At 46.8% G+C, this 114919-nt stretch overlaps 2 protein-coding genes, 1 long non-coding RNA gene and 1 other non-coding gene across 5 annotated transcripts; 2 read left to right on the forward strand and 2 right to left on the reverse strand.

Annotated features, from left to right (window-relative positions):
* Positions 1–14632: 14632 nt before the first annotated feature.
* On the reverse strand, positions 14633–26389 carry LOC149365104 (uncharacterized). Of its 2 annotated transcripts, XR_016288637.1 has the most exons (6): positions 26095–26389; positions 22341–22417; positions 21088–21132; positions 18916–18939; positions 17526–17546; positions 14633–14747 (listed from the first exon to the last, which is right to left on the reverse strand). It is a non-coding gene; the product is annotated as an uncharacterized LOC149365104 (long non-coding RNA). The 2 variants fall into 2 exon arrangements; XR_016288638.1 differs by lacking the exon at positions 21088–21132.
* Positions 26390–41287: 14898 nt separating this feature from the next.
* On the reverse strand, positions 41288–41361 carry TRNAS-GGA (transfer RNA serine (anticodon GGA)). The gene has a single exon. It is a non-coding gene; the product is annotated as a tRNA-Ser (tRNA).
* A 587-nt stretch (positions 41362–41948) lies between these two features.
* Positions 41949–57051, forward strand: LOC149365106 (endochitinase-like). The gene is made up of 5 exons (XM_089570243.1): positions 41949–42236; positions 43628–43688; positions 45921–46234; positions 51390–51623; positions 56141–57051. The coding sequence occupies exons 1-5, from the start codon at positions 41964–41966 to the stop codon at positions 56504–56506; spliced, it is 1248 nt and encodes a 415-aa protein (XP_089426369.1). The 5' UTR covers positions 41949–41963; the 3' UTR covers positions 56507–57051.
* A 4770-nt stretch (positions 57052–61821) lies between these two features.
* Positions 61822–101996, forward strand: LOC149365107 (ras-like protein family member 10B). Its single transcript, XM_089570244.1, has 4 exons — positions 61822–61905; positions 97747–97836; positions 99683–99899; positions 101014–101996. Exons 3-4 carry the CDS (start codon positions 99735–99737, stop codon positions 101434–101436), a joined length of 588 nt encoding a protein of 195 aa, XP_089426370.1. The 5' UTR covers positions 61822–61905; positions 97747–97836; positions 99683–99734; the 3' UTR covers positions 101437–101996.
* Positions 101997–114919: the final 12923 nt, after the last annotated feature.

Raw genomic sequence — 114919 nt, forward strand, 5'->3', positions numbered from 1 at the left:
AGCGGAACGAGTGGAGAGTAAAGGCCGATGGGCGCCATGTCCACAAATGTCCGTGCGTCTGGTTCTGCGCTCTAGGCGTATATGTAAAAGTGCCGAAGGCCATCAGAGAAGGCAAGCATATCAGCGCGTAGTCCATGGCGAAACGACGCGAAATGGTCCGCGGCACTGTGCTATCGATTATGCCGTTCATTGATAAGCCTGACGGGACCACTGCCCTTTGAGACTCGACTCTGTCTGCCCGTCACGAGAAACTCGACTCTATCAACATGCTATAATCTGTAATCTGTTCTTTAGAGGGCGCTAGTACGTTTAAAATTGAATTAGGTGAGGCAAGCTCCGAGTCCTAACCACTGAAAAGTGTTAGTAGGATTTTTGTGGACAATCTGAATTTATTTATATGTACGCAACAGGCCCCAAAGAGCATTGGTTGAGAGGGCATAACTGAGAAAAGGAATGTACAAAAATTAAAAACCATGCTAAAGTTGCAACGGACGCGGTACAAGGCAAATATATTAAAGGAGCGCTAAGTTGATCCAAAAAGGAAGTAAAGAAATAACATTTGAACGCAAAAATTAAAAATACAGCAAAAAGTCAGCTAAAATTAAAGGCGAAGATAAGAATAAGTGATAACCAGGTACAACTCAAACAGCAGTAATAGAGAAAACATCATTTAGAAAAATAATACAGAGATAAATGCAAACGGAGGTGCATCATCATTAATCATTTATTATACCCTTAAAGGCCTCTGTGGCGGCATTACATAAGAAATAGGTGGGGGGACAAAGAATATACAATTGAGGATAAAACGTTAATACAATAAAATATAATGCAGTACAATAAAATGAAAAACGATACATCACAATACAACGTTGGTCAATGCTGAAAGGCGAAAGGCTGAATAAGGCGATAACAACACCAACAACAAAAAGAATAACTGTAACTGAATGAAGTTTGAATCAAATGGGCAATGTCTTTTGTTCAGTATAGTGATTAATTAATGCCTGTCGAAATTTAGTAGGGTCGCGCTCATTTACAATGTAGTCGGGTAACAGGTTCTGGTTTTCTATTGCAGTTGGAAGAAAAGATTTATTAAATGCTAATGTCGATCCGTGTATACGATGAATGCTGAGGAGGTTAAACAGGCGGCGCGATGTTCTGATGGGAGCTAGTAATAATGAGTCACGAAGATCAGGAAAAATTGTAATATAATTTATGAGAGGCAGAGTAGTGCTATTTTCCCTCTATGCTCTAGTGGCTGAATGTTAAGTGCAGATTTAATCCTGGTGGTACTGTTGTGTCTATTGTAATTTAAGGTTACGGAACGGGTTGCTCGGTTTTGAATGGCTTCTAAAGCGTTAATTAAGTATGCTTGATGAAGGTTCCATAGAGCGCTGCATAATCAAATATATGGTACGGGTGAATGTTTCGTATGCTAATTTTCAAACGGAAGGAGGGGCTAGGTACAGGGATTTTCGGATGATGCCAAGTGATTTTGATGCTCTAGATGCTAGATGTGGTGATGGGGGTGTGACACTTTTATTAAAACAGAGTTTCTGTTAGGCGTTCACTAGATCCTGGGCCAAGGTGACGAGGGCGCGTTGCATTTTCAGATCCAGGGAGGCGAGCCAGATGGACTACGGTGGGAGTGTGGGAAAAGGATAGGCGGGGGACTGGGAGGCAGCGTGGCACTGTTTAAGACAGTGATCTATGTCTGCATCTGTGTGTGGACAGTTTGGGCACTAAGGTGTGGAAGTGTACCGGTACAGATAAAGTTTGGCTGGTGTGTTTAGGAGATTAAACTATATTCGGCGAAGAATGCACGGATTGATAAGGATGGGTGTGGCGGAGGTAAATCAGCTAAGTCCAATTTTTTCTGCGTGTAGTATTCGTCGACAGTGTGTCTGTAAGCCCTGACCGCCTGCTCCGTCGGTGGGCTCGTCCATGGGATCCCCGGCGCCCGGTGTAGAGTTTCGCAGGAAAGCTGGTGAGCCAGCTCATTGCCGGGGATGCCCATGTGACCAGGGCTCCACCGGAGGGTCACCGGTCATGGGCTTAATGCTATGAGGGCGGCATCTAAGGCCGATCGTTTAGGGAAGGGGAGGGCTCTTTCGTGGAAGGCACGCAGAGCTGCCTGCGAGTCCGTATAGACAACGTATGCGGGGGCGGGGGTAGGGTGGCAAAGTGTGTGATGGCATCGGCGATCCCGTGTATTTCTAGGGCGAGAGTGGATGGTGGGGAGGTGTATGGGTCGGTTGTATAAGTGCTGGTTGTAGAGATGCTAGATGCAAGATGTGTTCCGACCACGTTACTTTGCTGGAGATAGTAATCCCAAGGTACCGATATGATTGGACTTGGGTTACCGTGTTGGACAGAAGTGAATACGCGGATCTGAAGTTAGATCTGAAGGAAAGAATTGCTTTTTAAACTCTTCAGGATCAGAAAAAGAGATTATGGTGTCAGGAAGATGACGCCAAAGCTTAATTGCTGTAAGTAATGCAGGTTAATTGAATGACTCAGTTTTTTTCATATATGCGGTTGAAGCCGAGATGATTATGTAAGCGGCATGATAAGCGAGCTCGTGACTCTCGAGGTAAGGCGAAGTGCAGGTCAAGATATTCTTAGCAATTTTTTTCACAAAACACAAGCTTTAGTTTAGATTTTTTTTTTGCAATGCCGTGTCCGCTGACATCTCAAGTGAGAAGAAAATTTCAAAGGAATTTAAAATTCACAGACTTGAAAAACAAAGAATGCCTTAACCTGCACTACTGTAGTAAAAATGAAAAAAAAAAGGGATCAAAATAGATAAAGCGTTCATGGAGAAACCTGCTCCGCAAGGTATCTTGGCCGAAAAAAACTCGGAACGGAGAAAAACGTCCATTGTTTGAGCGTTTTCCCGCATATCACATCCGCCGTGGTTCCCGAAATAATTTTTTTGCTCAACGTCCTGGTGGATTTCAGCAATGAAACTTCTGGACAGTGTAGAAAACGAGGCATTCGATCGTTTTGATCAATTAAAAAAAAATCAATCAGTTTTTTTCTTGCCCCTATGAGGATTTCAAAGCCGCATCCTCTCTTAGGGGACAGGAACAAAAAGATGAAAGTTTGTCGCAAGTGTGAAGGGCAGGCTGGTGCTCCGCATGCCTAGCTTGAATTGATAAGATCTCCGCTTTAACCCGACCACCCGCTTTGTGGCTCATATACCATGCGCACCACAACGAAAGGTGCTTCCCTGTTTGCTACAGTAGCTATTCGCGTTTGGCCCTAATCCTACCTAAAAAAATTGCCGTAAATGCTTCATTCAGACGGAGTCGATGATGGAAATTTTTTTGACCAGGAAGCACATGCGGGTGCCTTGAGATTGTATCTGGGTCAGTCGAGTCTGGGAAGCTATGGGATAATAATGCGAGTTTTATAAGGAATTCCTTTCTTCATAACCGAATTTGTTTGACATAGCTGATGCGTCGAACTTCGGGAAAAACATTGTCGCCAAACTCTGGCAGCGAATACTTTTACGGGATGCTTCATCCACGTTTTGCGGTCAACACAGCGCTTCCAGGAATCAAGAAGATTACTGAGGAAAATAAATATCCAACAATGTAGGCGACAATCACAAGTTCTGTGAGCAGGGGCCTCAAACAGGGGGCCGCTAACCATTGCCATGCAGCCTTCTAACCCAAATTCTCACTAGTTCCTTCTTTTTTTTTTTTTTGCCTCTGATAATCTATAGCCACAATGATCCCTCGACATCCGGTCGGCACTGCCTGCCTCTATAGTGATATTTTCGAGGTAACGGTCTAAAAACTAAATACGACTAAAAAAAAGTGAAAAAAAAAAGTTTTAGTTAACGAGTGTTCTTCGCTGGGGCTTCTGAAGTTTTCAGTTTTATATGAATAAAAACAAATTATGTCTAATTTTGCTTAATTTTGTACTTCGTAGTTTGTAATAAACCCTATCTTTCTCATTTCCGCTCTCTGGCTTGCTGACCTGTGGTGGATAGGACAGACGCTTGACAGTGTGCACATCCTGGTGAAATGAATTTGGGACCCTCGTTAGGTTTCGCAGGGCTGCTTTCATATACAGGGATGCGACCCACCATTAAGCGTAGAAAGCTGGGCTAGTTGGTTGCTAGTAGAATGTCTTACAATCAACCCACCATCTTGTTTTCTGCATAATATGACTTAAAGGACGGTCTCTTTGCCTCGTACAGCTCTGCTGTACCTGCAGAACAACCTTTTGATTGTAAAAAAAACAAAGATAACCGGAAAAACTTTGATGCGATAAAGAGCTATTAGTAAATAATGTGGGTCTCTTCTGAGGCCTTTACGCTTACCTGGCCCAGAGCAGCTTGTAGATTCGCAGCCACTGACAGGTTTCCTTTCGAGTTAATTCCACACGTGCGCAGGTAGGTCTATCCGATGTGGCGACAGTCTTTACGGCGGGAAAGACAAGTGTATTAGCTGCTGAGACTGGCCGAAAATGGAAGGGGAGATGCTTTTCACGAGCCAGCCAATGACATCATCTCGGCGGGCTGTGCAAGTGCGGCTTAGGGAGGCAGTCTTCGATCCAAACACTCACTGGAGATGAGCTGCTGCTGAGAACTTAATGCGGCGGTAGGAAAACATCCGGATTCCGCTTGAGTTGGCAAGTGATCGAGATAAGCCCTCAGAAAAGCCAAGACCAAACTTTTTTCAGTTTCTGGTTGGTTTCTACCAAAACATCCGCGCGGAAATAATATTCTGTCAATGTTTTATTTTTTCGTGTTCCATAAATTTGTCGTTTCCGAATAAAACTTCACGAAAAAATAAACGGTGGGGATCAAAAGTAAAAAATGGCATGCATAAAGTTTCGGCTCCCACACGGGAGCCTTGTTCGCAATCATGCCGTGGTTATGTACAGTCGGGGACAAAAGTCTCCGGACCACGTGTTCCTCAAACGAAGCTTATAGCTCTACTATCAGACAGCGGCTGGAGACCGCACTTGTGGAGATGAAAGAACAAAAATTTAACGTTTACCTCCACATGTGTGGTCTCCAGCCGCCGACTAATAGCAGAGCTATCGTCTTCGTTAGAGGAACACGTGGTCCGGAGACTTTGTCTCTGACTGTACCTTACCGAACCGATGGGTTTCCGGATAAAAACCCAAAGACACCTAATTCCATTATGTGTTGCAAGGAAATAGCATTCTAAGCTGTTGGCGCCTTTGCCGGAAATGACTGATGAAGCTTGTGAGACCCAGGTTGCCCTACCCAAGCAATGCTCTTCCCCAGATCTTCCCGTATACATCGCCTGCCATCTGCCACAGTTGGCACATGGAGGATTCACACAGGCGGACCTGTTCTGGTGACGTTACCTTTGGTCTCGTGACATCACTACTGGTGTCCGTGCCATCCAAACAACGATATTTATCCGTTGTGATGACGTCACTGATGATGTCACTACCTGCAAGACAATCAGGATTTTTCTGGATGATGCCCGGACGGCGCCCAGTTTTGGCTCCGGTCCGACCAACAGCTTTATGAGATAGCACAGAACCCCCAGGGTTGCGTGCTCTCTCATAAGGCTGTTGGTTAGCCCTGTCTCATTGGTGGAGGAAGTGCGCCCCAGGAGAGCCGAGCATCAGACCGGCGGAAATCTTCTATGGATTAGAAAACCGGTGGGTGCCCGGTGGCATTGGGGTATGGAACCCAACACGCCTCCACGCGAGGAGAATGCTTTACCACTAGGCCACTGCCATGGTTTCCGGTCTGGCTTCGGTTTCATTCCTCTTCTCAGATCATAATTTAGCTAGTCAACCTTACTGAACCCTCTTCTCAAGACTGCTTAGAGATTCCTTCCAAGTGCTGGGCTTCCAGAGGAGTAGATAGTCTCTTGCCTTGCACGCTTTTATAGCCATTTTGAAGGCGACACCAGATATCGTGGTGTCCACCCAGAAACGGAAGCGTTGTTTGGGTGAGTTGGTTGATTCTAAATGAAAATAAACTGCTACACGAGCAAAAACGTGGACAAGAAAATGCATATATACGGTGGCTTTCGATGTTCCTGGTCACGCTGTTGTTTATTTACTTTTTTTTTCAAGGACAGAAGTGTCGGTACTCTTGTCAACACACCGAGCCTGTAGCTTTGGTCGTCGCCCATTTCGGTGCTATTTTGCACACAGTTTTGATGCGCTTCTTTTTTCGCCCTTGAAGCCATCTTCAGCTCTTGCCTCATTCGACCCAACTGTGGCCTTTGGCTGATGCCGCATTGGCTAAGCATAAAACATTCTTCAAGGTCTGCACGCTGCATTTGGCACAGATTTCGAAGGCCGTGTATCGCGCAGAAATCAGCGATTCCCTCTGTGGCCTCTTTGGCGCTTCACTCTTTAAACAAAACATTATGAGCCGTTAGGGCCTTTACATATGTGGTCGTTCTCGTCCGGAAGGAGTGCACCCTATGCTTTCCGTGCATACCTGAACATATTCACTCTGAATGTATCAATGCATGTTGCAAATCCATGTAATTTTGAGCGGTTGATTTCTCTAGTAATAACTTATGTCCGGCTGCTGGAAAATTCTGGTCCACGTGCCCACCGAAGTGAAGACCTCGGCCATGTTCATGGTTGCGACGAATTTTGTGTGATGGCGTCCAGAACGTACCTGTCATCATAAACAGTGCGCAAATCGACATGACGAATAAATAAACGCGGAGGCATCATTCCACTGAGAGAACTATCAGATTCGTTTGTCACGTGTTAAGTAATGTGTTGTAGTTGAGATCCGTGTGGACACTACCATCGTCGGTGTAGCGCCTGAAGGAGCCGAGCGTGTGAGATACGCGTGAAGAAGGTGCACGCGGGTAGACGTGTTTATCGAATGAAACATTAAAGGCGTATCCCGCTTACATGGCTAACACCTGAAAGATGTCATCTCGCAACCCGCAACACGAAGTTAGCCTCCAGATAGAAATATACCTGATCCCGAGAAGATTGCCGACGCAGTCTAATTTCCCTGTTCTGAATATCCAAAGGCCTCAGCAGACTTCTTGGCCGAGCCTCTTGCTTCTGTCGACATGTGCAGCCTTCCTGCTGGACATCAGCGTCATCTGTTGGCCGGAAGTGGCGAACAACTCAATGGGGATGTATTTTGCGGGGCCAGTTGGCATTCCATGGTGTAGATTCAAGCAGCGCACACAGACGAGGACGGACAGATAGGAAGACGCACACAGAGCTGTTTTTATGCGAAGCATACTACTTTAGCTACCACTTCAGCCCTTCACCGTGGTTATGCGCCTCCAAATCACGTGATACATGACGTCACACCACGTGACACGATGACGTCACGACCGTAGAGAAACGGGGGCCCACCGCGCGCCGTCGCTGTGGTTGTGCGCCTCCAAATCACGTGATACATGACGTCACACCACGTGACACGATGACGTCACAACAGTGGAGAAAATGACGTCACACCACGTGACACGATGACGTCACGACAGTGGAGAAACGGGGGCCCACATCGCGCCGTCGCTGTGGTTGTGCGCCTCCAAATCACGTGACACGATGATGCCATACCACGTGACACGATGACGTCACGGCAGTGGAGAAACGGGGGCCCACCTCGCGCCGTCGCTGTGGTTGTGCGCCTCCAAACCACGTGATACATGACGTCACACCACGTGACACGATGACGTCACGACAGTGGAGAAACGGGGGCCCACCTCGCGCCGTCGCTGTGGTTGTGCGCCTCCAAATCACGTGATACATGACGTCACACCACGTGAAACGATGACGTCACGACAGTGGAGAAACGGGGGCCCACCTCGCGCCGTCGCTGTGGTTGTGCGCCTCCAAATTACGCGACACGATGATGCTTCGCATTCTCCAGGCTTAACCAAGTTAAGCCTCAGCCATTTATTTTTAAGTTTCAACAACGAAAAAAAATTGGCGTGAAAAATGATAACAGTCAAATGATAGCAGGTCCGAGCTGTATTTGGGCTTTCGTTGTCAATAGATAAAAGAAGAAAGAAATATGAAAACTTACAAAAGCATAAAAACATTTTACATTACTCCTCGGAACTCCCCGAAAGCCTGGAGAGGCTCTAGATTAACTGAATATAGAACCGTATGTGTGCTTACACTGCATGCATGGATGAAAGTTCTTTGTCAAAGAGCAATACGGACGCTGCGCTGACGCACATGCCCCTTTTTTGTTTCGTGGCTGTGGCTTCTATAATCATCCTTGTTATCTGTTTTTTTCTCGTTCCTATGATCAGTGTTCTTTGCAACCAAGGCATGCGTTCTTTCCAGTTGCTGCAATGTAGAGCAAGATTTCCTTCGCGTATATTTATTTTGCAGAGGTTTTAGACGTTATTATTGTGTCCTCGTAGCCGATCGTTAGGGCACCAGCCTATTTGTTCAATAATGGATATCCTGCAGCTTAACGGGATTTCATAGACCACGCATTTGCTACATAGTACAAAAGAAGTTAGGTGTTTCTTGGCACATGGCTGTGCACCACATGCTTGAGTAACATTACAAAGCTTCTGTTCATCCTCCTCACTGTCCGTCCTCGACTGTATGCGCGCTGTTTGAAAGTACGCAGTGCGGATATTTAGAACTTGTTATTTCATACAGACCCTTCCAACTTGTTACAAAATATTACTTATAAAGTGCTTTTTGCGCTGACATACGCGTAATTTCTGACGGCCATACGAAATAAACAGGATGTAGCGAACAGTCGTTGAAATTCCCGCGGTGATTTTGAGTGTTCATCGCCGCGCGGTGGCAGCCGCGCGGATTGGAAGCGTCTGTCCACAGGGACTGCCTCCGGTGCTCGTACTGAGCTCTCGAAGGTTACTTTATTGTCTTTCAACGCCTACTCATTTCAGAAGCATGGTGCCACCATTTTTAACGATGATGATAATGATGCTGAATTTTTGTGCCGCGAGGGCAGCTTTGGACAAATAGCGCCATGACACAAGGTATTTTTGACTACACAAGGTGGGGGGGCGGGGGCGGGGGGGGGGGGGGGGGGGTGTCAGAGACCCACTTTTAAGGCATTTCACCGAAGATACGCCAGCATCAGGCCAGGGAAAGCTTGTACCTATTGTGTCCCCGGTGGGTACCCCGTGGAACTAGGGATCGGACCCGGAACTTCTCTTATGTAAGGCGGATGCTAAAACCACTAGGCCACCGCTGCAGTCCCCATTTTGATGAGCAAACTTGTCTTTCTCGCCGACAACAGTGGACATAAACCCGCCGCAATGGTTTTCGCTTTCGGCAGCTCTGTCCAAGCTCGCAGTACCGAGTCCTGGCCGCGGTGGCCCCATTTCGATGGAGGCGAAATGCAAATGCAGCCATGCACTGTGCTGTGCCGGCACACATTAAGGGGCGTCGAAATTCACCCAGAACCCTCTACCATACCATACCATACCATACCATACCATACCATACCATACCATACCATACCATACCATACCATACCATACCATACCATACCATACCATACCATACCATACCATACCATACCATACCATACCATACCATACCATACCATACCATACCATACCATACCATACCTGGACACGAAATTGGTCCTTACTACTGGAGCATAATCACGATTCTCAAGAACGAATTGGGCTCTACGCCAGCTATATATACAAGCCGGATACAGAGAAACACGCTGCTGGGTGTTATTTCTTGAGCGTTGTTGCGCGTCGTCGAACTGCAAATGGTAAGTGAATACAGATTTCGCAGGGCTTTTCTCTTAGTGACGGGCGCAACGCTATTTGCTTCTTGTAGCTGAATTTAAAGGGCATTCAATTTTTTCTTTTCGTAAATGTTGATTCTGCAGCACATTCTGGCTATTACAATGTTTGTATGGCAGCGAAATACGTATTTATCGCTGAGAAAATTGCATTGAGAAATTCTCCCGCTACTCGATTCAAATGGTCGGCGTCTACTTTGAAACTGACTCCGTGATCACCGTTTCGAAGTGAATGGCAGCGTAGCTTAGACTTAGGGGTTCGCAAAATCGGCCAGTGATGGCGACACCTTTATTTCCTTTTATGCGTAGCATGTTGCAATCACTCAGTTCAGTCCTTGGGCGCGGCCGGGCAGCCACCAAACCACGTGACGTGACATCACGACAGCCAGAGGAAAAACCGTAGGTAAAGATGATGGCGATTCTTGATGAGAATTGTAAACACAGTTAAAAAAGAAAAAGAAAAAAAACAGAAAAATAAAAAAAAAAACAAAAAAAACGGCTGAGCATGGTGGCGGTTGCCGTGGCCGTTTCAAAGGGGGTGGTGGCCATCCATCCATCCATCCATCCATCCATCCATCCATCCATCCATCCATCCATCCATCCATCCATCCATCCATCCATCCATCCATCCATCCATCCATCCATCCATCCATCCATCCATCCATCCATCCATCCATCCATCCATCCATCCATCCATCCATCCATCCATCCATCCATCCATCCATCCATCCATCCATCCATCCATCCATCCATCCATCCATCCATCCATCCATCCATCCATCCATCCATCCATCCATCCATCCATCCATCCATCCATCCATCCATCCATCCATCCATCCATCCATCCATCCATCCATCCATCCATCCATCCATCCATCCATCCGTCCATCCGTCCATCCGTCCGTCCGTCCATCCGTCCGTCCGTCCGTCCGTCCGTCCGTCCGTCCGTCCGTCCGTCCGTCCGTCCGTCCGTCCGTCCGTCCGTCCATCCATCCATCCATCCATCCATCCATCCATCCATCCATCCATCCATCCATCCATCCATCCATCCATCCATCCATCCATCCATCCATCCATCCATCCATCACGGAGGAAAAGCTGCTGAGAAAATCGAGTGCCGCCAAGCAATACCTCGCGCAAAAAGACCGCGCAATATGCAACGTATTCTTGGATTAACCAAGCTAAGCCTGGGCACATTTTTTGGCCTTTTCATGCTTACAGTGAAGGCGGTGTCTCTGTCGCTAGAGTGTGGTCATCTCTCGAAGGAGGAAAACTTCATTTTGTCCTCAATTTTCCTTTAAGAAAGTGAACGATTGCGCACTGCTCATAGGCGGTGTAATCCTTTGATTCCAGCCTGACAGTACACTCACCTGTCCTGAGCGAAACTAAAAAAGCATGAAACTGCGGCGGAGTTTCTTTTTATTTTTTCTTCCTGCATGTGCGCCCTTTTCCAAATCTGGCTTTGATTTATTATCACAAACAAGTGTCATGTCACCACCAAATCACTTTCGTCTTTTGGGTCCTGCGATGCATTCTTGTCTCTTCGACCAACCTATAGTAACAGCATACACTGAAGCTCTTATTACGGCTAGCAGTAACGTACAGAGGGCAAACGCATGTCTAGAACACGTTCTGAGCGTGTTTCGGGCTTAACACGCGATAACTATAGCAATAAGATTTGGTTTAAAATGGTCTGCATGTAAACGTGTGCAGTTAAACTCATAGAATTTCATCGTCATTTTTTGCCGTCTTGGTCGCAGCGGCTTTGGGAGCTGTGGAACGCACAGTTTGGTTGTTCTAGACATGTGTTTTGCCCTCTGTACGTTTTGGAAAAAAATGTGCCCTGAAACCTGAGCGCTGTCTGTGTCAATCGCCAGTGAAGCTGCAGCCACAAGAAAACGGAAACAGCGGTGACGCATTGATTCTGATGTGGGTGGACTATGGAAGGGAGGGGTAATGAGCCTCCTCTGCAGCAAGGAAGGAAATAATAAATAAATTAAAGAAGTGATCTACATGGAGAAGGGGCGAATAAAAAAAAACAATCAGCAGAAATGGAATTCGTGTCAGCGCAGACTGATGCCGTCGCCGACAAAAACCATGCAGGGGCAGCAGTTTCATGTCCCTGGTACTGACACACGGAAGCAGAGCAAGGCTCAAGCGCCAACCAAGGCTCGCCAAGGGACACTAGCAGCGTGGTTTCCTTCGCGCGTATGCGTGGGTGTAAGGAAAAAAAGTACTCGGGCCTTCGAATGTGTGGCGACGGCATATCCCCCGCTGTTGGTATGTGCCATTAAGCCTGAGGACATCATCATCATCAACAGCCCTTTTTGAGTTTTGCCCAACGATGTGCAGAGAAAGAACGCCAACTCACTTCAATTCATAGTCGTTTCTTTTTTTTTTTTTATTCGTGAAGTCTGCCTTGAGGCATAAGTTGAGAAAAGGGGGAGTGGAATGTAGGTTACAGAAAGTTAAAAGAAGGAGTGTAGACCAGTTTCGGCGAGGTACTCGCATAGGCTGCTGGTGAAGTGATTGTCCATAGTCCACTTCACATAGTCCCCGTCGCGGTTCCACCACAGGCCGACCTCCCTGAGGAGCCGTTTTCTAATAGGGGCCGTCGCTGGGCAAGTCCACAACAGGTGCCGCACATCACAAATGTCCGGTGCAGCGTCGCAGTGAGGGCACCTGTCAGTTGCTGGCAGATATTTATCACCCCACCGATAACGGACAGATGGGGTCAGGGCCGCCCCTGCCCGAATCCGGCGCACTGATACCTCCTCCTGCCGAGTTAGACTACGGGGGAGAGGGTGCGGACACGGAGGAATTAGAGCGCGTGTTCGCTGGCGCAGAGCTTGTGAATCGGAGACATGGGACAGGAACGGATCTGGGGGAAGAGGGGAAGGTGGCGGGTCTTCTGATGTGTCAATGTGAGTCATAGCATCTGCTTGAATGTTATGTGGATCGTGAACATGACCGCGAATCCAGTGTATGCGTACAGGACATGGGTATTTTGCGCAGAGTAGGTGAATTGATTGTGTAATCAGGAATGTGCGTCGAACAGCCTTAAGCTGTTTAAGGGCGGCGAGGGAGTCTGTATAAATATGAACTGCATTGAATGTGGGAACGAGCGGAAGGGAAGCAATGGCATTGTAAATGGCTTGAAGTTCCATTGCCAGGGGGGTACATGTATCTGCGGTGTACGTCGCACGAGAGTTGAGATGCGGATGGGAGGGACTATATACAGCGGTAACTCCCCGCTCTGCAGTATGTGACGCATCGGTGTACAATATGCACCCTTCAGGCAGATGCGCGGCTGATACCGACGGGGAAACAGTGGGGCGATTGTCTGTGAGCTGACAATACGACCACGGAGGGAGCGTCCTTAAACGATGAAGTTGTAGAGACTGTTTGCGAGCTCTGTTTGCCACCCGCTGGTCTAAATTTATTTCTCTCATTGGGCGCCTATTTTTAGCTTTCCAAAACATCTCCTGGGCATTTGGAGACTGCGCATAGAGCAGCACTCGAGTACGACTAGTTCCAGCCACGGGGCCTTTCGTCGTGCTTGCGCATCTCACCTCGTTGCGAACAATATCATCCACGGCGAATATTTGGACTCGCAGTCCCGTGCTCCATAGGAAAGCCCCAAAAAAGTTGAGGATCCACTGCTCCTGACGTCCACACTGTTGCTTTGGCACGCAGGAATCCACGCTTCGATCAAGCAAACATACCTTTGCTCTCGTTGGAACGAAAAAGAATAATTAAAGATTTCGTGGTTTTATGTCAGGCGCAGTGAAACCTATATGCTCTCAGAACTGTTTTATTTAAGTCTGTAATGTCCAGGCATTGACTAGGCCGAATAAAAGGTATGAACTACGAGGATTTTATCATTGATGATCCCTTTATTATCGAAGTGTAAAAAAAAAGAAGATTGACCTGGGGGGATATTAAAGCTTAGCAAAATTATATATTTCTTGATATCTTAGGACGAAAAAACTATGGACAGCAAAATGAAACACATATAGCACATCAAAATCATAATTAGAAACTGCTTTATTTTCTGTCAGTGCAGTATATACGCCTGCAGAAACTTTAGGTAGTTTAACTGTTAGGGTTAACATTTGCTTACACTTATGTTTCAGCAAGCTTACTGCTTACTGCATCTCTGGTAGGTAACACCTGGACCATCGCTTGATAAATGTGCAGGAAGAGGCTGCTTCTGCAATTAAGTTACCAGTTCGTGTAGTTCTGCGGGAAGAGATATGAATAGTTCACATTTTTACACCCTTCGTTATAGGCGACTCATCGGGTATTACAGGGTTAAATAAAGAACTTCGGTATTTCGTTTCGGTTGTAAAATTCACAAGACAGGGGTCGAATCAAAAGTTCGGCCTTGCCTTCGCTTTGTGACAATTTAGTCTAGGAAAACTGTCTAGGGAAACACTTCTAGTTGGCTCGTCTGCCACCACCAACTGTCGCGGGGCGCTGCACACTCAATATCACCTCGGGGAATTTAGAATGTTCGATACATCTAAATTGATTTCCTATGACCATCGTAAATAGTTGATGTGAGCGTAGAAGCATTTTACAGGTGAGATTTTGGAGCGAGGAGGAAGATAGGCTACGATAATCACCATGCTCACGCAGAATCTCTCGTGGCTCTCTTGTTCTCTCAAAATTACAAGTTTAAAATATCCTCGTTCAGTTACGCAGTGTTCTCTACTGCCGGCCAAGAGATGGAGGTAGTTGGTGCGTGACCAGGAAATCTGGGAATATTCATCAGGTGACTATATGCTTGGTTTCGTGGAGAGGGAGAAGAAACTATACCCGGTAGAAACGGTGCAGCCTTGGTTTCCTGGCGCGTGGTACTGCGTTCGTAAAGAGTAAACGAAATCACACTGCTGAAGGGTGTCTTTTATTCTGGTTAGGAGCATTACATTGGTGGAGAACTCGGCGTTGGTGGAGAACTTGGCGTTTACCGTATATCCTAGGCGTCTATGGCATCCACGCATTTCTGGAAACAGAAGAAAACAACAAAAGAAGCCTGCTGAACGGGCGGTAGAGCTTCGAACTCACTTGAACAGGTAAGATCTTACGCGCGAGAGCGAAATCAGCGCCTCGTTGGGGCGGCTGAAGAACGAGATGTCATGAGACTTCTAAGTGAATTTGTAATTTACGTAATAACCGTCACCACTCTCTCGTCGCGCTGTCCTAGAGCGGCTCCCACTTTTCAGCGTAATAAACTTGCGTGGTTGGGCTACATGCTTAGATTCAAGTTTGACATAGCGGGTTTTTGGGAAACTTTGCACGCACTGATGTCCTCCGCGTTATATAGCGCGGCTGGAGTGAGCCAATATGTGACAGCTTCGTGCACACACACAAAAACGAGAAAAACCGAAGTTCGGGCACATCGTTCTGTGTTTTCCTTCGTTATTCGAAAAATTTTATTATACTTGTGGAAAACAAAAATAATCCACCTAACATTGTCTGCAGAGAGGACTCAGGAACCTCAACATCATCGAACGTCGCTTAAAGGAAACAGAAAAAGAAAGAACGGAGATTCTTGAAAATTGAAATGCTTTGACAAAGCTGAGGCCTTTGGCAAATCTGTCTGTTAATTAATTATTTGGTAATACAGGTCCTTCCTATTATATTGACTGGGGCATCTTATAAATGCAACCGTCAATTGTTTGGACTGTGTTGGGTTTAGTGGCGCATAAGAATCTGAGGCTATTATGCGCCAATTGTTTATTAAAAGAGATGACATGTATGTGCACCTGAAAGTTTTGCGATTTCGTCTAAGCAGGAAGATTTCTCTCAAAACAAGAAAGCCGGCCAGCTTAATTATCAAGTCTGACTCAGTTAGGTAATGTTTTTCGGTTTTGCAGCAAATAAAGATGCTGTCTCAATTTCAGGCAAGCGCTGCTGACGCGATGAAACAAAATACCGCTTTCCTCATTAGCGCTGAAGTAAAAAAAGTGAAGGAATGCACAAAAGCGCTGCCTTCGTTATTATGCTTTGATGATAGCGCCATTTACTTGCATTACAATTGCGACATAGCTGTCGAAAATAGAATTCGAGTAAGAGGTACGTAACAGTTGATTACCTGAGATAGGTAAAATATCTGTACTTTGTTGTTTGCCAGTGTAGGAGCGTGTATCCACTCCTTGGTGATTTGCCACTTATGTATTTGTTTGTTTTTTTAGTGTGTCTGATACGCATGTGTCTTCGGTGACCTAGGTTGGCCGTTTCTCGACTAAACTTCAGTTCTTAGTCCAGCATTGTCCTGTGTTCTTCTTCTCCTGGTGTCTCGTACTTTCGCTGGTGAAGTTATGTCTGATGTACACCAACTAGCCCACATGGGTACTTTGTTACAGTTGATTACCTCAGCCGGTGAAAGTACTGAGTTTACTGAGACGTGACCTATGCACCTCAAACTAATCCACACAACAACTTAAAGGGTACTTTTCTACTTACCATGCCAACTTACTGGCCTACTTACTGTCCCAACAAGCTACGCTTCTTCAGTAAAGGGTACTTTCATCGCGCAAAGCGTGTTTTTCGACTGTTTTGTTGTGTAAATCACCTATAATTATTCGAGCCATCCGACCATCCTTTACAGCAAAAATCTACGGCGCGGTTTTGCTCAGGGATGCCGCACGCACACCTTTGAACACACAACCGTGCATGCACGCACGATGCCCCTCCCGAAACCTTCGCACTGCACACAACGCAGTGTTGCTTTTTTTGGTAATTGAAGTTAGGGATTATTTTTGTTTAACCACCTGCAACGTAAGAAACAAGCAATCTGTAACATATAGAAAGACGTAAACCGTCAACAGCATGCGCGCGAAAGCGTCAAACGCACACGTTGTCGAAATGCAGCCGTGCCCATCATGTCTAATATCTGCATCGAAAGCGAAATGCCTCAAAAAGACAAGAAAATTAAAACATCATAACACGATACACCCTTGCTGCGTCTGCGCTTCAATTATTAACATCCAGTGTCTCTATTGAACCATGCCCCCAAGAGGAAAAACTATTTTTGTTTCGTTTCTGCACTACGATGTATTGTTTGGCTTCCGGTTAAGTTCTGCTTGACGCAGATGTATAATGTAAGTAGCTTTATGGCCATTCTGAGGGTTCCAGTTTTAGTGCCCAAGTGTAAACGAGGCATTATTGCAGTCGAGCTCAGCGAAAGAATGGCGTCTGTACCCACCTATGTACGAATGACTTGTTACAGATAGTTACTCACACCATTGCTAGACATTGACATAAGTAGCGAGGTAGTGTCATTAAATTAACACCAAATACAAGTATATTCAATTATTGTTCTCGGTAAAAATGCATTCTCTGGCTCTTTTTGGCTATGTGGACGTTTGGCAGGCACAAAAAAAAAATGAATTTAGCACCGAGAAAATAGGAGTTGAAAGCTTCCTGCCAGTCGATTCGAACTCGCGACGTCCTTACTGAAAGCGACCTCCACCAGTTTGGAGTGTATGGCGGTGCTGCGTAGCCTCTTGGACCCGTTTCCTTTATTTTCGCCTCAAGATGAAGTTGTTACACACTCCACCAGAAATCGATGCCGACGCATGCGTTTTAGTCGCAAAATCAGCCTTTGAGGGCGACACATGCGTTGCCCTTTTTAAACATTTTCTGGCTTATTAAAGCTGCGTTTCCGGTGAAAGTGGTCTCTGTGTTTATATCGTTGCACCCTGTCGATGCAGGCTAACTTCAATTTCCACTCAGTGTCCCTGTAAGGCAAAAGTTCAGAAGAAAATTGGCACACTACCTTTTCTGCCTCCGACAGTCCCTACGAAACGAAGTAAACAATAGGAAAAAAGTCATATGGGAAAATTCTGTACAAGCGCATATTTCAACGGGAACTGGTTTAAGGAAGCAATTTTTTTCATATATCGTAAGATTTCAGTGTAACAATCAAAATACACTCAGATCTACCCTCGGCAGGCTTGAATTTTTTTTACTGTGGACGTTTTTGCTATCGCCAAGAAGGTTCCCCATTGCTTTTCTATGGCACTCTTAAGATGCGAGCGATGGATAAACATCAAAAGAAAGATTTTGCTACGCATAGGAAGAATATACCATTGACTTCAACATTTCAATAACAGTACCTTACAGTTTTCCAAAGTTGCCCCACAATTAAAACTGATGTATAAGAACCCTGGACTTGGATCATTGCCTCGCTAGGAAAAAAAAAAATTACGAACACGCAAGATAATCAGACACTTTTGGGACGACCTGTCAGATACTCTTGCACTAGTGACTGCTTTCAGACGTCAGCGCATGCCCTAAACACCAACATACGGTGCCTAGTGGTCACGTCAGTATGTGAAGCTTAGTTGAAAACTACCTCTCTCGTAGTAACAGCTCGATAATACATGTTGCCTCTGAAGGAGGCACTTTGAAACAATTTGCCCTTCTTTCGAGGTCAATTCGGAAAGCGCATTTGCGACATTCGAGCTTTTTTTTTCGGCATTGTTTTGTGATTTCTTGCTTATATGATATATTGAAACTTGGACCTCTCATTTTTCGCTTGCTAACTTGTCACAGGAAGTGACAGTCGTGGTAAAGCGTATCTATAGATCTCTAAATTTTTTATAATTCGTTTACACCTGAGTGCACAAGACTTAAGTCCTTGCTCGAGATGAGCAGTAACTTATATGAAATAGCGAGATGAGCAAGGGCAAAAAAAAAAACTAATACAATTGTGTCAAACTGTATTTTGTGGCAGCGCAAGCGGGTAGGCATGAATAAAAAAAATATGCTGAACACACATACCAAACAATTCTGTACAATAGCATTTCTCAACAGGAACCAATTTATGAGCGCATTTTTTTCATATATTGTAATATTTCATTATAGCAATCAATATATCCGCAGATATATTGTTTAACAAGCCCTTATATTTCGCTGACTTTATTTGCTTTGCCCGAATGTATTGCCGAGCGTTGCTCCAAAGAGTACGGTTTTATGCCTGATGAAATTTCTGTTAATATGAAGACCCGCTAGCTGTACAGACATTGACACTTCCTTAAATTCAAACTATTGCCACACTGAATGTTTTTGAGTTTAAAATCGCATCCAATGGTTGACAAGGCGCATGTTTCATGATATGCCTATGAGACACGTTAAAATCGCATCAAAATATGAAATAAACTTACCAGTTTGTCCTCAATACACTTTTTCTGTTTTGCGTGGAAAGAAAATTATATTTGAGCTGACGAATATGTTAACCAACGACAGACGTTGCATTGCGACAAATACAAAGGAAAATAGATTTTATGTGCTCAGGATATCATGAGGGGTAAGAGGGAAATAAAGTTGCTATGCGGCTTGATAAGCTTCTCATTCGATTACAACAAGATATGATCTACTAAAAAACTATTACGCAATCAACAAGGTCAACAGTTCCATCGATCAACAGCTTCCTTCATATGTGCGCAATAAGAAATCAGTTTAAAACAAACTTTCACAGTACCTGATACTCCTAACATATTGCGACGCCGTTTCAAAATAAAATAATTTCATGTTGAATAAAAAGAAACAATGTACATAAATCGCCCCCAATATTAGGGAGGCACTTAAGCTCTTTTATTAAGGGTATGAAACGGCAGCGTTTCTTCAGCGGTTTCTCTTCCCACACAGTCACTGGGCTATGTTCACACTCAAACATTATCACGATTATCGCAACATAGTTTCCGCACTCTGGTCTTTAAAGGAAAGTTCAAAGACAAGAGTGCGGAAACTGTGTTGCGATAATTGTGATGATGTTTGAGTGTGAACATAGAAGAGTGACTGTGTGGGAAGAGAAACCGCTGAAAGGCGCCACACTCTTGTCTTTGAACTGTTCTTCTACCGGCTGCAGCCGTCGAATTTCGATGGAGGAGAAATGCTTGAGGCCCGTGTACTGTGCGATGTCAGTGCACGTTAAAGAACCCCAGGTGGTCGAAATTTCCGGAGCCCTTCACTACGGAGTTCCTTATAGCCTGAGTCGCTTTGGAACATGGGGAGGGCCTTGAACCTGTAATCGAACCTGTAATCCGATTACAGAAGAGAGCAGTAAAAATTATTACTTCTTCAAAATTATCTGACTCTAACAAAACGCTCTTCAAGTCAACCCGTATTCTTCCTTTTCACTCCATATTCACTTTAAAGGTAGCGCAGACAATTCGCCAAATCTTACAAATTAAGGATCCACTTCCGCATAGCATATTTATAAGACCTAAAAGGGAAACTAGGGCGGCTAGTGCCGAACATTTCAACTTACCAGTGTGTCGCAATAGTCACGGGCAAAGACTAATAGTGGAGTTTTGATTTGGAATGGTATACCTGATGATATTAAACTGAAGAGAAACTTTGTGCAATCTTTGTAAACGTTCCTGATGAATAAATGAAGTTATGGTGTATTGTTTTTCTTTTTGTGAGGATGTGTGTATTGTGTACGCTTGCTTTTGCTTATCTCTAAATTGTTGAGAATCTGACTTTTACTTTATGAACGCAATGTGTCGTCTTCGCGTGCCGCATTTAAAATGTACAATATTGTGATGGACCCGAAACTAGCCTCTGGCTATGGGTCGTAGAGCATTGTGCGTATTGTACTCTTGTAAACGGATTTTTGTTTGAAATAAAAAAAAAAAGCGAAAACTGTCCGGGAGTCCGCGTGAAGCGTCCACTTGCCAGGTGGTGTTTAGGGCGACCTCTTCCTCCTCCTACCCTCTACACTTGTAGTGGTAAGGAGGGAGATGCCGGACGAAGAATGACACAGCAAATATGAAAAGACTAAGACGTAATTGACTCAGACAATAGAAGGCCTACGTGCAAAATATACAGCTTCCCGATCAGCTGTCTGCGCAAAAAAGAAGCTTGCGAGAGATATTCCTTCTCGCACTGCTCGGGAACAGCAAGCTGAGCCTCACAAGCCCCATCGGAGGCTGTGTTTGAAACAGCCACCTGCCGGCGCAGTGATGCCTCTCTTAACCACTCGGCCACTGCGCTGGTAGTGACTCGCCGCAATCTATGAATGTGGCACATTTTGCGTAGTTGCATATTCGGAGGACTAGAATCAGAATTGGAATAGATTGGGGGGTGAAAGATCCACACTGTCGTATTTCCTCCTCACCAATTCAATTGATAGCCCCTAAATTTTTTACCGCGTTTAAGCAGCAAGCAACATTTCAAACCGATCAGGTGAGAGTAGGCTGATCGTTAGCAGTTAAAAAGGAGAGGAGGTTTGGAAAGCATCCTGCGAGTAGAGTGACGCCACTGCATATGTCTTATATTTTAAGGCTTTCACAAAGCACGGGGGCAAGGATATACGGCAATATTAAACATACCATTTCCTCCTTGTCTGTCTGTGCTTCTTTGCAGGCTTTGACCGCCTATTTTGTAGAGAAAAATGCCGGAAAGCAATGAAATATCAGCTTATATAATGTCGGATAAATAATTTGAAATCATTGTCTTCTTCTTGGAACAACATTGTGAGGCCTAAGTGAATATTTACTTACACTCGTATGCCACTTTCCTGTCATACCTCCCACACAGATCCTGTCTTTTTTAGTAAAAGTTTTATTGTGTTCCTACCCCTCCGACTGCCCGATGCTTTGCAGCAGGCCCAAGCACGCTACCTCTCCGGAAACAGCCCCATCCCCCAAATTCTTTTTATATGTATCTATATTTTGCGTTGAATTCCGTTTTATTTCAAATTAGTGGGGCTTCATGATTACAATGTTTATTGAATATTATTATCTTTTTTTTGGGGGAGTCCGTACTAACTCTAACACCTGCAATACCGTGTTTTTCAGGCATTCTGGTTGTGTGTAAAACTCAACCGAGAATGCGCTTTTCTTTTACTGCCTTCTTTTTTCTGTCGACGCACTGCATCTGGAATTTCCTGTAGTAATCCATGTTAGACGAGCGGCCATGTGCTTCTGCATACTGTCTTCAGAACCGCGCTTTTTCTGCAACCTTTCGTTTTTCTGATGTCTGCCCTGACGCTCGCCTTGTTGACACCATAGACGCGCCAATCATCCATCAAGCTGCTAGCTTTCATTGCCGCTGCCTTGATGAAAACTGACTGAGTGTGAAAAAGGTAGGACGTTAACGTAGTGCAATAGCTGTGCCATATTGAACGACTATGAGTTTATGCCAAGCTTTAGGATATCTTGGGGCCCGTAACGCGGCGATTTTGCCATTTCCAGCACCGTCCTATCGTTTTCTATGGTTTAAGGCCTTTCTGTTTTCCTTCTCCAAGTACTTATGGATCACAATGTACCATGTTTGCCGTATCATTTTATGCACTACCTTAGTACTGAACCGAAGAGAGTCCTTCAGTGTCAAAAATATGTAAGAATGCCTACTGTGATGTGCTTCAGAAGAACGATGCATTTCATGGGGATAGTTTAAAGGCTTCAATTTTCTACACAACTGCTACTGCGATGCGCCTTAAAAAGTGCGGTAAATGTCATTGCGCCAAATAGACTACCACCGAGTCAACAGATTCCATGTCAGTCATGTCACCGGATTTGTCGCTGGAATGTTTGACTAGTACTATTGTCAAGAAGTGTCAAAGGGAACGTGATGAAGTTACCTCTTTCATCCGGCCGGATTTCGCTCCGTCGTCACTTCCTTCCAGGCATGCCTTCACCTTCTGTCCTCTCTCCCTGTCTGTGAAGAAAGAAAAGTTGAATGGTCTCCCAAAAGAATTAGAACTTGGCTCGCATGCGCACTACTCAGTGCAGTACAGAGTGATTTAGACTACCAACTCGCCTCCAACGAGACACCTTCTCCTCTTCCGAAAAAAAAAAGAACAAAACAGTATCAAACCGCTAAGTGAAGACTGCCCCGGGAGTCACTTCTTGCGTGAGTGAAACATAATATTTAAAAATTATTAAAGCACTGTGAGTGACAAAGCACTTCTCTGAAGCATTTCCTGTATGATTTGACGTAATCAAATATTCGTATGTCCCCCAAACCTAAAATGACTAAGCAGTTACAATGCTTTGGCTAAAAATCTGACATTTGTGCTCCCACTGAACGCATTTCCGTATGCATTATCTTGAAGTCCTGCCGCAAAACTTTGCGTGATGGCCTCCCGATGGTTTAGAAAAATGCTGGAAACATGATGGACATAGTTATTTCATGTCAGAACTCGGTGAGCTAGTTGCACGTCGTTCAGCCTTTAAAAGAACTTCACCAGAACTTCAAGGACTGAGCCCAAGAAAGGTATACATTAGAGCTAGCGCAGACAAACGCCTTCAATGAAGAAACTAAACGAGGCCCCTCCAGGCGCGCAATTTTACTATCGTGCTAGCTTATCAGTTACCAATCAGCAGCAAGCTTACAGTAAGTACACGCATGGGACAACGTCGGTCACTTTTATACAAATATCGACATTCGCCGGAGCGAAATAAAGCTAGGAAGGCACAAGATGACAACAAAGCTCCAAAACCCGAAGTAACAACGCATACCAAAGGGTAACCCTTGAAAAAAAAAAAACGTATGTTATTGAAATAATAAAGGAACGAGAGGACGCTAGGGCAAGAAAGGAACACATGAACATGGAAATCTCTTCCTGCAGCAGCTGCTAAAAAATCTGGAAGGCTCGTCTTCTCGAGCACTGTGCGCCTTTTTTTCGTTTCGGTAAAAGCTACTTTTCTTTGTGTTAATAGCAAATTTAACAATTTTCCTTTTCTCTCTAAATATATGACACATACCATACTTCTTCTGAAAACGCTTCTCTCCTCTGCATCTTACGGTCCAAGATTAGTTTGCAACATTTCCTGCTGTTCACCCACCCAACTGATTCAGTATGAGAAAATAAAGTTCTGGACAAAAAGTAAAAAGCGGTAAAAAGATCCGTAATTTCTGGTAGCTATTCTCGCACAGAACTTGCTCTACATGCTGGCGAAAAACAGTGTGCCACAAGTTTGGTTGTATTAGGTTTGCCACTTTGCGAGTTGTAGGGCATGAAAAGACAACGGACCGTGAATGAGATGGACACACGCAATGCTTACTTCCAACTTAAATGGGAAAAGGCACTACAATTTATACATGCTAAATCGCCGCGACATCAAATGATGTGCGTGTAATCAATTGGAACGAAAGTAATCAAATTCTTTTTTTTTTTGACAAACAAATGTCGCGCTCACGCATGCACTCCTCAGTGTTGCTATATTTTTCGCCTCAGTAATCTCTCCTATGCGCTTTTCCTTACTCTTTGAGGCTATAGAAAACACTTATAGACGAGCGGCCTACATCCTTTACACGTGTTGCAATGTTTTACAAGCTGTGATCTTGTTCGTTCTTAATTTTTAGGTTGCATTTATGTTCTCAAAGGTGGTCATTAAGACAACGGCCGATTTGGCTCATGTAGCGTCACCGCACGAGTGTAAAATTTGGTACAAAACCCCTCGTTTCCATTCAACATACGGAATAAGAACTTTTTGCCTTCCTTAAGCAGGTTAAGGTCACGTCTCTTCAACTTGCATAGCCAGTATAACTTTTCAAGGAATGAAAGCGGAAAAGACAGCCAAACTAGGAAGTGCGTGCGTGAGCAGCCCATCTGTTAGTCTGTAAAAAAAAAGAACCTGATTACCTTCGCACATATTGATTACGCGCGGGCCATTTATTGTCACCGCAATGCAGCATCTATAAATAGTTGTGTCTTTTCCCACTTAATTTGTTGTAAGTTAGCGGTGTGTGTGTCCATCTCGTTCACCGTCCCTTGTCTTCTGATGCGGTACAACTCGGAAACATGATCCCACAAGCCCAAGTTTCGACGTTTATTTTACAACACGCACGCACGCACGCACGCACGCAGGCACGCACACACACACACACACACACACACACACACACACACACACACACACACACACACACACACACACACACACACACACACACACACACACACACACACACACACACACGCACACGCACACACGCACACACACACACACACACGCACGCACGCACGCGCGCACACGCACACACGCGCACGCGCACACACGCACACGCGCGCGCACACACACACACACACACACACACACACACACACACACACACACACACACACACACACACACACACGCACACGCACACACGCACACACGCGCGCACACACACACACACACACACGCACGCACGCACGCGCGCACACGCACACACGCGCACGCGCACACACGCACACGCGCGCACACACACACACACACACACACACACACACACACACACACACACACACACACACACACACACACACACACACACACTGCATTAACTTCAACCACTTTTCTAGGAATACGATTTAACCGTTAAGGCTGCAGAAAATCCGTCGTCGGCGTTGTGAGCGAAAAATCCCCAAGAAGCAACCTGGATGGGCCACCTAGGTTGCTGACCTTGTGGCGGCATCAGAATCTATCCAACGGACTGTGAGAAAACTGAGCACCGTGGCAGGTGGCAGTTAATTTAATTATTGGTCGCGGGAGGTCGGTCGAGATCGCATCTCTTAGCTGCGCAGTGGTATGAGGACTTTCGTGGATCTATGAATGCAAAGTAGAAAATGAGCACTTCAGCATATGTGGGCATTAACCCCTTAACACTATAGCGTCATACCCTTAAGGCGAAGCTTAAGTGTCCTCTCCACTTTTCTTTAACAAAGTGGTTAGAAGTTGACACTGTGTTTTTAACTTTTCGGGTCTGTTCCTTGCGTCCTGATGCGCTACTGCTTTGCGACAGGCCTAGTTCTTTGTTTAACCAAACTAATGCTCCGTGAAATTAATCACGTAAATCCCAATAAAAGCCGCGTAAAACTACCGGCTTGCCACGTCACCACGCAATGAACACTACTTCAGCAGTGAACGTCGCGTACTTTGAGGCACGTATGTGGTGTCGTTGGTTCCTCGAATCACATCTGCCACTGAGCTTCTTGCTCTCGTTGCATTTAGTATTCGTTTGGGCTACTTCGAACGCAGAGGCAAAATTTGCCCACTGCGCTGGATCGTGTTGCTACCAACCGGCACCATCCAGTATAGCATGGTTTAGAACAGTCTTTTACGCTTCTTGAAGTCGAAATGCTGAGCGGGTAGATTTCGTCGCTGTTGCAGCCATTGTCGCCGCTTTCGCTAGCGTTGCCTTCTCCTTGCTTCTTCTGGCCATATGTTTACCCTCTTACTGCATGCACAGCAGCCAGCTAATGCTATCTGTGCTTAGCATTCGTGGCTACCCTTGGCTGTATTGGCTACGTGTTTTAAACTCTGTCTCCCTCTTTTACAGTTTACAGAAGAATCAAATGTGTTCCACTACGGGCACTCCGTTGGGAAGATGAGAATACGACTTACATTTTCTGAACTCATCACCGCAGTCCACGAGAGAGAGGGCGAACGCGATGGTACCAAGCGCAATAAGCAGGGCTGCAGCGTTCATTTTTAGCTCGGATCGAAAGACACCCGAAGGCAACTGTCTGTCGATAGCGGTGGCCGGCGAAGGTGACGCACTAAGCGACTCGTCCTTTTAAGAAACAGTCGTAATATATGCAGGGACACCGAAAAAGCGTGACGACAACGCTCCGTAGGACGGGCAAACACGCTGATGACTTCCTCACGCTGGTCGCACGCGTGACGTGGTAGGGGCGCTACAAGGTCCGCCAAAAGCAAGAAGCGGTTTGTGTGAGCCTGCGCGCACGCGACTCTTTGTACACGGAATCAAAGAGTATGCAGCTTTTCGGAAGCCATGAGTGCCGTCAGCTCGCCGGGAACAGGGCTAGCAGCACTCTTCGCACTTCACAATGAATGACTCTCAATTGGCAATTCCTGTATGGCTGTCCTATTACAGGCTGCGATGACAAATCTCCGACCAATCACGATAGAGTTGAAGGCCACGATAGCCAACGCCTAATTAGGCGGCATAAAAATCGCTCATTGGTGGGCCCAGACATCGGAGGTTTTCCGACGGTCACGCCCCTTGAGGCATTCAGATCAACTTCTTAGGGCTGCTTAACAACATGAATGTGGCATAGAAAAAAAAAAAAAACTTGCAGGAAACTACCGATAGCTAACTGCTCAGCTCATCCTTTCATTTGATAACCTGCAGATATGGCCGTACGTGATCTTCCAGATTTTGTTTGAGAGCTCGTAACCGGTACCATCCTCATAATTATAATAAAAAAAACATAAATGACGAACCGTTGCTACTTGCGACAGGCACTGTGCGCATTGGATGGCAAAAATTTGGTATGTGTTGGATGTGGATTTTGTGGTAAAAGCTGCAGCTTCTACAACGGTTTTAGCAGACGAGCGCCTAGATCTTTTCACGATGTTCGAGGCAGCTGGGTTTTGGGCTCTGGGGAGGGCTTTCTTTAGTGTGTATCTCCTGTTCTACGAGCAGGTGTTGACAGCCGCCTCCCACAGCGTAGTGCCGAATATGGCGGTGCCCTTGGGCCTCTTTGTGAGAAGGCCTTGTCACGCGAGGGGACCTTAAACGTGCAGACAGCTGAAATGTGCGACAGAGTGAAATAGAAAAGAAATACGCTCCGTGCGGCACACATAAACAGTTTGCGCGTTTGGGCCACTCAGTCGCGTGTAACGCTGGCGCCAGAATTTCACGTGGGCGCTGCGTTTGTGATCGGCATATTTGCTGAAAACAGGTGGCTTAGAACGTCTGGACTTGGCACGCGATGCTTAAGCGAAGGTCGGGTTAAGGAAGCCAGGGGCAGAATAAAGTAGCAGCGGCATCGTGCAGACTGAAGTGAACTGGGGATTCGATTCAGAAGTGCACATTGTATTGGGCGTGATATTGCTCTTTATACAGCGATGTTTCTTAGGAATTCAGCTGGAATTCAGCGCCTTCGTACACTTGGTGTTCTTATGACATGGGCAATGTTTTTGGGAAATTGCAAGCGTTATTTCTCAATATGTACGTATTGGCCACACTGGTTATTATGTCTCCAGCGAAAAATTGCCTGGTGAGAATTGTGCATGCGCTTGGAATTTGGGGTTCCGCGTAATGCAGATACTGGGATCGCAAAGCTGTCCTCATGATGTTGTGGCAGCTGTCAGGAAATAACGTAGTAGCGAGGTTCTTCTAAAAACCAGCGCACAAAAATGCAAGGAACAATTGAGAGGGACGAAAGAGTAGAGCGCTAAATTTTTCAGGACGACACTTTTTCTCATGGAAAAATGCTCATGGAATGAAAAATATACGAGGCTAAAGGCTGTGTAAAACATAATCAATAAACACGGCGAAAATGTAAAAGTACGAGGAAGAAAAAAAAGTGAAAACGAAGTCGAAAGTGTTGTGCAAAGGTATCCAAGAGACAACAAAAGGGACCCGTTCGTGAAGTAAAAACGAAAGCAAGCCGGTCCATATCGTCTGTGATCTTTATCCCACTGCCTCCTAGAACATATTCGAGCTGAAAAATCAGCGTCGATGGATCAACCAAATATACACCTGCCTTCAAATGAACCAGATTAAGATAACAACGCGACATAATACCTTGCTTATTTTTATGATTGACGGAGGAGACTGCGGGTAAAAGTCGATTGAGAAAGAGCGACTTGACTGAAGTCCCCAGCCTCCATTACAAAGTAGGAAGCGACAGTACACGTCCAGGATAGAAAATGATCAAAATACAAAACCATAATAACGCAAATCGTTCAGAATGCAAAATGTACAGAATAATGCACTTTGGCATAAAATATTCGCAGAAGTAACACAGAAAACGAAAAAAAAATCAAACCCTTTATTTATCGTGTAAGTAAGGATTAATGCGTAGTGTTCGCATAGAAGTTTTTTGTAAATCAGTCTGATTTTCGGATTGAATTGAAAAGTGTTTGCGGTGTGTATGATATTTTTTGTGTAGAATAATTTGTGAGTACAGTGACCACATTCCACTGTTCCATGTGACGATTGGCGTATGAATGCGTGTTTGTATCGAAGTCCGATAATTCATGAAGAAAGTTCAAATTTTCTTCTACTTCCCGCTTGAAGGCAAAAATTACCTATAATTACAAACCTTGAACACGCGAAATATGTTTGCTTTCAAAAATAAGTCCGAAGTATGAGAATTATAGGGTACATTAAAGAGTGCTGGACCGAACTTTTTGCAGCATATGCATTTTTTCGAGATTTGTGACCGACTTTTCATATTTCCCAAAAATGTTCGCCACTCAGCGACATTCCTCTCTCCTTGGTTCACCATAGGCTTCAGGAGCCAACTTGGACGTGTTGAGAAGACAGGAAAAGCGTACGCGAAGACTATGCACACGAACTACATGCGTTCTTCCTGTGTCTTCATGTGAATACGTTCAAGCTGGTTCCCCAGTACAACTTCAACGATCCGGTCCAATCGCCAGCGATCCTGGCTCACGATCCTCGCCGTCATAACGGCAGTGGCGCGTGGGGAGAGCGCGCGGAAAGAGCGTGTTGAAAGAGGAAGAATAAAGGCAAGCTTCATCGTTTCTGTCAGCGATCCGCCATGTCTCGGTCGTCGACGTCCGGCGAGGGCGACGTTGCGGAACCCGCGTCGCACGCGCCGCCCGAGCACCAGCAGCAGCTCCAGGATCAGCCGCAGGATCAACCGCAGGATCAGCCGCAGGATCAGCCGCAGGATCAGCCGCAGCATCAGCCGCAGCATCAGCCGCAGCATCAGCCGCAGCATCAGCCGCAGGATCAGCAGCAAGAACAGGAGGAGCCGCAGCACCACCAGCAGCAACCTCAACGCCAGCAGCTGCAACATGAGCGCCCACAGTACCGGTACCAGCCGCAGCCGCAGTCCCCGCCCGTGCAATACCAGCGCTCGACCCGTCGGCTGCCGCCTCCGCCGTCGTCGGTGGTGCACAGCTTTCCCGACTGCTCGATGGAGATGCGCGCCAGCCAGGCTCGCCAGAGGCCCTTCCGGAGCCGCACCACCGAGCGACTGCTGGAGAAGAACGTGCGCGTGTGGCAGCCCTCGTCGGTGCTCCTGAGGAAGGTGAGCGCTGAAGCAGAGCCTGGAGGGCAGCACCAGGTCGCGGGATCGAATCCTGGCAGCGGCTGCAACGCTTCAGCGGAAGCGAAACGCTTAAGACGCGCCTTTGTGGTTGCGATGTCAGAGCACGCTCAAGAATGGCGGGTGGTCGAAATTAATCCGTAGTCTTCTGCCACGTTCCAGTTTACTTCGCTTTTCGCTAGTTGGTGGTAATGAGATGTAGCTGACGAAATGCAACGGCGCGAGAAACACGGCGAAACACACATTGCACTCGTCCTGCACAGTGTGTGTATCGCGCGGTTGCATTTCATCACCTATGAGTCTACACTACGGTGTCTTGCTTTCCCTATTTCATCCTGTTCTTCACAACATGAAAACCCGACTTGAAAAAAAAAAAAAAAGGCCGAACGAATGGTTGCCACTGTGGATCGCGAGATTCAACGACAGCTTGAAGGTATTTATATTTTAGGATATATAGATGGAGGCTATGAGAGCCCCTTCATATCTGTATAGTTGTAGAGCGTTCTTTGTTCGACAATCGCGCATCTCCAGTCCGCCTCTCGAGCGCGCGGCGCCACCGACGCTTACTTACCCTCTACTCGGGCGGTGCGTTACGCAGCGGTCGCCGCAGATGGACCGCGCCACATTCCTCCGTTTGAATTGGAATTGGTCAAGAAGGTCATGACGTCGCAACCGCGTGACCTCGCGCTGGTAATTCAAACACACGACAATGATCACACAGTACCACAGCAATGACGTCACCCCACAATTCCACATTGGTCTTCAAGGTCGTGACGTGATTGCAACACCACTGCGTAGTGCCTCTGAAGAAAGAAAAGCAACTGCGTTGAAAGGGAAAATGGTCAAGCTGGGACTCGAACCGCTGCTCCTTGTTTCATGAGCCGGGTGCTCTACCCCCCAACCACTGAGGAACGTTCATTAGACTTGGTTGAGGGAGACCTTGTGTATGTTGTGGTAAATAAAAAAATAAAATGAACAACAGCGTCCGTTTCTGCAAAGTGATAATGCGAAGAGGACCTCAGGCTGTTGAAGTGACCCATTAATGCTATCGTGCCAGTCCCTTACGGCGGAGCTTGAGTGTCCCCCGAATTTTTCCTCACATTGTTGTCAATCGCTAATGAGCCGGAAATTATCTGGCACGAGCACTGAGCTTTAGATTCAAACCAACATGCCCAATTGTCTTTTTTGTTGAACTCCTTTGTCTGAGCGTTGACTAACATCGCCATTAGGGGACACTGGTGGCATTTGAACCCACGGTATTTCCCAGGTGATCCTTTGAAGGCGAGCTGAATAGATGGTTCATAGTTTCAGGAAATCGTAAGCGCATTCGCGAGACATGAGGAGAACGAAGGGAGGTAGGCGCTGACTTCATTTGCTCTCTTTAAGGCTGAACTGATGTAATTTAACGGTATGCGTGAATGGGAATTGATTACGGGAATTCATACTGAGTATGTATTGCCTCATGTTTACATATGTTGGCATTTCGATGAATTTCGATGAATTTCGATGAATTTCGACGAATGCAGGTAACGTACACTAATTCAGGAAGGCGGAGTGATGCCCTTCCAGGAAGTAGTATAGCGCATTCACAAGAAAGGAAAGAGAAGAATACGGAACAAGCTCGAACTTTGATCTGACTTTATTTGCATCCCATGGGCTGCAAATAAAGTCAGATCAAAGTTCGAGCTTGTTCCGTATTCTTCTCTTTCCTTTCTTGTGAATGCGCTATACTACTTCCTGGAAGGGCATCACTCCGCCTTCCTGAATTAGTGTACGTTACCTGCATTCGTCGAAATTTGTCGAAATTCATCGAAATTCATCGAAATATTCATTCATCAAAATATTTCGATGAATGAATATTCATCGAAATATCGAGTTAAAAATGGAACAATGGGCTTCTCTGTGCGTTAGGCCTCAGCTGGAACGCTGCTTGACACAATGCTGTCGAGAACGTGCTGGACAAGTTTCTCGAAACCAAACGCCAGGCCTACACTCCCACGTGAAAGACCTTGGCAGCGGCGTATATTAACATCCTGTCCGGTCTGGTCCTATAAGTGGCGGAGGAAGAGTGCAAACAAGTGCAAAGGGCAAAAATTGAAAAAAATGAGAGTTTTAATAGCGTTCTTAACCATCATGCACAGATTCCGTTGGCGCGATGTGGGAGTTAGTGGGAGAACAGGAAACGGAGAACAGTGGCTTAGACTAATTAACTGATTAACTGAAGCTTTGACGTTACTTTATACTGGACCCGCGTTCTCGGAAAGAAATTTAATATAGCGCTTCATTGGATCCAGTCGCCTGGTATTAATACCAGCGGATGCAGGCTGCCGTTTCCCATATCGTCATTTATATTGAAGGCATCCTAGGTGATAAGCTTGCTTGACTTCGCCGAAACAGTTTTTCTTTCCGCAGGGACCCGCATCCCCTAAACATTTCTGTCGAATATACGTTGAACTAGACGTTAACCTGACTGCGCGAATGTACCTCCCTGCTGCGGGGGCTTTAAAAATAACGCATCGCCGGGCGATGCTCTGCCTCGCAACAGGTGGAGGCCCTGGCGATCGATCCGGCGCGGCTACATTTCCTCTCGCCCGGATCACGCGGCATTTGTTTTTGTCCGTAACGCGATCACCTCGTTACGTGGATCGGGACTTTCTCCTGGCCGGCGTTCGAATCGAACTTAAGGCCTCCCACCCTCCATGCTCGAAAGGTCGCGAGTGTGCTTCAGCGCACGAATTTCAGCCCCGCAGCCTAAGCACACATGATCAGCTCGTTCCTCGCTGACTCTTCGTTACTCTATACATATGATTTCGGCGAAACACAAACCTCCACCGGCCACGCTTGAAACTTGCAAGAAGCGATTGAGACGGAGATTGCGCAAATGTTCTCGTGCCTTTAGTATAAATGGGAAATATTTTTAGTTTGTCCAAATATATTAAACGAAGACAAGTCCAGACGAAGACAAGTTCCCTTGTCGAAACGTTGGCTCAAGCAACCTGAGGTTTTCCCCTCCCTTGTTCATTTTGTGATCGCCAAGGACCATCTACCACACTCTCTCTCTACCATATTAAAACAAAGTTACTCTACGAAGCTGACTGTAGCCGATACCGCCATTCAGCGTGGCAGCATTGCCAATCGAGGTTGTCAGCCGGGTGGTCGCTCCCGTTGCAGATCATACTGGCGTCCCCTTTGAATCGGGGCTGTGGAGAGTGCCACGTACCATTCCAAATGAATTAAAGTGGCTGCTTTATTTACTTCTATCTTCTTTCATTTGGTCGTCTTCTGTTTTTTTTTTTTTTCAATTCCGCTCTATTTTCTGAGTTCTACGCTATATCATTCGGCGTCTAGTGGTGCCTTTCGGTCAAAAGGAGCTTCTTCGCGAAAGACGAAACGGCTGGATATGCCCGGTTGGCTGACGACAGGGATTTCAAGGAGATGGTGCAGCAATAAGAAAAGTCAACACTTGCATTCATAGCAACCCAAATCTCCGCCAGCCGCACAGATAAAAACCTCCGTTAAGCCAAACAAAATAAAGACGGAAGAAAAATACTGCGGGATGTTATTTGTCCGCACGATGTAATACGTGGGTGCCTTTTCCGGATTTCCAATTTTGGGCTTGCATCCTTCCGCCCGCTTTTCAAGTAGGTAACACGCACTCTTTCAGTACTGTGTTTGCCATCTGGCTCAGCAGCTCCCTTCAGCTTCTGGCTTCCCTTGAGTGCCAGTGACGACCGCAATCTCTTAGCCGGTTCTCAGACCTCGAAAGACCCGACAGTTCGCCCGTCTCGCGCTATAAACCGATGCGCAATAAAAGGGGATGTCTGTGCGCCGAGGGAACTAGGAAACTTACAAAATCCCCGCAGAAGACAGAAAGAAAGAAGGTGGGATTCTTCACAGCAATAAACAAAATGAACAAGTTTCCTTTCCGGTCACTGTTCATTTTTTTATGCTATCAAAACTTCTCCCGCAATCTCCCGCAATCTTTCTGCTTGGATCTGTAAGACGATCTGCAGTATGAAATAAATAAATAAAATAAATAAATAAGCGTCCTTGTTACCAATTGCAGCCAGAGTGCGGAGTCAATTTGGCTCTGCCTTCTGCATGGTAACGCATTGAACGAAAGGATGCAGAGGCTACAGTCAAAGGAGTGCAAAACGTTTTAAGAAAAAAGTAGGAACTCCGAGACTTTTCGCCGTCACTCAGGGTGAGCAAAGGATGATGACAGCTGTCCCACACCTCCCCGCTAAAGCATCAACTCCCAAGCTCGCCAAAATTGCACGACGAGAGGTGAAGCACTCTAGATAGTTCTTGGCGGCCACGAAGTAATGGCAGAAGTTATCGACTACGACATACCACGCCGATGCAGTTCACACCCGAGAAAATGTACTTATACATACAGCTACTGCTCTACACAGTCTGAACTTCGGAGGTGATTCGAGGCCGGGAGAGGGGTCGTTGGTGAGCTTCACAGCGGGATCGTTTTACACACGACACGAGAGAGCACTTTGCGGCCTCGCCGCCATTTTACAATTTAGACTCCGGGAGGCCAACAAGCGCAGCCCCGGGGGGTTCTCTTTCCAGAGCATACACGCACACGCGCGCACTGGGTAGGCGGCGCAGAGCAGTGGCCCGTGCTGTCAGACCGTGTTTTGCCGGCGCGGCTCTCCAGACGCGTTCCCAATTAATGCGTCTCGGAGGGGACGCTTGATTCCGGCGCGTACATATCGATCCTCGTTTATCGCCCCGGGACGCAACGCGTGGACGGAATTAGGCTGACTCCATTAGTGTGTACGAACGGACGCCAAAGGGGCGCCCTCTCCTCCTTCCCTCTCCACCCCTGCCTGTCCCTAGCATCGTCGCGGGTGCCCTTCACTTTTAGGAGACCCTGCTTCTCTCCGCGCCTCCGGAATTCGGTGCAGCGGCAGTGCAGCGGGCAGGTCGGTGCAGGTGGGAGAACACGATCCGAAAACCGTGCGTCCACCACGAAGGACGTGTACCAAAAATGAGGATGCCGAGGGAAATGGTTAAGTTTTTGCGTAATTTTTTTTTTCATTTCGAAGTTTGAAGTTTATTTTTTGCTAAGAAGGAGCCGGGACTAAAAGCTCTGGCGACAGCTTCACGAAAGGTCCCGGCTGCTTCGGATAACTGACAGCACCGGAGGAAGATGGCGGTCACAGAGCGTTACACAAGATTGCAAAAGGACGATGACAATAGATATACAGTGTTTCATAAAACTGCAAACGAAGATACCTATCTCTTTAACGACGAAGAAATACAAAAACAAAACGAATTACAGGAGCCACTCCTGAAATTGTAATTGAATGAACAACTTTATTTTTACTTGTATATTTTTTACTTTTACTTACTTCTGTACTCGCTATCCGTTTCTCGCTCACCTGTTCTGGGTCAAACCCCTATAAAAAGAGAAACACCAGCGAAGACCATTCACTCTTGACAAAGATCGATCTTCCGATCGAAACGTCGGGTCAAATACGTTTCCTTTAACGAAGCGTATACTTCGCTATATACTTTTTTTAAGCAGTCAAGTACTTCCACCACCGCCGCGGTGGCTCAGGGGTTATGGCATTCGGCTGCTGACCCAAAAGACAGGCGCACACAGACACAGACAGGCAACGGCTAAACGCGGGGAATGCCCCCTACAAGTAGTGCAGTCGCAATAAAAACATAACTCATGTGTCGCTGCCACACGCAGATTGTGCAACAAATGCGCGGTGCGTCAACATTTTTTGGGCGCGGATCTCAGAGACTAGACGACATCGGCATTCATTGAAAAACGTTGATCCCGGAGTTCTTTTTGGTGCAGGCATCAAGAGTTTGAATCGAGTGGTGGGACAATTTTTAATAAAATTTTCTCAGCTACAAATACTTTTGTTCCTCAGCACATATCAACATAGGAAAAAAAAAGCCATAAAATCAATATTTATTCAGAACAAAAATTGTCTTTAGGGCACTTTTAATGCCCGGTTCGCGACCAATTAAAAGCCGATTTTACACTGGAATATGCACTTTACAGTCATTAATTAAAAAAAAAGCACTTGTGGTTTAAAAAATGACTGAGGCTTAACTTGGTTAAGCCTGGAGAACGCGAAGCATCATCGTGTCGCGTAATTTGGAGGCGCACAACCACAGCGACGGCGCGAGGTGGGCCCCCGTTTCTCCACTGTCGTGACGTCATCGTGTCACGTGGTGTGACGTCATGTATCACGTGATTTGGAGGCGCACAACCACAGCGACGGCGCGAGGTGGGCCCCCGTTTCTGCACTGTCGTGACGTCATCGTGTCACGTGGTGTGACGTCATGTATGACGTGATTTGGAGGCGCACAACCACAGCGACGGCGCGAGGTGGGCCCCCGTTTCTCTACTGTCGTGCCGTCATCGTGCCACGTGGTGTGACGTCATGTATCACGTGATTTGGAGGCGCATAACCGCGGTGAAGGGCTGAAGTGGTAGCTAAAGTAGTATGCTTCGCATAAAAAGATGGGTTTCGTAGCCGTGCTTACGTAAGGCAGAGCACTTTCGTTAGAGTTAGATAGTGCTTGCATAGGTGGTAAGCGAAGGGCGAACAGCGGTCAGTCACAGCAGCCGAATGAGTGTGACCCAGCCTTTAAAGACGTGAAATGAAGACGCGGACGAATTGCAAACTGAACTAAGAAAAAAAAATGGGGGACGATTTAGCGTGGCTAGGTCAAATGCGAATTCGGTGCGCTTGCACTTCGGCGTTTATTTCGGTTTCGGTTCGGGGCTCGGTTTTCAACCAGGCTTCTGACTCAACGCCGAAACTGGATTTGAACTACACCTTATATATTACACGATACCATGCATTCATGGGTTAGTGCCCACATGTGCGGAATTGGTCATGGTCCAGCGGTTAAGCGATGGCTCGGCGATGGCAGGTGCTGTCGTCGGTGAGGTTTGTGAGACCCAGGTTGCTCTTCTTGAGCAACCTCATGGTGGTCACAAAGAGCCTGGCACGCAGTAAAGCCTGCTGGCAGGTTGTTCACGACCCGGTGGGCACGTTGTGGCACAACCCGGTGCCACAACGACTGTGTCAGGGGGGTCACCTGCTGGAGGCTTCGGACAAGCAGACATCGGCGAAATTTGAGGTTGGGGATTCTACTGCTAGCGCACTAAGAAGTTTTGCGGATATTGCCCGTATTTTCTTCACCGTCATTGCACTTCATTACTGGAGCCGTGATCTTCGGGGGAAAGCTCTTCTAACTCGGGCGTGCTTGGCGGCTCTGCATAGCGCACAGTCTCCATTGTTCTTTACTCCCGCGGAGGCTCAGTGGCGTTGGTGTCCGGCTAGCGATGCCAAGGTTGCGGGTTTGATCTCTGCCGCGGTGGCCATATCTCGATGTAGGCGAAATACAAAAACGCCGGTGTACTGAGCGATGTCAGCGCTCGTTAAGGAACCACCGGTAGTCTTAAGTTAATCTGAGGCCCTCCACAATTGCGTCACTCATAGCGCGTGCGTCGCTTCAGGGCGTTAAAGCCCGGATATCTACCGTTAGTAACTGCGGCTTCGTGCAACTATGTGAATCTTTTCTGCCAGAAAAAAAAAATATTCACGGCCTTGGCGCAGAGAAAGAAAGAGAATAAGCTTTTGTAGAAAAGAGGTGTTGTGCCTCTCTGTACACGCACGTTTCGGCTTCCCTCTCCGCCTCCAAGCTCAGGCCTAGCCCTCACGATGCGCGCGGCGCCCTTGTAATCCAAGTCACCGATGTGCGCTTAAAATCAATGTGAAGGTAACCACTCTATAGGCTTACTCAAAGCGTATTACAATGCTTTGGTGCAGTTATTGTTCTTTATTTGAGAGGACTGAAAAAAACATTGCATATAACTCATTGAGTACGTAATACAGCAAGAATTTAAAAAATAGTCGAAGGGAGATGCACAAGGACGAGCGCTGTATTACTCAATGAACTACGAACTCGCCCAAGCTTCAGTTTTAGGATATACCTTATCTCTTGGCTCCTCTTTCGTTTACTGCACTCTTGTTGCTGAGAAAGTGACCGGTATTAAGGAAAATTTATTAGCTTTATTCGGCAGGCGTAAAAGAAATCCTCATATTGAACCATTACCGTACGTTGTACCTGCTACGGATTTCATCCTTCGCTTCAACTGCGACGCCCTGTTTGCGCACCATTTTCTCGAAGGGGGACCTTCGCAGCAAGTTATATCCAACTACGGGGAAAAAATTCGTGAAACGGGATGCATCTGGTTTTGCTTACTAAAAATAATAAACGCTGATTGGGCTAACTCGTAAATGTGGACATCAAAGGCAGCCTCTTGCGAAACGCTGTCGAGAAGGAGACGAGGAAAATGCGATTAAGGCCAGCTCGTTGCCACGTCTCCCGTCTGAACCACTCGGAGACGCGGGTCAGGCTCTGCTGCACGCAATTGCTGAGGACCTGGCAACGCGGTTGCATGCGTGTGGCAACAATCCCGGCGTAACGAGATCACGGGGCGCGATGAAGTGATCCCTTGGGAGCACTAACCACGGTTTACGCGATGAAAATATCCGCCCTAGCGACAAAAAAGACAACTTCCTCGCTGAGGATATCGATGCAGAGAAAAAAGAAATAAGCAAGCATCATATTTCAAGCACAGCGTCTGCGCGATGAACACCACATTTATTCTGTTCCCTCTGCTACTAGCGATCGTAATAAAAACACGGCTGGACTGTTTCTCTAACGACGCATCTCCAGTGGTGCTCGGGTGGGCACAAACTTTATTTTTTTGTCCTCTGACTGTGTTTCTTATCGAGAAGAGGAGTTCAGGAGAGATTCTGGCTGAGAAGAGCGCCACTAGACAAGGGCGGTTCGAACTGTACAGAGTGCCTACCGAAGAACGGCAACGCCATGCACTGGCAGCAGCGCATCAGCAGCTGTTTACCACACAAGAACACCGTGCGTGAAAGTTCCAGGTAACTTCCTCTAGTTGCTTGCACTCCAAGAGGGATACCACATGTTTATCTTCAACTGAAGAAAAAACAAAAGGATTAAGACTTAATCTTCACCTTAAGAGTAGACGTGATAGCGCCTTCTCCTTTTTGTCGCTGTTGATTCCTTTTCTTTCTTGTTTCTCGCCGATTGCCAATTCACAATCACATTACCGATCACAGTCATCGATTACAATCGCAGTTGTCGCATTACCGATCACAGCCATCGATTACAATTGCAGTTACTGGTAACATTACCGATTACTAATCACCAATCACTACCTAGGTTACACTGCACGAAATACTACGCCACTGCATTTCATACACATGCAGACCATTTGTTTCAATGCAATAAGCATCATAACACCGCCTTTCCATTTCACTCAATTTGTGACTCCTAATTAGCATATTTGGTTTTATTTCTTTAAATTACTGTAACATCAGTTCTGCTTCCATGTTCTGCTTCCCAACTCTGTAAGAGCAGTGCCAGGACATGTTGAGAGCCGGTACTTAGCACGTACAAACAAGTTCCTCATACAAGGGCGAGGGTTTGGGCATGTTTATCATCGCACAAACCACAGCCTATGCACGAACATGGGGCGCCAACCTTAAAAGCAAGACAGCACCAATGAAACGTTTCTATTTTTTACAGCGCCAAGTCGAAAGCTTCTAAACTGTTGCGTTTTAAGCGATAACAATTTTTATGAAATATGTGTGTCTGTTAGACGCAAAAAATAGATTTCGGTGGCTACCTGTGTTTGCCGACATGAAGAGATGCCCTCTCACAGTGGACAAATTCGGTGCTCCTTTACACCTATCTGCTTTTCTGCTTATTTATTTCAGTGTACATAACTGTTGTAATACAATGTTTGCTTGCAATATACTTTTGCGAAAATTTGTATTCTTGTAGTCGTAGTTATGTTTCAGTGCTAGCAATATCCAGGTCAATTAAGATAACTTGTTTTCCAGGCATTCCCACGGTGGGTGAGGTGCTCTTTTAAGAAAGACGCATAGACTTTAGCGCCCGCTTTTCTCTAGGTAATATTTAGAAACTCTACGCCTTCCGGCCCCTACCTGCTCTCCCCTATACGTGTAGAACGGGATTCCCATCTCTCCATGTTTCCAACTCTCAACCGCAGCAGGTGGCAGGTAGAGGCTTCAGAGAATGGCGAATACTTTTTCCGACATGGGACGTTTCTAATGCTATCCCATAAAAAAAAAATACCGACGACACTTTGGAAATTCTAAAGTGCGCTTGGCGAAAGCCTTGTGGTCAACCCACTGCCGCTTCCCCGAACCGCTTGGCGCGGAATCACTGGGCCGCTTCGGAGCCATGCTTCTCACTCGACTGCAACGAGGCGTCTGGCGAAGGAGCGATGGTGCAGTTGCCACCGCCGACGCGCGCGCGCTCGTTCTACCGCTACTGTGTGACGTCACGGTTGCTATGCACAGCTGAGTCCCCTACCGGCGCGCCGGTTGTTAAGGAGGGGAGGAGGTAGCGCCGCTGCGCGGAGGAGAGGCCCCAGTTGGGACGATTCCCGCGCACGGGCGGACACCGCGAGCATGGAAGGACATCGCAAGCATGAGCCATTAAAGGCTTTCGCCTTAAAAAAGGAATACCGATGCATACTTAGAACGCTAGTTGCAACAGTTGCCAATTCCAGCCGAGTGCATAATGAAGCTTCTGTATTCTACCTTGGCTTTTATCTTCTAAAAATTTTTGCAACTCTAAAGCGCCCTATGTGAAAGCTGCTTGCTATGGGGGCGAGGCAGTACTGCAGACGACGCGGATATATAATTAATGCGGATCCAAACAGATGAGTACAGTCATTGCCAAAAGTAACCAGGCTGCATGGTTTGCTTCTCATCCGTATAGTACAGCCCTCACGGCTTCCCTAAAGATAAAAAAAATTTTTGAAGGTGAGGTCATGGGTTCTCCTTACTGTTCAGAGATTTGGAGCTTGAGGGCTGGCATAGTAGCTGTAATATACGATCGAGAAGCAAACTGTGCAGCCTGGTTACTTTTGGCAAAAACTGAAAATCATCCAAACTTGGTATTGAAAAAGCAAGACTGTCGTATGCCATCACTGCGTCAAATTCCAGCGCGAATAAGCGAGCGGTTTAACCGAGGAAAGCATTTTGCGGTGCGCGTTTAGCGTTGCAACAGTCTGTACTTGTTCAACTACTACTTTCTCTCGTTCTAAACTCCCCTGGGGGGAATGCATAGCCTTTCCTCCTACCTCAATGGCCATATATACACAGTGTACATTTCTCCATTATTTATTGTTATCACGGATAGAAAGCACTGCACAGGAGCTTCGAGAAGACGGTCGTTCAGCGTCCCATTGAGGACTGCAGTGGTACTATTGACGAGAGTAGGCGCATTCGCACAGAGCACTTGCCAGTTGCAGCGTCGTAACACCGCTGCTCGTCTGCTCACGCGCATGAGACGCTGAGCGACCGACTTCGATGCTTCTGTGATATTACCAAAAAAATATATATATATCCGCCCGAGCGCAGCCATACTGCTACAAAGGAAAGCTATACAGCTTTCTCAGAAACTTCGTACTTAAAGAAAAATTCGTCCTGGTCCGGGGTTCGAACCCGGGACCACCGCTTCTCCGGAGCAGTCACTCTACCAATTGAGCTAACCGGGACGGCAAGCTTATGGTAGGGCGAGATCGAATTGATCAATAACTCGAAGTGGGAACAGTGTTGGTCAAATGTTTAGGGGAATCCCCCAAGGTGGAGTAGATTTGTAATAAGGGATTAATTACTCATTGACATCCACCCGAGCGCAGCCATACGGCTACAAAGGAAAGCTATACAGCTTGCCGTCCCGGTTAACTCAATTGGTAGAGCGACTGCTCCGGTGAAGCGGTGGTCCCGGGTTCGAACCCGGACCAGGACGAATTTTTCTTTAACTACGAAGTTTCTGAGAAAGCTGTATAGCTTTCCTTTGTAGTCGTATGGCTGCGCTCGGGTGGATGTCAATGAGTAATTACTCCCTTATATATATATATATATATATATATATATATATATATATATATATATATATATATATATATATATATATATATATATATATATATATATATATAGCACTCTATAGTTTCGAAGTAACATTTGGTTTTATTCTTATCGAAGTCAGCCTGGAACCAAACTGCTATCCGGTATAGCTCTGCAGTGCAGCGCAGAATGAAACTGCTTCTATACAGGCTTGTGCGCTGCGTGCCTGCAGGAGTTTTTGAACATCATGTTCATCACGGCCGCCGTGTTCACGGTGACAGGAGCCGTGGTGGCGGTGCGCTCGGCCTTCGGCTCAGAACCCGAGGACGCGTGGGCGCTGCCGCTGGAGGAAGACATGCAGGCGACCCGCAAGCGGCTCTACTGCTTCTTCAATCACTCGGCCCATAGGAGACCCGAGCCGATGCGCTTCGGTGTCGAGAACATCCACGTCGAACTGTGCGACGACGTCGTCTACTGCTACCTGGGCGTCGATCCCGCCACCGCAAACATTGTCAGCAAGGTATAGAGCCTCGCCTTTACTCTAACCACGTTGGTGCAGTCAAGAGCCTTTGTCTCTCTAGGAATACATTCGCAGAAATGTTTATTAAGACTAAATGTGCTGCCAAACGTGCCTAGTTTTTATTCCTTTGAAAGCTTGCAAGAAATCTCGGTAGAAAAAGAGGCGGGAAAAGGGTTCACAGGCCCACATGAGAGGAGGTGCTGTGATATGCCATCATCTGGCAGAGATATGATACAAGGCGGAAGCATCATGGTGCGTTCTAACGCGTTCTAATAAGTGACATCCAACAGCAGGTATAAATGAACAACGCCAGCTTTGTGAGGAAAAGGTATGTTCTCATTTACTTTTTCCCGTAAGACCGGTTAATTTGCCTGAGCTTGGACATTGTCAATATGGGCGCCTCGGGGCTGGGACACTGTTGGCTGTGCCGCTGTGGTGACGCAAGAAGAATAAAATGATACAGGGGGCACGCGAATCGGAAAGTTTTCATGTTTCGTTGAAGCTGCAACCACTAACGGGCACGAAAACTACCCGGCTGCTCTCCTTTCCTCATGGCGAAAGAAACGAGACGTAGTTGAAGATCGTTATGTTAAAGGCGAGATAAATAGTAGGGCAGAGATCGCAGAGTTTTTCAAACTTCAAATAAATTTTGGGTGGGAAACTCTAACACAGTAAAGAGTTTTCACGCAAATACCCGCATGTTGCACTTGTCAGCCTTAACACGGCCGTCACTTACGGGTAGTACAGGTTTTCGCTTCCTATTTCATGCTTTTCTTCGCAAAATATGTAAAGGCAGCGCCAGGACATGCTGAGAGCCAGCACTTAGCATGTATAAACTAGTTTCGCATAGAAAAGTGAGGGTTCGGGCAAGTTTCTCATGGCACGAACCAAAGCCTATGCACGAGCATGGTGCGCGAACCTGCAATAGCAGACACCAGTGAAACGTTTTTGTTTTTCTCATCATGGGCAAATTCGAGGCTCGTTTACGCCTACCTACTTTCCTGCTCTTCATCGCAATATTCACTAAGCATATTTTATTACAGGACATACTAATTGTAAAACAACGTTTCCTTGTATTATTTATTTTCCAAAAATTTCGATTTATCCAGTGGTAGTTATGTTTTAAGGCTAACACTAGCCAAGTCAAGTACGATACCTTTGTCTTCCCGGGTTTCCCGAGGTGGATGAAGCAGCCGTTAAGAAACTCGCATTGATGTTGGCACCAGCATTCCCTCTCGGTAATATTTAGAAACTGTATGATTTCACCCACACCGATAAGTAATTGAAGGCTATGAACTAGGCATAGCTATTCCAGGGCTTTTTACACTCTGATATCAAGCACACTGTGTGCTTCCTATCGTGAAAACTACAACTTATCTTTCTTTTTGTAGGACCCCAAGTTCGATATCCAGCAAGAAGGCATCCGAAAATTTGCCAGGCTTAGAGACAAAGGTAATGTAGAGTATATTTAGCCTCACCTCTCTGGTCTTAAGAGTTCAGTAGTTACAGCGCAAATGTGCTTTTCAAACGTGACGAGGCGGTGTCTCCTGCCTTTAAGTAATCACAGTTGTCTACTACTGTGAACATGCTACAGTGTTTCATTATTTTTGCATTGTATCCTATGCACTCCAGGCGCATCAAGGCGCTGTAATGTGATTTGCAATAAAGCTATGTTCCACTGGTATGCTTTTGTATAACCAAATGATTGCAAGGGTTGCTCTAGAAGAGAGAAAGCAAGTTATTTTCTGCTGGTCTGTTCATCTCCTTTGCCTGTTAGCCTAGACGAAGAGGCATCTGTATTGCAAGAACGAAATATGCTGTGAAATTTGTTTAGACAGTCTGCTTTGTGTGGAGTACGAAAGAAGAACAGAGCGAGCAATGGACGCCGGACTTACTAAACGCACATGTCAGAGGAAGAAATCGTAAGATTAGTTACGTATACAGGGTGTTTCACTTAAGACTTTACACAATTTTTTAAAATATCATTTCTGAATTAAAGAGCGCTTTTTTCGGCATAGCGTCGTGAGTGGTGTAGTGCATCAAAATACAGCTAAGACGTGCTAACTAGCAGGCTGGTTTACTAATACTAAAGGGGGAACTTTTTAACGATTATTGTTAGGCTCCTTAATTATTAAGAGACATGTAGCCCACCATAGTTTTTAAAATTTCGGAAACCCGGTCACCCTCGGCGCTGTGGCCCAACAAATTTTGGCTACATCGTACCAAAATGCATGCGGTTTCGAGAAGCTTGCAGGGAAAGCAACCTCTCCAGTGGACTTAAGTCTTCGAAATAGCCAAAATTTGTTGGGTCACAGCGCCGAGGGTAACTGCGCTTTAGAAATACTAAGAACTGACATGTAATATTACTTACGCTGAGCTACACGCCTCTCAGTAATTAAGGAGCGTTATATTAATAGTTAAAAACTTGACTATTAAATATTAGTTAACCAACCTGCTTGTTAGCACGTCTTAGCTGTATTCTGATGTACTACACCACTGACAGTGCTATGCCGAAAAAAGCGCTTTTATAACTCTTCTAACGATTTATCATTGTCTCTTTGGGTCTCTTGAATCCGTTCTTGGAGATTTTGTGCACGTAGATTTGTGCACGTAGTTTCCTGACTGTATCCCAGTCCGTGATTCGAATAATACGTGCCCTGGTTATGTTATGGTCACTGCCTAGAGTTTCCTCCAGGTTGTTACATCCTTGAAAGTCTAGGTTCTTGATAAGTGTAAGATCCGGACAGGTGTCTCGACGGGCGCTGTTCTCTACCCGCGTTCGTTGAGTAGGCTCTGCCAAGATGTTCAGTCTCTATCTCGCAGTTGCCGGAGCCAAACGTGGTCCCTTGGGTTTTCTTGTTTCGTATCCTTACAGAGGTCCTCGTAGCTGTAGGCATCTCGTCCGGCCCAGGTGTTGGGTATGGGCGCGTAAGTTTCCGTAGTCAATGTCCAGTCGTCCCGCCGAAGTTCCTTATATACTGGGAGCCTTTTGTACCAAGATTTGCCTCTTGATTGTTTTATTTTCTTGATAGACGCGGTTCTGTCTGGTGGCTGGACGCAATTCTCCTTTGTGACTCTTTCCGGTTCTGTGGTGTGTTGCGAACGTTGCGACAAACTCCCTTTCTTGTTGGCAACGCTCTTTACACTCTTCAAACATTTGGAAAGGGGACTGATTGACTAGCCCAACCTTGTGCATTCATCGAAGCCAGCAACCGTTGGCTAGAACGGCAGTTTTGAGTAAATGGTATAGACCTTTGCAATAAGGGCGCCCTGGGTGCTGCCATATTGTTCACTGGACTGTTGTGAGCACCTCGCTCTAGCATGGGGGAGGCTGCGGCACAACCGCTTTCCGACAGTCCAGAGAGGAGTCGTTTCGACAACTCCCCCGCCCGATGCAAAAGTCTATAATAGGTGATGTTTAGTGTACCGACGCTGCACCTCGGCAATTGGAGGCTCTATAATTAATTTACGCTACCTGGAGTTCTTTCTCGCGCACGGACTTCGTACTACACACGCGGGCGTTTTTGCATTTTTCGCAATTGAGCCTCCGCGGCGGGTTACTTGGTCGAGGTGTGTGAGCAAAGGTAATGTGAGAGAGTTTGTAAAAAGAAAAGGCAATCACCAACGCTACATTTCTTTCCGTGGAAGTGGTGATTTAAACAATGGCTTCCTTTGCTGCTGCAGACGTGAGCCTGGTAATCTGGGCCGCGGTGGGCGGGCGCCGGTCGGATGGCGAGGCGTTCCGCAAGCTGTCTGGCCTCCGCCGCTACCGGGTGGAGTTCGCGGAGAACGCGGCCCGCTGGTTGCTGCAGTACGGTTTCGACGGGCTGGTGCTGCACTGGCCCGGCCCAGTGGGCGACCAGGACCGCCAGGCCCTGGGCGCCTTCCTGCGCACCCTGCGCAGGCGCCTCTCCTCGGACGGGCAGCGGCTGGCCATCGTGGTGCCCGCGGACAAAGCCCAGCGCGCCGCGGGCTTCGACGTCCAGGACATCATCAATGTGGGCGCACCGTCCTGTTTGTTGTTAGCACACTCTGTACGCTGCCCAGTATAGTGTGTTACGGTTCAGTGGTTTCTATCATGAGTCATTGTTCGCAGCTTAAAGATAAGCAAAGGATCGTGAATGCTGGCTACGACGTAAAATTTTACTTCTTTATAAAAGCCTGGCATATAGCGTATAAAGTTATAACAGTCACCATTGGCTTTATTTTTCGTCATATTTAGTTCTTAACCTAATAGTCACTGTTTTAACTTCATACATTATATGTCAGGCTCCAATCAATCTGCAAAAGAAGAAAAATATGTCAGGCACGTTTTTCTGCTTAACTTTTAAATTTATAACCCTCAATTATATTAAAATAGTTGAAGTCGATTGGCGACTGAGGCGCCGGACATGTTCTGTTTTAGCTTTCACTAGTCTTTAACTTTGTCGCTGAATTATTTTTAGTGCACTACAGAGGGACTGTTGAGGAAATCATTCAAGATTCAATGACATCTCCGGATGATTTTGCAGGACCAGTTAGACCGGACGCTTTAGGGCCCTTAGACACAATGGAGCAAGCGCTATCGGTGACGGATCTGCTCTTGGTGTACAAATCGAGTGAAATCCTACACTTCCCATTAAAATTTTCTTATTTTAACGCGGCAGCCTATCTAGCATTCTATACATAAGCTGCTACCACGTCGCGAGGGAAATTCGCTGGCATCATGGGTGTAGATTAATCACAAAACCTTAGTTGCGACAGAGATCAAAGGCACTTAAGTTGAATGTTTAGAACTTTTACTAGACCGTAGAGACCGATATGTGCTCTTAATTTTAGCTTCCGGTGAACTGAAGGGGTGAAATACGCGGGAGCATAACTAAGCTTGCTTTTTTACGTTAATAACTGCTTTAGAGTTAAGATTATTTGGCTTTTTGAGTGCATTACGAAATTATTCCCTAATATTATTAAGGTGGAGTTCCTCTCATGTGTGCTGCGGTAAAAAAACATACCCTCCCTCCCGCTATAGAGGACAAGGACTACGAACATGCTTGAAGTCTTGGGGTATAAAATTAGCTGAACCAATATTCCGAGCCCAGTTTCGCTTACTACGCTGGTATGCGAAGGTAGCTCTGCCTCACTAAGACCCATATTGAGGCGAAGCAAGCTTTGCAGGAAAATCTTTAGAATTATTTTTTGGTGTCTCTCGATTTGGTTGTTTAACTCTTTCGCTAGCGCCATAGGCGATCGTTCGCATATGATCGATTCAAATCGCCCGCGCAAAAAAGCTCATTTTGGAGCGTTGTGGACGTGCTCCGCCATCTAGTTAGCGAGCTCAACAACTCCTCTTTCGATTGCAGCCTTGGTTTCAGTGTTTTGACATGAGGGGGCGCCGTGAAAAATAAAACTTTGAACGGCCGCAGCAGCGTCAGCCGGAGAAAATGGCGTCCGCGTCGCCGCGCGCTCCTCGAAAGCGAAAGCTGACACCAAGCACGTCGGCCGGTTTCGGTTTCGTTTTTTGCGACGAAAGCAGCGGTTATTAGTCGGGTAACAATGTACAAACGTCGGATTTCGGTTTCGACAGCGAGACTTCGCCTCGGGAGCCTGGAACGTCAGCGCGTACTTGCATGTAAGTTCTGTTTTCGTTCGCTGTGTGTTTTCTGCGGTGCATACGGTTTGTAATTGATGACAGTGGTTTATTTTTGTGCTTCAGGGTCTTGAAAACGTATGGCGAAGACAGTTTGCCAAATGCTCAAGGTCGCGTCGCGTTTTTCAACCAAGACGACAGCTAGGTGTCCATGTCGGCACATCGCTGCGGAGCAGCGCTCGGAGATTCGTTCGACTTCTCGTCTTTTTTTTTGATGCTCTTCACGGCGGAAATGATTAAGATCGTGTGCGGAAACACTAATAAGTATGCATGGATGAAGATTTTCAGTAAATTCGGCGTGACGGCTCATGGGAAGACGTGAATCTGTTGGAGATTCTGATGTTCATTGGAATCATCATATACATTGGAATTGTTGACCTGCCACGACTGTATCTCTACTGAAATACCAGAATAACCTATTCTGGCCCTCTGCCATCAAAAATTATTTCTCAAAATTGGTTTTTCGCTTTTTTTGTTTGTTTGTTTTTGCACGTAACGGACCCGGATGATTCAGTGGCGGCAGCATCTATTGGCAAGACTTGGAAAGTGTCCTGGCTTTTGAACCACATCGCTAAAACTTATTTCATCTATCCTGATGTTTTAGAGCTTGCCTAAAATGCCAAATTTTATCAGCTGGCTTTCAGGGAGCAGCTCATTCAAGAAATCTTCGGGTATGATGAGGGAAAAGAAGTCCACGCCCCCAATCCTCCCATAGAATCCATTCAACACCAATCGAAAAAAATGAAAAAAAGAAGAAACTGCAAGCTCGGCTATCAGAGAACAAGGGAGGAACAAAGATAAAACCTTATGTGAGGCACTTGTCAGTCTACCTCTGCTTCACATCATCACCTCTGATTGCCCTTCACAGTGGCACCACAGTCATGACCCCTGACTTGACAAGCCATGGAAAGTGCAGTCAATTTTTCTCATAGCTGAAACTGTGAATAATGACAGCTATAAACATGTGCAACAGTTTGTATATTCCAGTTTTCCTCTAATCAAGTTCGGGCTTAGTGCAGCCGGTAATTTTTGTTTTTGCTATATACTTTTTTTGTGTTTTTAGCAAATTTCACAAATAAATGTTCATTTACTTTTGTACACACAACTCTGGTGTTTGTTTAATTCAGAAGTGTAACTAATAAGCTACAATTTCATGCATTGCAACATGTGCTGGGTGTATTAGTTCTTGAGCAAAAAAATTTTCTTCCAGTACGCTCCAAATCATGCATTTTTCCGCGGTAGCGAAAGAGTTAAATTTAATATGCTCCTTGTGTTAGCGATCCAATACTTTTATTCGAACTGTATTCTTCTCTAGTTTTATGCTCTGCGCGCTATTGTTTTCTGCTAGTGTGGTAATGGAAGTAGTAATAAAATGGAATGAAAGCGAGCTTAGTACGGCCTGAGCTGATAAAAATCGCCTGCTCGACGCTGTTTAGAACGCCGCCGTTTGAAAATAACTAATATATGCACAATCTGAACACAAAGCATTGTGCAAATGGCGAATGTATTTACAAAAATGGCTGAGGCTTAGCTAAGGTTAAGCCTAGTCAGATGCGAAGCATATTGATGGCTAGGCTTGGTAATACATGGCTTTAAAACATGACCGTGCATGAGAGGTTGTGTGCCCGGGGAGGCTAATAAATGCAGCAATTAGCGCTGCAGAACTAAGCTCGCCTTAGATTGATCGTCGTTAGCAGGTTGCGTCAAACATAATCGATCGGGTGATTCTCGAAGATCTTCCTTGCAACGTAGTCGCTCGCACACATCACAAGCATAGAGACAGCGAATGCCCGTGAAATGTTCTGCGAACAATTGGTCGGCTGCTAGGTAAATTGACTGCCGCTTGGTACTTTGCAGTCAGGCCACGTCGTCGCTCCTCTTGGACTGAACCCCGGCTACACGCTCGGCCCGAGCTATTTGTGCCATCACTCGGCAGTATAGCACTCAGATAGGTTATTAAATTTCTCTCGTCGGCGTTTATATCTAGCGTCTGCATAGCTGCTAAGGATGCGAGGTATTTGGTGCGGACCACTAGAGCTCGCGTCTATAATTACCCATAATAAAATGTAATCGCAATGGACCACACTGACACAGCGTTGAGCAGTAGGTCTCAGTACGAACCAAATGTATAACTTGCTGACAAAGGCAAGCCTCAGAGCGTGAAGTCCCTAACAAAAAAGCCGTAAGGCTTTAACGTAGTTAAACCGAGTAGACGTGTGAAAGCGTGTGTTTAGCCTGGTTGGCTTATTGTTTACTTTGCTGGGTCATCGGCACGTCTGGCGACAATATTAGGGTCAGTTTAAGCTCTGATAGAGGTTAGGCTTATCTGATCTGTTGGCGCCGCATATGGAAGTTGATGAAGAAGACGATGTGCAGTGCACAGCGCGAGAGTGTGTTGCCGTTTAACACGAGGCGTGATCGGCTGCGGCGATAGCGTAGTGCTCTCGTGCAGTGGCCAGCGAAGCTGGTCTGTTGGTCCCGCCGCGGGTTCGAGAGCCAGTCGCGGCAATATTTATTTCATTTCTGCTCCCTCAAGGTCAGGGACACCACGAGATACTTGGTTTGATTTGACCCCGTGAAGTAGGGCTTTTTCACTAAAATAAAGCGTGCACTCGGTGCGCGGCGGAGGATCGTGCTCTTTCCCACGCCTGACTTATGCCCCTCGATAGGCGGCATGGGGATTTTTCTTTAGCAATGTTCCGAAAGGTGCCTGCACCTGTTCGCCGATTTTTCGCTCTTAGCCTGCGGATTAATTGATAGAGCACCCTGTTCCTACGATGCCGGAGCGCTCAGTAGGATTGGGCTCAATGCCTACTGATGTGACACTTCATTAGATCTTTTGCATTCGTCCAGGACTTTTGTGACGCACAGAAAAACCTTGGGGCACGAGACATACAGCACATTCTGCGTTGAAAAGGCGAGGTTCGCAGAGCCTATGATAGACTTTAAGATAGATACTGTCATGTAGTGGTGATGGCAGTCAAGCACCACGAGATAACAGTGAAAAGGATTAAAAAAAAAAAAACTACATTTAGCTGACTTGCGCCCAAAACAACTAACAAGTGGGCAAGTGGGTGGCGGCAATAGCAAGAAGCGCGCTGGCGGTCGTCAGAGAAAAGAATCGCCGCCTCTGTCGGCTGCGCTCAATTTAAAGTTGGCGAAAAAATTCCGAGATACGGGCGCAAGGCAAACACTACATCTTGACAACCGTAGAATCAATTGTGCATGATTGCAATCATTCCAAATAAATCTGGTCGCATCTGGCTCCACAAAATGTTAAAGCCACGTGCCGGCGGCTTTGAACATCAAGAAACTAACATTATAAACGTTCGCGGCAATATTAGTGCCTGGAACTTGCTTCGTAGCTGGAGGCTCTTTTGGTGGGTAGTGAAGTGAGCAGCGGAGCATTGTTGCCACGAAAGACCCATAAAGCAGCACGCACACAACCTTTCTTCTTTGAATCAAGGACTTCTATTCGCGGGTGCAGCTGGCTGTCCATCTAATATGCGCCGTGCGGGGGCTCGCAGGTGGTGGACGTGATGTTCGTGGAGACGCACCGCACCATGGAGCCGGCCACGTTTCCCGTGACGAGCTTCTACAGCCCGCTGCGCGTCAAGACGCAAGCCAAGCGCAGGGGACAGACGGGCCTCTCGCACGTGCTGGGGGACATGTCACTCGAGCTCACCCAGATGGACAAGGTCGTCTTCGGGGTCACGCTTGCCGGCGCCTCCTTCACGCTTAAGAACGCCGTGGCCAACAAGGTAGTGCGCGTAAGAATTGATATGGAATGCACTAAGCGGAAACGGACGAAGCACCTTATTTATGCCTAGTTTATGAGTGAGTTTGGTCTATACTTCAGACATCACATTATCCTTTCAGCACATTATCCTTCTAGCATATGCCCTCTAGAGAACGAGAAAAATTGATTTATAAACAAAAACTAATTTTCCATCGAGGCGAGAGAAAGCATCGACTAAAACGATAGGAAACTGGCGGAGGCTGTGATGGCATCTCTCTCAATTTAGGCACTGGCTGTGGCCAGGTTATTAAAGAGACGTTTCTTGCTGCCATCCTCATGGTCATGAACGGCGTCACCACTTTAGTGTGAATATTCCTATCCAAAAGGCAGAAGCGCATAATAACGGACAGTAAAGAACAGAACGCGGATGGTCCCCGGGTATTTTGTCGGTTATTCCTGGGGCTCGATCTAATTTTCTTGTTCCCCATCTACTGCACGCTCTTCCGCACTCTAACCCAGAAATGGGTAAGATGGGACCGAATGGCCCCACATGGTCCTTTCAAAGAACGGCTAGTTGCCAGGGAGGCTAACTGTACACGGTTAATGGTCGCTTTTGCAGTTAGTCCCTGTTGTAGTAGTAATGGTCGCTTTCTGAGAGGATTGTTGTGGAAACGCAGTTAACCCCCAAAGAAGTTAACGAACGCAACATTTATGCACTTTTCAGGTTTTATTTTTATTTAGTCGTACTGCAGACCAACAATTTGGCCCAAGCAGGAGGGGCAATGCATAAGAATGCAGACGAATACAAGCGATCATACTAGAAAAAATGTCCAACAAAGCACTGAGAACTGGTCCCTACAGTCGACTAAAATGACTTCGCAACATTTCCATGAAAGCATCAGGTCAAAAACCTCAACGGGGAGAGAATTCCAATCTGAAACTGTGTGCTGGAAGAAACTGCACCTATGACAGTTTGTTTTGATAAAAATGGGTGCTAATGAATACTGATGAGTATGTCGAATTCTTCTTTCACTGATTGCCTTAACGCCAATGAAGAGCTGAATGTTAATTATCCTGAAAGGCTGTTGTGGAGTAACGCAAGACGGCTGATTTTCTTTCTTATCTTCAGTGTTTGGTTACCATATTTTGGCATCAATTTAGTTTGTGAATCATCCCTTATATATTTTTTCCAAACATATATCTTACCTCCTTTCTTTGGACTAGCTCTAAATCACTAATATCTCCCACCCTACTGCCGCATATTCCAGTGCTGATCTTACAAGAGAATTAGAGGCTATCATCTTAGTATTTACTGGAGCACTTTTAGGCTTTCTTTTAATAAGCCATAATTTTCTTACTGCCGTTGAACAGATATCGGAAATATATGGCGACCATGTTATTTCGATAGAAATCTTAGTTCACTTATGCGTCTCAACTCTTAAGACTGATGTACCATAAAACACGTATGGGAATGTACTGGGATACTTTTGCCTTGTGATGCAGAGCAGTACAGTCTTATCTGTATTCAGTTCCATTCCCCAACACGTGCACCAGTCAGTAACTGCACTGTAGACGATACTTCTTTAAAAATTACAGTCACCTGCGAAAACCTTGAAGGACACGTTCTCTGGAATAACGTCTGCCATATCACTGATATAGCACACTACCCTGCGGAGCGCACGCAGCAACATGGCGAACACTCGAACGAGAATTTCTAACGACAAACTGTTCTCTCTTTCTCACGTAATCACAAATCCATTGAATAATGTCAAAGAATGAGCTAGGTACTGTAATTTCTGCAATAAATTCCTGAGGGGCACCTTGTCAAAAACCTTACGATAATCTAAAAACAAAACATATACTTGCCCAGGCCTATTTAGTATTTATGAAAATTCATGTACTATAGTGACGATATATAAGTAAAACAACGCTAGACACGGGACGAAGGAAGAACAACACAGCACAAGGCGCTGAAGAATAGGGCCCAAAGAACTAGAAATTAACTGTGTTAAGGCGGAGACTTGGGCAAGTTGGTACATCATATGTAAGTAAAACAGCGCTAGACACGGGACGAAGGAAGAACAACATAGCACAAGGCGCTGTGTCCCGTTCGTCCCGTGTCTAGCGCTGTTTTACTTATACGAGGTCTGTTAGAAAAGTATCCGACTTTATTTTTTTTTTGCGAACACCTGATGGATATGAGACAAGCGCGCTTGCATCAGGCGACCTTGAACCTTCATGCGCATGCATGAATTTTTTCCCGCCTGCCGATAGCGTCAGTCGCTGGGAAGCAGCGTTTGAGTGAGGCAGTTTGCAGTGCTCTCGTCGGTTTTTTATTGCAAGGAAAATGGCGGAGTGAAAGGAGCAGCGCTACAGCAACAAATTTTGCCATAAACTTGGCGACAGCTGAGTGGAAACCATTCGAAATATTCAGACGGCTTTTGGTGAAGATGCTATGAGCAGCACACAGTTCAAGCAGTGTTACAATTGTTTTAAAGATGGCCGCACATCGGTGGAGAACGAGCCACGCTCCAATCGGCCATCAACATGCCAAAATGACCAGGTCATTGCCGAACTGAACGCTATGGTGATGCGGGACTGTCGCGTGACTATCCGAGAAATTGAGGAAGAGGTGGACATGAGCAATTTCTCCGCACAGTCCATTATCACCGAAGATTTGGCCATGGAGAGAGTTGCGGCGAAATTAGTGCCGAAGCTGCTCATGGTGGGGCAAAAGCAGCTTCGTGTTGAAGTCTCACAGGACATGCTGGATTCCGCAAACAGTGACCCCGACTTCATCAACATCATAATCACTAGTGACGAGTCTTGGGTGTACAGGTACGACCCGGAAACCAGATCCCAGTCGTCAGAGTGGAAGCATTCCACGTCACCAAGACTTAAGAAGGCCCGCCAATTGCGCAGCAATGTGAAAGTGATGCTGACTGCTTTCTTTGACACCCTCTGTGTGGCAGACCACGAGTACGCACTCTACAGGGTCAAACAGTCACCAAAGAGTACTACAGGGATGTCCTCCGTTGCCTACGTGATGCTGTGCGGCGCAAGAACCCGGAGCTGAGGTCAACAGGAAATTGGCGCACCCATCGCGCCAATGCTCCTGCACATTCCTCGCACTCGAATCAGATTTTTTGGTGAAAAACCAGACTCCTGTAGTTCAACAGACTCCTTACTGTCCTGATATGGCCCCTGCGATTTCTGGCTGGTTCCCAAAATCAAAAGGCCATTGAAAGGAGCGCGATTTCAGACAAGGAAGAACATTATGGCTGCAACGACAGCTGAGCTAAACTCCATTCCGAAAAGGGCCTTTTCGGAATACTTCCCACAATGGCAGCACCGCTGAGAGAAGTGTGTGGAGTCCCAAGTAGACTACTTTAAAGATGACTAGGTTTGCAACGCTCCAGTTATGCAAGTTTTTTTTTTCAACGGCCAAAGGTCGGATACTTTTCTAACAGACCTCGTATATGATGTACCAACTTGCCCAAGTCTACACCTTAATATAGTGACGAGTTGTTTTATGGCAGAGAAACCTTTCCTGAAGCCATGTTTGTGCTCAGACACTATGATTTGTGAGCAAGTTCTAAAAAGTTTGCAAGGAATACTTGTAAGTGAGACAAAGCGGTAGCTGGATACTGATAAATGGTCACGTTTTTTTGTGAATTGGCACAACCTGTGCTTTCTTCAAATATAAAGGTATTCCACCTCCTAACAAAGATAAGAAAAATTTTGTAAGAAATTGAGCTATATACTCGGCATAAGGCTGCAGAAAATTTGTTTAGAATACCGTTTGGTCCCAGCGGATCTTTTTGCCTCGATGTTAAACACCTTCCAGAAGAAATTACAAGATTGTCTACCGGGGCTTTGGTCCTACCACTGGGTTCAAACTCTTCAAGCTGCGAGAAAGCACTGTGAAAGTAATTGCTGACTTGCTCCGCAATAATCTGCACATCTTTTATAAATACGTCATTAATTTTTATTTTGTCTATTGTTTAGTTTGATCTAAATATAGCCAAAATTTCTCTGAATCGCTTTAAATAAATCCTGAAAGGCAATAGCTTAAGTATCAATCTCTAGCGAGTTTCACTAGCAAGTTTCACTTTAGATAGTAAATCACGCTTTAGCTCTGCGAACTGTAGTGCCCTTATTTCGTACTTTTTTCTAAATATTTCGATTTTACGGTTAGTGTGAATGACATCTGTGATAATCCAAGGATTTATTCTCCGCTTTCGAACCTGTCTTGAAGGACAACGTTTTTAATACAGAACTTAGCGACATTCTGAAACTGCACGCAGGAAATCTCAACATCGTTGTTAAAAATACGGAGGTGCTATCGACGTAATCAATCACTGCAACATCACCTGCCCATGCCAATTCGCTCTTAAAGGACATCTTAAAGACTTTTGTTGACCACTAACCTTCATGTCGCCGCATTTTGGCCTCATCTGCTTGTTCATCGCAAAACTTTCCATTATCGTCATCATCCCCCTCGGTGCTTCCTCGCTTCCCTCCCCCCTCGTCACGCAGGCGGGCGACCCCTCGGCGGGCCCCGGCAAGCCCGGCCTGTTCACTCGGCAGCCGGGCACGCTGAGCCACTACGAGCTGGAGCAGATGCTGGCGCATGACCTGAGCTGGTCGCGCCAGTTCGACCGCGTCGCCCAGTGCTCGTACGTGGTCAACGGCGACCAGTGGGTGGGCTTCGAGGACGACGTGTCGCTGCAGAGCAAGGCGCACCTGCTCCTCTTCACGGGCGGCATCGCCGTCTGGGACATCTGCATGGACGACTTCCGGGCCACCTTTGGCCGCCCCCTGCTGGCACGCGCGCGCGAAATCCTGCTCCGGAACCACACCTTCGGACGAAGCGTGCGCGCCAAGGCCCGGATGATGGGCTGACGATAGGACAGAATCACTCCGGGCATCCCCGTGACGCGCTTAAAAATTCCACGCATATTTGTAGACATCGAACGCATTCTCGTGATTTCATATGTCAGCGTATCCGTGTATGTTCTTGTTCATGGTTCTATATATTTCAATGCGATACAGTGTATATCCCTTGTGAACGATCTCGTTAAGGCGCCGGCTGAGACCTGAGACAGGTGCTGGTGCACTCCTTGCCCGTTCTCATTTCGTCGTCCTGTCGTGTGGCGCAAGGCGCATAAACTTTCAGATAAACAATCGGTTTTTTTTTTTCACGCAATGCTCGAGGTTGGTTAAGGATGATATTCCGCACCGCAAGAATTTCGTCTACTTCTGAAAAAGTGATCGCGATACGTTTCATACTTCTGCTGGTAAGACGGGCTGGTCCGTCGTAAACTCTATACTTGACTTTGAGGAAGTACTTAAAAAAGTTTTCCTCCCTTTTGCTCGCAGCTGTTCGTAGTAGCACTGTTAACGTGAAGAGTAAAATTAAATTTAATTTCTTCGTAACCCTTGTTTAATTAAAGGCCTACTAACAAATATGCGGAGAAAAAACGTGTGGCGGAAAACAAAAGGGAATCTTTGAACATTGGCCTGGTGCTACGCTACAAGAAATATTGCGATATGTTAAACAATTACCTGAAAATCATTCTTTAAATCTAAAGATTTTTTTCCTGGTCAGCGACTCTATTTGAGAAGTTTATGATTTGAGATTGTGATGGTGCTTTCATCGCTCACAAGAAAGTCTGCCATTTGTAGCCTTCTGTGTTGAACGCGTCAGCAGACTCCGTAGCGCTACGTGCTATAGAAGTAGGAAGCCACTGAAAATAAAAACGTGATTACACCTCGTTATAACGATCGACGATCTGGCATGAAAGGCTTGTGCACGTTATCACCACTCCCGTCTTCCTGCCAGCTTGGGCGCTTGTGGGCATGAGTAATTCAGGCCAGAGTACGTGCACGGCCGCCGCCTCCCATTGCGGTCGAGCCAAGGGGAAACAGCGGAGAGTGTAATTAACCCCGCTCCAATGGAAAGGAGGCAGGGGAGGGCGAGGTCCGGACGATGGTCACGTCTCTTGCATGAATGACGCCGTGGCACGCAGCCGGCGAATTTTTCACGAAAAGACCGCCTTCGAACGCGTGGTTCCAAGCACGCCTTGTACGCCATTGTGCTGCTACCAAGGCGGAAGAGAACTGTCGTGCTAGTGTGATCTGGTAGGTTGTCGGCGGAGTCTGATTAATTGATCGACTTTCTTTCTTTCTTTCTTTCTTTCTTTCTTTCTTTCTTTCTTTCTTTCTTTCTTTCTTTCTTTCTTTCTTTCTTTCTTTCTTTCTTTCTTTCTTTCTTTCTTTCTTTCTTTCTTTCTTTCTTTCTTTCTTTCTTTCTTTCTTTCTTTCTTTCTTTCTTTCTTTCTTTCTTCATTTCTTTCCTTCTTTCTTTCTTTCTTTCTTTCCTTCTTTCTTTCTTTCTTTCTTTCTTTCTTTCCTTGTCTCTTCCTTCCTTCTTTCTTTCTTTCTTTCTTTCTTTCTTTCTTCCTTTCTCTCTTTCTTTCTTTCTTTCTTTCTTTCCTTCCTTTCCTTCTTTCTTTTTTTCTTTCTTTTTTTCTTTCTTTTTTTCTTTCTTTCTTTGACTCATTCAACAAGTGACGAAGTTAGAAGGCTGAAGACGGAATACGCTTGTAGCGACATTGCTCCGTTTATTAAGGCGAAAGCCTTTATGCCTCATCGTTGTCGACAGAAGGTTGTCAGCAGAGGTGTCGCGCTTTTTGGTTGGTCGAAATGGTTATGACGGCAGAGTGCGCGGATTCGCAGTAATGTGGTCACCCACTAAATCCCCTGGATTATCAAGGTGCTTTATCACCCACTGATGCCTGACGCCCCCTTTTGAAGCAGACAACTGATAAAATAGTTGTTGTCCGCTCCGACAGGGGTGCAAGGCGCCCGTGGGTGACCACATTACATACCTCATTACTGCGAACAGAGCTGTGGATGCAACCGAACTCATCGAAGCAGAGAGAGTCGCGCTAAAGAAGCAGTCAAAGTCGGCAGTCAAAGTGTGTAGTTGTAATGTGCTGTCAAATAAAGCACTAGTACAGCACAAACAGTCTCGCAGTCAATGCCAAACAGTGCGCCAGCAAAGGCTTTCGCCTTGCAGCGCTTTAGAGAGCCAAAGTGCCCCCTGAATTTTTTTTTGTTTGCCGCTTCCCCACGAAGAGCCGGCTGTTCACGTAGCGAACTTTTTCAACGAGAGCAGACGAAAGGCCGGTACCTTATACGCGGAACGGCGCAGTATACGACAGGAAATGCGTCAGAACTCTCGGGTTCGATTATCGTCAATCTGCGCTGGAAAAGGAGCAGGCATTTTGTGTTCATTTAACAAAAAACTCTGAAGGAGTGTACAATGCTCCTGCTCTTCTTCAGGGAGGAAGATATTGAAGCAGCGCAGACCTCGGGGCACAGCTTCTTGCGCTCGCATTAATTTGAAACTTTCGCACGCGTAGACATCAACAAGGAGTGAGCCGACGAGAATAAGGGACGGTAGCCATCATTACCACAGGTGGCTATCCTGCATTTTTATCTCTATCTTTATTAAATAACAAAATGTCAGCGCGTCGGCGGTTCCTTTTCTTTCCTTTCGGCTGTGCGCAGTAACTCGTGAAAAACCTCGCGTATTGAATCAGAGAGGTTATTGTTTGTGACAGATGAGCGAAGGCAAAAGTTCTCTGATTTCGAAGGAAATTCAGGTCTTCGGGGGTACGCTCATTGATTACTGCAGGTGCATAACGGTACTGTATCCACTTCTGTCTTCAGAACTTAAAACCCTAGCTAATGTATGAGTGGTGAGCTGCTGCGAGTGTCTTAGTAGAGGGGGGCGGGGGAGATCCGGAAAGAATTTCGGCTCCTATAACCGGTATCATTTTTCTCCTTAATGCGCGATAACACCGACGCTTTTCTATGCCGTCCCCGGTGGAATGGGCGTCACCGGGTCAGCGGCACGTGCTCTGCAGGCCTTGGGAACTTATCCGGAACGGTGGCTTCCGCTTGCAGATTGTTTGTGGGCGTCCAAAAGACAAACGATACTGATTGTGCCTCTCCCATGACAAAATCGCTAAAAAATTATTCTAACATTATGCTTCCCCAATAATGCATTTCACCAGCGACAACTGTTGCATCTCTTGCGTCACCCGGCGTACCAAGAACGCCTTTTAGACTGTCTGTCCTGTTCTTCTCTCTTCGACGCTCTCCAGTTGGGCGCCCGTAGTTCAACCAATCAGGAACGTCGAGTAGTGATCTGGGAACGGGGAGCGCACTCAGGCGGCTCTATGTTCAGGCGCTCAGGCGGCAAGGCGCAAGGTCACATGACCAGCGCTGATCACTTGGTTTTCGCTGCCCATGTGATCGGTTTCAACTGCGCCGGATACGCCAGGAATTATCTACTAACACCTGTAGTTATAAAAGGATGCGATTCAGCAGGAGTGAGAAAAAAGTCCTCCGGGACGGACAGGTGATAGCCACAGCTGTGCCACACCCTCAGCCCCTCTTCCATGAAGTGACACGTGAGGAACGACGTGATCGTAGAGAACGGACCTCCAGCATCACCTAGCGGCCTAGAGATCTCTGACGGCTCAGGTCCTGCTGGTCTCCATTCCCTTAGTCAGCTTTTCAATTACGACGTATTACGATGGTCATGCCGTTTACTGATGGGATTCGATGTTCCTCATACCCACGTATGGGTGCAAATATTTGGCTGAGGCATGCTAGGCCCCTAGGATTGTGTGGTGGACCTTTGAGTCTTTAATGGTGGTGATCTTCTCTCGTGGAAAACTCTTTGCGCTACAGATATTTGTCCGAGTGTGGAAGAGTGGCATAACCCAGGCAGGCGCGAATAGCGTCATATATATGTATGAAGCCCCGTGAGGCCGAAGTACGTCGTCGGTCATAAAATTTGCTCATTGGCTGGAGTCAAGTGCCGCCACCAGACCGGGAGTAATGTCAGTTCCGGTAAAGCCATCAATGGCTGTTAATGATATCTTATTGCTAACATATAACGGAACTGGATGTCCCTGCGAATTTTCGCGGCGATGTCTTGTGGACAATCGATGTTTTGCTTAGACCAAACTTAGGTGTGGGTTTTAAATGGTAGACTGCTTGGGCTAGGAGGGATGGGCTACCGGATGTCACTCATGGAATGGTGACTGATGTTTTAATGCGGTGGCGCTGAGTGTCTCGTGCCGCAGAAAAGCCGGTGTCGTTGGCCGTGAGTGAAAAATCTACAAAAATTCCAAAGATGCAACCTAGAGAGTAGGTACTGGGCCTTGTGACGTCATCACAATCTGCCCACGGGATTGTGAGCAAAGTGCCCACCGTGAAAGGTGGCGGTTAATGACTGGCCCCAAGAGCTTGCTTGGGAAGAGCACCCTGGGTCTCACAAGCCTCACGGTGGCAGCACCTGCCATCGCAGAGAAGTGGCGCATCGCTCAACCGCTGCACTGCTGGGCCAGGAGTGGTATGAGGACTCCCAGGGATCTGTTAATGTAAAGTCAAGAATGACAAATTATGCATATATGGGCATTAACCCTTTTAAGAATATCGCGCAAACCCTTTAGGCGGAGTTTAAGTGTCGCCTTCAGTTTTTATAACTTTATGTGTAAAAACTAAAGCGGCTACAAAAGAGACGGAGAGGTGGCCTTTTGGCTATTAAAAGCAGTTGTTTTTAGCCTGCATACGAAAACAGACGCAGCGGTCCTCTTCAGCGATAGTGGTGCGCGGCGCATAAAAGAATCATTGGCCGCGAGAAACAAGACCCATTTATGCTGTGCGGGCAAAATTTTCTTCCACTCAGGTGTCTCCTCGAAATTCAAGTGCAAAGGAGCCCAGCAAGTCCTCTTCCTCTCAAGGAATTCACCCGCTTGAAGGGCACATGCGTGCCCGAGGGAAGTGCACACCTTACTCTGAGCGCCGAGAGCGTTGATGTGAGCAGCAGCAGCACTGGAGGCACGGCCGCCGGCGGCGGCAGAGGCAGCGTTAATAACCGCACGCCAGGATGCGTCTGGGATGCGCTGCTCGGCCGCCTGTCGGCCTGCCTACGGTGTGTACGGCGCGAGTGCAGGAGGGAGTGGAGGGTCAGCGTGAATCAATTTGGAGGCGGGGAAGCTGCCCCGGCGGCTCCTTCCGCCGCCTCTCCTCCCTTTTCGATGTTGCCATGGAGACGATCCGGTCACGTGCCTTCATCCGGGAAAGAGGGAGTGAGACACTGCGAGAGGGAGGGGACGGTGAACGGCATCAGTGGCCAGTGAGCGAGGAAGGAAGGGGGTTCATTCGAGCCGCGGAAGATGGCGCATTCCGTGGTCGGGCGGACGCATCGTCGGCTGGCGGTAAGTTGCTCCCTTGCTCCATTCCGATGCTCCGGCCTTGCTCGCGGAGCGCGCGCTCTGCTGAGCCCGCGATCAGGCGCCTAAGCGCGGACCCGACGCGTGACTCGCTGCCTCTCGCTGTGGTGGTCGCGCAGCGACGCGCTTGGCGAGCGCGACTGTCTCTGCTCTGCGCGTGCCTTAGCTTCGGTGGCTGTCACTGTCGCTGTGCGTTGGAATCCAGGAACGTGAGCGTACACACGCGAGCAACGCCATGTGATTTTTTTTTCGCTTGCTGTTTTCGTATGTTTTGCTTATTTCATCCGCTCCTCTCCCGGTCTCGTCTTGAGCTGCAGGGGAGGATACTGGCAGTCTCTATGTGCGCCGATTCCTATGCGTTAGAGGTTCTGTAAACGCAGCTGAATCTGATCTGAAGGATTCTTCGCCAAGCTTGGGGTCAGAGCAGAGCGGCATCGGATGCACTCTCCGCTACTTGCCTGCAAGACGCGCCACTGTACACATTCCTTCGTTGCTCTCTGATCTTGTCTGCTGCTCCTGGTTTTCCAACGGGAAACGAGGGGAAGGAAAAGGAAGGAAGGTCGTTTGGGAAAGAAGACGAAGAAGGACAAGCGCCACGTAAAAAAGAGAAACGCATCGATCGGCGCCTGTCGTTTGCCGAAGCTTTATGTTCCGTCAATTAAAACGTGCACGGGTATTCATTTACCCCATGCCGAGCGGTTCTTGCTCATTTTTTTTTTTAAATTTCAATCGGAGTAAGGAAGAATTTGCGGGGAGGGTTGTGGTCGAGGGAATGTTGCCGCTCTTGGGGCTTTACTTGCCGAGCAAGTCAAGTGGCTGTCCCTGCAAGTCGCGCCGGAGGAGGCGAGGAACGCCCGACAACGCGCTCCCGTTGATTCGATTCGTCTCACCCAGTTAGTCGTCGCTCCGCGAGCGAACGCCGCGGCCGAGCCTGTCTGCCTGGCACTGAATATGGTTCCCGGCGGGAGTTGAGCGTTTAACGCGAAGAAAGAGGCCGGATTTGGTTTTCATTTCTACTTTTTTTTCTTCTGTGACGAACGACACAGTGACGGTGGATGCAACCGTTTCCTGCCAATTAGGCGCGCGACGCGAGTCTTGTTCGTGGCGGCTCGTCGCTCGCGGTGTCGTGAAAGCGCTTTCCATTCGGCCAGTTATCACTACTTGATCGCTTACAGTACTGAGGCCATGATTTGCAGAAAACCCGATTTTACAAGTTCGCGACGAAGCTTTATTAGTTGACGCCCCGCTTTTTGGTATTTGTTGCATTCGTTTCTCACCGTGCTGTGGGAGCGCTTTGACGAGGCCAGAATAGGATCGTAAATATGACTATATCATTTGTCGCACGGCCGCTTTTTCTTTTCATAAAATGTACAGGCTTGCTCAAATGTTCCGAGGCCAAAGGGTCTGCTTTTTGAGCCTTGTACTACTGCAGCACCGAAGCTGAAAATCTGCATAGGATTCTCCTCCTCACCACTGAGGGCCGTGGTAGTTTCATAGGTGCCGTATGGGACGCAATAAGCTGTGGCCTGGAAACTTCTGAACGACCTTATACGCTATTGTTGGATGTGCACTTGCAGGTACTGGATCACGGTTACACTGTGGTAATGAGTGCGCTACGAGAGCAAAATTTCAGCGGCTAGTTTTTTTTACTAATTGTCGAGTTTCCATTTCTCGACAACAGTCGCTTCATAGTGATGATGTTTCTTTGTGTTTAGGTGCATTTGTGCCTCCTACTTTAAGAACATGTTCCTGGAAAATTAAGGATCTTATATTCAACGGTCTTGGCCTGAAACATAAAAGCGACTGCTGCCAGAGTAAAAGGGGTATCCAAGGGCAAAGGTTTTGGACACTTGTCGCAGTCTCGATCAGCCCATTTTGGTGTGTTGACGTAGAAGCCCTCACGCAATAATTAGCGCTGAATAGACACTCGGTGACGCGAACATTCGCACCCAGCGACACGCACGCGCGAGTTTCAAGGCCGGGAGTGGTGCGACCAACAATATCGATTTGTAACTGCTGCCATACGTGCTATGTCCAGAACTCCGTTGATGAAATAATACTTTATGCAACGTGCCGCCCTGTTCTGAATTATGAACTCGTATTTAAATATTTCTCCTGTTTTCAGTTTATGGACAGTTTTTTAGATTATTCTGACCGGCGATGGACAGAAAAAGGAATAGAAAAAAACGCAAAAAGCACGACTATGGAGTCCCATCCGCGTATCTCAATCAAGTAGGTATTTCGCTTACTCTGAGAACAAAACCAAAGGGAATACGCGTTTCTTTACGACGATATCATCATGTGCAACGAAATGTTTGTAATTTTTCCATGCGTTTTCCCGTGAAGCGCTGTGACGCTTTCTACACCTGATATGATAACGGTGTCTGGCTGAACTTCGTGATAAAAGAAGCAGCCATGGCTGTCAGCTCTCGGGCGAGCATGGTCGCTTCGGCTTGACGAATAGCTCCCATAACTGATGCAGACAAGCCGCCGTGCCTGGCTGATAGACGTCGTATCTTGCTTGTCCATCTTGGCACACGACAGACCACGTCGCCCGTTCTTGCAGCTTGCTTATCGCGCTTAGATGTTTGGCTGTGCGTGTTGATCAGTTTATCTACTTTTCCAAAGTACGGGCGGCAACTTGTTTTTGCAACTTGCAGAAGCATTACCAGAATCTCGCCGGCGATTAGTACTAAAGCGTCGCGTTTCGCCTCAGCGACATTGAAGCCTTCCATAGAGATTGAGCTGTAAAAGTCTTTCTGTAAGCCAAGCGTGCAGTTCTAGTGTGCGAAGAGGTAGACTCACTGTTGTTCTTCGCACTGCAGCTGTGTAAAAACATTTGCTCTAAACGTTAGGAAATAATGAATGCTTTTGAATATGTTTAGGAATGTAAATTCCTAGACGAACGGAAACTTAATTTTTTCGGTATGCAATCCTTACAGATGGACTCCCATATGTAGCGCTGGGACGACCACTTGGCGATAAGAAATGGGCGAGCTTGTTGTCTTATTTGTTCATGAAATGTAACGCCTAAAGTCACCGCCTGCTCCCGCCCTGGTGCAGTGCAGCAAAACGAATTGAGCCAAGGGATGCACCGTTTATAATGCGAGCTCTGTTATCAGAGCAAAAAATTAAAAAAATGGCGCGCTCAGTGGATTTTGGTCCCGGTCATCAGGGAAGAAATAACAACGACAGGAGCGCCCTCTAGAGAGACTCCTGACTCTAAGGTACTGAAAAGTTCGAAGGTAACCAAGAATGGATCCGCGGCCTACGTGGCAAAGGTGCTCAGCTGCACTTACTCGAGGGACCGTGTTCTAATATCCAGATTACTCTTTATTGGGCATTGCTCCGCTTATTAACGGGTCCCACGCGACACATATTCGCCTGCGTGACATGACCGCACAGGACACATTCTCGGCTTTCGTCTCAACTGGAATGTAATTGCGATGAGCCAATGCGCTAGCGCAGAAGTTTTCGATTACGACGTACGACCACGAAGATGACATTTAATACAATTTATTATCTATGTATTTATAGATACTGCGACCTTGTGCACAAGGTCATAGCAGGTGCGAAACAGATTTCAAGATACAAAAGTACAGACGTATACCAAACAAAAACAACACTGCAAATAAAAGCTTAAAAAGAGCAAAAAGAAAGAATCCAACAAGCTAGTAACATGAATCAGTTCAGGTGTTCTTCAGATAAATGCAATAATCTTTGCATGACAACATCATCAGTGAGATTATTCCAGTCAATGATGGTCTTATGAAAAAAGTAGATTTAAAACAAATTAACTCCCGAGTTTTATGGTTTCCTTGCAAGAGAATGGCGATTTGTATTTCGATACACCGAGAGTATAAGTAAGGATATTAGAGATGTTCACATTAAAACGATTATTAACTGAAAGAAGAACTTCAACCGACATGTACGATTTCTAATAGGAGCAGATAGAAAGCCACCTCTTTTTAGGTGGTCACTGCCTGATGTTTTCCCATAGCAGTTATATATATAAACCTTTGTGTGTTCCTGCTCGTGCCTCCTCTTGTCGTCCTGTCTTCTTCGCGCACTTTTATTATGACTGATATAAACCTTACTCCTTTTTTCTGAATCCTTACTAGTTTATAAATGTTTGTCTTTGCGGGAGGGTCTCAGTTAATTACTGCGTATTCCAAGACGGGTTTAAGGATAGTGTTGTAGGCAAGGAGGCGTGTACCAGGGGTCGCTAACTTGAGCCAGCGTCGTAATGAAAAAGCTCTCTAAACAGCTGTCTATATAAAGGAAAAGAGCCGGCGCGGTGGCTCAGTGGTTATGGTGCTCGGCTACTGACCCGAAAGACGCGGGTTCGATCCCGGCCGCGGCGGTTGAATTTCTTTGGAGGAGAAATTCTAGAGGCCCGTGTACTGTGCGATGTCAGTGCACGCTGAAGAACCCCAGGTGATCGAAATTTCCGGAGCCCTCCACTACGGCGTCTCTCATAGCCTTAGTCGCTTTGGGACGTTAAACCCCATAAACCAACCAACCATATAAAGGAAAAGTTAGCACAAACTGCTTCAGATAATGTGTAGGTGGAAGTGCTTTTCGTAAGGGGCTGTCTGGCATGCCTTTAAGCTTCTATGCTGGCAGAGTGCGGACGAGGAGGAAGCGTTAATGAGGCAGGGAGTTCGAGGAAGGGCGTCTTGCGGCCTCTGCTGAGCTTCGCGATCGAGGATGGATGACGGATCGTGAAAGGGGGAGAGAGAAAGAGTGACGGATGATGATGAAAAAGCGGGTGGACAGAGACCGTTTGTATGCAGTGCAAGCTGTGTCGACATGTGCCCACTAAAGGGAACCTTTCACCGTGAGTTGCAAACCGCACGCTCCGGCGAACCTATGGCCTTCTATGGCGGTGCATGCCTTGGCGGCTCCGTTTGCCCTAGCATTGTAAAGCGTAAAACAACTCAAACAAAAAGCCTAGTACGACGACTATGATTGTTCTCGTGTAGGTACGAGAGAAAGTGAGCAAAAAATGAAAAAAAGATGCCTAGGCTTAGCTTGGTTAAGCCAAGAATGTGTTGCATATTGCGCGGTCTTTTTGTGCGAGGTATTGCTTGGCGGCACTCGATTTTATCAGCAGCTTTTCCTCCGTGACGTATGTATGTATGGATGGATGGATAGGAGCGCCCCCTTTGAAACGGGGCGGTGGCAACCGCCACCATGCTCAGGCGTCCTTTTCCTCTTTTTTTTATCTTCTTTTCTGTTTTTTCTTTTTTTCCCACGTGGTTTGGTGACGTCACGTGGTGTCGTGACGTCACCAAACCACATGACGTCACGTGGTTTGGTGGCTACCCGGCCGCGCCCAAGGGCTGAACTGAGTGATTGCAATATGCTACGCATAAAAGAAAACAAGTGCGTCTGGCATTCATTTTGGGCGCCTAGACGCCCTAACCAATTTACATGAGCACACTCTATGACGTGATTTGTGCACAGAGCACTTAGGCTTTCGATGCATCTCATTTTCGATGGCTCAGTGGTTACAGCGCTCTGCTGCTGGCCCGAAAGACGCGGGTTCGATCCCGGCCGTTGTGGCCGAATTTCGATGGAGGCAAAATTCTAGAGGCCCGTGTACTGTGCGATGTCAGTGCACGTTAAAGAGCCCCAGGCAGTCGAAATTTCCGGAGCCCTTCATACGGCGTCCCTCATAGCCTGAGTCTCTTTGGAACGTAAAACTCTAATAAACCAACCAAACCAACCATCTCATTTTCTAAAGGTACATTTGTTCTTTGGCAGTAGTTGCTCGCAAATAGCAAGCTGTTATCTGCGGGGGCTTTACAGACGTTCACAGAAAGCTTTACACTGGAAAGAAAGTTGGGTTTCGAGTGCTTAGGCGAAAGTACTAAAGAGAAGTTTGATAATCGCGCGAATGCGCTTAAATTCGTCCAGTGAGGTTATATTAGCTACATTCCGACAAGGCGTTAAGTTTCCTGTATGTGGAGTTCAAGTTCAAGGCCAATAACGCAGGCTAGAAGCACAAATTTCGTCCTAAGAAAAAAATTTCTTCCTTCACATCTCGGCGCATTCAAAGCTCGTGAACGCGTAGTCAGTGAGGTGCTAAGGAACACGTTCAGTTGGTCTTGCTCGTACCAGAGTCTTTCGAGCGTCCAGTCGCAAATGCAGAGGCTTGCAACGGCCGTCTACCCCATTTCTTTTCTCGAACCTATGGCGGAGGTTTTCGTGAGAGAAGTGTGCAGATCAAAGGACGTGAGGCGTTGCGAACCTCTCCAGACATCCAACATAGCGTCATCGCCTATGTTCACAACCTTTGGCATCGAGTCGAAAACGTGGTGGGGCATTCACATTTTTTTTCTATCCTCCGCCCTTTATCTTCCACATGTGAAACATGCAGAGCCCCTTGCATAATACCAGTGCGGGATGGTGTACGACCAACCACTTTCGTGCAAGTTATCGCATGGACGGAAAGCGGGCTATTGCCTGACAAGACGCTGCGCGGGCGCATTAATCAGGCGCGCGGACAGCAACCTATAGCTCTACATTGTATAGCACTTGTATCTGCACATGACAACACCCGCACTCTTCGGAGGTACAGAAACCAGCGGAGGAAAGAAATTTTTGACGCTTTCAATATGCCTAAAAGAGAGACTGACTGCGTGAGCACGCCTTCAATGAACCTGATGAGAAAAATATTTTACATGGCTGGAGAATTTCCTTGATCGAGGAGCGTCGCCTAGCAATGTGCTTTTGTTCCTCTTACCCGCTTTGTTTTTTGTTTTGCTGTTCCCTCCTTTCATGTATTCGAGCCAGGCGGAATAAAATAATCACTTTTAAGTCAGCGATGCGTGCTGTCAACCAGTTCCCCTCTTTTATGCGTTTTTTTTTTCTGCTTGTATGATGCGCTGACTTGCTTAAAGTTGTGCCTTAGTCTCAGTCAAGCGTCAAGTAGCGGGTGGACGGCAGGCACCTTACAATGGATCTTGATGAGGGCCTGTCGAGAACGTTATATCTCGTTCAAAACTTGGCTCTCGAACCCGCCGCGGTGGCTCAGTGGTTTCGTCGCTCGGCTGCTCGCCCGAAAGACGCGGGTTCGATCCTGGCCGCGGCGGCTGAATTTCGATGGAGGTGAAATTCTAGAGGACCGTGTACTGTGCGATGTCAGCGCACGTTAAAGAACCCCAGGTGGCCGAAATTTCAGGAGCCCTTCACTACGGCGTCCCTCATAGCCTGAGTCGCTTTGGGACGTTAAACCCTAGTAAATCAAATCAATCAAAACTTGGCTCTTTTGTTCTGCCTGCTATCTCTACTTCCCTGCTTATACTCGGCAGTTGTATTTTATAAGAGCTAGTCATTGTACCAACAGTCAATTTCTGTTATGAAAACATGCGCTCCTTGTTTTATGCGATATTATGATGTGTACTGTCGCAGGAACTTGTGAAAGCTATGATATTACGTAAGCAAGCTTTCCGATTGATGAATCATTACTTCGAGTACGTTAAGTTGATAAACTGGTATTGCCTAATACCATGTTTACGTCACTTCTTCTGTGATGAACAATTTTAGGATTTCCAGTTTTATTTAGCGTTCGGTGTAAACCAACGGGCAATATGAGTTCAGCCTTTGAGTGCCATTGATCAACTAGTGCTGCCTGTACGATTTCCTCTTTGATGGGCTTCTCATTTTTTGTCCCTGAACGGGGAGAAGAAAGTGACCCAAATTTCATCCTGTTGTGCAAAGTCTTTCCTTGTCTTTCCGCTGATTCTACGTGAAAACTTTCCCATGGAAAAACTTCCTGAGCAGTCAATGTCAAGATGGTAATTAGAATTCGACAACTGCAAAGCGGTACCAGCCGCTACAATGAGGAAATGAGAAGAAAGTGAGAACCAGTTGGACGTAAACTTTGAGGCCTCTCATCTGGTGCAGAGGAAACACACACTTAGGGGACGTAATAGTCATTTGATACTTATCCGTCATGGTTGTAAAAACGATGGTACTGTTAACTTACACACTTGTAAAAATTCGTCCTGGTCCGATCCCCGGACCAGGACGAATTTTTATTTAACTACGAAGTAACTGAGAAAGCTGTATAGCTTTCTTTTGTAGCCGTATGGCTGCGCTCGGGTGGACGTCAATGAGTAATTACTCCCTTATTACAAATCTACTCCACCTTGGGGGATTCCCCTAAACATTTGGTCAACACTGTTCCCACTTCGAGTTATTGATCAATTCGCTCTCGCCCTACCATAAGCTTGCCGTCCCGGTTAGCTCAATTGGTAGAGCGACTGCTCCGGTGAAGCGGTGGTCCCGGGTTCGATCCCCGGACCAGGACAAATTTTCCTTTAACTACGAAGTTTCTGAGAGAGCTGTATAGCTTTCCTTTGTAGCCGTATGGCTGCGCTCGGGTGGACGTCAATGAGTAATTTGCGGCGTGTTTTTTAGCACTTCTCATATGCTGTCACTTAAAAGCAAAATTAGTTTAAAGTTTGCGCTCTGCCCTTCAACATCGTCTCCTGTGCGCGTCTTTCACGAAACTTGTTAAAAAAAACCACGAGCCGATTCGCCCAGCAAGAAGTACTGCTCATATATGCCCAGCCGATGATAGCGACACATCTGAAGCGAGCGCTACAGCTGGATAACGCGGCGATTATGTTATGCACATTATATTACTTTGTGCCAATTTATCAATGCCTAAAATGCCATCACACTCCTTCTGCCGCTGTGATCAGCCACTAAGCAAGGCGGATAATAAAAGTGAAAAAAAAAAAAATCTCAAGAAAGGAAGCCAAGCTAGTTTTATAACCAGCTGCAGTGTTTTGAAGTTGACTGGAAATCTCGGTTCAGAAGGGTTATCGTGTCGGCATCTTGACCTCTCGGCGCAAGCGGCTTGCGGCAGGCATGGACTACGCTGGGACTTGGCGCTGTGCAGCAAAATACCTTGCGCGAACGTTGTAAGCTGTTACGTTGCGAGAATGTACGTGTTTTCGTTTTGAATATCGCAACTGCCTTTGCATGCTGCTTTCAAGGAGAATGAAAATGGCTAAAGGAACTAATTTTAATAAAATTAAAGCACGAATCGGCCTGCTATACGAGCCGTAAAACTTTCACGCACTCACCGCGATTTGTTAACTGCGAAACGAGAAATAACGTTTGCAGAAGGCTGATCACACAGCCGATTGTGCGAACGACGTTGCTGTCATCTTACTCACACATGCCACGCACAATCGGGAGAGGCACATGTGACGACAGGTGTAACTGGGAGCCAGATTTAGAAATTGACGGGACTAATTACGGCCGCTAATTAGCGCGCACACCAGCTGCGTATCTCGCCAGAAACGAATCAATTTTAGGGAGGCAGAAAAACGCTGCGTTTTTGCGGCGCTTTCAGTCGCTTCTTTTTCGGTTTTCTTTTTTCCGCGCCTTCTCTCAAGTGGAGCGGCAGCGGCGCCAACGCCGGAAAGCAATGCAGTGGTGCGGGATACGTTGAGCAAGGCTTGTGCTGGCGGCCGCTACAGCACGCCTACAGGTCGCAGAGCAAGAGTCGCCGGAATCGCGCAGTAAAAAAGGGACCGTATACATATACGGTGCTTTCCTTTACTGCCTCGCAATAAAAATCTGTCACTGGCAGCTATTGCGCCGAGGAATGCACACGCGCTTTCATCCGTTATATATATACGAGGACGCTGTAGCGCATTCCTTTATTGTCGACTATGCACGAGTGCGGCGTTCTTGTGGGGGACTGCAGCACGCCTACAGAAAGGGAGAACGGAGTCGGACAACGAAGCAATAAGCTCCGCGCTCGCTGTCTGAGCGGAGATGCGTCCTCCACCAGAAGCACTTGGGCCGGGCAAGCGCCGGCAGCCTCAAGTGCAGAGCGGCGAATGGTCGAGGGACGATTATTGGCGCGTAAGTTTAACGCACTGCACTCCGCTCTGTTATAGGGGCCTTGGCTGATCAGATAAATGCGCCATTCATGATGAACTTTATAACGGTGATAAAAGTAAACTTGAATACCTGAAAAAGTAAAATAATAAAAAAGTCGCAAAGATATATGCTCAGGTTGTTGCTGTGAATAGTGCGAAAGCTTGCCTTACATTAACGGTGAGACGTCAATCAAGTGCTCTGTTTGATGTGAATGTCGTACTTTTAAATTACACGTGTTACACATGCCTGTTTTTGTGTCCTGCTATGTCCAGCACCGTAAAGCGCTGTATTTTTAGGTTTGAACCACACGGTTGCCTAACGGAGGAAGCTGCGCCAAAACTTTGCACCTCACCTTACAGTGCATTCTCACCCTTCCTCTGCTTCCTTTGGTAATTGAATGCTTGTTGAATATTTGATTATCTTCATCGTTGTACGAGGAGGGGCTATAGTATACTGAAGAGCAAGAAAATAAATAAATGATGTAATCCAGAAAATTAGAGCCTGCGTGCGGGCGCTAAGAGGGAAGCCTCGCATTTTTCTCGTACTGAACAGGCATCCACAGGCGCGGACAGGCTCACTTGAGTGGAGGTGAAATGCGATAACGGCCGTTTATTGAGACGCTGTTAAAAAACCCGCCTGGTCAAAATTAATCGAGAGCCCTCCCCTGCTGGCACTCCTCGTCGACGGGCTACCTGGACAATCCAATCAATCAATCAATCAATCAATCAATCAATCAATCAATCAATCAATCAATCAATCAATCAATCAATCAATCAATCAATCAATCAATCAATCAATCAATCAATCAATCAATCAATCAATCAATCAATCAATCAATCAATCAATCAATCAATCAATCAATCAATCAATCAATCAATCAATCAATCAATCAATCAATCAATCAATCAATCAATCAATCAATCAATCAATCAATCAATCAATCAATCAATCAATCAATCAATCAATCAATCAATCAATCAATCAATCAATCAATCAATCAATCAATCAATCAATCAATCAATCAATCGGTTGGTCGGTCGGTCGCGACCAATGAATGTACAAATACATGGAGACACACATGCACGGGGAGCTATCACGGCCTCCATTATCCCGTAGGCAGGTTTTCCCATAGGAAAAGTCTCGAACAATAAAATAATAATATCACAGCCATCATAACAAATTAGCCCTACCTCATGCGCAGTTCCCTTTCTTTAAATGTTTCGGCTGTCTTGAGCTTGCTTGTCGGCAGTGCGCTGTACTACAACCTCAGCTACCGATTTTAATCCGGTGCGATGAGGGTGTGCCATGTTTTGAGTCGTCGGAGGAGCCGTCGTTCTGTTTTAAAAACCTCGTCCTTCACGATGTCCACTCCCCTGGCCACTGTGGCGGGGCACTGCGCGGCTGGGGCCGCCGTTGCTCTGACCCTATCGGCTCGATCGAAGGTCCACCTTCCGGCGAAAGTTTCGAGCCATTAATTCCGACAGTCTCGATAGCTTTTCACGGTATACAAATCTCGCGATATACACTACCGAAGACCGCGTTTGCTCAGCGTGTTGATAGCTGTTAAATAATGTTCATGACGTTGGTTAGACTGCGATCTGATTAGGATACTGGGCACATTTTTTTTTGTTTCCATATTGCCTGTTCCTATACGCGACTGTGGTTATGACATTTACTGTTTACAGCAGGGTGCATGCCATGGCTGAATTATTGTGCCCTGAGCTGCATTGTGAGTTGCGTGCAGTAGCTGGGCTGTGTCCTGTGTTACGTTACGTTGTCACTTGTTGGGTGATTTCTTCCCTTCTGCGAGAAGGAGCAGCTTGTGCCTCTGCCGTTCACTCTCCTCTCCTTGAATGCCGGCCTAAAAGAAAAAAGCACCAACTGGAGTTTAATTCAGTTTATATCAGTATATAAAATGGCGATAAACAACCTAAACGTGCCATCTGGCTAGTTTCTAGTAAAAAAAAAAAAAACGCGCTCCTTGTCTCTCAAGATCGTCGCGAGCTTCCTATGAGTGTCAGCCTTGAAGAGCAGCGCAGCATTGGGCATAACTTGCCTGATTGGCGAGAATGGTTTGTGCAGAATTAATCCTTGCGTGCTGTCGTTGCTTGCTGTACTGCTTCAAATTTAAGCTAAGAGTCAAAAGAGACGTGGGAGGTCAAGCCGATACCGGGCGTTACACCTAAGATGTTGTGCAATTAAAAAAAAAAGGGATTTTTGAGTTAGAAGAGAGCTTTTTTCGGCATAGCATTGTCAGCGAAGTAGCGCATCAGAATACAGCTAAGATGTGCTGACCAGGTGGCGGGTTAGCTAATATTAAATAAACTTTTTAACGATTAGTGTTAGTCTCCTTATTTACTGAGAGGCGTGCAGCCAACCGTAATATCCTTATCAGATTTTAGAATTTGGAAAACGCAGTTACCCTCGGCTCTGTGCCCCAACAAATGTTGGCTGTTTCGGCGAGTTACGTGCACTGGAGGGGTTCCTTTGCCTGCAAGTTTTTCGAAAGGGTATGTATTTTGGCTCGATATGGACAGCGCCGACGGTAACTGCGTTTTCCAAATTGTAAAACTGATATGGCTATTACTTACGGTGGGCTGCACGCCTCTCAATAAATAAGGAGCATAACTGTAATAGTTAAAAAGTTAACATTAAATATTAGTTAACCAGCCTACTAGTTAGCGCGTATTGGGTGTTTACTAATGCCCTACACCACTGACAATGCAATGGCGAAACAAGGGGTCTTCTAACTAAAAAAAAAAACCTATCTTTAAGAATTGCAGAACATCTTAGCTGAATACTTGGACGTCCTGCTTACGCGCACTTCGTACCGACGAACCGGGACGTCACTTTTATTTTATTTTAATTGTTCTCGAATTCAGCGTGTGCAAGTGCAAGATGATGTATGTGCTCCCAGTACCGACAGTAAACATCAAGCCTGCCTCTACGCTCAACAAGCAACACTTTTTCAAAGTAGTCCAGTTTTCTCGGCAAAGTAGGTTCATTTTTGCTCGCAAAGAATAAATTTGTGCCGCGTACACTCAATGCTGGTGGTGAATCCCCGCTAAAAGCCTGGCATAATGTGCGACGAATGGAGGACTTGAAAGCTCAGCGAGGCAAATTTCCGCCGCGGCTATCAGTGGCAGCAATTTAGGGCAGCCGTTGGTCTGCGCTTGATGCGGCAATGTTATTGCCCATAGTTGTTGCTGGGCTGCTTATTTGTTCCGTTTTCCTTCCATCTATCCCCATTTTGACAGGGAACTGCGTAGGCTGGAACGGCGATCAATATAACTTAGGCGCTTAGCAGGCCTTGGCACAATCGGGCTAAGCTGTGACCTTTCTGTGATGCACTTTAGGGAATAAAGAGAAAAGACGGCGAAAGGGTAAAATGGGGGAGAGGTAGTGAGAGGATTGTCGCACGTTGGGCCTAAAAGATGGCGTGCGAACTAAATGTAGCGCTCTGGACACTGACGAATAAACCCAAGCAGCAGACGCCGTACATTACTGCCGGCTGATGCCCTCTCGTACAATTGTATAAGCGGGCAGCGTCATTCTGTTTCATGAATTTATCTTTTTCAGTAAACTTTATTATTTCTCTCTCTCTTTGTCCCCAGCCTGGCGAAGAAGGGAAGTTCAGTGGTGTCTTGAAATGTCAGCTACACCATTGCTCCAGTAGAGCGGAATGAAATGTCACTTTTCCGATATAAATTGTTCCGGCGTGATATGAAACACTATTTACCTCATGTTAACTAACCCAGTGCAAAAAGCATGGCGGTCTTTGAAACGGCTGGCGCACTCAAGAATGCATTGTATGGGGTCACGTGATAAGAATACGTCTGAGAGTGCGCGAATTAGGAGGTGGAGGAGGAAGGGGGGGGGGGAGGGTAGAAGGGCGGATATAGGGCAGCAATTGCCCCCACTTCTTCACTCCAGGAAAGGCGAAAACCCATCTTTTTTTTTGACAAAAGCCGTCAGTGTAGGTCGGGAGTAAAGTTGCGGTAGTTTACTGTTCACAAGTTGCCCATAACGACATTAACTGCAGGCCGTTTTGGTGTCTGCGTGGTTACTGTCGTCATAAAAAACTGCGGTGATGAGAGCCCAAAACCTTGTTCACTGTTACAGCCAGCTGTTGTGAGCAAAAAAGTAAGCGTGCAAAATTTCGTGTACCAACTATTTGGACCCAAAAATTGCAGTTAAAAGTTCTGTGCACCGCGATCTTTGATGTTCATGCATGCTTAAGAATAAGATGAAAAACTTAAATGCTTTCAAAGAGGCCGCTTGCACTGTCCGAGCTTTCACTAACAGCGGTCCTTTCTTGCTCTAAATGGTGCAGTTATGAAAGCCGAAATTCATGCGAAATTCGTGCTGTTAGGATCTGCTTGCTTGGCTCGACTCTCTCATGTTCGTCTAGCTAAATGCATACTTTGCTGAAAAATCACATATATTTTAGCAAACATTGCAAAAATTACCCGTATTTTCTTTTTGTTGTGGCACGCTCAGTAGTTGCCGCAAATGCCCGCAAAGTTGGCGCGCAGTTTTTTTTTTAATTTCAGGTATTGTAACAGATGAATGCTGTGGAGTGTGACAGAAATGCTTAGTAATTTTGTACATATTATTGCGTAACATGCTGCCATGATAAAAATCGGCTTAACATTTCTTTTATTGCGTCTATGAGTACCAAAAACTCCTTCGAGACAAACAATGCTGTTTGCCCATTCGCCAAATAGTGCTGAAAAAGAAAAAAAAATGTTGCAGTAATTTAAATAAATGGTTTGAATATTTCGAGGTGGCAGCTTTCGTCGACCGGAAGTGCTCACATTTTTTTTTTTTATCCAATCACCAGAAGACTAGAGAAATCACAACTAATTGAACACTACGGGAACCCGCAAAGCTGGCGAACAAGTAATTTATTCACGCTCGATGAAAAACGCGGGAAAAAAGTGACTACCACAAAACTCCAACCACGACCGGTTAGTGCGAAGGTGACCAGGCATTTATCTTCTGGTGGCGTTAACTGGATGCCAGGTGGTCTTTGATCCCCGCCCGTACTTAAAATATCAGGTATGCTGATCAGGTATGCAACTCATCCTTATTTGACAGGTATGCAACTCATCCTTATTTGAATCACGGCAATGTACGCCTTCGCTTTCCTTTTTGCGAAGCTAGAGATAGGGAAGAAAAATTTACCTAACGTTTACCCTTATGGCAGTGCGAACTTCAACGGCCAGCCTGGGTGATGGGAGACGGCGACGCCAGCCGGGCTGGCTAGGAGAGCTTTAGGAGCTTTAGGAGAGGGTACCTATGGCTGCTTTTGCGTGTTAGGGTCAATCAGGGGTTGTAATTCTGACCAATCAGAGTGGCGCGTTTTTATGACGTCATGCGTGATGTCTCTGCATCCTGACCATTCAGAGGGGCGTGTTGTCATGACTCAATGCGTGACGCAGTCACGCGTTCTTTTTATAGTGGTTTACAACACCGACAACGATGCCGCTTAAACGGGTAACGTGGCATACACAGATGCCGCTGTAAAAAGACAAAAATCTCGGCTCCCAGCGACACCCGTCCCCAGCTTTCCGGTGCACTGAAGCCATTAGGAACGCTACGCAGGAGAAAGCACTCGTCGGCAGCTGCATTTATCATCCACGAAGCCACGAATGTGACGTCAAATGAGGCCGTTTCCTCAAGGCTCTCACGGGGTGTCAGCCACAAGGATCTAGTCTACACAGAAACCGCCAGGCATGTCCGTGGGGAGCGCGAGCCGTGGGCCAGAGCCGTCAAGAAAGATGTTGGGATTTAGAGGCTATGCTTGCACTGTGAAGCTGTCGCGTATATACGTATACGACACACAGGCGCGAGCGCCTAAGCCTCTAACCCATGGAACTGCTCTAAAATTCCCTTTCTCCGAAGCGTGTATGTTTTGTGGGCTGCATTACACCGTTTCTCGCGAAAGGCGCCGGCCTTGCCTACTAGCACCTGCTAAAAATTCTCTTCATCGGCGCATGATCCCATTGTTTTCTCGGTTCGCAGCAGCTTTGCTCTCAGCGAGTTTACGAGAGCGTCTTTTCACGAGTATGCAGTTTGGAGTATGCAATCGCGGTCAAAGCACGTAACGCAATCACAAATAATCGATATATGCAGTGTATTGCAAACAAATAATTAAAAGATAAGTTTCTCATACTCCACTTGATGAAGCCTCGCAGTTACGCAACGTGCCATTCTGAAAGCGTGGTCTCATGTGTGCCTGGGAGTATGTGGTGCAGACTTGGAGGGTTTCCGCTGGAAGGGAGCGCACTAATTAAACCTGCAGAAGTGCTCGGCCTACTCGTATGGCTTCAGCGTCTGATTTAGCGAATGCCTCGCGCTCGCATTATTGCTTTCTAGGCGTTAACGAATACATTTATCCGCACTGAAGCGAATAGCTTCCATGCGAATTTACGGTTAAGAAAACTTTTTTTGAGGAGAACCACCGCACACGACCAGTGTATGTGATAGCTTCGTATTTCATATAAGGTGTGCTTGTAAATACGCCAAATAAGATTTGAACGGCATTTGTTCCTCTTGTACTTGCAGTCTGTTTGCAGCGGCTGCATACAGTGTCGGATATAGACACCGACCCTGAGTAGGCGGATGCCTTCAGCTGTGTCCTTCGCCAGCCTCCAGCCTACAGAGACAGACATAGGCATGCTCACTTTGGGATTATAACCAACCCAACCTTTCCAACACCCTCGAATCGATTCAGAATCGCGCAGCCAGATTTATTTTTGAGACTGTCCTATTACTCCATCATCACCACCCTTACTTAAATCCTATAGGTTAACCTTACCAATCTTGAATCGAAAGTTTGCATCTTTAGGCTTTGTATTTATCACAAATTTTATCATGCACAGGTGATATTTTAGTCATTTCACCTGCTCATCACCTAGATAGCTGCAACAGACAGACTGTCGCACATATTCGTTCATTATTTTTTAACACCGTCCGGTACTGGAACAGCCTACCCGTCGACGCCATGCATTACTAGATCCCATTCACTTCAAGGCTTCTATCACACCTCATTTCGCTTGAACGCTCAGCCCATCTCTCATGTAATACCACTTTTATGGGACATTTGAGGTATTAATAGCTAATAACACTATCTCTTACATCTTTCACCCATTCTCTTTGCTACTAACTTACCGATAAACGGCATTGTGGCATTACGGGTTATACCTAAACTCATTGTAACCATCGGCTGTCCTGTTTCCTTACGTGATGCAACAGGACGTCTGCCATTGAAATGATTTTAAATCTTTGCATTCCGTCACTGCACCGGAAATGCACATCCTCGAGCGCCCTCTTTATTCGTTTTTCTGCTCCGCAACTCAGGTGAGATGCAAACATTTCTTGCTCCATCGGGCAAATATTGTTTTTTTTATAATCTGCTTACATAGCACAGACTCGTCCACCGAGAGTCTCTCGAGTGGAGGATTTCATTGTTTGCCCATTCTAGTCTCCCTATACCAAGAAGCTGCTGGGTCCCTCGTCGGTGACCCCGCGTTGGCAATGGCGGACTGCGATTGATGATCGGCAGAGCGCGAAGGCAAACGTTGTTGAAGCTAATGCGGCTAGCGTTTGCGCGTTTTTCCACTCGTCCACGGGTGTTTACTCGGCGCCGGTCTGCCTCTCTTCAGCGACAGCACGCACCCCGCTCTCTCTCTCTCTCTTCCCACCCGGGCGGTCTGATTTGCATGCGGCGTTAGCTCGTATAAAAGCGGCGGTACGAACTTGCTCGCCAACGCGTCGGACAGACGGAGAACAGATCGATATACATGCATATTTGCGCCTGGCAGACTCTGCACCGCTCGTGCTTCCTCGAGTTCCACTAGTTCATCTGTTCTAATCACTGCACGCGGTAGCATGCGCACGCAGCAGTCCTGGAAGAAGAATCGGGTTTTAGAAGTTTTGAAGGCACAGCGATGAAAACAACCGGGCGAAAAAGCAGGCAAAATCAGGAACTGAAATTCACTGTACAGGCTTCAGCGTGATAAAAGAAAGCAGTAGAAAGAGAGAGTAATAGAAAGAAGGTGAGAGGGGAAGAGAACAATGTTTGGCTTCCTTCTATCTTTTCTTTTCTTCGAATTCATTTATAAAACTGCCGCGGTATTAACACGGTAGTGTTATGGCTCTCAATCTGCGGAAACTCCGGCGTCGTCGGTGTCGTTAATTGTCGTCAGCATTAATCAGCGTCGCGAGTGTATTATAGGGATTAATTCCGCGTATATTTTGTCATTGACCCATTATTCCTATCGAACAACTTCCATGAGTGAACACTGTATTCGAACACTGGAACCGGAATGAAAACCTACGTGTTAGCGCACCTAATTCGCATCTCGCCAAACTACGCAAATCGACCGTCATTTTTTTTTTGTCACTTTGTTTCAGCCTACGAAGTGGACGCGCTTTCACGCGCACCCTTCGCGTCGTCTTCACAAAAGGCGTCAGCGCTGACGCGGTCTAGATTGACAATCTGTGTCGCGCCCATTTTCACGCGGCAGGGCGCGCCTCGAGGCCTTTGTGCGAGCTCCTTTCATCCATCGCGGCCGGTCTGTTGGACGCGCCGCCCAAAGCGAGCACGAAAAACGAAATTCGTTCTTTCGGTGGGCTGAACGTGTCTCGCTGCTGCCGCGTCTTTTGTTGACACTCTGCGCGCCCCAGCGAAAATGAGCCGTTTGGCATTGCGTTGAATGGAATTTGGGCGACGTTGTGTCCGTGGTTCAGTGAGAAGAGCTTGATCGAATCGCAGTTACTCCAGTTGAACATAACTGTAACTTGCTTCGATCTTTCATTTTAATTGCGAATCGCAGGGTTGCATGTACAACACAATGTGTACCACATTTTTAATAAGTTTGTCGCGTTATAGAATCGCGCACAGGCTGACATAAGCACTGATTTCTGAATAGAAAATGTCGATTTTTCTTTCATTTTATGCTCTGCGTTTCAGGAACTTTGTTCCTGCCTTGGCGCCGCCTTTGCGCCCCCACAAACGGTTCACCTAGTGCCCATGTGTTATTTTGTACGGACGTCGTGAAAAAAAAAAAAAAGAAAGATAATGAAATAGTCCAGCGCCTACTATTTACTGTTTCTGGGAGCGCAATTCTAAATGCGCCGGTCGATTGACTTACTTTCGTTCAGTTTTGACAACTTTGCTGCCAGCGAGCACGGGTCGAATTTCAGGCGTTGTCTTCTTTTTTTTTTAGCTGAAATAATATATGAGCATACGTAAATGCGTAAGCAAGGTTGTACAGAAAGTTTGGGCTTATTGATAAACGCGTGCTATTTTGTAGCATTCCTGACAAGGACCAGCCGATGTTCTGTAAGAGTCAACTTGTTATGTAATGCCGGGCAGCGGGAGATGTAGCGTTAAGGCGTGTGTGTTCTTTGTTGAGTGTTTTGAAGTGAAAGCTTCCCTACGGGACCTCGGGCTTCAATCGCGGACCGAGTAGATTTGACCTTGTACTGAGTTCGAGGTCAAACCACGAAAAAGAGAAAAAGAAATTGAATCAATATCCATGACTGGTAGTCGGATCCGCTGTTGCGCGAACAAATCTCGTTTAAGGGCCGCTCAGCGAGATTACTAGGCTATCGCCGTAGTCAACACGCCTCGTGTTAAACTGCCCCACTCCCTCGCGCTGTGCATTGAAGAGCGTCGTCTTCATCAACTTCCATCTGCTCCGTCCCTCGGAACTGCCTGCTCACCGTCGTCTTCTGCGCAGCTTAAATCAAATTCAAATTCAAATTCTTTATTTCTGCCTTGTAAACATACAGACAGCGGAGGCGCAGAAAAAGCTGAGAAACAGCTTGACTAAGCCGCAGCCCCCTTTCGCTTGGCAGCAGCTTGACAGCAAGACTTTTAATACAGAAGGTGATAACAAGTATACAATACAATACGTGCTTTCATTCCGATTCGAATGTAGTGAAGATTCTCTGTAGCTTTTTTTTTATTTCGATGCTGCCCCTTCACAGCTGCAAGGGGCAAAATAAATCTCGAACGCTTTATAGGCGCTCCATTCAAGTCACCAAACGAAGAATATAGTGGACTGGAAAGAAACGCAAACGACAACTTGTTATTCCGGCCGTTTTGTGAACCCGTTCGCCCCATCCCAACCAGCTACCCAACCTCGTAAAGCCTTCCATTTTATTACGACAGCCTCCTCTTCCTCCCTACGTTCTTGTCCTCAAAGGCCCGCAATCCTCGGACACCCAAAGCCGCAGCGCTGGGCTCTTGGGCTGTGCTCCGAGTCCTTCCACTCCCGGACAGTGGTTTTCAATTAAGGAATGACGGTTTTTTGAGGAGACGAATCGATACTTCAAGATGGCGCCCGAGTGAAGCGTCTCTGACTGCCGGCAACTGCGCCGCCGCCTGCGCCCAATGACTGCACTCCTTCGGCCTCCGCCCGCTATACGGCACTTCCCTCTTGCCGTCTTTCCTTTTCGCTTTTCTTCCGGTCTTCTCTTCAGGCGTGTCTTGCTCCGTTCTTTGCCGCGTAGTTTCCTTTGGGTCCTCTCGGCTGACAGAGCAACGCACACGTGCTGGTCCCCCAGTGGAGCGAACGTCGTTTCCGCTCGTCGCAGCCCCGACAAATATATGTGCTTATACTCGGCAGGACAAGGAAAACCTGATACCGCGGCGGGTGAGGGACAGAGGAGGTGTTTACCTTTTTTGTCCGTGATTCTGCAGTGTAGCGGAGGATGTGTGTCGTTGCCTGCGGTGGCGTTGATACGTTAATACGCGAGTGAGAATGTTTGCTTGCGTTGTGTGTTAGGCATTCTCTGATAAATCCCACTTCGCCTCTCTCTATACATGGCTTTTATTTATTCTTAAAACACGCAATTTTTTTTGCTAGTATGCATAAAATATACGCTATACTTTATTTTAATATACAGCAAATATATCTCCTCTAATAAACAAATATAATGGAATAAATATATAAATCAAGGCACACATATCAATATTAAGTCAATATCACAATTTAGTTTACTCCTGCGATGCACTGGGCATTAGATCCGGGGTGCGAACGCTGCCGTGGGGGTCTCATTGAGGGAAAAGTGAAAGGTAAGGAAGATCGCGCACTGCGATTTTTGGGCTCGCTTAAAAGACTTCTACAGCCGGAATCAATCCGGAGACAATTACTTCCTGTAGTGAACATGAATTGTAGTTATTCCAATAAAGCACACAAACTACAAGTATTTTACTCGCTTCATGCAATGATTTTCCCATCCCCTTATTTATCTACAAGAAGGTGTGTTCACAATATTTAGGGCTTGCAGGGAGGCCCCGGCTGCTCATTTCACATGCAGGTAATAGAAGACCGCATCGAAGACAGTCTTTGCTGTCGATGTCCGCAGACAGAAATGCATTTCTGCCTGCTTACAGCTTTGGTTTCCTTAGAGAAAACTGCCATACTAGGGATGGTTCGGGCAGAAAAAGATGAGGAGCGCCGCATCTGTTGTCAAAAAAGACATCTTTTTCGAAGTCACAGCCTTCACCCACTCAGAGTATTCCCACAGAAAAAGAAGAGGAGGAATAAAGTACTTGTCACTTCTGACAGTTTGTGGTCTGAGCAGACAGTCCGATTTGTTGATTTGATTGCCGGCTTGGTGCAGCCTATGGATTTAAGGGTGCTTATGCTCACAAAAATTGCGAGGACACTTTGGCAATTAGAGGGTTCCTCCTTTAAAATTCCTTAATTAAAATTCCTCCTTCAGTTAATAATGGTTGGCGGCGCAGTTATGGCGTATTAATCTCCATGAAAAAGGACGACCGAAATCCGTGGCCGCGGGGGATGTTCGCATGGTATCAGCTTCACGGCCGGACTGGTCCAAAATCGGGCCCGCTAGTGGACGCAGGCGGATGTATCGTCGTCCACCTGCTCTGCGCGCGGCCCAGCGCCGCGCTTTACTTGGGTTTTCGTACACCCTTTCTTTGCTCTTGTTGCACGTTAAAATTGGTTGCGCTGCTGGTCAGCAGTGGAACCACAACGCTGGACCGTACGTAGATGACAGAACATATTATTAGGGTTTTGTTGACACCATTATACATTATGTATGATGTATATATACATGGTTTATGGGGCTTTAACGTCCCAAAAGGATTCAGGCTATGAGGGACGCCGTAGTGAATGGATCTGGAAATTTCGAACACCTGGGGATTCTTTAACGTGCGCGTACTACATCGCACAGTACACGGCCTCTAAAATTTCGCCTTCATCGAAATTCGACCGCCGTGACCAGGATCGAACCCGCGTCTTTCGGGTCAGCAGCCGAGCACCATAATCATTGAGCCACTACGGCGGCCGCAGCACCTTAGAATCATCATCATCATCATCATCATAATCAGCCTGACTACACCCACTGCAGGGCAAAGGCCTCTCCCATGTCTCTCCAATTAACCCGGTCCTTTGTCAGTTGCCGCCACTGTATCCCCGCAAACTTCTTAATCTCATCCGCCCACCTAACTTTCTGCCGTCCCCTGCCACGTTTGCTTTGTCTTGGAATCCACTCCGTTACCCTTAAGGACCAGCGGTTATCTTGCCTTCGCATTACATGCCCTGCCCAAGCCCATTTCTTCTTCTTGATTTCAACTAAGATGTCATTAACCCGCGTTTGTTCCCTCACCCACTCCGCCCTCTTCCGATCTCTTAACGTTACACCTATCATTTTCCTTTCCATAGCTCGCTGCGTTGTTCTTAACTTAAGCTGAACCCTCTTTGTTAGCCTCCACGTTTCTGCCCCATAGGTGAGTACCGGTAGGATACAGCTGTTGTATACTTTTCTCTTCAGGGATATTGGTAAGCTACCATTCATGATCTGAGAGAACCTATGCGCTCCACCCTATTCTTATTCTTCTAGTTATTTCCCTCTCATGATCCGGATCTGCGGTCACTACCTGCCCTAAGTAGACATATTCTCTTACTACTTCCAGCACCTCGCTACCAATTGCGAACTGCTGTTCCCTTGCTAGGCTGTTGAACATTACTTTGGTTTTCTGCATGTTAATTCTTAGCCCCACCGTTCTGCTCTGCCTGTCTAACTGGTTGATCATGCTTTGCAGTTCTTGTCCTGAGTACCTTAGAATCAGTCAAATATAATTGAAAAAAAAAAGTGTTTACTTTTTTTCTAAACGCATGAAAGCAAACCACTATCACGCAATGGCCTTCACTGTCCAGGCTAATATATGCGGCGCTAATAAAATTCTGTTAACATACTGTTGCATAATGAGTTCCCACGACGTGCCGAATCTTCTGCGGATCAAACACGATGACTGCTTCGTGAACAGCAGTGACTAGATCATAGTTCGTGATCCACGGCGCCGAAAAGAGCGGTGGCTCCTGAGAAAGCGAGCGCAGGTAGCGGTTCCCATCGTATCCCTGGAGGTCTCGCTGTGCTCTTCGCAGTTTTATGTGCAACCATGGCGCATAAAACAAAACACTAGCGTAGTTGTCGCAGCACCGACATCGCTAACATATGAATGAACATGGCGCCAAAGTATGTGTGACCGGGGTCGCAAAGCAGGCGACAGAAAAAGTGTACTTGTCTGGGCTAGTCGGTACATTTCGCAGGAAAAGGTACAGCGCAAAACAAACAGGACTAAAGAAGCGGACAGACACAGGCGACAGCGCCCGAGGTGATGCTACTAACGGTGTTCCCGAGATGTGCAAGGTATGTGCGACGGTTGCAACGGCCGCGCCGGTCAGAAATTCAAAAGCGATAGAGAGAGAGAAAGATCTTTCCTCCTTTCAGAACCTTCTTGCGGTTACGTATATCTTGTTTTTTACTACAGACGATAGCGCCAATTCCTCCTTCATTCACAGCGTTAGGCGGACCATGTCACGGCTTCAGCGCTTCAGCGGAGGTTTCTCCATTCAGCCAGGACGGAAGTTGCTCACGCTTTCCTTCCCGTGGACATGGTATGTGTGAAAAATAAAACGAGTGGCCTGTAAGTGTACTTACGATCTACTGTTTAGGAAAATAATCCAATGTGGAGTAAATATGCAATAAAGGTGTAACCACTCCCTTATTACTCTACATATGGGGGAGTGGTTACGCCGCCGCGGCGGCTCAGTGGTTAGGGTGATCGGCTGCTGACCCGAAAGACGTGGGTTCGATCCCGGCCGCGGCGGTTGAATTACTTTGGAGGAGAAATTCTAGAGGCCCGTGTATTGTGCGATGTCCGTGCATGTTAAAGAACCCCAGGTGGTCGAAATTTCCGGAGCCCATAAACCAAACCATTACTCTTACATATATGCATGTCGCTCTCTGTTTGTTTACATCAATATAGCGCGAAATAAAAATGCCTCGACAGCTGTCGCTGACTCTCGCGTACACAGAGGCAACCGCACTTCGAGTTTTTTCCGCCAATTTCGCTCAGCCCGCTTGCTTTTTGCTGTTCTTCTAGAGGCGGAGTTGGGATTGAAAGCAGACAGGCCTGTCAGGAAAAATGCGGTGATAAGCTGCAGGCGCATTCGTGATTTCGTGATTTCTTGGGCATCTGTCGCTAACATCGCATTCAATATATAACTTCAGACTTCATCACCGTCATTGTAAAGGCTTCCCGTAAGCAAAATGCGAGAGTTTTATGACGAAAGGAAAGACGGCGTAATTGTCGTCCTCTCAGTGGACATCTCAACCACCGCTTGAGGGAAGAAGTTGGGGACAGAGGGAAAAGAGGCTGAGAGGTGTCGTAGTGAAGGCGGCTCCGGATGACCACCGGGCTCCTTCAACGCGCTCTGTCATCGCACAGCACACGGGCGTTCTCGCATTTCGCTTCCATCGAAGTTCGGCCGAAATGCGATCCCGCCACCGCGCGACCAGCAGCCGAAAGCCGTAACCACAAAGTCACCACAGCGAGTGCTTCTCTTTGGCTTAGCCCACGGCAAGATTGAGCTCGCCGCTGGGGGCCGGGAGATTACCCACAGTGGCGGCGATGGCAGCACTTGTTTTTGGCACACAAGCGTTTGGGGGAGCCGACTTTCCGCGGGAAGCGCACTGAATAATAGAAACGTGGCATCCGGCTGACAGGTCTAGACACGGCTCTTGAATCAACAATGGCTGCTTTGTTGGCACGCGACTGCGGCTCGTCATTCGAGCACCTTGGACGGTTTATACTGATGAGTGCAGAAGCAGCCGTAGCTATCTTTCCTCGTGCGTGGTAGTTCATATAATGATCCATTTATCTGAAAGAGGACGTTGATATAATGTGGAGAAACGAACGGCGGCGCAACGACAGTGGCACAAGAAATGGACAACACATGCTCATCTGTTGTCCTTATCTTGTGCCGTTGTAGTTACGCCGCCGTTCATTTCATCAAGCACCAACTCGCCCTAAGGGCCATTATTCTAAAATTATAATGTGGCGTACACATTATTCAAGTTTAGGTGCCACAGACGTGATGTAAAATGGACGGTGGAAATTTAGGGGAACACTAGAAGCTTTGAGGGTATGTTTTATGGGCGTAGATTACAAATGTACTGGCTTGCCATGGGCTACAACACTGAGAGCATTTGGTTAATTCCGATTATGGTAGCCAGGAAAACATGAGCAAAGATAACGTTGCCTTGGAGGTCACCTGGAAGTGATAAGGATCCCATAACGTGACGCTATTGATGGAATGGCCTTTGGCTTAAACGCGTTGAGCGTTTAATCCTGATAAGAGGGGAACACAATTCTGTTACGGGAGCGAAAACTTTATCTGTACCAATGATGCATCATGGCTGATACGGGCGAGCATGCCGCACATTAAAGAGTGAAGCATGCGTCCGCGTAGTAAGAGCTCACCACACTAAGGTATTTGGCGACGCCTGTCTCCTTCCAGAGGAAACCAGAGCAATTTGCCCGACCAAGTTCCAGCGTTAAATCAGATTTCAATGAAAGCCTCGCAGCATATTTGTTTAGCAAATTAGATGAATTGCGAGGTACTGGTCATGACCAGCTCCTAAAACCACAAGTAAAAGGGCAGAAAAGAAGGAGTGACCGTCTTTCCTTTTTTGACTGGTCCCCTTCACTTCGAAAAGGCCACGCCGGGGTTTTTTCCAACATATTGAGTTAATTATAGCTTCATATTCCTTGGAGTTCCTTGTCTCCTGCACAAGAAACCGTTTCCCAAAATACCAAATAGAACAATTTGAAAGCAGAAAACCGAAACCGAAACTCGGTTAATGGCCAGGAACGATGCTCGGTTGATGCAGCGATGACGCAAATACATTATTGAAAAGACGCTTGTACATGCATTGAATGGCTGAAATAACGATAGGAAATGACGACTTTGTTCATAAAATGCCTAATACGACCTAATACAAGCTTCAAAAGTTTTTTTCTCGTGGAGAGAGGGAAATAACGTGTGAATATATTTCTGAAGTCGCAAACACCGTGTTGACCGAATAAGTTCCCAGAACTGTGGCCACGGGAACGGAAAACTTGAAAATAGATTTAGGCAGGAATGAATCACCGCATGGCTGGCAAACATGGAGGAAATGATCAGGGTGGGGAGCAAAACGTTAAGTACAAATTTAGTACATGATCAGGGCGTGCACATGGAGCAAAACGTAGAGTAAAAATTTTACTAAGATATGTAAATTAAACAACCCCGGAGTTGCCCATAAACTGTAAAAAAAGAAGGCGGAGAGGAAACGGTTGTGTTAGGGCTTTTTTTTTTGCTTCTGTTCTTGCGTTCTATATTTATATAGAAATCGTGGACTAGGCACTGTTCATGTTTCTTTCGCAAGTGCTGCTTGCGACCTTGAGCATTGTAATGTACAGAAACTAGTTAGCTTGAGTGCCATTGCGTTTATTCTCTCGAAGCATACAAACCAACTGAGCAGTCGAAAGGAAATAAAAATTAAAAAGGCCATGTCTGCTTCGTCGCAGTCCTGCTGAACACGATCTCCCGTTTAGTTTACGGCCGGTAAGAAGGAAGCGATCATTCGATAACCTCACTTGCAAAGCTCTGCGTCTCATTCGGCGATTTTACAATAATTTAATTTCGAAGTCAACCAAAGGTTTCTCGAGCACTCTCTGTACCGTAGGCTAAAGCAGTTCGACGAGAGGTCCAGTCTGCACTCCCCAGATGCACGCACTGCCCCTCTGTCGGCAGCCGCGTACCCATCATGAGTCCAATAATATTTTATCTGCTCGACTCTTTTTGTCTATCGTTGCCCCCATTCCTCCCTTGCTGTCCCCAGCAGCCGGGAACAAGCAGCGGAGTGTCGCTTCCCCTTCTGCGAGGTGCCTGCCCGCACATACGCGCACTAGGTCTCCGTCAGGATGGATGGAGCGGGAGGAACGCTCTGCCAGTCCTGAGGGTCGACTCTCGGAGAAAACAAAACAAAACAGACGAAGACAACAGCTGAAACAGGCACCGCGCGTTGTTGCTTACGAGGCCTCTCTCTCTCTCTCTCTCTCTCTCTCTCTCTCTTTTTCTCTCGCTATATATATATCTGCTGACTGTGTCATATTTTGTCTTCTACTTTGGTTCAAGTGTTCTTTCTCGGCGATCGACGCTGCAGCCAGAACTCTCTCCAATGCACGGCGATCAATCGCTCGTAGCGTAACGGGGGCACATTTTTCGCGCTCCCTCTCGGCGGAAGGCACTCGCCCTTATGAACCCCCGTCCCCCTTCGTATGCCGTCAGGGCTCTTCCCACGCACGCCGACGACAGCGCTCGAAGCAAGCTAGGAGTCGCCTGAGTGCAAGGAAGACATTCTTCGTGAAGAGCGCGCATGCGTGGTCCCCTGGCGCGGCGGCGGCGACGCGTAGGATTTATGGAAACGGGAGAGCCTTGCAGCTTCCGCTCGAGTTGCTTCAGCGCATTCCGGGAAACAACAGGACTCCGCTCGAATTCGTTGAGAGAGGATTGCCTAAGTCCGCGCTGCTTCGTGTCCTCGCGGAACGGGCGATCGCCCCACCTCCTCCTTCTTTCTCTATTTCTTCCTCTTTGCTCTAACCCGAGCCTATATTTTCGTAGTCAGGAGCACTTAGCGGGGAAGGGAACGGTTGGCAACCGGACTTCCCATCGGTAGAGTAGGCAGGTTTCTGTAGGCGCGGGTGCTTTATTTCTAGAAATGTCTGTGTTCCATGGCCCCGATATAGCGGATACCATGCATGAAGGCAGTTCCAAGAATCAAGCTCGATCACGTCGGCTGTAGGCTTCACTGACGCGCTCGCAGCGATCGGAGAAAGAAATGTGTACCTTCAGGCTGAGGGTGACGTTTCTTACGCAAAACTCTTCGACCCCGACAACTAGCGCGGCCACAAGACGTAGCTCGCGTGGGAGTGTACTCGGAGGCTTTGGGACTCCGCTTTGAGCTGGACGAATTGGCTGCAAGAGACAGATAGAGAAGGAGAGAAGGTTTCTTTTTCGTCCCAGGTCCGATTTGGTGGAGTAAGTAGGCTGGTTGGTATTGCTTAGGCCGAAGCTCGAGTTCGCGGCAGCGTGGCTGTAACCCAATGCACTGGTAAAGAGGGTCGTCAATTCAGTCTTAGGTTTGTAAATTAATGCATTGCCAACACTCGCTAGTAGGAGGTTCTCTTGCGGCTTTTGTACTCTAGCAGGGACTTGATTTTTCACACTGATTTATGTAAGGCCTCTTTTCACGAAACACGCATTTTCCGTCTTGGCCAAAAGCGCTCATAGCTTTGGTCAAAGTGCATTGGTTGGACATTTTTAAGGCATGCAGCGCTGGCAGAAGAAGGACGACAGTGAGTGGACACAACTGCGCTGTCGTCCTTCGCTTGCTAACGCTGCATGTCTTAAAAATGACTGAAAACCAACTCGCCCAGCAACCCACCTTTCTGTAGTGGGTGGAGTGGTCAAATATGAGGACGTGGTTGGGAAGGAGGTTGCGTGAAAGCTAGTGCCACGACTATGCGGCTCTTTTCGGTGGGTATCTCGGTGGACACCTCAGCAGCGCCTTGAGGGAAGAGGTACAGTGTCTGGGAAGGCTACAATTTAAAGCGCATATGGCGAATCCCTCTCAAACGCAAGTCTCCAACTTGACTAACACACTAATGCGCGCCGCCGGCTTTTCTCGTAATGGGTCTAGTAATGTTTCGCCTTTATAGGCAGTGGTGAGAGCTTCACATACCAGTGAGGGGGCCCATTGTGGGCTCCGCTGTCGTAATATGTACTCCTCGATGGTCTGAAAGAAGCGTTCGGCAGATTTTAGTGCAAAATCATTATTTGCATGACGCATCGGCAACGGACCCCGCCCTCGGCGTTGACCAGCAGCAGTGGTCCCAAAAATCGCAGATGACGTCACCGCGGTATGAAAGAAAAATAAAATGTCTTCCTGAGATGCAGGGAATTGAACCAAGAATTTTCTGATTGCGTTGCGGGCACGCAACCCAAAGGCCACAAAACAACGTTGCTTCTTGGAGAGACAAAGGTGAACCTATATATGCGTTGCCTCCTAAATGCATGCTAATGAGGAGGTGTGTCAGTAGAAAGGAAGACAAAAAACAAAAAGTAAAAAGGTCTTAAAAACAATGCTTTTGCTTGCGAAGCACGCAAGTAGTCTGCAAGTGCCCTTCGTAATTTGTTCTGTGGCCAGGCAAATTTCGGGGGCGGCATCACCACCTCTCGCCTCCCGTTAGCGCCTCACTGCTAGACTACAAGCCCCACTCCTACCCTTTTTTCATACGCTGCCTTGGCTTCGTTGATGTACGTACCGATAATTTGTATATTTGTGCATTTCAAACACTTCCTTGCCCACTCTCAGCGCGAGGCAGCCAGGAAATAAGCATCACCGCAAAATACGACCACCGTGCATTGTTGAGGTTGCAGCTAGCTAAGCATCGCGATGTTGTGACGCACGCTCGTACGGGCGGAAAACTCAGCGACGCGTGTAGTCATGTTTCATAGCGTGTCAGTGCGATAAGTAAAACTATTTATAACCATTCTTCTGTCGGTATTCTTAACGTACACATTAACTATCTTTGAAAATGAACATTACTCATATTCATATTCTTAAACTAGCTCGCGCATCAGGCGCATCACAAACTAGATAGGGTATTGGGATGAATGACGTAGAAAGGAAAAATAATAAGGGAGTAATTACTCATTGGCATCCACCCGAGCGCATGCAGCCATACGGCTACAAAGGAAAGCTATACAGCTTTCTCAGAAACTTCGTAAAGAAAAATTCGTCCTGGTCCGGGGTTCGAACCCAGGACCACCGCTACACTGGAGCAGTCGCTCTACCAATTGAGCTAACCAAGACGGCAAGCTTATGGTAGGACTAGAGCGAATTGATCAATAACTCGAAGTGGAAACTGTGTTGGTCAAATGTTTAGGGGAATCCCCCAAGGTGGAGTAGATTTGTAGATTTGTCAATGAGTAATTATTCCCTTATTACAAATCTACTCCACCTTGGGGGATTCTCCTAAACATTTGACAGACCGAAAGGAAAAATATGACCATAAACGGTAGGCTCGACCGAATCACACAGTAACACCGCTGTAGCATTTGCCCCTTTTTTAGGCTGAAAGAGCTGCCTTACATTAAGGGAGATTAAGCAGCATCGGATCTGCAAGAAGAAGATGAGGATGACCCAGCCCTAAACAGCAACAACTGGACAACAACAACAACAACAACAACAACAACAACAACTGCCGCGCTTCGTCGTCATCGCTGGTGGCTATAGGTTGGTTGGTTTATGGGGTTTAACGTCGGCGCGAATCCCGGGCGGAACATGCTGCCTCCGGCTGGCTCTCCTGTCCTGCTGCGACCTGACTACTGCCTACGTTGGTCGCCGTGACCCATTAATAAATGCACCCTGCAGCCATTTTTTTTTTGTGCTGAGTAAAAATCATTTCTATGCCTGTTTCGGGCCTGAGAAAAGAAACGCAATGGTTGCTAAAAAAATTGCATTCAACTTTCTTCGCCACTCGATTCAAACTCGTGGCGTTTCCACCAAAAATGACTCCGTGATCACGGTTTTGAACCAGATGATGGTGCAGCCTATTGCCTCTGTGATCTGCGTCTAAAATGCCGACGCATGGCAGTTTAGTTGTGAACTTGGCCGGTGAAGGCGGCAACTGTATTCCATTTGTTCGCCTTTTAGCGCTTATAAGAGGTCCATTCTGAGTGAAAACAGTGCCTTTTTCATTAGCATGCGGTTAGCTATCGATATCGGCATAGTACAACTTTTCCTCAGCGTCCTTTGAACACTTATTAGCACTTATGCGTTTGTCACTTACGACTAACGCTTATCCCACGCACAATCGTCGAATTGAGCGGGCTTCGAATAAATGCCTTTTCCTCAGGTGACTTGACTTGCTTGAACGTGTACTGGGCATGTACTGAGTGCCCTCTTTGGAACTTATCTCGTTTTGCTGTTTCTTGTGTTTTCAGAGCGTTTTTTGTTGTCTTATAGTTAATTGCGGCATGCTCGTGATAGCGCTGTATTCGATTTATTTTTTCCTATACTGCGCCCCTTCTTGGTCTTCAATGACAGCAGTGTGGTTTAAATGTAATAAAAATATATATATTTTTTTCTTGACACATAAGCGGCTGCGTTTGCACGGCTCACTTCCAATAAACGCCGGTTTCTATTTAGTTGAGTAATTGTTGAGTCCCACAGTAAATTGCCAGTGTGCAGGGGAAAGTGTTGCTGTCGTCCACAAGCGACGTAATCTGGCTCAGTGCTCGGGCGAGCCTTTTAACGTTGTCGCCCGGAGGTTGCGTCGTCGCTTCAGGAATACCGCTGCCACAACCACAGAGGCAAAACATACCTACAGAAACAACTGCAGCAGTGGAGGTCGGGGAGGAAAGAAGACGTAAAGAGATGAACAGATAAAGAAACCAAGCGGAGAGAGAGAGAGAGAGAGAGTTCGTGATTCTGTCTTGCCCAAAGCGCCAGCGGTCACTGAGCTTCACGGCGTCGTAATCGCCGCCGAAAGCAGTAAAAAGAAAGCACCCGTCTTTCCAAGCAATTGATAGCCAGCGTGGGAGGAGAGTAGGAGGGTTGGAGTCAAGAAAGGGAAAAGGGAGGCAGTGAGCTTGCGACGCTCTAGCCGTTCGTGGCCGTTTCTTTGTTCTCTTCGTTTTCCCACTCTTTTCTTCCCTTTTCTTTCTATCTCGCTTTCTCTACTATTGTTCGGATATGCGGCGGTGGGACACTGGAGCTAAGAGTGGGCCTCTTTGTTGTGATGGCCTCGTTCGCGGCGGGTCTGCACCGAAGAGTTGTTAAACGCACGTCGTCTCCAGTCGAAGTACTGCCGCTTCTCGAAAAGAAGCCAGCAGAAGAGCGGAGACGTTACACGCGGGAAAGACTGCTGCTAGCCGGCCAATCTTGGCAAGAGGGAGCGCAGAAGGAGGAGTCGAAAGTAAGAAATGAACAAAAAGAGATTAAGGCAGGCGTTCCGCTGGGACGCATCTGCGCGTAAAATGCGAAAGACGCGATGGCCTCGGGAGTGTGAGCCGGCGGATATCGTTCCAAGCGATTCTCCGCTTGCGTGCCGGGTTTTTGCGCATTTTAACTTCACTTTATGTCGAAGATTTAAGAGTGGTACTCCACACTCGAGTTATTCAAGGCAGCAGTGCTTTCAAATTAGCTTTGTTATGTTGCTATCGTGTTGTAAGTGGCTGGAATAAAGACGCCATTTGCTCCGAGGACTAATTAGTGACTCAGGCAGTTCCGACCAGCGTAACGAAGCGAAACCTCGCCGTCAGTCTTTTGATGAAAAGAAAAGAGAGATATGAGAGGTATGCATGTTACGCGTCCGTCACTGACTCTCGCAGTGCCTCCGTAAAGAGAAATCGTTCGTGAAGCTTGTTACAATCAAAAAGTAAGAATTTACGCCAGCGCTCTTTTATTTTAGTCTGCGGCTTCGGTGCGACTGACGAGTAATCTTAAAGAAAACGTAAAGACTGCAGGGTGCCTTAGTTTCGAAAATCGGAACCGATTGTCGAGTTAAAAAATGGCAGTCTCACCAACAGTCACTAAAAATCGGAATTATGGGCGCTCTATCAACGATGGACTACACGAAGAATAATGTGTTACGCACATGAATGCCATAGACGTCTAAACGTTTTTAACACTTGACCGTATAGAGTGATGAATCTTCTATTCGTTTCGTTTCATGGCCGAGGCGACAGAGTGAAGACACCCATTGTCACGTAATAGCCGCAGATGTGGCACTACATCAGCACTTAGGCGGAAGACGGCTCACTCAGGGAGGTGCAATGGGTGACCCTTTGTGAGGTGTGGTGAGCCACGTGCGCGTAACTGCTCACCTTGTGTAGCGGATCCGCATTTTAAAGCCAGCAAGAAACCCATGCGAAAGGTGGCATTCCGGTTTTCATAGCAAATCTGCGAGGAAATTGACCCCAAGCAGCTGCGAATGCGACACGCCGAGCGATCGGCGAAGGCTTCTGTGCTTTCTGACGGCTACCGTCGTTGTGCTTGGAGAACCACACTCTATTCAGTGGCGAAGTGGAGACAAACGGGAATGAAAAAAGCGAAACAAAAAGCGAGTGCGGCTGAGGATGTTATGGCGGTAAGAAAAAGAAATGAGAGAACATGTAACGTGTACGCAGTTCTTTCTGGTACTTCTTGCTTGCTTGGGTGCTTGTCGTTGTGTGTGCCTCGTCTCTCCTTTGTCCCCGTCTTTTTGGCTGGTTTTTCTTCAAGTATGTACCAACCATCCCAGATTTCAACTCTTCTGCAAATCTTTTTTCGTGTTACATTGAGTGGAGTATTTCAGACACTGTTCTTCCGCAGTTCATATTAGGTTCTCATATATTTCTACAAGAAAACAAGATTTTAATCTTAAACAGTGGAGAACTTCTGAATAGGCAACGAAAACAAGATGGAAAGAAAATAGAGAAAATGAGCGCCAGTGTGAAAAGCATAAGAAGATGGACAGAGTAGCAGCTTGGCGTAGAGGAAGCCTACAAAACGCGAGATGGGCTTTCAAAAGGGATGAGGCGTTCGTTTGGTTTGGTAAAACTAGTGAAGCTCAAAACGAATAACAGGAGGATAATGTCTCAGAGGAAAAAAAAGAATACCGAAAATAGGTTTGGTTTAGTTTATGGGGGTTAAACGGACCAAAGCGACTCATGGTCTGAGGTAAGCCGTAGTGAAATACTCCTGAAGTTACGACCACCTGGAATTTTCTAACGTGCACTTACATCGCACAGTACACGGGCGTCTATAGAATTTCGCCTCCATCGAAATTCGACCGCCACGGCCAGGGCCGAAGTGCCTGTAATAGGCTGCGGCTTAGTTAACACAGTAGGCGAAAGCCGTGACGTCCCTCTTTTTTCTCCCCCTTCTTCTCTTCTCCTCTTAATTCTTTCTCTCCCTCCTCTTTCTGCTGCCCTTTTTTACATTCCTCTAGTTCTCTCGGTTTTGCTCGGCTTCTGTCTTCACTTTCTTCTTTCCCATCTTCTGTCTCTTGGCTTGGCTTTTGCCTTGAATACCTCGGCTAGCTCCAGCACTTAAGGTAACCACTGGGTGGTCATCTTTAACCGATTATTGGATATCATGAAAATAGGAACTACACGATAAGAGCCGCGAAAAACAGGAAAGGGAACCGGCATCAACAAAGACGAAGAGAGAAAATGACCTGAGTCGACAAGAGCGATTGCAAAAAAAAAAAAAAGAGGACGAAAACATGACAAAAGCAGCCAGCCTTCCCAAGGCCAATATTTATAACCGGCAACTTAAGCCAGCTCTCTCTCGCTGCAGATGAGCCATAACACGTTCATGACACTGTGGAATGTAGCATTCTGCAGCGAAGAATAAACCAAACTCAACTGTCTACTTGAGGCAGTGACCACGCACAGCACACACTGCAGAGAGAGGAGACGGAGGGAAGAGGGGGAAATCTGGAAATAAGTGAAGCGATAGAAAAAAGCTACGCCGCGACTTTCGGCGCGACACGGCTGCGGGTTAGCGCGGTTTCATTTCGCCCCCATTTCGGGGTATCCTTGGTCCATCGCTGCAATGCGGATGTTTGAGGACGCGGGAACCGCCGGGGGGCGCGTAATGAATCAACGAAGGCAGCCCCGCTTCTGTCGCGTATGTCTCCGCGTGCTTCTCCGACGACAGCAGAAAATTGCTGCCTCGCAATGAGATCAGGCCGGCACCCGCAATCTTCCCCGAGACGCGCGCAGATTGTCCACGTGTGGCAGAGCCTTCCTCTTGTTCTTCCTTTTCTGTGCTTCTGTTTCTCTTTATGCTCCCCATGAAAGAAAGAGTGTGAAGAGAAAGGCTGTGCGGGCTATGGAAAGCTGGAGCGTTGGGTGTTTGTCTCCTAATGAAAACGACCTTCGGCCTTGACCTTCAGTAAGGAGCCGTCCAAATGTGTGCGTTGACTCTGGCCCTAGATCCTTTAGTCGCTGACATTTGAAGCAAGGAGCTCCCGTTTTCACTGGGCGTTTTTTCTTTCGGTCTCGTTTTTATTCCTCGCGGGAGTGACTGCCGCGCTGTTGATGCAAGGCTCCTTTCGCTGACGCGAGCTCTGATTGGTTGGGCCGCGCCTCTCCTCGTTACATACTGTGCTGTTTGAGAGGGCTGATTTCTTGGTGTTACTTATTGCTGGCACTTTCACATGTCAAGTCTTTCATGCTAATAAATATTGCGTTGCTGCTTTTGTGACCGCGTAAATGGAGGAAGCCGCTCTCTCTTTCTTTGTTCATTTCTTTCTTTCTTTCATTATTTTCTTCTCTCCTTCTTTCTCTCTTCTTTCTTTCTTTGTTCACTAGGAATGTGTTCTCTAAATGCAGCGAAAAAAAATTGTGCCATGCACGGAAGTCACGAAAGTGGTGGAACAAAACACAGCGTGCCTTAAACGATATTCTCATGGCTTATTTCATCTGGTATCCTGGGATCCTTAGCCGGTAATACAAACTTAGCTTCTATTTATCTGCGCAGGTCACGCCAGCGGACATGACAACAGGCTGATATACATAACGACGGTCTTCAGACGACGGAAGGGACGATTCTCAAGTACCATGACACATGGTGAGTTGAACGAGGCCAGCGCTAGCTGTCTTGAACCCACGTTGTGCTGCGTGGGCCCATGAGCTTTATCTTCTCGTATGATGCAGTGATTCATGGTACGTGTTGATGAAACTAATTGGCTGAACTGCGTTGCAAAAGAGGCGCAGGTGTTTCAACTTCCTTATGTCCAGCCTGTTCTTTTTAGTAACAGCGCAAAGGACTAGACACATAGAAGAAAGGAAGAAGAACGAGGCAAACGCTGACTCATAATTGAAATTTACGTGAGTAGAACACGCACTGAACGAAAGAGTATGTTCAGTAAAACACGTTGTTCGGCTATCCGAGGCATATTGGTAGTATAAAACCCAATAGACGCAAAATAGAACGTTGACTCACAGAATACATACTTAAAACACAAAACACACAGAACATGTGCTTAAAGAAAGAACACTATCATTACCACGTGAAATGAACATTTGAAATAGTTTAAAATAATTGAAGCTCATATTTTATAAATTATATGCGACGTTTCGGAAAGCTGGCGCAGGCCTCTGTCTCGTTAAAAACGGGTGTACTGGAGGCGGAGGCCCTCTGGGGCGCGGCCATATTTGAGCGCGGGTAAGACAACAATGAAATGTGTTCCCCGTAAGTAGTGCATTTAAGCAACATGCAGTCTGACCCATGTAAAAAAGTGCCACACATGCGAAGGACTATCCCCCAAGAGCACGACACGCACTGTCTGGCCGAACTGGCATTCGAAACCGCGTATGCGGTATTTTCCTGCTGTGCAGCGAGGCATTCCTTTGCAGCCGGTTCACGAACATATAAACCGTTTACAGCCCAGAGTTCTCCCGTTTGAGACCAGATGGCGTCACAGGCGCGCTCAGAACACGGCGCCATTACGGGCCTCGTAAGTAGCCGGTGAGTACGCCTCGACGCAGCAGTGGAAATAGCAGTGGCTGCCGAATGGGTTCTTCCTACGAAGATGTGAAAAGGCAGAGAAAATACGCGCTATGTTGTGGATTGCACGAATTCCGACAGAGAGTTAAAGGTGCGGGATGCGATCGTTTGGGGGCTTCACGTAAACGAACTGCACAAGGACGTACTGCCCCTGTTCGCGCCCGTTCGAACTGTTCGCCAGCGCTAGATAGCCAATATAGAAATAAAGACATTAGTGAAAACAGCGCGAAAGAAGAAGCCTGAAGGCGAAACGAGGAAGTGGTATCAACAAGGAAGTGGTAGCAGGTATCAACTGCAGGCTTTTAGTGCATGGAACATAACTTAATTTTCAATATTGGACTGCGAGAAGTGCCGGCATATGCATTCAAAGGAAAACCGACTTCGAGTGGCGTGAAATCCCGGCAAGACAAAAATCATGAGGCCTAGGAGACTCCTATCAATGAATAGTAACGCGGAACATGTAGCTTTCTTGCCTGCACCTGCTTTAGGGCTGGGGGCGCGAATAGTCGGGCTTGCTCTTCGCCTCAGGTAATTCGGAGCCCACGTGATCGCCGACGCTGCAGCGGGTTGAATGTGACGTGTACGCACAGGCGGCGCGCTGGCACTGACCGAAACAAACCGACGGTAAAAAATGTCTTGTAATTAGTTAGTTATACTATACTCTCACTTTTCAGGTTATTTTTGGGACTATTGAGACTGTTGGGGCATTTCAGGGCCAAAGCAACTTCGCACAAATAGCTTTGTGCGTATACTCCCTTGTGTTGCTCCGCCTGTCTATCCAGTGTAGGCGGTTCGAGCCCACCGAAGCTTACTTAGGTTTGGTTATTTTGCTGCCGGGTGCGACATTCGTGTGGGGCAGCGTCGCAAATCAACGAGAGCTGATTGTGGCGCCCTCACGTGTGCGCAGCGGCAGCAGCAGTCGAGGCGTGCGGTCCCCTCTGCAGTAGCGTGGCGGCCGGATGAGCCTGGTGAAGGTGGTGGTGCTGGGCGCGCCGGCGGTGGGCAAGACGTCCATCATCCACCAGTTCGTGTGGAGCGAGTTCAGCGAGACATACGTGCCCACCGAGACCCGGCGTACTTACCACCCGTCGGTGGTGGTCAACGGACGCCTATACGACCTGCAGGTATGTGTGTTTTACGCAGCCGTCTCGGTATCGCTTTTCTGTTCGTTTTTCCTAGGTTTCCGATTCCTGCATCTTGCAACATTAAGTTACCAACTCATTTTTTATGCAATAATTGTTACAGTCAATTATATTCAGCGTATGGTTCCATCTGTTCGTTTGTTGTTAATGCAAAGCTCTTTTCTTTTTCGTCATCTAGCTGCATTTTTCTGGCCTTTCATTATTTTACATTTCCCCAGCTGTTCCGTGGCTCTGACACACAAGTCCTGGGTGGGTTTGGCAGGCTGCACCTTTGAATCGAATTTCTTACAGTGTTTAATTAGTACTACCAATATTTTGAACAATTTTATCTTCGCAAGAATGGCGTGCCTATTGCTCCTGCCACCTGAATGCTCTCGAGTGATTATGCTTATCTGGCAGACATGGATGATTTCAGCCAAGAGACAAAGGGCCTGTTCGGGGCTAACTAGCTGAAAGTGAAGGAGGCTCGCCCACAACGAAGCTTACTGATCTGAGGCCTCAGAAGATAATGGTGCCAGACGTTACTAGAAGGTCAGGATGTTGTTGAGTGTGGAATGTGACCACAGAGTAGAAATGCACCTGGTGATTAAAGTCATTCGTTGAGCCCGCTCAGTGTTGTAGCGAAACTCTGGGCGCCTTAATATTTACCTTAATCAGTATTCGGCTATGTCTTACTACCCTTTAGCACCTTTTATCTCTTTACTTTCATCGTAATTCTGTACTTTACATCCGGTTGCATATTTTCAGTGTCTTAAAAGACAGAGATGGCTCGTTACTCGTGATGAGACTAGGGCTGTCAAGAATAGGGTTCTAAACCACACAAAAGTAGTGCATGAACTGTAAGAAACATAACTCTCGTCTCACGCCATAGCTTAAAGCATTCAAGGATTAAGGTTGAAAAGTCAAAGAAGCCTTGCTACGCTTGGCGAAAGTAAGCCTTACAAACGGCGCCTGTGTTGGTGTTACTGCTGAACCTTTATCTACGCTTTATTTTTAATTCGCATTTTCAGTGCCTAAAGAAGAAAAACCAGCTCGCTTAATTGCTCGCATTTTGCAGCGCCGTCCCATGGCCTAACGCTCCGCGCCTGAATCGCAGGTGACCGACTTGCCCGTGGTGCCGTACTTCCCGGCTAACTCCTTCTACGAGTGGAGCGACTTCCGCTACTGTGGGCTGCGCAGCGCGTCTGCCTACGTGCTCGTCTTCGACCTGAACGCCCCGGAGACGTTCCAGTACGTGAAGAACATGCGCGAGCAGATCTTCGAGTCTCGGAACATGCAGGGCGTGCCCGTGTTCGTGGTGGGCAACAAGCACGACCTGGGCGAGCCCCGCGAGCACCGCGAGGTGGCCGGGCTCGTCAAGAAACACTGGCGCTGCGGCTACGTCGAGTGCTCGGCCAAGTACAACTGGCACGTGGGCATGCTCTTCAGGGACATCGTGCGCGCCCTGGACGACGGAGGGGGGCTCGGGGCGCGGGGAGTCGGCGACCAGGGACGCAGGGACCGCTGCCGGATTCTCTGACGCCGGCGGTCGGCGTCGATCTGAAGGGGGAAAAACAAGAAGATATGCCGCTGACTCAGAGGGAACGGACCTGCTGCTCTTAGATGTGCAGACTTCGTACAACCCGCGCGGAATTAGGTGCAAACGGTTATTTATGTTTATTTAGTTCTTAAACAAAACAAAACAAGACTACGTCCTTTCTCGACTATTATGTCAGCAACAGTGAAACAGCCCGTTGCCAGTTATTCTCATCGTGCCCTGTGTGCAATAAGAGATGTCCTTCTTTATCTAACAGCTTTTCATCTGCCGGCGTACGGAGATTTCGGAAAACAAACCGTGTGAACAGTCGTGATAAGAAACACCAGATGGGCTTCTTCTGCAGCGCGAAGGAAATCTGCTTTCATTTGAAGAACGAAGTTCAGGCGTATCTGTTGCTAGGCTCATAAATTTTACTGGGAGGAGAGGGAAGTTGAAAAACGTAGCGCGAAACACAAGACACAGGTAAGGTGAAGACAGGACACGAGCGCCTTACCTGTGTCTTCACCTTACCTGTGTCTTGTGTTTCACGCTACGTTTTTCGAAGATGCAATTGCTCCGACTAGCCCAGTTTAGCTTACTTGTGAGGGAAGTTGAGAAAGACATGGTAAAGTTGGAGCCAGAAGGCTCCTGAATGCAGGGGCGATGAGCGGTGCCAGCACCTCGGTATCAAGACTGTGACGGTTCCTGCTGCCGCGGTCAGGGGGCTTTGCAGTCGTCCCGGATGAGACCAGGGCAAGGACGCCGGTGTGAAAGCCAGTTCACTTTTTTTTTTGCGCGTTGAGTGACTGGCTCGTAATAATTTTTCATTCCAAAGAACGCTGTTTTTCAAAGCGCGCTGCCGCGAGTGACATTGCCTCACAAGGACTTTCGTCGAAGCCTTCGCTGCAGTGCATCGGATTTTCTGCCATAATGTCGACGGTATATCGGAGAAAGTACTTTCACGCCTGTGCACGGGAAACAACTCATCGGGGCTCTCTGTGCGTTTTTGCAACGTTCACGCCATAAGTAATCATGGCGAATTTAGAGAAATGGCAATGGTAAACGTGGCAAGCTTCAACGTATGGCAGGTCGCTTAGATCTTGCTGGGGTGTTCTTTCAATAGCCAAGATGAATGTTCTACAGAAAGTAATGAGGCTGCTGTTACAGCGCTGTTACAACGCCCTCGCCTGTTGTGACGGCTCTCCAAAAGAAAGCTTGCGCTCATTACCAGCGATGACTTTCTTAGAGCTGGCTTCTTGAATAACAATGTTGTTGTGCAAGCTTTAGCTACCTTAGCCAAAGACTGCCAGGGTATGGACCCTGCAGCTCTAAGTGTTACCTGGGAAAGCTGACACAGGCAGGAGACGTGAGAACTCGGCAAACCGCTACTCCTATCTTGCAGATGGAATACTAGTAGCGCATACAAAGTTCTCATGCAGCCCTTTAGTGTGTCTGACTGTGCTTTACTGTTCGAGTCATGATCTCAGCGAATGCGCATCACTTACTGGCTTGAAAATGATGGACAGTGCAAGTAACAATAATAGCGTGCAAATGTTTTGTTGTTTTACCCTAATTTCAGGCATACAGTCCACGTTCGGTGCTTAGACCACACCCGGTACACAGAATTGCTTTGAGCATTTACGCCATATTGGTCGGCACTAAAAAACAGCAAATATTACGCAAAGCCGATTATTCCAATTTTTAGACATGCTTGCGGGCTGTGTGCCGAAATATACGGAATACGTTATAGGAATACCAGTGATTGTGGTATCTGACGTCGTGCTGTTTCTACGTTGACGTACACACTTGTTGATTAATAATGTAAAATAGAGTGACAGCTTGACGGTGGTTAACCTTGCTTAAGGAGCCCTTGCTCAGTGGTTGTTTAAAAAAAGAAAAACAGCCCGAAATGTCAAACTACTACGCGGAAAAATGGTTACCCTTGACACATTAATGTATTTTGTCCGTATATATATATATATATATATATATATATATATATATATATATATATATATATATATATATATATATATATATATATATATATATATATATATATATATATATTTAATTTTCTTTTTTTGTGTCACTTCTAAACTGATGCCTGTTCGAGAGCAGCAACATCGTGCACATTAACAAATGAGAACACGATTCCACATGGGACACATGATGGAACAGCGCTGGACTACAGACCACTCGCTGTGCGTTATATCTGTTTTCGTGTCTTGTGACACTTAAAAAAGTTCAGGGTGCTGTACTCAAACAGCCTAGTGCTAAGTAATTCAGTACAGTTCCGTTAAATCCTCGGCAGAACCCATAAAACAACTATGTAGAATGCATTTACGTTTAATTGCGCGGAAACGATTTAGTACAGCAAGAGATACCTTTTTTGTTTGTCATCGAGTAGTTTTTTTCGTGTATGCACAATTAAAGTCCATGGTGGATGAATGGTGTGAATATTCAGGAATATGATGATGTCACATTCATTGTATAACGCATACTTTTCTAGCACAGACCGTGTCATCGACTGTCGTAGTGCCTCGTAACGGCTTGTTGGCAGTTTGCTCGTTTGTTGTAGCCACGCACTGAATGTTTCCCACACTTTACTTAGTAGCCTCGTGCGACTGCTGCCTTCAGCGGAGTGAATATGAGTTCCAGATTCAGCCATGCGATAGACAGAAATGGTCGCAGGTTGATTTAGTGTACGAACGAAGGATGCATTCGAGAGTTTCTTCATCGACAGGCTCAACGTCAATACTTTGTGTGTAGTTAAGTGGCATGACTTGTCCTTAGAGAACGTCGCCGATGCTCAAGGTGCTGAATAAACGTGTAGCGAGGTCTTTAATTTTCTTTCCGGCAACATGTCCTTACTGCAGTATGTCCCAGCAGCGAATATGCGCTCATTAGAACTCGTGACTGGCGGAGTAGACAGGAAGCACTATAAGTTCAGCACGCGCATTGACCATTCACGCGAGTCATTCAGACACAAGATGCAGTATTGTGCGATCTGCAGCGCGTTCCGGGCGTGGTCAACTAAGACTACAGGTTGCCTAGAACTGCAGCTTCAAGGGCTTTGAAAGTTACAGTAAAAGTTCTCTTTGTGGTATTCAAAAGTGACGGTTTCATGCTATGGAGGGAAACTCTGCGGAACGATAGTGAGTGGTTCCTTCGCAAAACTGAGCTTGGTTGATGATGTCCTGATATTGTCAGACGAACGGTGTTTCGAACGGTGACCAAGATAAAATATTACTTATTCGACATCACTTTAGCCCTGACCATATTTGACACACCGGAGGGAGCCGAGTGTTGGTGATCTGGACTTGTGCGGCAAAATAATTCAATTTTTCTTTTTATCGTTCTTTGTGCGGCTAGCGCGACGTCTAGCCTCACGTATCGTCTTCGATATTGGCTGAAGTCCCGGGGGTGTGGCGACGTTTCGACTAATCACAAACTTGGACAAAAAGAAAAATATAATAAAGCTAAACTGGAATTATTCTGCGTATGTCGAGATTTCAGTTTTTCAATGTCAGGAGCACCACTTAAGAGATACAAGGCTGTGACTTCAGCAATTTTAGGGAGGTGTGCTTGCAGGTGTCTTCACATAAAGCGACCAAGATAGGACGCCAGCGGTGGAGTACACTCATGATGCCATCTTGGCGAGATTAGTTGATGATCGTCGACCCTTGCTCGTCGAACCTTGATGTGTCGAAATTTTCACCATTCGCACTGCCCATACTTAAACGTACTTTGACACAATGAAGCACAGTGTCACGACGCGTCCCTTGGTTTATGTAAGTCCTGTCCATGCTTCGCAAGTCTGTGGTCTGTCCCGCTTTTAGGTCATTGTTTAGTGACAATCCCGATTGATGAAACTGCCACAAGTGTTTGACCCCAGAGGAGGTCATCGAACAAGTCCAGACCATTCTGAAAGAAATAAGCAGTAATCTTTTATCGACAACTACGACTGCTGAAATGACTGGTCTTATGACTAAACTGAGAGAAACTTAACTGTTGGCTTTACAAATCTTTGGGAATTCTACGAAAAACAATAACACTAGGTATTTTGAAAGACAGTTTTCTTGCTTCCTTAGATTTTGCCTTTGTAAGCCATCTGAACTGGCTGTTTATTTCCGGGTAATGTTAGGCTGCTGAAACTGTAGCACTGATGTTATAACGCACACGCACGCATACACACACGCACGCACGCGTACACACACAAACACGCACATACACACACACGCACGCTCGCGCGCGCGCGCCTGTGGTATGTGTGTGTTTGTGTGTATATGTACGGGTGCGTGCGTGCGTGCGTGCGGGGACAGAAATGCCGAAGATGGTTTAGTAGCAGCTCACAGGCCATAGCACTGATTCCTCTTTGGTGTAAATTTTTGCCTCATGTTTCTGCAGTGGATCCCAACTGTTTGTAGTGGTGACAGTATTTTTATATATTGAGATAACTGAATGTTCCTACATGGTTCTTTTTCTTCCTACAACGACAAGCCATGATACCTGAATGAGACCGCTGGAAAGAAATAAACAGTTGTTGAACGCACTTTCAAGGACTGCCACTCTTTGCTTGACACATCATCATCATCATCATCATCAGCCTGACTACGTCCACTGCAGGGCAAAGGCCTCTCCCATGTCTCTCCAATGAACCCTGTCCTTTGCCAGTTGCGTCCACTGTAACCCCGCAAACTTGTTAATCTCATCCGCCCACCTAACTTTCCGCCGCCCCCTGCTACGTTTGCCTTCTCTTGGAATCCCCTCCGCTAACCTGAAGGACCAGCGGTTATCTTACCTTCGCATTACATGCCCTGCCCAAGCCCTTCCTCTTGATTTCGATCAGGATGTCCTTAACCCGCGTTTGTTCCCTCACCCACTCCACCCGCTTCCGATCTCTTAACGTTACACCTATCATTTTCTTTTCCATAGCTCGCTGCGTTGTTCTTAACCTAAGCTGAACCCCCTGTGTTAGCCTCCACGTTTATGCCTCATAGGTGAGTACCGGTAAGATACATCTGTTGTATATTTTCTCTTGAGGTTTGTAAACTGCCATTCATGATCTGAGAGAACCTGCCATATGCGGTCCACCCCATTCTTATTCTTCTAGTTATTTCCCTCTCATGATCGGGATAAGCGGTCACTACCTGCCCTAAGTAGACATATTCTCTTACTACTTTCAGGACCTCGCTACCAACTGCGAACTGCTGTTCCTTTGCTAGGCTGTTGAACATTACATTGGTTATCTGCATGTTAATTTTTAGCCCCACCGTTCTGCTCTGCCTGTCTAACTCATTGATCATGCTTTGCATTTCATGTCCTGAGTGGCTTAGCAAGGCAATGTCATCAGCGAATCGCAAATTACTCAGGTGTTCTCCATTAACTCTTATCCCCAACTTCCAATTTGAGGCCCCGGAATACCTCCTGTAAGCAGGCGGTAAATAGCATTGACGAGATCGTGTCTCCCTGCCTGACACCTTTCCTTATTCGAATTTTATTGCTGACTTTATGGAGGACTATAGTAGCTGTGCAGTCGTTATAAATATCTTCCAATATTTGCACATAACGCACTTCCGCACCCTGATTCCGCAATGCCTGCATCACAGCTGAGGTTTCCACTGAGTCAAATGCTTTCTCGTAATCAATGAAGGCTATATATAGGGGTTGGTTATATTCTGCGCACTTATCTATAAGATGACTGATGGTATGAATATGGTCTATTGTCGAGTATCCTTTGCGAAAGCCTGCCTGATCATTTGGTTGATTGAAATCTAATGTTGTCCTGACTTTATTAGCGATTACCTTAGTAAATACCTTGTAGGCAACGAAGAGTAAGCTGATCGGTCTGTAATTCTTCAAGCCCTTGACGTCTCCTTTCTTATGAATTAAGATAATTTTAGCGTTCTTTCAAGCTTCTGGTACTCTCGACGTCACAAGGCATTGAGTATACAGGGTGGCTAGTTTTTCTTTTACAATCTCTCCTCCGTCCTTCAACAAATCTGCTGTTACCTGATCCTCATCAGCTGCTTTGCCCCTTTGCATTGCTCCTAGGGCCTTCTTCACTTCCTCCTTCGTTACTGGCGGGATGTCCCATTGCTGTGCTAAACTGTCTCTCTCAGTAACTTGATGATTACATTCGCTAGTGTATAGATTTGTGTAGAACTCTTCAGCTACTTTAGCTATATTATCCATATTGCTAATGACATTGCCCTTTTTGTCTTTTAGCGCATACATCTGGTTTTTACCTATGCCCACTTTTCTCTTCACTGCTTTTAGGTTACTTCCGTTCTTTAGAGCACTCTTTGACACAGTACTGCACATATCCGACCGCTGAACTTCTTGTTCCGTCCAGCAGCGGCATGATTGCGCATCAGCTCCGTATTACTGGCGGGCACTACGTCCTCGCTGCTTGAACTCGCTGTCACTGTACGAAGTTCCGAAGTACGAAGTTAACATGTCTTACGGGAACGAGCAGAATATAATGGAGTGACTCTGATATGGCAAATCAAAACGCACTCTTCACCCCTGTCCATTCTTTCCTCTACCGCCTCTTATACTCCCCTGCCTGCCCCAGTTGCTCCGAACTCTGGGCTAATGTGGAACATCCCCTTTTCTTCTGCCCCTTAACCATTCAATCCCCTCATTACCCACACCCCGGTCCCCCAACTTGGCGGGCATGGCTTGCCTCGGACACGCTGACGGATCAGTTTGCTTTGGTGATCTTCAACGCTTAGTGCTGCGTCTTGATAAAGTTGTTTGCCTCTCTTTCTCAACATGAACAAGAATCGATTCACATGTGGGAATTACATCTGGGTGAGTCACCCGGTCACCTTACAGACGTAGGGTATACGCTACTTTGAGAAAGCCGTTGTGGTCCATTCTGGCTACGCTCTGCCATTAGAGTGGTGCCCCTGTGGTTTAACGCAGTTTCCGCGTGCTGAGGCACCGCCGGGTTTTTCAAGCGAGAAATCTTTAATTTTGCTCCCGTTGTCGGCGCTTCGTGGGTTTCAGCAGGTGCGGCTATTTGTACTTAAACAGAGGCGCTCTGAATAAAACTATCAATTGTTAGTCAGCGCTGTGTCTCGTCCCTTCTTCCCTTGTGTTCGTGCTAATACGCTGCTTTTTCCGAGAAACTTTAACAGTGTAGTAGCACATTTGTGGCAAGCAATTCACGTGTTGTAGCCGAACCAGCTGACAGTAGAATTTCAGCAGCGCCGGTCACTTCATGAGCTCATAGAAAATGCGGAGACAGTCACCTGCCGTTGTGTTCTATTGTGTTCGTAGCCTAGCTTTAAAGCAACACTTTCTTTTTTACTTAAAGCACTTGTTCTATGGCATAATATAGGACCTCGTTATGCTGTAGAAGGCCGAAGAGGCTATTCTCACGCAGGAACCTGAGCAGCCTCCGGCTCTTATTTAAAGCGATATCGTTGAAGGTCCCATTCGGAGGAAAACCCAACATCGGCGTTATTGCCGACTTCAAAGTCTTGAAGTTAAGTGAAGGAAATAGCGCAAGCGGCAGGGACGTGACACGACTAAACAGGCGCTGTACTAACAACTGCAGTTAATTGTCAGACAAACACAAAGAGGGAATTTATAGGTTACACAAAACAATAATAAAAGTGCGCCAGTCGAGCTACTATCAGCTGATAAGAGACATGAAGGGCAATTTAACGTGGCAGACGGCGTATAAAAGCGAGGTTTGAAACCGCGATTGAAATTAAAACTTATAACAAGGGAGTAATTACTCATTGGCATCCACCCGAGCGCAGCCATACGGCTACAAAGGAAAGCTATACAGCTTTCTCAGAAACTTCGTAGTTAAAGAAAAATTGGTCCTGGTCCGGGGTTCGAACTCAGGACCACCGCTACACCGGAGCAGTCGCTCTACCAATTGAGCTAACCAGGACGGCAAGCTTATGGTAGGGCGAGAGCGAATTGATCAATAACTCGAAGTGGGAACTGTGTTGGACAAATGTTTTAGGGGAATCCCCCAAGGTGGAGTAGATTTGTAACAAGGGAGTAATTACTCATTGGCATCCACCCGAGCGCAGCCATACGGCTACAAAGGCTTCAAAGGCCATACGGCTTCATAAGCTTGCCGTCCTGGTTAGCTCAATTGGTAGAGCGGCTGCTCCGGTGTAGCGGTGGTCCTGGGTTCGAACCCCGGACCAGGACGAATTTTTCTTTAACTACGAAGTTTCTGAGAAAGCTGTATAGCTTTCCTTTGTAGCCGTATGGCTGCGCTCGGGTGGATGCCAATGAGTAATTACTCCCTTGTTACAAATCTACTCCACCTTGGGGGATTCCCCTAAAACATTTGTCCAAATTAAAACTTACATTGATCACTAAAGAGAAGATAGATGACGAAGAATGGCGCATTATGTTGCACTGTAACTGCGAACGAACCGAATAAAAGACTGAAGTATCAACTCAGGCGAAAGTGGTCATCCAGGTATGTAAGTTCCTTTTCGTGCAGTGCGATCGACGGGGTGCTGCTGCAATCTTGACCAATCTTGTGAATGAGCAAAGCCTCGTATATCTTGCTTGAGCACTCTTCATGGTATGTTATTAGCATTATGCATGGGTCCAAGAAGGGAATGCAGTTTTTGCACGACGCGCAATGTACTGCCGAAATGCTCTGGGTTCCATAACGGAGGTCGTCCTTGTGCTCCAACAGCCGGCCGTTTATGCAACTGGAACGTTCGTTCAGTGGGATAAATGGCGACCTTTTACGATTACCTCACACAGCACAGTATGCGAATTACATTACAGGAACACTTAAGTAAGCTACGGCCACGCAAGCGACACCAATTGATATGGACGAGGATTTGTATTAAAGTAGTATGCGATGGCAACAACCGTGTCGACGGCTGCTAAAGGGCGTACCTAGTCGACCGTCAAAGGACCATAGGGATTCTTTAATGGGATGCTATCATACTCTTGACGTGAACTTAAGAGTCGGCAATGTTTTTTCTTTTTTGCTGGTTGGTTTGTGGTGGTTTGACGTCCCAAAGCGACTCAGGCTATGAGGGACGCCGTAGTGGAGGGTTCCGGAAATTTCGACCACCTGGGGTTCTTTTGCGTGCAGTGACATCGCACACTACACGGGCCTCTAGAATTTCGCCTCCATCGAAATGCGACCACCGCGGCCGGCGGTCGAATTTCAGTGGAGGAGAAATTCTCGAAGGTCGATGGTCGGACAGGAGTAGCTCGCGATCCCACTTCTATCTCTAAGGATGTGAGTTGCGCCACATCTCGTTCATGGTGGAGGCGGGGAAGATGTGGCTGAGAGTTGTGGAGTCTCTTGTAGTGAGTTTTAATCGAGTGTTTGTGGATAAAGGTACTTCATTATTCTGGGGGCTTCTCCAGGATATATAGCATCGGCTCAGCTAAAGGCTGAGCTGCCCTTAGGGCTCTGAGCCATACGCAGTTTCCAAACTTAATCTTTGTTTTTCAATAAATTGAACTCTTCATCACTGCAGCCTTTTATAGCAAACAAAAGAATCCGTGTTGTTAGATTGTCTTAAACATGAGAACAATTTCTTTTGAAGACTTCATTGAGTATGAAAATTAACATAAGAACGAAAATGTCAAGCAATTTGTCACGCGTTCCGAAAAATATGCGTTTCTAACAACAAGACACATTTGAGAAAAAAAATAGTCTCAGACGCTACCGCCACTACCACCATGATTGAAGCGTTGTTCTACGACATCGCAGGCCGGCGCTCCTAAGTTTAGCTTTTCCCTGAACGTCTAGGTCTTGATAAATGTGATACGTAAGGCTGCGCACCGCTTTCCAGTTTTTGCTCGTGCATTTTTAACAAGAGCGTACGTTGTTGGGCTAGTCGGTCAATCATGGTGAATACAAGGGGGGTACTGCGCACAAAAAGAAAAGGACAAGAAGATAACACAACAAGTGCTTGTTGTGTTATCTTCTTGTCCTTGTCTTTTTGTGCGCAGTACCCCCCTTGTATTCACCATTTCTAATAAAGAAGTGCTTTTAAATTCTGCAGCACCAGTGCTTTTGTTTTCGATAAACTGAGGCGTCAGCTTCTGCCCAGGCAACGCTCCGCCCTCCTGTGGCTCTACGGCGAGAGGGCCCCAAGCTGTGGTGAAACGCATAATCGATAGGTGTCGCAGCGGGGCCAAGGTAGCGCGCGTCTTTGATCTTGCCGCCCGTTGGTCAGATTGTGGGAGGCTTCGGTCTGGGAGTGGAGGGAGCCCTTAGTCCAGGGCCCCAACGGCCTAAGAAGGCTCGGACTTGAGGCCCGAAATAAAATTTACCCCCCCCCCCCCCCTCTTTCTCTCTCTCTCTTTCTCTATGTTGCCCCTTCTTTTCATCTGCTATTTACCGAATGCTATCTTGTCATGACCGCGTGATGCGTCGTAATTCAGTCTAGCGGAGGTTTCTATTTTACTTCGAAAAAGGCAAAAAATTCAGCGCATGCCCGACACACGGCCGCGTAGTAACTGACTGCGTGATCAATTGCTACAAACTAAGTGGAATGGAATTTTTACGTCGAAAATTGATTATATTTGCTCCTCCAAGAAGCACCAAAGCTTCGAGTCTTTTAAATCTGCCGAAAAGTTTTTTGACCCTTATTGGCGGTGCTAGCAAGCACTAATGAGCAATGAGGTTCGAGGAGCAAACCGGCAGGAAAGGGGAACACGGCTGCCTTTTCGGTGTGGAGAGACCTCGGGTGCGCATAGAGCATTTGTGCAAATTCTCGAATTCACCCTTCTGAGCGCAGACATATTTCCACTGGGCTGTCGAAGCAGCATAGCGACCGGCCTATTTCACAGCGTCCGTATGCTACCCATGCGCTGCACAGTCCAGAATGCTCGTGCGCTCACTCAAGTCGTAAAGAGTGAGAATGTCTGCAGGCATCTGTCTATATAGGTGCACATTTCAACGATTTTAATTCGTTCTGCGCACTCATCCGGCGAGTACTCAAAGCGAGTTCATAGTCGCCAAGAGCATCAGTTACCGCTGACTTTCACTAATTTCGTCCCAGTCGTATTATCTTTGCCTCGAGCCTTTTAAAAATTATCGCATGGTGTCATACTGGCGTTCAACCCGAATCGTTCTGCGCTGTGCGCAGGGTTTAAGCTAGCAGTTAGCGTTAATTAATAGTACACATAGATAAATATCCACCAATATTTGAATTGTTTGATTGTTTATTCTTGTTCATGTTCAAGCCACCGGCACGCGTCCTTATGACCTTGTCACACAAAAGCTAGCGAATTTCGGTGGTATGATTCTAACCGTGCGCAACTATCTCAGGTGCGTAGGTGCCTTATCTCGAAAGTTCATCGTCACTTTTCATTAGCTCGGGCATGGCTGGAAGCGACCAATTGACATGTTGATCTTAGACGACCACCGAGTACACTTTCTGCAATCGCCGCTGCCGAGTTGCTTCTGTTGGTGGCCGCAGGTTCAGTTCCTTAGGTTCAGGTCAGGTTCAGTTCCTTAGTCAACCCATCGGTTGGTATCGAGGGTATAGTCATCAGGATATCTGAGGTTATTGAAGCTTATTACTCATGTGATCAGTTCAGCTCATATATCCTCGGCAAGCTCCGCCCGATCTCGTATTGAACACGCGGCGTAGTTGACGCCTTAATGGTGTCTTAAAGGTGCACTAAAGTGGAATCTAAAATCGTCTTTTTACGGCGGGAACTCGATCTACACTCTCGGAGCATTCTTAGAAACTTCGAATTATTGCCCTGCGCGGCCGATTTTCCTATCAAATCGGATTAAATGTCCCGGCTCCGGCTTTTCTTTTTTTTAATTTACATTCGAAAAAAGGAGGAGTCAGCCAACGCGTGGAATTCCTTTCAGCCAGTCGCATGGCAGCTTCACTTTCACTTTTATTTTGTTTTTTAGGTTTCCATGAATAAATAGTTTCAGTCACAGGCTACATAGTCTAAATTAGGCCCGCAGAAATAAAACTACGCGTTGACTCTTTGCTTTCGGCGGTCGCTGCGTATCACTCCGCCGATGACAAAGCGGTAAGCTCTGCCACGAACCGTTTAAGTTCATTGAAGTTGTGACCGCGTTGATTAAAATGTTCCGCCACTACCTTACGTAGGTTCCTTGCTGTGTCAACTCGATGGCCATTCAGTGTGGCGCTCATTGATTGCCCGGTTTCCCTGATAAATTGTGTCTGACAAGAAGAGCATTGAAGCTAGTCTTTATACCGAAGCTGAAGCTGCTTGCAGTGCATCGATCAGTCGTTCATTCTTGAATTAGGCTTCAAATTGCAGGAGGCAGAAAATACAGAGCGGTATTCTTAATCCACAAATTTAAAACCTCACAACCAGCAGGGATCCACACGTTCGGTGGAAACTTAGAATCTCTCAGGTATATTACGGCCCTGACGTAATTTTTAAACAGGCCTTGCACGTCGTCAGAACATTTCGCAGTACTTCATACCACCGCTTTATCGTTTCTTTCACCCTACCCTTCCGCCCCGAGCCGTCCTTTGCCCCCTGAATGACAATTTCTCTCTCTCTCTGTTCAATTTAACTTTAGCTTCTGCCCTGTTCCTCTTTCCATCATTTCTCAGGAAGACTTGGCTTCCGAATTCCAGAGAAAGACACTTTTTCATTGCGCCTGTACATGGTTTCAAGATGACGGTGGTTTATTACGGTTTTGAAATTTTGTCACTATCCATACACGCCGTGAAAGAACAGCCGAATCGTGTAACGGCTCTTATGAGGCATTGACGGCCTAGGGGTAGCAGGCGCTCGCCAGTTGACGGAGCTTTTAGTCTGCACCCGGCGTGTGTCTAAAGTAGCAGACCAATGCCTCAAAGCGTACAACTTCACCGCTTAATCCAACGATCTCGTTGTCTCAGCGCGTCCCTAATTTCTGCACTTTGCTAATTCTGTCTTGTCACCGAGTGTAAGCCGTACATGATAGTTAGCAAGCTGTGGCCTAGATCTGAAGAACAGCAGCCTTTTTCTGCCAAAAACAAATTTCGAAAAATGGCGTTGGCCATGTTTATATATTTTTTCGTTTGGACCAAAATTTTGAGCTCAACGTATATCATAACACACTGTATCATGACTCCATGGGTCGTCACGAACTGATGGTATTAGAATTGTTCTTAGCATTTTGCTTTGGGATGTACAGTCGGCCAAATCTTTAGCTGGCGTGCGCGACGACCGCTTTTTCTACGCTCCTGCGCTCTGTGACGACGCAAACTTGGCGAAAGCTCAATATTAGGCAGGGGTTTAGTGAGCCTCTGCTTAGATTTAGTTAGTTTAGTTTATGGGGTTTAACGTCCCAAAGCGACTAAGGCTATGAGAGACGCCGTAGTGGAGGGCTCCGGAAATTTCGACCACCTGGGGTTCTTTAACGTGCACTGACATCGCACAGTACACGGGCCTCTAGAATTTCTCCTCCAAAGAAATTCTAGCCGCCACGGCCGGGATCGAACCCGCGTCTTTCGGGTCAGCAGCCGAGCACCATAAC

Source organism: Amblyomma mixtum, chromosome 2 (assembly GCF_055824585.1).
Source record: "Amblyomma mixtum isolate Tamu chromosome 2, ASM5582458v1, whole genome shotgun sequence".
Lineage (NCBI taxonomy): Eukaryota > Metazoa > Arthropoda > Arachnida > Ixodida > Ixodidae > Amblyomma > Amblyomma mixtum.

Bases quoted from the DNA above. Each gene is read 5' to 3' on its own strand.
- LOC149365106 (XM_089570243.1), top strand. From the start codon at position 41,964: ATGTTCATCACGGCCGCCGTGTTCACGGTGACAGGAGCCGTGGTGGCG. The intron at 43,689-45,920 runs GTAATGTAGAGT...TTGCTGCTGCAG, and splicing joins TGCCAGGCTTAGAGACAAAG to ACGTGAGCCTGGTAATCTGG. The intron at 46,235-51,389 runs GTGGGCGCACCG...GGGGGCTCGCAG, and splicing joins ACGTCCAGGACATCATCAAT to GTGGTGGACGTGATGTTCGT.
- LOC149365107 (XM_089570244.1), top strand. From the start codon at position 99,735: ATGAGCCTGGTGAAGGTGGTGGTGCTGGGCGCGCCGGCGGTGGGCAAG. The intron at 99,900-101,013 runs GTATGTGTGTTT...CCTGAATCGCAG, and splicing joins GACGCCTATACGACCTGCAG to GTGACCGACTTGCCCGTGGT.